The sequence below is a fragment of the Schistocerca serialis genome, chromosome 5, assembly GCF_023864345.2.
Source record: "Schistocerca serialis cubense isolate TAMUIC-IGC-003099 chromosome 5, iqSchSeri2.2, whole genome shotgun sequence".
Lineage (NCBI taxonomy): Eukaryota > Metazoa > Arthropoda > Insecta > Orthoptera > Acrididae > Schistocerca > Schistocerca serialis.
The window spans coordinates 422600813-422744991 of NC_064642.1; the positions used below are offsets into that span (position 1 = coordinate 422600813).

Below are 144179 nucleotides of genomic sequence, written 5' to 3' on the forward strand. Positions count from 1 at the left end.
TCAGTATATTGGCAACTACAGGTATCTACAGTCACAGATGAAGCAATTGCTCAGTTAGCTCCATAATGCTGAATGGGAACCATTTAAGAGTTTTTCATGACATAGAAGAAGGAAAATACAGACTGTTTAAGAGCCATGAACTCTTGCATTACACCACATAACTGCAAAGAATATTATGTATCATTCATTTCTTCAGAGGCAACACACAGTATCAAAAGTCTTCACTGCACATAAAACATACAACATTTACTGCCCACAAAATTACAATTTTGAGAACTGACTCCACATATTTCCTTCTTCTATGTTATTAAAAAATTCTTAAATTGTTTCCATTCAGCAGCATGGAGCTAACTGAGCAATCTTTTCATCTGCGACTGGAGGTCACTTGTCACCAATATACTGAACTATCATACACATGTAACTGGCAACCCAGTTTTTCACACTCAATGTATGAAGCTGCTCCACAATCAATAGAAGACAGATGGAAGCTGCTGATCACAGAGGAAGAACAAAATTATTGCTGCCACGTAGTATTACATTTTTACGATTTCTTGATATTTGGCACCAGACAAACAGCACATCAATAATATGCTAAATCTGCATCTTAATATTACAAAAATATAGATGTAAAGGTGTCAATAAAAATCAATACTTTTATTTGTATTTTATGTACAAATATGTCAATACTTTTTAATAAAGTCACCACTTTATTCTGCAAGTTTCACAACCTCCTTGTGAACTATGATGCCTGGAACTTTAGGCAACTTCTTATTGAATTTTACAGTAAGTTTGTCCTCACTTTCTGCACTACAACAACAGTTTTGGTATTCTGCCACAATCTTTTTACGCAGTCGTTTCACTGGTATCTCACCACCTTTAGATCGTACTACTTCCAATATTGCTTCATTCCATTGAAACTTCTGTAAGCCATTAGTGTTCTCAGCTGCAACACACTCAACTGCACATATTTCTTCAACCTGTTCGTCACCTGTAGGGACAACAATAATAAAATTTTATAAGCAGCAGCCATCAAAAACCTAGGTTCTAGTGTACATTTCAAAATACTCTTTTTGGAAAAGTAACTGTCACTATCTATGGTGTCATTCTTATACTGATAATGACTCACTGGCCACTCCATGACAGATGAGTGAGGACATGGTATTGATCAAGGGCATGACTAACACAAAATTAGTTACGCCACTAATTTATTTATTGGTTTCCTAGCATTAGATTAATATGGAATTACATTTTGCTATATAAACATACACTTTTCTCAGTAAACTGCAGAGTACACTGCCTTACACCTGAGCATTTTGATACTTCAATTCTTTTCCTTCCTATTCATCTGACCTTATCAGTGATATTAGGGTGTGCAAATCAGTGAACTGTTCCATTTCATATCTCTGCAATGTGTTATACCCAGGTTTTTGTAGGAGTTGGCCGATTCCAACAGTGACTCATTGATATAGTCATAGGACAGTACTTTTTTCATTTTGTAAAGTGCAAAATTTTACATTTCTGAACATTTAGAGCAAGTTGCAAATATCTCTGCACCAAGTTGAAATCTTATCAATAATGTAAAATCAGATGACAATTGTTTACTTACTGTTAGTGTGAAACACTTTGACAAATGTGGCAGATCATTTTGAACTATGGAGGTTTCCATTTATTTACTGTGATGCTCACAGAATATCCAGTTTAATTTTATATTTCAAAAAATGGAAAATGCAGGATGGAATAACAATATTGCAAAAATCCAACACAATCTCCAGTCTCTCCTCAAATCCTTAGGCCCATCCTATAACCAACCAACCAACCAACCAACCAACCAACCTACCTACCTACCTACCTACCTACCTACCTACCTTCCTTCCTTCCTACCTACCTACCCACCTACCCCCCCCCCCCCCCCCCCTCCATCAGTGCCCACACTCCTATCTTCTACGTGCTTCCTAAAGTCCATAAACCGAACTACCCAGGATGCCCCATTATGGCTGGTTACTGTGCCCCCAATGAGAGATTATCCGCTCCTGCAGATCAATACCATCAGCCTATTACCTGTAACCTACCCCACTCCCTCCAACATAAAAAACACCAACCATTTCCTTCACTGATTCTCCACAGTTCCTGTCCCTTCACCACACAAACCCCTGCTCATCACTGTCAATGACACCTCCCTCTTTATTAACATCTCCAGTGCCTACAGTCTAGCTCCTATTGACACTGCCTTTCCCATCACCTGACATCAAACCTACAACCTCCTTCGTGGTCACCTCACATTCAATTACTTTTTCTGTGAAGGCATCACCACCTGGCACCACCCTACGCAAACCTATTCACGGTCCATGTAGATGAATCCTTCCTAACCACCCAAATCCCTCACCTGGTTCAGATCTACTGATGACATTTTCATGATCTGGACTGAGAGTGAAGACATCCTATCCATATTCCTCCAGAACATTGACACCTTCTCCATTTGCTTCACCTGCCCCCCCCCCCCCCCCCCTCAACTCAACCTCCTTGATGTTACATGTTACCTCTACTTTAAGAGTGTCTTCATCAGTACCTTGATCCACATCAAACCTACCAACCACTAGCAATATCTCCACTTCAACACCTGCCACCCATTCTATACCAGAAGTCCCTCCCATTCAGCCTAGTCACCCACGGCCGCCACATTAGTGAAGATGAGCAGTCCCCCCCAAATATACCAAAACTCTCACTCAGGCTTCACAAACCAATACTCTCCCAACCTTGTACAGAAACAGATCTCGCATGCATTCTCTAGTGACAAGGAGCACTCCCCTCATGACTCAGCACCACATAGGACTGGAGCAACTGGATCAGATTCTCTGCCAGGGCCCTGAAATGAGGAATATCCATTCCACTCCATCCACAGTGGTACTCCACTGCCCTCTGAACCTACCCAATATTCTTTTTCATCCCTACCCCACCCCTGCTCCCTAAAGCTTGCCTCATGGCTCATATCCCTCCTGTAACTGACCTAGATGCAAGACCAGTCTCATACATCCTCCCACCATGACCTACTCCAGTCCAGTTGCAGACATCACCTATCGCATCAAAGACAGGACTATCTGCCAAAGCAGTCATGTGACCTGCAAACTAAGCTGCAACCACTGTGCTGCTTTCTACATGCGCCTCACAACCAGTTATCAGTATGCCTACATGAACTGCATCAAAAAACTGTGGCTGAGACAGCTGGACCACCGAGGTGCTGAAAATGCTGCTCAACTCAATGTGCTTCACTTCAATGACTGCTTCACACTATAGTCACCTGGACTCATCCAACCAACACCACCTTTTCTGAATCCTACATTCCTGAAGCCCCGTCACCAAAACCTTCTGTAGTCCCTGTTCTACAACCACCTGTTCCCTTCCCTGTACCCACTCCAGCACTACTCAGCCTTCTATTCCACCTGGGCACTCACTAGTCTCTCTCTCTCTCTCTCTCTCTCTCTCTCTCTCTCTCTCTCTCTCTCTCTCTCTCTCTCTCTCTCTCTCCTCCCTGCTCCTTTACTTCCCTCTCCAAAACCTTCTCACTGCAGCTAGCAGTCCTACCCTGTGCTAACTGCCACCCTACATCTCCCATAAAGCATCACTATACCTTCTACTACCCTTCCCCTACTATCCCTCCTCCTTGTCCTTTTCTACTTTAGAAGAAAGCCTTTTGGTTGAATGCTCAAACGTACAGCAGCTCAAATGTTGTGGCTCTGCGACTAAACGTCTCCTTTTAATTTTATTTTTAAATTGATATCAGCAGTAGTACTTGTTTAGGAAGGGATGCCATGAAGTACGTCACTGCATCTTCAGACAGAAAGCATGTTTTTAATGAGTAAAACTGGATGTTGCTCTTCCATTAAATTACTTCGTCGTATTTTCTTTTTATTCTAAATCATCTGCAATTATAAAAAGTGAACAGCAGATTGATGACATAATGAACAACACATATTAACAAAATGAGGATGTCTGCATTTCTACTTGAAGTTTCTGCTACCAATAAATATCTGATTATGCAACAACATTACAATTTATTTTCTGCGACACATTCTAAAATCTACAAGCCTTTATCAATAATGAACTAAAAGTAAAGAATTTTAATTCACAGCCAGCTGCAAACGTTCTGATCCAACATCTCTTCAGCAGCTTGCATGTCAAATTTATGCTTTTTTTCTCACAAGACTGGGTGGACCCTGTCTCTGACTTGCACATGTTGAAAAAAATGGAAGAAAGTTGCCAGGAACCAAATCTTACATTTTCACATCAGCAACCTGTGATGGTAACATCTAGCCTGTGAATCACTGAATAATCTACACAAATTTTTCTATTGAAATCAGTCAGATCAACAGATTTAAACAAAATAGTGTGATTTCCTCCTCAATCTATTACATGATGTGCAGACCTAACAGTTTGCCTCTGCTGGAAACAAAAGGCAAAATCTCCATCTCTGCCTCAGCCCATGGGCATATCTGGCACCCTTGGCGTGCTGTGTAACTGATGTAAAAAGCTTGCTTATTGTCTATTAAACGTGTGAAATATGAGAGCGTTATGCTGTTAAAATTTATGTGGATCTAGAAAACAAATAATGCTATGATTATTTAAAATCCAATTGTGACTATGTCTGTGTGGTCACAACAGGGTCCTTATCTGTCTAACCTGTGCAGTGTCAAACACAGAACAGCCACACGGCTTTGTCACACTGAACAGTACTGTTATGGGATAAAAAAGTGGAACAGTTGGTCAGGGCAAAACAAAGTTAACTATCACAAATAACGCAGTGACCAAGATCGACATAATTAACAAAATCTGAGGCTGTTAACTCAGATCAGGATCTAAGACTGGCCCAATGTAAATTGTGAAATTTAGGCAATTTTACATGCAAGAAAATGGAGAACAGATTTGGTTAAAAAACTGTCATGAATTTTTTTCAAATGTTGTGGGTATGATATATATGAGAGCAAAATTTGTTTCAAAATTAAAACTTTGATTCATTATGGATGTGGAACATTGCAACAGTGATGAATAAAGGTTTCCTGAAATACTGCAACCAGTCGCCTTTTTTGCACATAAACACACCCCTCTCTCATATGCCTACATAAATTAACATTTCGTTAAACAAAGACACATGCTAAGCACTGATGTTTAATTTCTAAGCAATAACCAATATTAATTAAGTAAAAAGAAAAGTCAAATGTAATTTCAGTGCTACAATAACATAATATTAGTCTGACAGACTTTCTAAATAGCACATGTCAACTTTCCAATCTGAATACATGTTACTTTTGTAATAATGAATCCAATATAAATCAGTATATATTTACAGTCACCAATATGCAATGTGAGTGCTGAGCAAAGGAAGTCTCTGCCCCAACACATTGTTTGAACATAATTTTAGCCATGCCTTTTGATTTATTTGCATTCTGTAATGCATGTGGGAGTTGCTATGTATTGCAAAGTTTGTGTATTGCTATAGATTTACTTTTACTGGAAAATATACATTTTGTTTTCCAGGGTATGTTTTCCAGAGTAACGTGTATCAGGAATAAACCAATGAATGTTAATAACTGTAAGTCAATCTCATGATATAAATAATTCTTGTAATATTCAGTGTTTGGTGGTTCGTTTTTATATCCTGCCACTGCCACATGACACCCAAAATTCCCAAACATTAGTTATGTGCACCATCTGATGGTGAAATGCTTTGCGATTCAAAATCAGTCTGATAAACAAAAACTGAAGAATAACAGAAGGAAATTGGTTGCAGTTATTTCTGGAAAACTCCGCTCCAAAATTGTTTAACTTCAAACAAAAACAGTGACACATGCATGTTGCTCAGGGGACACTGGATGAAGTCTACAACAGTGCATGCAGAACTACTGAAACTTGTCATAACAGATGATACAATATGTCATATGTTCTCTAAACCAAGGCTCAGTAGTCCTGGTGGATGCATTCTAGGTGCCAAAAATGAAGACTCCTCGCGTATAGTCAAAAGTGAAAGTTTTTCTCATTTGTTTATTCAATTTTAATGGCACAGTGCACAATGAGTTCTTCGCACAAGTGTGAACGATCAGTGTGAGTGCTTACAAGTTCAGTGTCTTTTGTGTGAAGCAATCCAGATGATTAGAAGGGAAATAAAATATTAAAAGAAGACTGAATCTGTGGCAAAACAATTAATGGTTTTTGCACCATAACGCACCTGCTTGCACTCTGTTGCTTGTTTGTGATTTTGTTAAATAATTACTTTCACTACCAGCTCAACAAATGAAGGTGTGGTGCATTCCTTCCAATTGGCTGTTTTATGTGTAGTATGAGAGACTACATAACTGAGAACACGGGCTACTTAAGAATTCACCATTGAGAATGGTTGGTAGGTAGGTAGGTAGGTAGGTAGGTAGGTAGGCAGGCAGGAGTTTAATATCATGTTGATGTCAATGGAAACATACCATTGCTTACAAATGATCAAGCTCATTACAAAGTTTTGCAAAGATTTAAATCAACTGTGAATTGTAGATTGATAGTCTCATTAAAACCCAAAGTTTTAAAATTGTGTCTACATGTCTACAGACAAATTGGCCACTGAATTTTGAAGAAAGCTTATCAGGAGGTTACCAAATTAGCAGAGAATTCTATACTGCTACCATGCAGTCAATTAAATGATTTTAAATATTTCAAGAGGAGTGAGTGTCACATTCAGAAGGCGTCCTAGTTTTGAACCATTCTGTGCACTAACTACTGGGAGCCAATGAGCTGTGGTATTCTCCCAGGCATGTTGCTTTAACATTGAACAATGACAGCTCGTTCAGGTTGTGCTTTGCCCACCTTTCAGTGGCAATACGATTTTACTCATTGTTGCCTGCAGCAACATTCTGCAATGTTTGGTAAAATGGGAGGTGCCCCCACTCCCCAGGCATGCATAGGGAAACATGCTCTCCATACATGCCCCCCTTCTCTCTCTCTCTCTCTCTCTCTCTCTCTCTCTCTCAAGCCACCTTTCAACATGACACTCATCATACAGCAAGAATGAGGCTCACAGGTGGAACTGATCAAGTATTTTCCACACAAATACCATATGCTGTAGCAAAGACAGTATTTTTCAAGTGAGTATTGCGTCCTTTAGTGCATAAGTGTACTTGAAAGTAATTGAAATATGAGAAGACGAGGTAACAGAGCAGTATACTGAAGATGCAATACACACACAAAAAAAGTGTCATCTCCTGTTAATTTCCTGAAGGATTCCTTTATAGCAAAAGCCCCACAACTGGAATCTGACCTGAGATACACTCAAATGAAGGCTATTAGAATGTGGTGGTGGTTGTTGGAACGTTTAAGGGGGACTAAACAGTGAAGGTCATCAGTCCCCCATTCCAAAAACAGGTGATCCGAAAATTGTGCGGAGCAGGTAAAAACCAAAGGGGGGAGGAGACTCCCCCCCAGGCACTAAAAGAACACAAAAGCAGAAACAAACACTACAGACAAGAAGAGTACAGATAAAAACCAGACAGAAAGAAACAGAAGAAAAGAAGATGGCCGGAGACTGGTTGACTGACCACGAGAACAAAAAAAAGGGAGAGTCAACCATCCGACTACACACCAAAACAGCAACAAAATTTTGAGGACACAGAAAGGGAAAGGTGCAGGACCTCCCTAAATTGAACCATAAAAAGCAGTACCACGGATAAAATTTAAAACATCGTCAGCCATGGAGGCATCGTCGCATAAAACCAAAGGCAAAGTGCCCGGGAGATTAAAAGCCTGCTGGAGGGTGCGCAGTCGGGGACACTCCAACAGAATGTGGGCGACCGTCAGCCAGGACCCACACCGACACAGGGGGGGATCATCCTGACGCAAAAGATGGCCGTGCGTCAGGTAGGTATGGCCGATGCGGAGCCGACACAGGATGACAGAGTCCCTGCGAGAAGCCCGCAGGGAGGAGCGCCACACATCGGTCGTCTCCTTGACAGCCCGCAGTTTATTCGGGGATGTCATGCCACGCCACTCAGCAGTATTAGAATGTACATGTTACATTGAGTGAAGTCCAAAAAGAGTAAGTTCCGTATATACATCCCACACAGAACAGAGTGTGCTTCAATTACAACACAAATAACAACGAAACAAGGGAAAATACAGGATGGAATAACAACAATTTAATGAAAAGGATAGAGTACTACTCACCACATGGACGAGGCACTGAATCACAGCCAGGCTCAATGAAAAGTGTGCCTGTCTGTTACTAATAACAATGATAATCATTTACAGGAATATAACGTGCTACAGAAAATGGGAGTTTAACTACATCACTTGCTTACAAGTTGTTGTTGTTGCTGTTGTTGTTGTTTTCAGTCCTGAGACTGGTTTGATGCAGCTCTCCATGCTACTCTATCCTGTGCAAGCATCTTCATCTCCCAGTACTTACTGCAACCTACATCCTTCTGAATCTGCTTAGTGTATTCATCTCTTGGTCTCCCTCTACGATTTTTACCCTCCACGCTGCCCTCCAATGCTAAATTTGTGATCCCTTGATGCCTCAGAACATGTCCCACCAACCGGTCTCATCTTCTTGTCAAGTTACACTTCTCCCCAATTTTATTCAATACCTCCTCATTAGTTATGTGATCTACACATCTAATCTTCAGCATTCTTCTGTAGCACCACATTTCGAAAGCTTCTATTCTCTTCTTGTCCATACTATTTATCGTCCATGTTTCACTTCCATACATGGCTACACTCCATACAAATACTTTTAGAAACGACTTCCTGACACTTAAATCTATACTCAATGTTAACAAATTTCTCTTCTTTAGAAACGATTTCCTTCCCATTGCCAGTCTACATTTTATATCCTCTCTACTTCGACCATCATCAGTTATTTGACTCCCTAAATAGCAAAACTCCTTTACTACTTTAAGTGTCTCATTTCCTAAACTAATTCCCTCAGCATCACCTGAATTAGTTTGACTACATTCCATTATCCTTGTTTTGCTTTTGTTGATGTTCATCTTATATCCTCCTTTCAAGACACTGTCCATCCAAATTTTTCTTTTGTTTCCTTTACTGCTTGCTCAATATACAGATTGAATAACATCGGGGACAGGCTACAACCCTGTCTCACTCCCTTTCCAACCACTGCTTCCCTTTCATACCCCCTTGACTCTTATAACTGCCATCTGGTTTCTGTACAAATTGTAAATAGCCTTTCGCTCTCTGTATTTTACCCCTGCCACCTTTAGAATTTGAGAGAGAGTATTCCAGTCAACATTGTCAAAAGCTTTCTCAAAGTCTACAAATGCTAGAAATGTAGGTTTGCCTTTCCTTAATCTATTTTCTAAGATAAGTCATAGAGTCAGTATTGCCTCACGTGTTCCAACATTTCTGCGGAATCCAAACTGATCTTCCCCGAGGTCGGCTTCTACCAGTTTTTCCATTCGTCTGTAAAGATTTCGCGTTAGTATTTTACAGCTGTGACTTATTAAACTGATAGTTTGGTAATTTTTACATCTGTCAACACCTGCTTTCTTTGGGATTGGAATCATTATATTCTTCTTCAAGTCTGAGGGTATTTCGCCTGTCTCGTACATCTTGCTCACCAGATGGTAGAGTTTTGTCAGGACTGGCTCTCCCAAGGCCGTCAGTAGTTCCAATGGAATGTTGTCTACTCCCGGGGCCTTGTTTTGACTCAGGTCTTTCATGGCTCTGTCAAACTCTTCACGCAGTATCGTATCTCCCATTTCATCTTCATCTACATCCTCTTCCATTTCCATAATATTGTCCTCAAGTACATCGCCTTTGTATAGTGTGACAGAAGACCACAAATAAAGTAGAAGTATGAGGAGCGATCACAGCCAATTTCAGTTGAAAAAACACGGAATTTGTTGTGGGACATCAAGGAATATTCCTGCTTCAGCTCCTATAGTTTCCTGACATTCCAATAGGTGGCAGCACCATACGCAGTCTTCAAAATGACATCTAAAATGGAGACGTGCTCCAAGCAGAAGGTTGTCACTGAGTTTCTTCATGTGGAAATCCAGAGCATCATAGATGTTCATAAACACTTGTAGAATGCCTACAGTGGCCTGGCAGTGAACAAAAGCACAGTAATGTATTGGCTGAGATATGTCACTATCAGAATAAGGTCATACAAACCTGTCCAATCTCCCATGTGTCAGGCATCAGCACATAGCAGTGGCTTCTGCAACGATGGTACGTATGCACACTATTGCGATGCAATCGGCAGATCACAATCAAACACCTTGCTGCTCAACTGGGCATCTCTGTCGTTAGTGCTTACACACTTGTCCACCAGTTGGGGTACTCGAAAGGAGTGTGCCCATTGTGTGCCTTGCTGCCTAACAGAAGACCGTAAAAGAGCAAAGGATCATCTGTGCAGAGTAGAGTTGTGTTACAAGTCTGATCATGAAAATATTTTGTTGAACATCAGAAACTGGAAACAAAACAGCAATCCATGGAGTGGTGCCAAGCCATCTCTTCTTTGAAGAAAAAGTTCAAAGCAGACTCTCAGCTAGTGAAGTCATGGCAATGGTCTTCTGAAACTCAGAAGGGGTTATTCTATTCGATGTCCTCGTGATCCAACAATCAGCTGTGTAGTGTCCAGTACTACTCTTAGAAAACTGAAAGAACAACTTCAGTGTATTCATTGCCACTAAAATCAAACCATCCTTTCCTTCTGCATGACAATGCAAGGCCTCACACAAATCTGTGAAATTGGGAGCAGCTCAGAGAAATTCATTGGACTGTTCTTCTTCATCCACCCTAGAATCCACATCTTGCACCTCACAACTTCCATCTGTTCGGCCCAACGAAGGATGAACTCCAAGTTACGCAGTACATGGATGATGGAGAGGTTATTGATGCAGCAAGACGTAGGCTCCGACATCAACAAGTAAATAGGTACCGTGTAGGCATACAGGCCTGCCCAGTAAGGTGGTGTCAGGCCATTGCATTGAACAGAGATTATGTTGAAAAACAGGGTTTTGTAGCCAAAAGAGTGAGGAAAAATATGGTGTATTGTAATCCTGAATCAAACTAATATGCCTTCAGAAAAAGAATGTTTTGCCTGCCTTACTGAATGCCCTCACAGAACAAAAAGGCCATTCCAATGCCACCATCCAAATTCACCAGGCTGTAAGTGGAGTGTGCTCTACACAAGATTCCATGTCAACCTCATATAGGGCAGTAAAACTTTCAAAGTCCCAGAACAAAGTTATCTTGCCACATTAAGGCAATGTCGACATGAGGCAGCCGCAATGTAAACATTTCGCCGTCAAGATGGGATCAGGATGAGACAGGCAGCAGACTTCAGCAGAACGTATTGGCTCAGAGCAGTGAAACAGGGTCACTTAACTAACCTTCCTTATGTGACAAAATAAAGGCTAGGGCAAAAGCAACGAACAGTACCAAGAGCTTTCACAAACCAAACTACTGATGCCTTCGTAATAGCAAGCCCTATGCAGTCATGACTAATGATGTCAGGTAAAAATTAGCAACTACTTTGCTCCATAAATACTCCAGCAGTTTAGCTCTTAAGATAGTCAAGTCAGATGGATCGATGGCGTACATGACATCTGCACTCGATTTCCTGATTGCAGCAGATTTCCTGCACACTATGGAAAACAACAGTCACCACCAGTTGTAGAGTTCAATATCACAGTCTGTCTCTGTCACAGATGGGACGACCAGGAGGTCTTTCTGTTCCAGGGATCAGGACACCAGCATTCCTGACATTCCAGAGGACTGAATAGGGCCTACCTGGGTGGCAGACCAATACTTTCTAACTTCATGGCAACTGTCATCACAGTATGAAGGATGACGAAAAAAGGTGGTAAGCGGGAGGCAACAGAGTACCTCCCAAGTCAGTGTGTGTAAGTTCAATACACTCACCACCATTACTCAGGGTGTCACAGTGTCCTGCTGCAGCCAGTATCACCGCAAGCAGCGAACTGCCAGTGTCAAAGTCAGCTGGAATGAAGTGTGTAATGTTAGCTGCCTTGAGCGATTCCTCAGTGGGCATTTGCAGACAATGCTAACTTCGAGTCAAGACAATAGCCTTATTTTTATGGAAAATAATAACTAATTGTGACTCTTCTTTCACAGTACCTATCAGTGACCACAGGCCACCACCATCCTTCCAAGAAAAACTGGCAAGGACCGAACTGGGAGAGTGCCTCCTGACACAGAACCAACTCTATTTACACCCTCCTAATAGTTGCGTCTTGCAGTCTCTATATACATAAACGACCTAACAGGCAGGGCGAGCAGCACTCAGACTATTTGCTGATGATGCTGTAGTGTAGGGTAAGATGTTGTCATTGAGTGACTGTAGGTGGATACCAGATGACAGCCAAAATTTCTAGTTGGTGTGATGAATGGCAGCAAGCTCTAATGTAAAAAACTGAGTTAATGCAGATGAATAGAAAAAAGCATTAATAGCGTGCTGCTTGGTACAATCTGCTCAAATACCTAGGTATAATGCAAAGCGACATGAAATAGAATGAGCACATAAGGGTTGTAATAGGGATGGCAAATGGTCAGCTTCAGTTTAATGGAAGAATTTTAGGAAAGTTTGCTTCACTTGTAAAGGAGATCACAAACATAACTAGTGCAATCCATTCTAGTTCGCTGCTCGATCAACATGCAATTATAGATATGCTTCGGAACTCAAACTGGAATTCCTGGAGGGAAGGCGACATTCTTTTTTAGGAACTGGTATTTGAACAATACAACTACTGTCAAGGTGCTCTTTGCGTAAGGATCACAAAGACTGATAACAGAAATTAGGGCTCATATGGAGGCATATAGACAGTTGTTTTTCCCCTCACTATTTGTAAGTGGAACAGGAAAGGAAATATCAGTAGTGATACAAGCTATCTGCTGCCACTTCCAGACGACAGCTTGCGAAGTATGTATGTAGATGTATCTATAATTACTGTAATCACTGATGAATCTGGAAGGATTAAGGATTATTGCTCTGCCTGTGCCTCAAATTTTCTGAAACTGGTGATGGGCCATATGAGCTCCTGATCTGCACTATGTTTAATAGTTCTGGAGAAAGCGCAGATAAATAAATGTGCCACTTAGTTTGATCATTTCATGCTTCGAAGCTGTTGACTAGCCAAATTTTCAGAAATGAAAAGATGTCTCTATAAGTGGCAGATTGTGACAAAGCGTTTATAGGCTCCAAGAAATATCAATGTGGAGTGATATAACTTTTGAAATTCAAAATATAGCTCAGGGAAACAAAAGCAGTAATAAATAATTTAAAATATCTCAAGATCCAGATGACAAATGTGAGCTAGCATTTAATCTGAATAGAGAAAGGAAATTCAACGGCTAGTGTCAGTAAAGATAGGAATACAAAGTGTAAATTGTAAGAACAACATGAGAGAGAGGAAATCAGACACAGGTGTAGTCCAATTGGGAACAATGGCAGTTCGCACATGTCACGGCACAGACGGGAATGTCATTGTTGACGATTCCAAGTGACAGTTGCGGTACGCGCATGCTTTTCACTTGGAGGAAGTATATATCCTGCAAATTATCACTATCGCTTGCTTATGTATGATTTATCATTTACCACCACCATCAGTGACGACAACTCATAACAAATGAAATAGGAATTTACTAAAAAAACTCACTATGATCACATTTAATACTCTCATTAGCTATGGCATTCACAGCAGAGCACTCGGAACACTACTGAACGCTCGTTAGTTGTCGTAGTATGCGTGATGTATGTGCGCAAAACAAGCCTAAATTCGACCATCACTGTTCGTGACTCCCAACTATAGCAGTAAAGAGCAGCAGAAATGAGAACAGGAAACAGTTACAGATAAGTCAAAATAACTCGAGCTTTAATTCTTGGAATTTGCTGTTCCAATGTACAGAAATCTGGACTGGAGATAAACATTTGACTTTTCTCTATTACACCTTTCACATATTTCTTTCCCTTCCTTTTCTTTCACATCATCATTTAATGTCATATACAACAAAATCTCTAATTTTTGTATTAATATTTATGTTCCATCAATCTTTTTCCATTTATCTCTGGACCTTTGAAAATGTACTTTTGATTAGATAGCACAGAACATTCATTTCCCCAACTTAAAAAAACTCCCTGTATCTAAAACTCACGTAACACTACAAAGTATTGGAACTGCATAAGAAAAATAAGCAAGAATCCAAGCTGTCAGATGACAGACAAGTTGCTCAGCAGATGACAACTATTCATCTGTGTACACATTTTCAGACTGTTTCACAGATATATTTGTATCACAACAAACCTATGTGATGCAGAGAAGCAGGGTTGATTGGTTTGGGGTGTAAAGGTACCAAACTACAGGGTGATCAGTTCCTTTTTCCTGATGCAAGCAACACTCAAGGTACAAAAACACCCATCATACCTAAAGAGAAAACGAATGGAAAAAACAAACATACACCACAAGGAAAAGTAAAGAAGGTATTAAAACCACAGAGCAGATGGTCTGGGCTGGATGATCACAATAATAAAAGAGGATGAGCCAGCCACTCTGCAACACATTAAAATGTCCACCACAAAAAGAAGGCGAATGAACACATGTAAGGAAAAGAATACCAAGACAAACAAAGGCAAAGAAAGTGCGACAGAGTTAAAATGGAGGGCGGGTGGCGACCTCAGAGAGGAGACTAAATGCCCCCCTTAGATGGTATGATATGCCCCCCCCCCCCCCCACACACACACACAAATGAATAAAACATAAAACTAAATCTGCTGTTGAGGCATTGTCACCCAACACCAAAGGTAGGGCGCAGGGAAGGTAGAAGCCTGTCACAGAGTGGCTAAAAGTGGGCAGATCAGCAAGATGTAGATGACAGTCATACGTGTGCCACAGTGACACAGAGGTGGGTCCTCGCGACGGAGGAGGTAGCTATGTAAGGCCAATGCGGAGCCGGCAGAGAACCACAGAGTCCCTGCGAGAGGCCCGCATAGAGGTCTTCCGCACATTTGTAGTCTCCTTAAGGGCACACAGTTAGTTGTGGGTACTGTGAGATCATGCCATTCCGTCTCCCAAAGCTGAAAAACCTTGTGGAGTAATAACGATCGCAGTTCAGTTACAGGGATGCCGATCTCCAGAAGTGGTTTCCGTGTAGCTTGTTTGGTCAGCCTGTCGGAAAGTTCATTTTCTGTGATTCTGATGTGACCTGGGATCCACGCAAACACCACGGGATGACTGGACCATTCCAGAGCATAGATGGACTCCTGGATGGTCGCAACCAAAGGATGGCGGGGGTAGCACTGGCCGATAGCTTGTAAGCTGCTCAAGGAGTCAGTACAGAGAAGAAACTACTCACTAGGGCATGTGCGGATGTGCTCATTAGCATGGAAAATGGCCGCCAGCTCTGCAGTGAAAACACTGCTACCATCTAGCAAAGAGTGCTGTTCAATATCTCCTCCTCATGGAAGCCACACGAAGCCAACGTGACCATCAGCCACTGAGCCATCAGTGTAAACCACTTCATGGTCCCGGTACATGTCAAGAACTGAGAGGAAGTGATAGCAGAGATCTGCAGTGTTAGATGAGTCCTTAGGACCATGTTAAAGGTCCTGGCGAAGTTTCGGCCTAGGTGTATACCATGAAGGAGTACGTGAATGGACCTCGAGTACAGGTGGTAGGCAAGGACTTCACTTCAGACAGAAGAGATCGGATGCGAACCGCAATCGTAAGCCCTGATCTGGGCCTCCGATGCGGAAGATGAACCGCTATGGGTGGGAAAAGGAGACGGTAATTCAGAGGCTCAGGAGAACTATGAATGTGTGCAACGTAACTGGCGAGCAGTTGTGCATGCCCAATATTCAATGGACGGACTCCGGCCTCCACCAGGACGCTGGTCACCGGACTTATCCTAAAAGCTCCTGTTGTGTTGCTCAGGCGGTGGAGGGCATTGAGGTGCTGCCAGCACTTCTGCTTCAGTTTACGAAGATGAGGAAGCCACATCAATAAGGCGTCAAAAACCAGTCCTAAAAATCGATATGTCTCCATTACAGTTAGAGGATTGTCATTAAGGTAAAGTTCTGGATCTGGATGAGTGGTACAACACCAACAGAAGAGCCGAAAACTGGAAACTGTGGGCTAGAGCCCATAACTGCGCCTTGTAGATGGCTTCCTGTAGGCGCCACTCAGCAACACCAGTACTGGAGCATCAGTATGAAATGCAGAAGTCATCTGCATACAGAGAAGGTGTAACCGACGGCCTGACAGCTGCTGCTAGACCATTAATGCCACTAAAAACAGAGATACACTCAATACAGAGGCCTGCTGGACCCCATTCTCCTGGATTTGGGGGGAACTATGGGAGGCACCTACTTGGACACAAAGTACGGTGCAATAGGAAATTTTGGATAAAAATCAGGAACGGGCCCCGGAGACCCCACTCACATAATGTGGCAAGGATATGATGTCAACAGGTCGTGTCATAAGCTTTTCGTAAATAAAAAAAGACGGCAACCAGTTGTTGGCGTCTGGAAAAGGTTGTTCATATGGCAGACTCGAGGGAAACTAGATTATCCATGGTAGAGTGACCCTGGCAGAAACTGCCCTGGCATGGAGCCAGTAGGCTACATGACCCCAGGACCCAACACAACCGCCAACTTACCATATGTTCTAACGCTTACAAAGAATGTTAGTGAGGCTGATGGGCTGATAGCTGTCCACATCAAGTGGGTTTTTACTGGGTTTGAGCACTGGAATGATGGTGGTCTCCCACCATTGTGATGGAAAGACACCATCGCACCAGATCCGGTTGATGATGACGAGAAGATGTCGCTTGTAGTCAGATGAGAGATGTTTGATTATCTGACTGTGGATCCAATCTGGCCCAGCAGCTGTGTCAGGGTAATGTGCAAGGACACTGAGGAGCTCCCACTATGTAAATGGATCATTATAGGGTTCACTGTGACATTCAGTGAACGAGAGGGCTTTCCTTTTCATCTGCTGTTTGAGGGTGCAAAATGCTGGGGTATAATTCTCTGATGCGTAGGCTCGAGCAAAGTGCTCAAAAATTGCATTTGCATCATTAGATAACATGTCATTGATGTTAATGCAAGTAACACCTGTCAGGGGTCTGGTACCCACAGACACGTCTGATCTTCGTCCAGACTTGGGAAGGTGACGTATGGCACCCAATGGTCTAGATATACCTCTCCCAACACTCCTGTTTCCATCTTTTTATAAGCTGGCGAACGTGGGCACTGAGCTGTTTGAAAACTAGTAGGTGCTCTAGGGAAGGGTGCCACTAATGTTGCAGTAGAGATCGCTGACGCTCTTTAATGGCCTCAGCAATTTCTGGCGAACACCAAGGTACCGACTTTCAAGGGATTGTGTTTTCTGCCACAGAAACAATTGTTCTAGTGACCTGCTCAACTACCACATCGATGGTACCATGTGGGGGAGACTCAACAGTGACATTAGAGGTGAAAGCTTCCTAGTCTGCCTTGTTTAGTGCCCATCTTGGTAGACGTCCAGGGGAATGGTGCTGGGGGTGTGACAGGAAGATGGGAAAGTGGTCACTACCACACAAGTCATCATCGGCTCTCCAGTGAACTGGTGGGAGAAGTCCTGGGCTGCACAGGGATAAATTAATGGCCAAGTAAGTGCCATGAACCACACAGAAATGTATGGAGGGCCCATTATTTAAGAGGCAGAGGTTGAGTTGAGACAGGAAAGTTTCGACATTTCTACCTCAGCCAGTAAGCACAGTGCCACCCCACAAGGGGTTATGGGCGATAAAATCTCCCAAAGGTTTAGGGAGGTGATGAATCAGTGCAGCCAATGCATTTAGGGGTACAGCACCATCTGGAGGAAGATATACGTTGCAGACAGTAATTTCCTGCGTTGTCCTTATCCTGACAGCCACAGCTTCAAGAGGGTTTGATGGGGCACAGGTTCACTGCATACCCAGTTCAGGACATAGACACAAACTCCACCAGACACTCTATTATAGTCACTACAGTTCTTTTAATATCCCCTATAGTCGTGAAATGTAGGGGTCCGCATTGCCGGGAACCAGGTTTTCTGGAGGGCAATGAAGAAAGCAGGTGTAAAGCTTAACAGTTGCCGTAGCTCAGCCAGTTGGTGGAAAAAACTGCAGCAATTCCACTGGAGAATGATGTTATCATGAGGCTGGGAAGGCATGAAGCTTGCAAGGAGGCAGGTTACGCTTCAGGGTCACCTGCTGCCACTGAGTATTTGTATCCATTCCTATTGTGGACGAGGCATCAGTGACATCCAGGTCCTAAGGGGACGCTGAGATCTCCACCCCATCAGCAGGTGCAGAACTGGTAGGAGTGGTGGTGCCGAGGCCACTGGAAGGTCCTTTTTCTTAACAGACATCTTTGTTTGCTTGCCCTCTTGCTTCTCTTTAGGGGCATGCTGGGAGGACTCCTCTGAAGTAGCTCCAGGCATGGAGGAAGACCATGAAGCTCTTTGTCCAGCAGCTTTTGACTCCTTTAGCCACTGGCGAGTGTCTGCTGTGGCGTTAGTGGAGACCTTCGAAGAGAGGGTCCCAAGGGACCGCTTCTGCAAGAGAGAAGCTGGAGGAGGCTGTTGCTTCTCCGACTGGGGGGAGGTGACTGATGTCCTGTGTGTTTGGGGGGGGGGGGGGGGGCCTTGCTCCCGAAGTAGGTACTTTGGCGCAACGGAAGGAGATTTTCCCTCTACCACCAAGAGGGCGGACATATTCTGGAGGCCCGGAGGGGCCACTGTTTGTGGCACAGAGTGTGGTATGACGTACCTGTGATGGGGATGGTAATGTAGCTACAGCATATGTGGACGTCAACCGAATGCGGTGTAATCATTCAAATTTACGTTTATCCTCTTGGTCAACTGGTCCAGGGTACTCCATAATGTTCCGCTCCTTTTGGAGTACTGTGCAGTCTGGCAAGCAGGGGACTACTGCTCTCAGCAGTTGATACAAGTGGGAGGAGGCGCACAGGGAGTGTCTGGATGCAGTAGATGTCTGCAGTCTCGGCACGTGGCATTGGAAGTACAGTGGGAAGACGTGCCCGAATTTCCAGCACTTAAGGCACCACACAGAGGGAGGGACATATGGTTCAACGTCACAGTGGTAAACTATCACCTTGGCCTTTTCAGGCAATGAATCACCCTCAAAGGCCACGATGAAGGGACCGGTAGCAACCCTGTTGTCTTTGGGTCTCCTGTAAACACGTCAGATGAAATAAACACCCCACCATTCTAGATTGGCACGGAGCTCATAGTCAGACAGCAAGAGGAGGTCGCAATGGAAAATATTCGCCTGGACCATGTTGAGGCTTTCGTGGGGAGTGACAGAAACAGGAATATCACCCATCTAGTCACAAGTGAGTATCACTTGGGATTGGGCTGGAGATGCTGTCTGAATCAAGACTGCACCGCTTCTCATCTTGGACAGTGCTGTCGCTTCCCCAAACTTATCCTCATGATGTTCAACAAAAAACTGAGACTTTACAGGTAGAAACAAGTCCCTGTCCATTCTGCTACAGACTAAATACTGAGGCAAATATGGCTCTCTTCTTTCTACTTTTATGATACATCTTTTATATGAGTCATTAGGGTTCTTTTAGAGAATAAAATGCTGTACCAAAAGAAAGGGAAGTCATTTTACTGCAGGAATGATGTGTGACAACATACTAATAACTTTTAGCCACTACTGCTGATATCTGAATGAAACTGTCCAATTCACTAACTATAATTTTATCAATTGTCAGCAAACTATTATCTTACTGCTACATCTCAAATTAATCAGCATGAACGTGTGCATCATCCCCTACATTATTAGATTTTAGCTGGCATGAATTGTTATTTTGTACTCAAGCAAATTGTCTACAGTTACTTCAGAAAGTCCAGTATGAGTGTGTATAAAGACACAGCCTGAGACTGAAAGGGGATACAACTGTGACCACACAAGACACCAGACCTGTGCAGCAAACCTACCACCCATTTGTTTCACCTTAGGGTATTATTTGCATGTGAGCCCTCTGTGCAGTAGTTGTTCCTCGGACCGTCAATTTTTTTAGCGCAATTCCAAGAACATTTAACATACCAAATTTGAATTTCTTACATTTTAGCCTCAAGGGACCTTGACAAACCATCTGGACTCATCTGCAGATTGAGGATTGGTCGGGACTTTTAACTGCTTGTGTTATCCCCAGGTGTGACTTAAGGAATTATTTTGTGGAACAACAAACAGGACTTTTATTTAGCCTCCAACAGCTCAACATTAGCACTCAGGACGTAGGTACTTTTTAAAATTTTGTCTACACTGTGTGGGGCTCGCAAGTCCGTCTACAGACTTAAATATTTTTGTTTCAAGCAAATTTAGACCAGGACTCTGCTCGGTACTCAGTTCAGGCTCACAGTACACACCACTGAGTACTATTTATGAAACCATTCTAATAAACTTTCAATTCTCTTATTACAAACAGTTCATCTCAATTACAGCAATTTCAGTACTTCACTTGATCACTATCCTAACACTTCCAGAAAATTTATTTATGAAAGTAACAATGTAACCAACCTCTTTGAGAACTAAGAGCCATCAATAATGCAACTGCAATTTTCATTCAGTCAGTAATATCAGAGGTGACTTCAGACATTATTTTATTAACCCCGGGACGCACATAGTGCTCTAAAATCAGAACCAATAATGCTTAGCACAAATAAAAAGTACACAGCCACAGCGGCAGTTTTTTTTAAGGAGGATTATCACAACAATGTTAAAAAAAATAGTTTCTTGTGTCATGGCTATGACTGTGTGCATTCTTGTTTCAAAATCTAAACAACGACTTAAAAATTTCACACTGTAATAAAATTAATAAGGCATGAATTATTTTTTCATAGAATTCTTTAAAAACCTTGGAATATTTTTGCAGCATTATGAACCAAAACATCTTTCAGACAAGTAATGCAAGGTTGAAACACAATTTTAAATTGCATTCTTTCTCATAAAAAATGTTTTTTAAATGCATAGCCATTCAAAAGGAGTTGCTGGTTCTCATGTTTCAAAAAGAAACAAGTTTCAGAACTGTTTCAACAACACTTCTGGAAGTTTATTCATCACTAAAAAACCACAGACTACTTTCTTGTTTACTTTACTGAATGGACTACTTACTATGACTGTAATAAGGCAACTGAAGAGGAGCCTCACTGCACTCATGTCTTCATTTAAGAGAAGAAAATGTGCGGTCTACAAAATTATTACTGATATCACCAGACGAACACTTCATATCAAAGTGGGTACTGTGTTGTCAGATATGCATATACTAGGGCTTTCGTAGAAGTACCTGACCTAACAAAGAACACACAAAAATGTTGGGAAAAACATTTATTTCTCTACATACTCCCTTTTGGCTCGATACACTTTTCCCTGCAATGTTCAATAGCTTTGATAGCGTGATCATGCTGAGAACCATCAAGTTCCACAAAATAGCCTTCAACTGCAGTCTTCACCTCTTTTCTTGGCAAATCTATTGTCACCAAGCTATTTCTTCAAGTTTGGAAATAGAAAATAATCAGTGAGCTAAAATCAGTGAATGGGATCCATGAGGAAGCAATTCCAAAGTTAACTCATTGATTTTGGCCATGGTGATAATGGATTTGTGAACTGGTACAATGTCTTGATTAAATAAAACTTTATTTTTAGCAAAGTCTGTGTTTTTGCTTGAGTTCACCCTGCAGTAATTTGTGTAATACTCACCATGGATAGCTTTTCCTTTCTGAAGGTAATCAATGAAAATTATCCCGTGTGAATAGATAGAAGAAAAAGAAACTGACAGATGGAATTGTCTTTGCCTTCTTTGGAACCAATTCTCCCCTTTCAATCTACTGTTTCTACCTTCGTCTCAGGTGTGAAGTGATGGACCCTTGTTTCACCATGGTTATGAATTGATGCAAAAACTTGGGTTTATTGCAGTGAAAAATCCTCATGAAGCTGATTTTGTTCCACTGTGTCACATGGCACCCATCTTGTGCACAGCTTCCTCATGATGAAATTTTCAGTCAGTATGCGGTGTACGACACACTTTCACGGGACTGATGACCTCAGCTGTTAAGTCCCATAGTGCTCAGAGCCATTTGAACCAACTCTCCTTCAAATCCTTATGATGCCTGCTAGCTTGCGCACTTTCAGTGGATCTCGCCAAAAACCATTTTATGGATTTTCTTCATAATTTCTGGCATATTCACCTCATTTGGTCACACCAGGGCAGGTTGTACGGGCTCACTTAAACTCTGCCACCCAATATTTTACTTTAGTAAATGAAGGAGCACACTCACGCAGAGAAAAATCTAGCTCAGCTTTAACATTAGCTGGACTAAGACTTTTTAAATGAATGTACTGTATGACATAATAATGACCAGTTTGATTCACATTCACTAATTTGCTGAGAGCGTCCACTGTTGATGGTTGCCAAACAAATACTATACAACGTAAAATCGTCAAACTTCAAATTTAAGCTTTATAAAGGTTGTACTTTCCATCACAGTAATTTGTTTAATACAAGAACCACTATCTATATGTCAGGTCGGCTCCCTGGGACAGTCCTCGTATTCACAGAAAAGAAAAAAAAAGAAAAAAAAAAACCACACAAACACAAGCTTTTTAAATGGAATTAACTGGAATGGTATCTCACATTACACTCTGTCTAGGTGGAAATATCACTAGCTATATTGTGTGAAATTACTGAATAATTCAAATTCTAGAAATTTTTATTCGATGCAAAAGAGGAACATTTATTTGCCAGTAGTCAAAACCTAAAGAACTGGAGAAGGGCAAGAAGCAAAAACCAACCTCCTGCTCTCGCAATTATGATTAGAACTTTCAGCAGGTTTATTTATTTAATCGTGTCTGAGCTACATCTGTAATTAATTAATACGCTATATATACTAAATTACAAATACAAGTAAATGATAGTTATTCATTCATGTATACATTCATGATCTTCCCATATTGTAAGTCGTCATTATTGTCTAAAGCAAGGCTCATATCTCTCTCCAGTGTTCGGCACACTTCACTGCAGCGTCGTTGGCCAACCACAGGTCTTGAAAAGTGCATGGGGCCAGTAAAGATGGACAGGTCAGCAGGTGTGTCATGGTTTGTTTTCCTCCACATTGGCAGGGCTCTTCTTCGGCGTATCCCCACTTGATCAGGTTATCCTGTGATCTTCCCATTTGACATCTAAGTCTATTTAGGCTCTTCCAGACTCTCCATTCCAATTGTGATCCAGCAGGAAGTTTTTCTTTAATGTTCCAACTTTTCAGACTGTCTTTATCCAATTTCTGTTTCCACATTGATTCTCTAGTTGTAGACTAACTTTCGGTTAGTGGGCGTTCAACTTTTATGAAGTCTTTCCTAGATTTAAGTCTTGCCTCCGCTGGCTGATGTGCGTACAGGGGATGTCTTCTATCTTCGCACTGCCTGCCTCGTTCGGCCATCACCAACGTTTGCCGTCTGCTCTGTGGGGGGGCTATTCCAGAACACATATAAAGGAGATCGCGGTTTGTAGGCTTCAGGCATCCCGTGATTAATCGACATGAGGCATTTAGTGCTCCGTCTAGCTTCTGAGCATGTGTCAATCTTCTCCAGACGGGGCATGCATATTCAGCTGGAGCAAAGCACAATGACAGGGATGATGCACGTAGAATTTCAGGGTTTGCTCCCCAGTGTGAGTTGGTAAGTTTACGGATTATGCCGTTCCGTGTGTTGACTTTCGCTCTAGTTTTCTCTACATGTTTCTTGTAAGACAATGTTCGATCTAACGTGACTCCAAGATAAACTGGGTTTGGGCAGTGTTGAAGTTTAACTGAGTTCCAGTCCAATTGTAATTCCCTGTTTGCTTCCTTGTTGTTTAGATGAAATAAACAAGTCTGCGTCTTTGCTAGATTAGGTCGAAGTTGGTTCCCGTTGTAATATTCAGTTAGTTCTTCTAAGGCATCTGTTAGGTTTCTCTCAATCTGTTTGATTAATCTAGATTGGCATGCAATGGCTACATCATCAGCATAGATAAAGCTTCTTGTCGTCGGTCCAACTGGTTGGTCATTTGTATACAGATTAAAAAGTAGGGGGGACAAAACACTACCTTGTGAGAGCCCGTTCTTCTGGTTCCTCCAGCGACTTCCTTGTTCTTGAAATTCCACATAGTATCTTCTGTTGGAGATCAGTGATCTCACAACTTCAGTAAGGTGGTAATTTCCCGTCATTTTGAAAATTTTTCCCAGGAGGATTTTGTGGTTTATCGTATCGTAAGCTGCTGATAAGTCGACAAACACCACGCCAGTTTTTTCTCCCTTCTCAAAACTGTCCTCTATGTATTGTGTTAGGCAGAGGACCTGGCCAGTGCAAGATTTACCTGGTCTGAATCCTGCTTGTTGTGGAATGATTTGCCTTTCTAGTTGTGGTGCTATTTTATTCAAGATAAGATGTTCATATAGCTTGAAAGGGCAGCACAGCAGCGATATTGGACGATAGTTCTTAGCATCATCTCTTGGTTTACCTGGCTTTGGGATAGCTACTATCTTGGCCTTCAACCATAGCTTAGGTATCGTCTTGTTTGACCAGCAGAGATTATAGAGTTCTAAAAGTCATTCCTTAGCTATGGGAAACGAGGTGAAACGAGGAGACAGAAAATGTGAAGTAAGAACAGAAGAAAGTCTGGGACACAATGAATCTAATGAAGTACAGGAAAACACTAACAACAGGACAAAATAGCCAATAGAAAGACTCGTTAATTTTAATGATGTTAAATTTATAGAAGAATTTCAGCAACACTGGAATTTTTCAGAGTGCCTTTATAATAGGATTGACCTCTCAATGATTGAATTGTGTGTCCTCTTTCCCTGGTAGGATTGCAGAGGCATTTAAGGACATACAACCAGCTGATTCCCAGGGCCTATCTAGCCAAACAAATTTACCTTACTATATAAGTAATAAGATGTTCAGTTGCTGTACGAAAGGACATGCGATTTCACATCCTGAATTAGGAAAACATAGAACATGCATTACAGGACTACATTTTCTTCCATCTACCTTCTGCTCTGTCTTACTACCCTCTATTTTTAACATTCACTTTAAGCAAATATTTGAAAGGTAAAGCCCTAGAGTAAACTTGTGTAAAATGATTTTTAAGGTGTACCTTACAGCCCATTCCAGAACTTTCCAATCCAAAATTGGTACGCACTCCCCACGTGGTCTTTTACTCTGCTGCCATAGGTAATATTATTAATAATTTCAGTCTAAACCTGGATCAGATAAGCAATAATGTACAGAAATTTTGATTTACTCAGCATTACTGTAAATAATGAATTAATGATTATACATTTTTTACCTTGTTCTTTTTTCTTCTTCTTCAATGGCTCAGCAAACTGGTCATCTAACTGCCGTTTTTTCTTAGGTTTTATTGGCACTTCTTCAGAATGCACTCCTGTGACAATATTTACATTGTTATCTAATCCATTTACATCTTTATCTTTCTTAGACTTCTTTTTCTTTCTGTTTTGTCCTTCATCATCATCTTCCTCCAGAGGCTGATCATTGAACTGACTATTTTCAATTTCTTTTAGTTCAGCTTCATACTTCTCCCTCTTCTTTTTCTCTTTTTTCTGCTTTTTTGTTAATGTCACATCTTCCTGTTTTCCTTCAAGTTCTTGTGTTTCACCACCTTCTACCACTTCAGTTCCAGTCTCCTTTTTATCCTCTTTCGTTTTCCTTTTTGGCGTAATTTGAGATTCTTCATTGACTTCTATAGGGATGGATTCATTTTGTTTTACTGGAGCTTGAAAATTCCCACTTGCATGACTCTCAATATCATCCATAATTTCACTTCTATTTTCTTTTTTATTCTTTTTCTTCTTTGCTTTCTCCTTTGGTGTAATTTCACTTGTAACTTCCATTGAAGTGTTTTCATTTAGTACTCCTGCAGCTTGTAAATTCCCATTTTCTTGGGTTTCACTACCATCCACAGTTTCTGTTTTGTTCTTTTTCTTCTTCTTTTTACTCTTTGTTGTATCTTCACATTCCTGATCAATGTCCATGGCAGTTCCATTTTGTTTCTCTGCTGCTTGTACACTCTCATCTGCATCTTTCTCAGTAATGTCTATAGCTTCATCTTTTGACTTTCTCTTCCTCTTCTTTGTTTTATCCTTTGGTGTGGCTTCACATTCTTCAACTATTTCCACAGACAAGTCTCCATTTTGTTTGTGGGAATCCTTACCCACATCTGTAGTAGAATCTTCTTTCTTTGTCTCAACAACTTTGTCTGTAGTAGATGTTTCCACATTTTCTTTCACTCGTTTATGCTCCTTCTCCAATAAATCCCAAAGCTGGTCTAAATCATGTGGAGCGAGTTTGATGTGATTGCTTTTTAAGAAGTTCTGAAAAAAATAATAAATAATTTTGAAGAAATTTTGACCATCATTTTATAGTTTTGTATGGAGACATGAAAGAAAGTACACAAATAAGAAAAGTACACAAATAAGAAAACTACACAAATAAGAAAAATTTAGATAAAAATGTATTAGAAGCAAAAAATAAAGAAAATCTTATTAGTTTTTCTTAATTCTTGGGCATAATTAACACACATTTATAAAATGATCAACAGACATTTACTAAAAATCCTCCATGATAAAGACACTTCAGCTATCAAGATATTAGCAGTAAATTTTCAGAGTGTTCAGAATAAAGTTCTTGAATTTACTGCCCTCCAGGGAGCATGTGGCGCACAAATTATTCTCGGGACTGAGACTTGGCTGAACCCTGAGATTGAAAGTTCTGAAATATTTAGTGAGGGTTGGAACATGTATCAGAAAGACAGATTAGACACCGTAGGAGGTGGTGTCTTCACTGCAGTTGACAAAAATATTGTGTCTACTGAGGTCGAAGTAGAGTGTGATTGTAAAGTTATTTGGACACGTTTAACAGGGCTAGGGGAAATAAAGTTAATTGTGGGGTGTTATTACCGGCCACCAGGTTCCACCGTGGCAGTTCTAAAATCATTCAAAGGGAGTCCACATTCTGTATCGCAGAAGTACCCGGATCATGCTATATTAGTCGGAGGCAACTTCAACCTACCTAGTATAGACTGGGATGTCTAATGGATTCATTACAGGTGGTACAGACAAGCCGCCGTGTGAATTACTTTTGAACACATTATCCAAAAACTGTCTTGAGCAGCTAAATCGACAGCCAACGTGTAATGGAAATATTTTAGATCTCGTAGCCACAAACAGACCACACCTCATCGACGGTGTCAGTGTTGAGACAGGGATTAGTGATCATGATGGTATCATTACGACTATGGTTACTAAAGTTAAAAAGTCGGCCAAGAAGGCTACGAGAGTATTCTTACTAGAAAGAGCAAATAAGTAGCTGTTAGCATCCCACCTAGAAAATGAATCAACTTCATTTACTTCTGGTACGATGGACGTGGAAGAACTATGGGCAAATTTTAAACACATCGTAAATCATGCATTGGACAAGTATTTGCCGAAAAAGTGGGTTACGGATGGAAAAGACCCACCGCGGTTTCACAGTGCTATTCGGAGAATGCTCAGGAAGCAAAGGCAGTTGCACTCGCGGTGTAAGAAAGATCGGGAGAATGAGGACAGGCAAAAGTTAGTTAGAGATTCGTGCTGCTGTAAGAAAAGCAATGCGCAAAGCGTTCAACCACTACCACCGTCATACCTTAGCAAAAGATCTTGCTGAAAACCCAAGGAAATTCTGGTCTTACGTAAAATCGGTAAGCGGGTCGAAGGCTTCCATCCAGTCACTCACTGACCAGTCTGGCCTAGCAACGGAAGACAGCAAAGTGAAAGCCGAAATTTTAAATTTAATATTTGAGAAGTATTTCCCGCAGGAGGATCGTACAAACATACCGCCGTTTGAGTCTCGTATAGATTCCTGTATGGAGGACATAGTGATAAGACATCCCTGGGGTTTTGAAGGAGCTGAATGGGTTGAAAATAAATAAATCGCCAGGACCTGATGGGATTCCAATTCGGTTTTACGGAGAGTACTCTACTGCATTGGCGCCTTACTTAGCTTGCATTTATCGCTAATCTCTTGCCCAACGTAAAGTCCCGAGCGACTGGAAAAAAGTGCAGGTGACGCCTGTATATAAGAAGGGTAGAAGGACGGATCCTCAAAATTACAGACCAATATCCTTAACATCGGTTTGTTGCAGGATTCTCGAACATATTCTCAGTTCCTTGACACAGAGAAGTTGCTGTCCATGCATCATCACGGCTTTCGAAAGCATCTCTCCTGCGAAACGCAACTCGCGCTTTTTTCACATGATATTTTGCGAACCATGGATGAAGGGTATCAGACAGATGCCATGTTCTTTGACTTCCGGAAAGCGTTTGACTTGGTGCCCCACTGCAGACTCCTAACTAAGGTACGAGCATATGGGATTGGTTCCCTAGTATGTGAGTGGCTCAAAGACTTCTTAAGTAATAGAACCCAGTATGTTGTCCTTGATGGTGAGTATTCATCGGAGGTGAGGGTATCATCTGGAGTGCCCCAGGGAAGTGTGGTAGGTCCGCTGTTGTTTTCTATCTACATAAATGATAATTTGGATAGCGTGGATAGCAATGTGCGGCTGTTTGCTGATGATGCTGTGGTGTATGGGAAGGTGTCGTCATTGAGTGACTGTAGGAGGATACAAGATGACTTGGACAGGATTTGTGATTGGTGTGAAGAATGGCAGCTAATTCTAAATATAGATAAATGTAAATTAATGCAGATGAATAGGAAAAAGAATCCTGTAATGTTTGAATACTCCATTAGTGTAGCACTTGACACAGTCACGCCGATTAAATATTTGGGCGTAACATTGTGGAGCGATATTAAGTGGGACAAGCTTGTAATGGCAGTTGTGGGGAAGTCGGATAGTCGTCTTCGGTTCATTGGTAGAATTTTGGGAAGATGTGGTTCATCTGTAAAGGAGACCGCTTATAAAACAGTAATACAACCTATTCTTGAGTACTGCTCGAGCGTTTGGGATCCCTATCAGGTCGGATTGAGGGAGGACATAGAAGAAATTCAGAGGCGGGTTGCTAGATTTGTTACTGGTAGGTTTGATCATCACGCAAGTGTTACGGAAATGCTTCAGGAACTCGGGTGGGAGTCTCTAGAGGAAAGTGAATCGCTACTGAGGAAATTTAGAGAACCAGCATTTGAGGCCGACTGCAGTACAATTTTACTGCCGCCAACTTACATTTCACAGAAAGACCACAAAGTTAAGATAAGAGAGATTACGGCTCGTACAGAGGCATATAGGCAGTCATTTTTCCCTCATTCTGTTTGGGAGTGGAACAGGGAGAGAAGATGCTAGCTGTGGTACGAGGTACCCTCTGCCACGCACCGTATGGTGGATTGTGGGTTATGTATGTAGATGTAGAATATCGCTACATGTTGGTAATATAAGACTGAACAGCAACTTTCGTATATACACTAACAATGGTACTTCAACGAAACTCTGACAAAACACAATATCTCAACATAAAAGTTTCATTGTATTCATGTCAACTGAATATGCCCTTACAGCATAAATCATAAAACTGATTGTACAGCTGCAAATATGCTTATATTCAGCAGTTAAATTTCAACCCTTTTGCTGATCTTTCCAAGCTGGGGAAATGTTTGCAATATATTTCAAAAGTTCTTGAATAATAACTGTTTGGCTTATCTTATAAATAATTTATTTAATGACTGATTTCATAGCTCAGAAGCCTCTTCATCAGGTTAAATCTGTTAAGTTACAAAAGGCGTTGTTACAATTGTGGTTGAATTATAGTTAAAAATAAACAGCAAATAAACAGCGCAAATTACTTACATGGTGAATCATGACATTAAAGATGCAATGAGGACAGGACCATGCATTCTTGTTTATGAAAAAAAAAAAATGGCAAAATAAGCCAATCATCAGGTATGCAGAAAGTATGGGTCCCAAATTCCCCAGGTGTGCCTTTTTTTAAAATTAAGAACCATCAAGGAATATCCTTGCAAATTAATGCAACAAAAAACCAATAAAGGGATAGAACACCCTGTCAAAAATTTAAAAAATTTAACACGAATCCAAATGGATAACAATAAGTCCAACTTAACCAGTTAACCATTGGACACACAGACACCACCCATACAGAGTGCCTAAAAAGTACTGAAAATGTGGGAACTATCAACAAGAACCTAATTAGTAATAAAAACAGTATAAAGGTGACAATTGATAGGGAAATTTGTGTGAAAATGACATACTGTAAACACAGAAGATTGCTGTACATAGAGATGCAGGAGGGAAAGTGGCCAGCATGCCTCAATGATTTTGTACGTTTATATTCTGATAATGTTTTTTGCCAATGTTATTCTCATTATGTGCTTATTTAACATATGACAAACTGATTTTTTTTCCCCTGATATTTCTGTCACCTGTGACTGTTCTATTATGTTATTTGGGGCAGGAGCATAACATTTTTTATCAATGAATGTAACCATGCCATGCAAATTTCTATAGGTCACACTGCCCCACTGCACATGTGCAAAACCGATTTCCACCACTGACGCAGCCTACCACTCTGTCTATAGCTGACCACTTTACCACCAGCACTTCCATGCACTGCAGTCTGCTGTATTTATGGTACGTCATTTTCAAGCAAATTTCCACATCATTTACTGCCTTTATACTGTTTTTATTACTAAGTGGGTTCTTGTTGATATTTCCAGCAATTTCCTTACTTTTTAGGCCTCAGGGTGGATTATGCCCATGTATCCAATGGTTAATCTATTAGGTTTCGTCTACTGTTATCCATTTGGATTTTTAATTGGGTTTCTAGCCCATCAATGGTTTTTTACTGCATTAGTTTGGGAACACATTTCTTGACTGTTCTTACGGTTTATAGAACAATATTTTAAGCACGCTTGAGGAACCATGGATCCCTGCTTTCTGCTTAGCTAACAATCTGTTAATTGCCTCATTTATTCACAGACAAGGAATGACTGGTCCCGTCCATGTTGGAACTTCAATGTAATGATTCATCATGTAAGTAATTTGCTCTAAATCTCACTAGTGATTGTAATTATAATTCGAACACAATTGTAGTGAACGCTTTTTCTAATATAACCTGATAATGTGGCTCCTATGCTATGGAAGCGGTCAATACATAAATTATTTACAAGAGCAGCCAAACCGTTATTATTCAATATGTCTTCTTAAGGTTGCAGTAGTCCCTTGTACAAGACGGGGTGTATTTCAAGAGTTGCTATTGTTATTCTGTGAGCACATATTTTATAACACTGATTCATTTTCTGAGTACCAGGAAACAATTCTGCTAACATTCTCATGGAAAATTAATGCCATCTTTTCTCCACGTTTCTTCCTTACATTAATGTGAAGTGACAATGTCCAGAATACCATGCATAATCTTAAGGTAATCTATATGCACACATTAACATACCTACTATTATAAGAATTTTTCTATTTAATTCCTTTCTTCTTTACATCAAGAAAAACTTAACACTTGTCACAACTTCTGCAGATAACAAGCATGTATACCAGACGAACAAATTAGCAAACTATCCAGGAGACAGCATATTACTATTATATAACAAGAGCTCTAGCCTTGATCAACGGCCTAAATCTGACAGGTATTTTCTTTAGGTATTCCATATCCAAGTAAGCCACTCATCAGTTATTAGATCCCGCAGAGCTATCAAGCTGTGGTTGTGCTAACTAATGTGTTTCTTCACTTGCTGTTCCAAACAGTGTCAGATGCTTTCTACAGTATTAAGATCAGGTAGTTTAGCAGATCGATCAAGCAGCAATAATGTGCCTGAGTGTTCATCAAACAAGGATCCTATGCAATTAGAACTGCAAAGACTTGGGAAGAGGGGTGTGTTAATAATATGCCCATCGTGAAGATGTTTGTCACCGAGTATGTTGAAATAAATATGTTCATGGTAACCTGAATGAGTGGGTCCAGTTCGCTGCACAAAAAAAAAAAAAACATCCCTAAATAAATCACACAGCCACCTCCAGCCAGATCTACTCTTCACACACTGGGCCATAGGCACACTTGACAAGTTGCACAAACAAGGCAAAACTGCTATTTGTCAGACTATACTGCAGACCTTCAGCTGGCTACTATTCAGTTTGAGTTGTCCGGTCCATTGAAGAGTGTTGCTTTAAGTACTCAGCATGCAATTACCTTTTGCAAGGTACCAGACACCTAATGTCAACTGCTTTCAGTTCCTTTCATAAGGTTTGCTAAGAAACTGGAGGAGATGGATGCGCATTCCTGAGAGCAGCAACTACTGTCAGATTTGAACCCGAGTGTATCAGATAAAGTGCGAAGTTATCCTCTGATCCCCATTCAGTTAAGATTTCTTTACGACTGTTGTTGTTACACCTCGTTACATGGCTGCAAGTGCTACACCACTTCTCGTGGACACACTGGAAAGACTGGGTTGATACACCAACAAATGGGAAACTTCATCCACTGTGTGATCACAGACACATCAGAACACGAGAGATTCTTTCTGTTATCTCTCCTCGGCAATCGATCTTAAGGTGCGTTTACACTGCCATTTGTATCGGCACATGTATGAGATACATGTATATGCGACTTTGCGACATGTATCGCGACTTGTATGAGTTGACAAGTATCAACCTCATACATGTATGAGCGTGCGTTTACACTGGTTGATATGAATCACTGTGCGATAGCTTTCGACGACGATTTGGAAGATTTCACATTTTTATGTGTTGGTACACTTGCTCTTTTGGAAGATGATAGGAAGAAAAGGCGGAGGAAGCGTAGATGGTGGCAGAGAGAGTTTCTCGCGAATTAACGCTAAAGGATGGCGCATATTTTAGAAATTATGTTAGGATGAGTATGGAGGATTTCCGCGGTTTGTTATCACTTGTGGCTCCTCTTGTGTCCAAAACCAACACAAACTTTTGGGAAGCGATTCCACCAGAGGATCAGTTGGCAGTAACACTCCGTTTTTTGGCCACTGGGGATTCCTCTTGAAACGAAGATTTCATTACAAAACATTTGCATTGTCGCGCGATTGCTAATGCCAACGTCTCACACACGATTGTCGACATCCGCTGTCAACATTATCACGCGAGGCCGCCGGAATAATAGCAAAAAATTGATATACGTGCCAGATGCATGAAAAAATTATAGAATGTATTACATACTCTGATATATATAAAACTTTTACCTTCACTTCTTGGAATAAAACTTGCACAGTAGCCTCGCAAACACGAAGAATAATGTTGCATATGGCACTTTTTGATGTTCTATGCAGATACATTAACGTCGAAACGATAGTCGGCACCTCCAAAACTCAAACAGCCACCAAAGAGCCTGGTACTACGCATGCGCTAATCGTCAAAATAAGCGGCAGGCGACAAGACGACAGGAAATGATGGTACTGCGCATGCGCGAGTTCTTCAAATGTCGCTCATACATGTCGCGTATATGGCCAAAAAGCGATATACAAAATGTATACGCGACATGTATGAGCTCGAGGGTCCGCATACAAGTTCCGTGAATTTTTGTATGAGGTGATGTATCGCGATATGTCATATTGACATGTCGCTCATACATGTCGCGATACATGTATCCCAGTGTAAACGTACCTTTAATGCGTTTATTTCATACAACTGACTATCCCACACTCACCACTTTACTGCCATTACTTACATCAGCAGAAGAGGGTCACATGACCACCTCGTACCAGTTCTACACCACAGACAGCACTCCAAAGTGGCTAGTGTACTTTTTTAAGAGGATTACTACTATTTTGCCTGGTTAGTTATTATTATTATTATCTTTCCTTTCTCAGACCTTAGGTCTGGTTCGGAATGAAAGTGACGCGGACCTTGATCAAGCGTCACTTCCTTTTAACTGTACGGTATATGTTACATTGCGTTTAGGAACTTTCGGGTAATTGAACATGTATCAATAATTACAGATTTCTGAAGTTGTATATATAAGTTTGGATGTAGCTGTATTGCATTGATGTACTGGTGGATATTGCCTGGTATGACTCCTGTAGTTGAAAGTATAATTGGTATAATGTCAACTTTATCCTGATGCCACATGTCCTTGACTTCCTCAGCCAGTTGGATGTATTTTTCAATTTTTTCTCCTGTTTTCTTCTGTATATTTGCTGTATTGGGTATGGATATTTCAATTAGTTGTGTTAATTTCTTCTTTTTATTGGTGAGTATGATGTCAGGTTTGTTATGTGGCGTTGTTTTATCTGTTATAATGGTTCTGTTCCAGTATAATTTGTATTCATCATTCTCCAGTACATTTTGTGGTGTATACTTGTATGTAGGAACGTGTTGTTTTAAAAGTTTATGTTGTAAGGCAAGCTGTTGATGTATTATTTTTGCGACGTTGTCATGTCTTCTGGGGTATTCTGTATTTGCTAGTATTGTACATCCGCTTGTGATGTGATCTACCGTTTCTATTTGTTGTTTGCAAAGTCTGCATTTATCTGTTGTGGTATTGGGATCTTTAATAATATGCTTGCTGTAATATCTGGTGTTTATTGTTTGATCCTGTATTGCAATCATGAATCCTTCTGTCTCACTGTATATATTGCCTCTTCTTAGCCATGTGTTGGATGCGTCTTGATCGATGTGTGGCTGTGTTAGATGATACGGGTGCTTGCCATGTAGTGTTTTCTTTTTCCAATTTACTTTCTTTGTATCTGTTGATGTTATGTGATCTAAAGGGTTGTAGAGGTGGTTATGAAATTGTAGTGGTGTAGCCGATGTATTTATGTGGGTGATTGCTTTGTGTATTTTGCTAGTTTCTGCTCGTTCTAGAAAGAATTTTCTTAAATTGTCTACCTGTCCATAATGTAGGTTTTTTATGTCGATAAATCCCCTTCCTCCTTCCTTTCTGCTTAATGTGAATCTTTCTGTTGCTGAATGTATGTGATGTATTCTATATTTGTGGCATTGCGATCGTGTAAGTGTATTGAGTGCTTCTAGGTCTGTGTTACTCCATTTCACTACTCCAAATGAGTAGGTCAATATTGGTATAGCATATGTATTTATAGCTTTTGTCTTGTTTCTTGCTGTCAATTCTGTTTTCAGTATTTTTGTTAGTCTTTGTCTATATTTTTCTTTTAGCTCTTCCTTAATATTTCTATCATCTATTCCTATTTTTTGTCTGTATCCTAGATATTTATAGGCATCTGTTTTTTCCATCGCTTCTATGCAGTCGCTGTGGTTATCCAATATGTAATCTTCTTGTTTAGTGTGTTTTCCCTTGACTATGCTATTTTTCTTACATTTGTCTGTTCCAAAAGCCATATTTATATCATTGCTAAATACTTCTGTTATCTTTAGTAATTGGTTGAGTTGTTGATTTGTTGCTGCCAGTAGTTTTAGATCATCCATGTATAGCAAATGTGTGATTTTGTGTGGGTATGTTCCAGTAATATTGTAACCATAATTTGTATTATTTAGCATGTTGGATAGTGGGTTCAGAGCAAGACAGAACCAGAAAGGACTTAATGAATCTCCTTGGTATATTCCACGCTTAATCTGTATTGGCTGTGATGTGATATTATTTGAATTTGTTTGGATATTAAGTGTGGTTTTCCAGTTTTTCATTACTATGTTTAGGAACTGTATCAATTTAGGATCTACTTTATATATTTCCAATATTTGTAGTAACCATGAGTGGGGTACACTATCAAAAGCTTTTTGGTATTATTATTATTATTATTATTATTATTATTATGTGCGATTGGACCCATACGGATCACGCAAAGCTTTTCCGATTCAATTTTTTAATTCTCCAAACTTCTCTCATTCATTCCCCAAGGAATTCTCTTTCTTTCCTCTGTCCATTTTGTCCCCTGTCTCTTGCAAACTTCATTCTCGGGTTGTACTTTCCAACTATTGATTTTTTGCCTGTATACATTTCTGTTTATAACTTCTGAAGAATTTATTTGTGCATTTGCTAGATCTGTTTTGGTTTCTTGTATCCAGGGTATGGTTTTCAATTTTTCAATGTATATTAAAATTTTGTGGGAGAGTCTGGGTGTTGGGAGTCTGTGGATATGACCGTAAAATTTTAGTCTTCTTTTCCGGATGTCTGCGGCGAGGTTAGATAATTTTTCTGGAGTTTTCCGAGACTGTAACCTGTATCCATCTTCCGTTCTTTTTGGGCCAAGAATCTTTCTGATAATTTTGCGTTCCTCTTTCAGGATGCCTTCCGGGTCACCTTTTCTATGGAGTGTGAGTGTTTCGCTGGCATATAGTGCTTCGGGCTTGACTACTATATTGTAGTGTCGTATTTTTCAGTGAATGGAGAGACACTTTTTATTGTAGATGTTGTGGGTTTTCCAGTATGCTCTTTTCAGTTTTTCCAGTCGAACTTTTTGTGCAGTTTTCTCTCCCCCTGTGGGTTCTAGGACCTCGCCTAAGTATTTAAAGAATGGAACTCTCTCAATTTGTCCATATTTTGTAGTCAGTTTTTGAGTTTCAAATTTTGAGCAGATGAATTTGGTTTTTTGGAAGGAAATTTGTAGCCCAACTTTTTCGGCACATTATTATTATTATTCATTCTTTCTTTACTTTCTCAGACGTTAAGTCTGGTTAAAAATGGAAAGTGACGCGGACCTTGATCAAACGTGACTTCCTTTTAACTGTATGGTATATGTTACATTGCATTTAGGAACTTTCGGGTAATTGAACAAGTGTCAATAATTACAGATTTCTGTAGTTGTATATATAAGTTTGGATGTAGCTGTATTGCATTGATGTACTGGTGGCTATTGTGTGGTATGACTCCTGTAGTTGATAGCATAATTGGTATAATGTCAACTTTATCCTGATGCCACATGTCCTTGACTTCCTCAGCCAGTTGGATGTATTTTTCAATTTTTTCTCCTGTTTTCTTTTGTATATTTGTTGTTTTGGGTATGGATATTTCGATTAGTTGTGTTAATTTCTTCTTTTTATTGGTGAGTATGATGTCAGGTTTGTTATGTGGTGTTGTTTTATCTGTTATAATGGTTCTGTTCCAGTATAATTTGTATTCATCATTCTCCAGTAATTTTGTGGTGCATACTTGTATGTGGGAACATGTTGTTTTATAAGTTTATGTTGTAAGGCAAGCTGTTGATGTATTATTTTTGCTACAGTGTCATGTCTTCTGGGGTATTCTGTATTTGCTAGTATTGTACATCCACTTGTGATGTGATCTACTGTTTCTATTTGTTGTTTGCAAAGTCTGCATTTATCTGTTGCGGTATTGGGATCTTTAATTTATTATTATTATTATTATTATTATTATTATTATTATTATTAACAGTCAAGGGAGCAAGCACATACAAGGTTATCACTCTGTTACTGTACCTCTTAAATTATATTTGGTGAACCTAGAAACAGCTAATCATTATGAACTAGTCAATGAATGGTGCAATCTGAATGGCTCATTAGGGAAGCTCTCTAAGCTCACATTCTACTATTTTCACACTGACTTCTCTTGTCAAAAATGTGTTCAATGCAGCAAGCTAAAAATTAAAGACTATCATGTTAATACAGGGTGGCCCAAAAAGGATGGTCACATTTTAAATAACTATAACTCCATCAGTTTTACAAATTAATTTTATTCAATTACGTAACTAAATGCTCCCAGGCACCCAATTACAAGAACTAACCACAAAAAATCATGTACGGAAAATGACTTCCGGAAGATGGTGTCCTTCCTCGGTGATGCATTCCACAAGTCTTTCCTCGAAATTTTCCATCACTTTCACTACTGTTTCTTCTTGAATTGCCATAATTTCCGCACTGATTGCCTCCTTCAGATCAATTAAGTTTCGGGGCTTCTTTACGTAGACTTTTGACTTTAGGTATCCCCAAAGAAAAAAATCACAGGCTGAGAGGTCAGGTGATCTCGCGGGCCAGTGGACATCTCCAAAACGCGAGATGATGTGGTGGGGGAACATCCGCCTTAAAACACACATGGAGTCATTGGCTGTGTGGGCCGTGGCCCCGTCCTGTTGAAACCAAATTCGATCTCGATTTACATGTAACTCTCGCAGTTTCGGCACCAAAAAGCTACGTAGCATGTTAACGTAACGTTTCGAGTTCACTGTGACTGTAGCGTTGTTCTCCTCAAAAAAATAAGGACCAACAATCCCCAATCTTGAAATTCCACACCAGACTGTTACCTTAGCACTATGAAGAGGCTTTTGGTGCAATTCTCTGGGATTATCTGCTGCCCAATACCTGCAGTTTTGTTTATTGACATAGCCGTCTAAATGGAAATGGGCTTCATCTGACATAAGAAGCACAACATCATTATTAGAGTACGAAATGTCAAGCATTGATTCACAAAATCGTCTTCGCTGCTCAAAATCACGATCATACAGCTTTTGCGTGATCATAATTTTGTATGGGTGAAACTGTAACTCACGGCTTAAAATACGCTGCAACGAACTACGGCTGAGGCCTAAAGTTTGAGCACGACGCCTAGTGGAACGACGCGGGCTTTGCAGCACTGACGCTCTAACATCATCAATGTTCTGTGGAGTAACTGCCGTACGTGTACGCCCTGTAGATTTACCACTTTTGACAGACCCTGTTGTCCGGAATGCAGTCACCCAACGTGATATGGATCTGCGATCTGGAATGGGTCCATCACGCGCTACACCAAAACGTTGTCGAAACAATCGTTGCGCAGTAATAAACGATTCATCATTTCTGAAAAACTGTTCCACAGCAAAAATACGATGCTCGACCGTCCACTGCGCCATCTCGTGGCAAACTGGGTGTAATGGCCGACTTGCAGACGGCCGGCAGTGGTCCCCCCTCCTCACCTTTCAATGGTACTACGCAGTTCAAATCCGACCATCCTTTTTGGGCCACCCAGTATAATCAATTACATCCATAAAAATGCTTATCCATCTGACTGTTCATAGAGGAAATCAATCGCTTTACAAAATAGTGACATTAGACAAAGCTTTTCACAGATGATTATGTAGTGTGATAATGAAGACATCAGTGCCTTTTCCATACAACTGAGAACCTAATCAACCAAATTCTGAAAAATTTTCTGATCCTTCAGCTCCATTAATGTTCCAATAATTATTTTTACACACTTCCATCAATTTCTTATGACCTTTGATCTTTGAAAATTTTTTTTTTTTCACCAAATGCAGTCAATATTCCAGAAACAGTATAATCAAGAATAACTCCACACCACTTGAACAAGCATTGTGAAATACTTCTGCCATAAATAAATTTCACTAAAGAGAACTTCCCAACGTGCCTTCTTAAAAAATCCATGGTAGGAAGATCACCCCTGTTTGAAGGCACTGAAGGCACAAATGAAATCGTGGTACAAGTCATCCGTACAAGATAGTTGTTAACTGAAAACCATACGCTAATAACTCGTGTACTGCACATGCGCATACAGTTAGTACATTCTCAACAAGAATTTTGGTCTGATAATTAGTACAAAATCTTCATTGTACAGCTATGTGTAGGTTTCAGACTTTGGTACTCAAGGTTATGTTGAGTTGCACTATGGAACCATCTTCTAGCACATCTTACAGCATATCAACAATTCCACAATCGTGCTGTTATTTGCTTCAGACTCGAGAATATATTCTCAGGCTAGACAGTAGAGACCTTTTCTCAACAGCAGTCAATAATGTTGCAGTTTTTCATTTGTACTCGAGTTCCTTGGGAAATTGAGGACATCACTGAAAGCAATTTTCATCGAAAGATTTTTCATAATATCCTCCGTATCTTCTCTTCAAAGCTTTAAGCAACCCAGATCTGACCAAAGGCTGGCTTGTGCCTTGCAAAATGAAACCTTAATTCTGCCCATTCAATGACTTGTGATGTCCGTGACAGTAAATGGAATTGCTATCTGAAACTAACACTTCATCCTGTGTAGCACACCAACTGACTCATTGATTCTTTCTGTGTTCTAAGTTTTCATGTTTGAAATTGGTTTGCACTGGAAATTTCAAGTGTTTCATAAGCTGTGAGTATCTCATTTGGTGTTATGCCTCTTGAAACTGACACATCTAAAAGGTTGTAATCACAAGTACTAACTGTTAATTTCTGAATCCCTTTAATCAGATGTTTGCTACTGATTTGTCTTTGCAATTTTCTGTTGGTACTGAATGTCACACTTAAAAAGCAACACGTATAACCCTCAAAGTTTCAAGAACCAAGGATGCAGTGAACACTTCAAATATAGTGCAACCGCTACAGCAATTTAGTGGACATTAGCACTTAAACTGACATAAGCACAAATACTGCTACCAAGAACCTAGAACACAAAACATCAAAAACCAACACTCAGCAAAAATCCAGATACAGAGAACACATGAACTGACACTCAGTTTTGCACAGTGTACAAAAGGAAAGGGTGTCATCCAGTTTCCCACATAACGTGAAGGGTGTACTAAGGTAGGATTTCAATAAAATGTGCATTTGCTGTAACACTACTCTGTGCTCTATCAAATGATTTTCTGATTATCTTGTAATTTGTAAAGATTATTTATCATGTGAAATAATAAAAGCATGCCATAATGTGATGTTAGTGCAATAAAATTGGATACAAAACCAAGGGCATAGTATATCATCACTTTTCAAAAAGACTTTGAACGTGAGCAGAAATGGTCATCTTGTTGTAAACAAGACAAAAATATGGTAATGTCAATTACGCAAGTACTTGTTCTGCACATAAATGTGATGTGGATTACAGTCTAACTGCCACACTGAATCAAACAATGAGCTTGAAGGACATACCTGCATATTGGCAAGTGAAACCATCATTACTACTATTGTTTACCACCTTTCCACTGATTATATCAGATAATAATGCCTATAGAGCATGAAACATGCTCAATGCAATTAACTTGAAAAGTGGAGAGACTCAGGAAATGGCATCTAGTAACTGGATATATGCAAAGGTGTAGGGAATAGTTCGGGTACCTACTATTTGATCTGGCATCATGTGAATGCTATTGAAATTCAGCCAAGTCAAGTGGAACCGAAGGAACCTGACAAAGGCTGAGGTTACCTTAGGAGGTAAGTACCTGAAATAAGAATAAGAAAATTATTCTGATACATTATATACTCCTCTTCACATGCAAATATAACTGCTTACAGAGTACACATGAAGATGCTAATATAGAAAGTGGTGTTCAATTCTGCTTCCACTATTAAATCAGTGAGCAATTTTGCGTTTTGGACCTGTTTGCACTACTGGGTAGCAGCATTTTTCACTAATATCCTTCTATATGAAATGCATTAAACCCAATGAAATGAATGGATCAATGAGGATGGAACCAAAGATGCAAAAACATGAAACAGTATCAATGCTAACCATTCAGATAAAATGCCATAAATTTTCAATTGTTACAGTAGATTTAAAACTGTCCTGCTACTGCACCACTTGACGGTATTTATGGTATCTACATTGCTCTGCAGTTATTGTGGAAATAATCTTGCCTGCCTTCTTTACTATATAAAAGACAATCTGAGATATACTCCAATTACTGGAACATCCTGTCAGATTAAAAATATGTGCAGGACTGAGACTCAAACTTGGGACCTCAGCCAGAGCGAGCTGTGCTTGGCATTTAGCACCACCCGGGGAACACATTGTTTACAAAGCACCACTAAAGTATTTTAGTAGTAACCCATCCATAATTACTCTCTTCAAACTGCATTCTGTGTGATTTTACCACATACTATCAGAACCAGTTCAAGTATAATAATGTAGGTCGTTTTTCAGTTGCTTGTTAATTAGTTACCACCTCTAATTAGTGAGAGCTGCACCACAAATATAGTTTTGCTTAATTTTTATAAATATAAAAAGCTTCTCACCAAAAATTTTGGTTTCTTTCTTGGAACATTTTCGAATTTAACAATACTGTCTAACACAGTCTTCAAACATTTTGGTAAGTTTTCTTGCGATTGGACTCCTCTGACGACTTCAAGCCATTCGTGCTGCTTACATTCACCCTTATTAGAGTTTGGCTTTGGTACAAATCCTTTTGCTGAATATTTTTCATCTTCCGTTATGCATTTTGTATGAGCCACATAATCATTACCTCTGTAAATAAAACAAAAAGGCATATAACATACGGTTATCAACTGACAAGTACAGCAACTTTTCAGCATAATGCAATAAAAGTTAAATGGAAGTATATGGCAACAGGAGAAGTGAAGAACAGGGTCTAGACGAGAGTGAAAGCAGGGCCATTATGGGAATGGTGCAGTGACCATTCCAGGCTGCAAAATTATTCAGAAAACTGGGCTTGGAGAAGTGGAGAACAGGATGGGAAAGAGGGAGATGGGAAACGATTAACAGAGGTTGCGAAGCAGTCATTTATGTCAACTACATAAAGCAGTACAAAATACTTTGAGACTGGCTGTCCTTGTGCCCATGTCTATAGTATATTGGTGGCCACGTACCTGGTTGGATAGTTTGCTCATGACCATATCCTCACAGATCACTTTCCCTCAACAGCAAGCCAGGAAATTGTTTTTTCTTCTTAAATACGGAACTGAACCACCAAGAACTACCCATCAACATGCAATACTTATACACTAACAAAGTCAAGTTAAAAGCAGTAATTCCACTATTACAAGTTGAAATGCGACAAAAAAGTTTCATGAGGTGATTATCTTCTTGCCAGCGACAGTGATATGTGGTTTGTAAAGATTGTGAATATTTTAACTATTAAGTTTTATTGTTAATTAATGTATTCTTTATCAGTGAATTACAAGTGACTTTTTTTCTGTTTCATAAACAATGCAAAAAGGAGACTGTGACGACAGTCACATTCTCACAATGCCAATTTTTGAGAAATAAAAAAATTAAATTATAAACTGTAAATCTGCTTAGTATTCAAACAGCCTAGATGAGTTTGTATCACGGACTAGAACAGTACAGTTGGATTACATATATGCACACTGTATGACATTATGTTGAAGTTACGTAACAATTATTTGTACAAGAAGATGCAAATAAAATGTTGTGAGCAGTTTTAAAATTTATCTGAAGATTCTTAGGTGTGTTTTTTGGAAGCGTGTGGATTGGATATCTATTTTGATTTTATGAAAGAATGTAATTAACTTCAAGCTTGGATATTTGAATGGAAAGTCAAATGTAACTTCACTTAGTTGGCAACCAATCTCCTTCTTCACTTAGTTGGCAACCCAATCTCCCTCTGATTTTAGAAAAGTATGATGAAGGAGATTGATCTAGTGTGAATTAAGTTGGACTCAGTGAACTAAGCTTGAATTATGCACTTATTTAAAATATCTTGAGGTGAATAATTGACTTTTGGAGCAGATTTTTAACATACTTTCTGAGATCCAACACTGCAACCACATTGAGTTAGCAACCAACTGTAGGATTTGGGGAGTTCTTGTTACAAGAATTTACTACCAAGCCGAGATTAAAATACTGCATGTACATCTCAGGATCCAAACTCATGTTAATACCACCAATTTAAATGATAGAGTGAGTTATTTCTTCAGTTGCATCTACAGATAATTTGAGATTAACTCAACATACAAAAAAGTATTAAGCTTTGTTGTGAATGTGGCATATTAAGATACAGAAGTTAAAAATGATCGCTGGTGGCGATATTACGACAGCAAACTGAATGATATTGAGGATTCATTTATATTTCTGGTTCACATACACTACTCGCTGCCAACTACTAAACCGCAAAGCACCACGCACCTGTTTCCACTGATGAACACCTTCAGATGCAATTTGCTTATGATCTATGTAAGTGTACTGAGCATATATTAAGAGAGATAGTCACACTACATAAATCCCTACTATTGATCTCCTAACACAGTTACCCTAATGAAGAGGGTGGTACAACTGCAAAGTAACCCAAAGAAAACAAAAGGACACATTATGATATAAAATACTGTCGGTAATCTGAACAGTAGAGAACACAATTTTGATTGGAGAAAAAGAGACATCTGTAGCGTTCTTTTCAAAGAAGCCATCAAGGAATTAATATTAAGCATGTCACCATATTAACACTGCTGTCAATTACTATCCTCAACCTGGATATCACACATACTGTACTTCAATTACTCTGTGACTGACATTACAGCAAGTCACGTGGTGGAGCCAGCCACCAACCAATTACAGTTCTTTCTCAAGAATCATATTCAGACAGTTTTGCTGTATCGTACTTATATGTGTAACCTTGTCAAACATGGCTGGCTGCATGAGGCACGGAGATGAGATGCCAAAACTGAAGATTTTGCCGTCTTGCATATCTCAAAAAATATATTTATGTAATCAAAGCAAAGGTGCATCAATTTCTGGATGTTTCTGGGACATTTCTTTTTTTACAGAAAACTGAAAACAAATATTTAAGCATTCAAAAGTTTTCTATCTATACAGCCCTTAGCAACTAATATTAAGGAAGCAACCTGACAATGAGGCAAAGGTCTTTTCTTTATTGTTTTAGTACTATACCTTGAGATTAAGTAACCTATTGCACTTAATTTGGAGAGTTTGTAATGAAAAATGTGATCTCTCAAACTCTTTGCTTTCAGTATTATGGTGCAGTGTAGAAAATGTAGCCAATATATATAAATAGTTTTAAAAGCTGCATGGATCTGTGAACTACCATCGAAATGACAGCCTGCAAGGGAATGGCGCATCCTGCCACAGTATGTTCCCTACAGGCCTCCTCCATGGCCTTGTTGGCCTCTTCATTTCCCCAAATTTCCATGGGTCCGGTACCCAACAGAAACGATACCTCCATCCCTGCAACTGTACGAAGTACAGCTGGTCGTACGTGAACTGGACCAATTTCTCTACTGGCTACGTGCACTCAAACAACTGTAGGACACTAAGGGAATCAGAGCAGGTGAGAAAGTTGTGTGTCCTGATAACACCTCATCTGCTCCAATGCCTTCAGGAATGCATGGAGCTCTGAGAAAATACGTTATAGCTGTAGGGAAGGCAAATCCTGAAGACACAGTTGGGGAAGATGGAATAGCCAAGGGAGACCCCCTTGTTGGGAGACATCTGTATATGCAACTGTTATGTTACAAAATAGAGATTAAAATGTAAAATTGGGAGTGGTACCTTTCTCAAAATTCATCAAATCTAAAATAATTCCAGGCCTCTATAGACGACAAGGTGTGGATCTGCTCCAACCTTGGTGTAAAACATTAAAACCAGCCACACAAATCTCTAAAAGACAATCCTCTTCATATATCCCACATGGCCAAGCTCCTCTGTGCCAAGAATAAAAGAGTTTTCTATTGGTAGCTGAGCAAGGGTACAATATGCAGGCGAGTATCATATGGTCAGTATTTTATAGACCTGTTGCACCATGAGGATTCGTTGCCGGATGTGAAGTGGTGACTCACCAGCCTCAGCACAGAGGCTCAGTATAGCGGTGCCGCAAAAGGCTCCAGTGGCCAGCCCAAGTCCTTCATGGTGCACCGTCCAGCATTTTTAAATAAGATGTTCGTGCAGATCAGTACAGTGTGCACCCACAATCAGGCCGAAATCGCACAAAGGTCCTATAAAACTGGAGCACAAGTCTGGGCTACTCAGCATGAACTGTGGCTAAGACATTTTAAAATGCTGAGTGCTTTCAGGGAGCATTGTTTAAAGTCTATAAAGTGTGTCAACCATATAAGCTTTGAGTTACATGTGATCTCACCATGTCTAGTTAAATGTGAGGTCCAGTAATCTCACCACGTCTTTAAACTAACAACAGTGTTCCTCACCCACAAATCACGAACATTTACAACTGAAAGGAAATAAAGACACACACACACACACACACACACACACACACACACACACACACACACACACACACAGAGAGAGAGAGAGAGAGAGAGAGAGAGAGAGAGAGAGAGAGAGAGAGAGACTTATTAGTTGAGAATTTAAAACCCCTATTCTCCACTCATTCATCCAAATGACGAAGAATCAGTTGCAACTGACGTGTTGTTGTAAGGCCTGAAAGGAACAAAAGATACAGAAGTAGTCAACAAATCAAGATCACTAGACAAGGCATTTAACAATGGACATGATATCATTGATAGCTATGGCAAAGATAGTCACACTTACAACACTATCTCCTGCTCAAAATGGCCAGAGAGGATATCAACTCGATTACTAAAATAGTGGGGTGAGAGAGAGGACCATATAAAGATGTGAAGACATATTCAAAAACCGCACTCACGGAGCTGCCAGAGAATAATATGCCGCCAACTATATCATAGACCTTCTCAATATCAAAAAATATACTCAGGAGGTGATGCTGGTGTAGGAAAGTCTGTTGCATGGCAGCTTCAAGGACAGCAAGGTCATCGAAGGTGGACAGATAGCTACTGAAACCATACTGAAAGCAACTAAGCACCTGTCCGGATTCTAAGATCAAGACAAGGCATTGGCTGACCATCTGCTCCAAGGTCTTTCCCACACAACTAGTGAGGGCCAACATTACAATGACTACTTGGACCCGTTTGGTCCGTACCAGGATTTAAAAGTGGAATTAAAATGACCTCTCTCCACAAGTTAGGAAAGTGTCCTGATACCCAAATGAGTTGGAAAGGACAAAGAGGATTTCTTTGCTCCGCCCTGTGAACTACCTTAACATACTGTAATGGAACCTACTGAGACCAGGTGATGTGTCACAAACTGTAACTAATGCAGAATCCGACTCCCACAGACAGAAGGGCAGTTGTATTGTTCAATCAATGATGGAACTTAAAAGCCCTAATTGCCCCTCTCAGTCATCACTCTGCAGCACCGGAAAGGTGAATCCTGACTGGCAGTCGCAGTAACTGTGGAAAAATCGTCACCATTGTCTGCGCAATTTCTCACAGGGTGGTACGGAGACCTACTTTCCCCATTACAGCAGCCACTGGCTGCTCCAAGAAATCCTCCTGATGGCCTCCCATACAACTATACTTCTAGTGGAACAGTTTATGGTGGTCAGGAACTATTGTCACAATCTCTTCTTGCTCTCCCTAATAATTTGCCTACATTTCACCCTTGCTACCAGACAGAGTGCGAGGTTCTTTCCAGCTGGCCGGCACTTGAGAACCTGCACAGAACCGCCCACCTCAATCTGACTGCAGTGTGGCATTTGTCGCTCCACCAAGGGGCAGATTGCCTTTTCATCTGGCCTGAAGACTGTGGGACAGATGCTACAAAGGCACTGTGGATCATTTGAGTAATAAGATTCACCCATGCCTGGATGATGTCACAGTGTTCAGCTTGCCCTAAGATGCATCCATTGTGTGGCGGATTTCTCTGTCTGGCAGGTGAATCCAGACCAGTAAGCGGTCACTTCAGTGCAAGTCGTCGACCACTTCCCACTGAGCTGTGTGTATGTGCAAGACTGGGGAGCATACCGAGAGATTGACAGCAGTGAGCGACCCTGTTGCAGTGCTGAAGTGTGTGTTCCAACTGTACTGATCCACGTTCAACAAACATGCACTTGAGGTCAAGAGAAGGCTCCCAATTTCTCTACCACTGGGACAGATGGTTGCAGAGAGCCAAAGCATATTATGTGCATTAAAATCAACACACAAGATGAAGAGGTACAGTTCTTATGGAGGACATAGCTCAGAGCATCAGAGAATTTAAAATGCGTCTCTTAAAGACACGCACGCACGCACGCGCGTGCACACACACAGACACACACACACACACACACACACACACACACACACACCGGTCGAGATAACAGACATTCCTCCAGATACGTCCTGAAACCATTCTCAAGTTCCGCTTCAGTATTGATGCCATTTCAACGGTAAGTCTTTTTCTTTGTCACTCCTTTGCGGTGGGGAGATTGCATTGGAAGGAGGCAAGAGGGTGGAGGGGTGGGGGGGAGACTTGAGGGACTCGCCAATTTCCTCTTGCAGATATTTACATCCATACCATCACAAGTATGGTCACCATCTGGTCCATCTGACAGGATCAACGCAATGTGGTCTGATGACTTCAGTCCTGGTGGTTTTCGTCCCCAGCTCGGATTCTGGGGACAGTAGCACAGCCATTTTAACAGGAAACATTTGCTAGATATCATCTACTGCCTGCTGTGAGAATCCATTATCCTTCCCGACACTCAGCTCTACAGCCACTACTATTGCTGTGGTGGGTACGTACGGTGGTTGTTTACCGATACAGGCTTACAGCTGCATTTACAGGGACAGGTGGAGGTTCCCTGATCAACTATCAAAGTCATGGTACCAACATCGGTTCTTGGCACAGGCAGCTTCAACCCTGAGGTACACAACTGTACAAAAGTGTGCGTGGCCTTAAGCATCTTTTTTGTGTCTGAGTATGAGAGGTGTTGCGTCACTTTAATCTCCGGATCTTCTTCTTTGCACCACATGGGATGTGGTTGGGAGCAATTGACACAGAACGCAGTGTGACAGTTGCAACCAACAATGATATGAAGAAAGCATTGACACAAAGCAGTATCCATGTCCATAATGAGCCAGCATGTCACAGCTCCTTTACAACAAGCCCAGCTTGGAGCTCACTGTTGACTGGTTATTCTCCAAATAATTTTGCAGTCAGTAACTCGTTTACTTGGTTAGCCTGCAGTGTGTCAATCAGGAGTGTGCTGTTATGAAGCCTCTTCATAGATTTAAGCTACTCTGGAAGATTCTCTAGAGTTTTATGAATGTAAAAAGGCAACAACTTTTAAATGGACCTTCCAAACACTTTACAACAATAAATACATTATTAACCACGGGATGTGGTCCATTATTCAGACTGAATTCATTCAAAGGTGTCTCAGGTCAACTAGCCACACTGCTCAACAGACCACCCAAACCACTGGCAGGATAAGAAAGAGATTTAAGCTTCATAGAAGTTCCATGAGCAGCTACGGAATTAAGTGTCTGTCCAGACATATCCCTTCTTGCCTGGGTAAGCCCTGTACAACAGAGATGCGGTAATCTCCCTGGAGGCTGCCTGCCAACAACTGTTCCAGCTCAACAGCCACAGCTGATTTTGTAGGCAACTGAGGAAACGAATTGTAAACATGACTGGTAAACAAGATTGATAAACATTTGAAACATCACAATTACGCTTGTGGACAATCTGAGACTTGTGGACTTCACAAAGGGCTTCAAAAACTTTGTGGAAAATGAAAAAAAATCAATACTGTCACATCTAGTAAAAATTCTAACCAGACACATTTTACTGGAGAATCTGCAACTGTAACAACAAGCTATCTTGAAGTCAGTTCAATAAAGACTCAGGTAATGCGGTTTGGCCAGTGAGACATATGTTGTGTGTTTCTAAAATTCAGAATAAAAGATGGGAAAAATGGTGTCAGATTTTCAATATTCAAATGTTTGCACACATATCTGGTGAGCAGCTGAGGCGAAGTATGAGAAACTAAATAAGAAACAAGGAAACATTATATCTAGTGAAATGCAACAGGGGTAGCAAACTGGTCCATACATGGAGCATAAGTCACATCTAATGTACAATACCATATGGGGGATAATTAAGCTCCAAGACGTTTCAAGGTAAGGTGCAAGTGAATGAAGCTTTGTAACACGAATGATTATCACAATACTACATAATGCATTGAAACAAAAGTGCCAGCAATAAAACAACGAAATGATCATATGGCATTGTTGGCCAGGAGGTCCCATTTGAGGGAGTTCAGCCGCAGTATTGCAAGTCCTCTTTCGTTGACGCCACTTCAGTGACTTGTGAGTCAATGGTAATGAAAATGACAACACCCGGGCCCCCTGTGTGGTAGGTGGTAACGCTACCGCAACGCTACGGAGGCAGACAGTGCTAGCAACAATTACTTTGTAAAATGTAGTCTATGTTGTTCACAGCATGCATCATGCAGCATTTTTAGTATGTCCTGCAATATCTGACACAGAGATCATTGAGTAAAACTTATGCCTCACAATTCCAAGGCATTATTCACTGGCTGGGTTGTATTTACTTCATTCAGTGGTTAATTAATGGAAGTAACAATGGTTTGTCTAATGCAAGTAATATTTGTAAACTGCTATACATCTACTTTTCATCTCCTTTTGCCATTATTGTGGATATGCAGGTTCAGTATTTTATCATATGGTAGTTATTAAATGACATCTATGGAGAAGATTAAGAGTTATCAGTATTTGCAATGACCAAGCAAGAGGATCACACGGCAATTTTTGTAATTTTTTATTTGTAGTACATGATTGGGCTGTTAATAAAATACTGATATATCGATATTTTTTCCCCAAAAAGTATTGCTATATATCAGCAATATTTTTTCTTCCAATATATTGATATCAAAACGGCAATTTTGGGTGCCGGTATTTTAATTTTACATTTTTTCACAATTTTTAGAGTACATTTGAAGTTGTTTCCCTGAAATTGTAGTAGGATATAATTTTACTTTCACTGCTTCTCTTTGACTGTGTGAAGCAAGTATATGTGGCACAAAAGAAGAACTCCGATTGCATTTTTTTTTTTTAATTCCGCTTGGCTAGAGTATTTTACCCTACTGGTTGTTTGACTTGCTATTAACTGCTGCGCAATTATTTACGCTAGGAAACTTGTGATGACTTTCAGTATACCCCAAACATCTACCGAACTGTCACAGATCGCAAGTAATTTTAAACGCACTATACGTTACGAATAACAACGAAGATTCTTCTCCTCTAAATCGATCCACTGAATCCGTCCTTCCGGTACAGAGATACTCTACACCACTGATACTTGCTCTCTGGCTTTCGTCACCGCACTGTTAATGTTTTGCACTGTGCAATCACTGTGTCATTATGCCAAAACGAAAGTGTAATTTTAACAGCAATATAAAAAGCGAGTTTCCTTTTATCACTGGTTGGTTGGTTTGGGGAAGGAGACCAGACAGCGTGGTCATCGGTCTCATCGGATTAGGGAAGGATGGGGAAGGAAGGCGGCCGTGCCCTTTCAGAAGAACCATCCCGGCATTTGCCTGGAGTGATTTAGGGAAATCACGGAAAACCTAAATCAGGACGGCCGGACGCGGGATTGAACCGTCGTCCTCCCGAATGCGAGTCCAGTGTCTAACCACTGCGCCACCCCGCTCGGTCTTATCACTGGTAGTGGAGAACCATGGACCTTGCCGTTGGCGGGGAGGCTTGCGTGCCTCAGTGATACAGATGGCTGTACCGTAGGTGCAACCACAACGGAGGGGTATCTGTTGAGAGGCCAGACAAACATGTGGTTCCTGAAGAGGGGCAGCAGCCTTTTCAGTAGTTGCAGGGGCAACAGTCTGGATGATTGACTGATCTGGCCTTGTAACAATAACCAAAACGGCCTTGCTGTTCTGGTACTGCGAACGGCTGAAAGCAAGGGGAAACTACAGCCGTAATTTTTCCCGAGGGCATGCAGCTTTACTGTATGGTTAAATGATGATGGCGTCCTCTTGGGTAAAATATTCCGAAGGTAAAATAGTCCCCCATTCGGATCTCCGGGCGGGGACTACTCAAGAGGACGTCGTTATTAGGAGAAAGAAAACTGGCGTTCTACGGATCGGAGCGTGGAATGTCAGATCCCTTAATCGGGCAGGTAGGTTAGAAAATTTAAAAAAGGAAATGGATAGGTTAAAGTTAGATACAGTGGGAATTAGTGAAGTTTGGTGGCAGGAGGAACAAGACTTTTGGTCAGGTGATTACAGGGTTATAAATACAAAATCAAATAGGGGTAATGCAGGAGTAGGTTTAATAATGAATAAAAAAATAGGAGTGCGGGTTAGCTACTACAAACAGCATAGTGAACGCATTATTGTGGCCAAGATAGATACGAAGCCCATGCCTACTACAGTAGTACAAGTTTATATGCCAACTAGCTCTGCAGATGATGAAGAAATAGATGAAATGTATGATGTGATAAAAGAAATTATTCAGACAGTGAAGGAAGACGAAAATTTAATAGTCATGGGTGACTGGAATTCGTCAGTAGGAAAAGGGAGAGAAGGAAACATAGTAGGTGAATATGGATTGGGGGGAAGGAATGAAAGAGGAAGCCGCCTTGTAGAATTTTGCACAGAGCATAACTTAATCATAGCTAACACTTGGTTCAAGAATCATAAAAGAAGGTTGTATACCTGGAAGAATCCTGGAGATACTAAAAGGTATCAGATAGATTATATAATGGTAAGACAGAGATTTAGGAACCAGGTTTTAAATTGTAAGACATTTCCAGGGGCAGATGTGGGTTCTGACCACAGTCTATTGGTTATGAACTGCAGATTGAAACTGAAGAAACTGCAAAAAGGTGGGAAATTAAGGAGATGGGACCTGGATAAACTGAAAGAACCAGAGGTTGTAGAGAGTTTCAGGGAGAGCATAAGGGAACAATTGACAGGAATGGGGGAAAGAAATACAGTAGAAGAAGAATGGGTAGCTCTGAGGGATGAAGTAGTGAAGGCAGCAGACGATCAAGTAGGTAAAAAGACGAGGGCTAATAGAAATCCTTGGGTAACAGAAGAAATATTGAATTTAATTGATGAAAGGAGAAAACATAAAAATGCAGTAAATGAGGCAGGCAAAAAGGAATACTAACGTCTCAAAAATGATATCTACAGGAAGTGCAAAATGGCTAAGCAGGGATGGCTAGAGGACAAATGTAAGGATGTAGAGGCTTGTCTCACTAGGGGTAAGATAGATACTGCCTACAGGAAAATTAAAGAGAACTTTGGAGAGAAGAGAACCACTTGTATGAATATCAAGAGCTCAGATGGCAACCCAGTTCTAAGCAAAGAAGGGAAGGCAGAAAGGTGGAAGGAGTATATAGAGGGTCTATACAAGGGTGACGTACTTGAGGACAATATTATGGAAATGGAAGAGGATGTAGATGAAAATGAAATGGGAGATATGATACTGCGTGAAGAGTTTGACAGAGCACTGAAAGACCTGAGTCGAAACAAGTCCCCGGGAGTAGACAAAATTCCATTAGAACTACTGATGGCCTTGGGAGAGCCATTCATGACAAAACTCTACCATCTGGTGAGGAAGATGTATGAGACAGGCGAAATACCCTCAGACTTCAAGAAGAATATAATAATTCCAATCCCGAAGAAAGCAGGTGTTGACAGATGTGAAAATTACCGAATTATCAGTTTAATAAGTCACAGCTGCAAAATACTAACGCGAATTCTTTACAGACGAATGGAAAAACTGGTAGAAGCGGACCTCGGGGAAGATCAGTTTGGATTCCGTAGAAATGTTGGAACACGTGAGGCAATACTAACCTTACGACTTATCTTAGAAGAAAGATTAAGAAAAGGCAAACCTACGTTTCTAGCATTTGTAGACTTAGAGAAAGCTTTTGACAATGTTAACTGGAATACTCTCTTTCAAATTCTGAAGGTGGCAGGGGTAAAATACAGGGAGCGAAAGGCTATTTACAATTTGTACAGAAACCAGATGGCAGTTATAAGAGTGGAGGGGCATGAAAGGGAAGCAGTGGTTGGGAAAGGAGTGGGACAGGGTTGTAGCCTCTCCCCGATGTTATTCAATCTGTATATTGAGCAAGCAGTAAAGGAAACAAAAGAAAAATTCAGAGTAGGTATTAAAATTCATGGAGAAGAAGTAAAAACTTTGAGGTTCGCCGATGACATTGTAATTCTGTCAGAGACAGCAAAGGACTTGGAAGAGCTGTTGAACGGAATGGACAGTGTCTTGAAAGGAGGATATAAGATGAACATCAACAAAAGCAAAACGAGGATAATGGAATGTAGTCAAACTAATTCAGGTGATGCTGAGGGAATTAGTTTAGGAAATGAGACACTTAAAGTAGTAAAGGAGTTTTGCTATTTAGGGAGCAAAATAACTGATGATGGTCGAAGTAGAGAGGATATAAAATGTAGACTGGCAATGGGAAGGAAAGCGTTTCTGAAGAAGAGAAATTTGTTAACAGTGAGTATAGATTTAAGCGTCAGGAAGTCATTTCTGAAAGTATTTGTATGGAGTGTAGCCATGTATGGAAGTGAAACATGGACGATAACTAGTCTGGACAAGAAGAGAATAGAAGCTTTTGAAATGTGGTGCTACAGAAGAATGCTGAAGATAAGGTGGGTAGATCACGTAACTGATGAGGAGGTATTGAACAGAATTGGGGAGAAGAGAAGTTTGTGGCACAACTTAACTAGAAGAAGGGATCGGTTGGTAGAACATGTTTTGAGGCGTCAAGGGATCACAAATTTAGCATTGGAGGGCAGCGTGGAGGGTAAAAATCGTAGAGGGAGACCAAGAGATGAATACACTAAGCAGATTCAGAAGGATGTAGGTTGCGGTAGGTACTGGGAGATGAAGGAGCTTGCACAGGATAGAGTAGCATGGAGAGCTGCATCAAACCAGTCTCAGGACTGAAGACCACAACAAACAAACAACAGTGGAGAAACTGTAGAATGTACATTGTGCAGATCAAAATTTGCAATTGGTCATGGTGGAAGGTCTGACATTGTGAACCACATGAGTGATCAAACGAATAGAGCAAATAAATGCGTGAGTGAGTACTATGTAAACTGAAAATCAGTAACAGAAATGGATAGGCAGTTGGCAGTACAAGGAGCTACGTTTACATACCACAGTGCAATGCAGAACCATAGCTTTAAGTCAATGGACTGTACTACAGCAGTTGTTAAAAAACTTTTCAATCCTAAATTCACATGTGGACACACAAAATGTAATGCAATCATTTCAAATGTTATTGCACCGTATGCAGCTCAGCAGGTTTTAAATGAACTGAAAAGTGCTCGATTCATTTCTGTAATGATTGATACATCGAATCATCTGGATTTGAAGTTGGCTCCTCTCCTTATCAGGTATTTTCACCCTGAAAATGGCATCACGGTGAAAGTGCTCGAATAGGTTAATTTATCTGGAGAAATTTCAGATTTACTTCAGAATTATGTGCTGGAGGTTTTAAAGAAAAATGATCATGAGGGAAAGGTGATTGCAGTTTCTGCAGACAACACTAACACCAATTTTGGTAGTAAGCAGAAAAAAGGAAAAAACAATTTGTTCTATAAACTGCAACAGAACACTGAATAATATAGTAGGTGTTAGCTGTCCAGCACATGTAGTGCACAATTCCTTACAAACTGGCTCAGATTGCCTACCCATCGACTGCCAATTTATTGTAGACAAAGTCTACCAGCATTTCCATATATATACAATAAGGGTTGAATCTCTGAAGTCATTCTGTAAGTTTATTGAAACTGAATACAAAACTGTACTTGGGCACAGCAAGACAAGGTGGCTATCTCTGCTACCAGCATTGGAAAGAATTGTAGAGATATTTCTTGCTTTGAAACCATATTTCATTTCCCTTGATAAGTGTCCTGTTATCCTTAAACAATTCTTTGATAAGCCTGTGTCTATTGTTGTTCTACATTTTCTTGTTAGCCAGCTAAAACCTTCCTCCATGACAAATGTATTGAGAAACAAGAAATCACAATACTGGAAGTTTATCAAGAAATAAACAAATTATTGGGCAAATTACAACGTAGAAAATCTAAAAGATTTCTCACATCCTTTCTACATGAGACTCTAAGAAATGTGGAAGAAGAGGGTGAAATTACTGTAGAACAATTTCATATTTATGCTGACATCTCCTGTGACTCTTGCATTGGGTATATTAAAAATGGTGTTTACCATTTCTCACACCTTTTAAAGCATTTGACTGGGTTAATACTAAAAAGGAGCAGCTACAGTGGAAGGATATTCAGGACTGTTGTGTTTTTGTTAACTGTATTGTACCAAATTTTCATGTGCACAGAACTTCATAAAAAGTGAAGAAGGAGACAAAGAAAGTGTTTACTGGTGTAAAATATTTGCTTATTTCAAAAGCAAAAACATTAACATGAAAAACATGATTGATTTGGTGGAGTTTTGTCTGGCAATTCCTGGGTCAAATGCTGCTGTGGAACGTGTGTTTTCGTTAGTGAATTCTTTGTGGTCAGATGAAAACAACAGAATGAAAGTTGAAACAGTGAGGGCCTTGCTCATTGTCAAAACACTTTAATGGTGTATTGTGTACTGACTTTTATGATACAATTTCAAACGAAAATGCACTTCTTGATAAAGTACATAAAAGTGAAAAGTACAGCGATAGCAGAATAATTGTAAAAAGTGATTTGGGATCATCTGAGTGCACGTTGTAAAGGTAAACTTGTATGTGTATTAAATTTAGTCAATACAATATTTATGTCCCATTTTTTTCTTCATTGTACCAGGTTTTTCTCTAATTTATTTTAAATGTCCCCTTTTTCAATGAAAATGAAATGGACACCCTCGGGGGAGGGGGGGGGGGGCAGTGTGAATGGAATAACAAGATTTCCGATATGAAGAACCAGCACACCAGTTAAGATAAAAAACCATTAACGCAACTAGTGTGCTATTTATTCACGTTGACATTCTTCAAAAACAGTTGCTGAAAATAATGAACAAAAATCTAAAAGACAAGACTGGTCGTTGTGGTGGGCGGAGATGTAGGAGGGGAAATGCTGACATAATCGGTGCTTAGCACTAGCAACAGAAACTGCAATGTTTAGTTTCAACACGCAATTTTGACACTACAACTGCTAGATTGCTGGCATTTGCTGGGAAAAAAAAAACAGGGGAGTCGACATGAAGTGTTCTGGGCAAATCTGATATGTGAAGAAACCGAACGATGGACCCATCACACAGCTTTCAATGTACCACTTACAAGCTGTTACAAAAGCGGTTATCGTCAAGCATGAATGTGCGTCTTTTCGTTTCAATTTTTGCTCCAAGGTGAATAGGCAGGCTGCTGTATCTGAGAGTCAAAAGACAAATAATGTGTCAACAAATAGACTGTTTATAAGCCAATATCAGTAAGCACTATACACCACTGCACTGCTTTTGACCAACATTCAAAAAACATTCTTCAGAATATGGTAAAAGCACTGGCTTTATGCTTCACAAAAACTAACCTGTAACAGTGAAAGTTAATAATGCTACTTGAGAGAGAATTTTTCAGCATTAACAGGACTGTCATCTTAATATCTCTGCTAAATAAACTTAATTGTTCGGAGACTGTTGGTTGTTTACACAACACAAAACATGTAAATGGAGATCCTGGGATAACATTTTCCTCTATGAATTAATGTTGCTGTGCAAACAGTAAAAACAATCCTTGGAATCATCAGAAGATGAAAAATAAAACAACAATCCATAGCACCATCAGGAGACGAAGAATAAATTGAAACCTTGTTGTTCTATCCAATTGCAAGTCTCAAGAAAGGAGCTGTTTCAGTATTGACATGCATATTTTATTTGTGCTTTGTTTTAGCTAAATAAAACACAAATTGCAGCAATGCATAGCAATGAAAATACATGACATGAAAATGTTCAGAAGAACATTATAATTATATTTTCCCCCGAGACATTTAAGTCTCTTCTTTATCTAAAAATAATGATCAAAGCAGAAGAAATGAATTAAAATTTGTGCTGCAGCTGAGACTCGAACCTGGGTCTTCTTGCTTGCTAGGCAGAAATGCTAACCATTACACCACCACAGCACTATGTCAACATTGCTGCACGAACTACTCAAGTTGAGTGCCTTCCCCAACACAAATTTCAATTCACGTCTTCAGCTTATTTTCCCTTACATTGTCACTATTGCCAGGGCTCTCCGGCATTGGAGACAATGTAATGGAAAATAAGCTGAAGACGTGAATTGAAATTTGTGTTGGGAAGGTCACTCAACTTGAGTACTTCATGCAGCAATGTTGACATAGTGCTGTGGTGGTGTAATGGTTAGCATTTCCGCCTAGCATGCAAGAAGACCCAGGTTCGCGCCTCAGCCGCAGCACAAATTTTAATTAATTTCTTCTGCTTTAATCATTATCTTGTTCAAAAGAAGATAAATTTGTGACTCTTTCTTTGTGAATGGACATACTACCTCTTTGTAAACTACATAAAAATACAAAATATTATTCCCTGGATTCTCTTACATAGTAATGACATGAAATTTTGAAATACCAGTAAGGAAAAAATGTATTCCATTTGATGCATGTAAACAACAGAGCAATGCAATAAAACACAGGGGCACACTCACTTATCAATCTTATTCACTTTCTCATTTATACGATCTAAAAGATTGAATACAGCACCATTCAATGGATGACATCTAGTAACAAGGTCTGAATTTACGTAATCTTATAAATAACTGGACCTTAGTCTTGCTTTCTTCACTTTCTGCACCCTGCCAAACATTTCAGCAAAATTTCCTCCTCACAGTCTAATTACATAGTTACTTCTGAAGTCATCATATTTATTCTCCGGATAATCTCTTTAACCCAGCACCAAATTGCCAGATATGTTATACCAAGTTTATATTCCACTTAGGTGCTACTCTGCAGTGGTACATATTCCCCACACTATTACTAAAATATAAGTTAACTATCCCTTTAGGCGTGTGTCAACTAGTAACTTCTGCAACTGCTTGCTGAGGTGTTTACATTAGAACAAAAACTTGCATGAGTTCACTTTTGCAAGTCAATTGTGCAAATTAATTTCAGGAACTTACTGCAAGTACTTGCAGAAGTGTCTCCACTAGAGTTGCTTCATGCGATAGACAAGTGCAAGTATATAGGGTTATGCTTACAAACCAGAGCAACTGCCACTGTTGTCGGATTATTATTACCACTACTGAAGTAAAACCGTGACGAAAAACAAAAAGTTACAAAAGAAAGAAATTTTTGGGTAAAGTTATGGGTACAGAGGTGCACATATTTAAACTGTCAAAAAACACCAATGAAGGAAATAAAATCAGAGGATTTCATACACATTAGAAACATTCTGAGATTGCTACATGCAATTTTCAAAAACACATTGTCTATTGTACACTAAATTGTTCAAAACCAGGATGCAAAGCAGTACCACCAAGAAATGACCTTTCAGTTATTCCAATTTTTGCACGAAGCATTTATTACTTTTATAAATGTAATGTATTTACATTTGTGTTAATACTGAAAAATCAGCTAAAATTTAAAGATGTGTGTACTGCCATTCTACTTCCCCTTCTGGTGAAACAAAGTAATCAGTAAATTCATTTCACACTGCCTTGGCTTACAGTGGCCAATTATATATGTTTATGGATTCCCTTGGTACATTTGTTTCCGTTCAACTGTCTTGGTGCCACTCTCCTTTTCAATACTGACATTTTCGTACAGTACTGAACGCATGAAACACCAGTTTGGGAAAAACTCTCAGCTACTGGCAAGTTTTCAGAGTACTCACAGCAAGATGCAAGAAACTGTTTCCATTAGCTTCCAGAAGCTACTACTGCAGACTGATGAAAACTTGTGGAAGTCAAATTGCTGCGGCTATTTCCATCTCAAATAACCCACAGAAGCAGCTCATGCGAGTAACTTGCAAAAGTTGCTAGTGGACATGCGCCTTTAATAATGAATGGCCTTCCAGTTGCAACAGTCATAGTTAAAGTATGATGTCATGTACACAAACTGTCTGAATAGGGTAAACTTCATTCTGCATGCTATCATAACTTAACTATTTGTGTTTTGTACTTTCTCGGGGAAGAGATTGGAGACCAGCACAGCAGTGGCCTGAACCAGGACGGAAAAGCATTTGTAAACTCCCTCAGACTGCTCAGCGTTAATCCTACCCTGTGCATGAAACTACATTGTATTCTCAATGCACAATTTTTCCTGGTTTGCTAGGAAATTTGTTACTTTGCAGTATTCATCTTATGGATGTTATTCACCATCAAAGTTGATACTTATGTACACAATGTGGTGACTATAGCCTCTGCTTCTACTGCTGCCACTAATGCCCTCCCCAGATGAATATAGTGACAATGATCTACAAGTACATGTTCATGTTCATAGACCGAATGACCATGTGTGCTAGGCAGTACCGACCTTCACCCCCATCTATGTCACAAGCAAAGTTATTTTATCCAAGCTACGAATATCAAATAGAGTCGCTCCTCTCAGACAGCAGATTCCTTTGTAAGCTTGTGGCCACAGTATCACATACTCACAGACCAAGGTGCAATGGGGCAGGAGCTGGTGACAGACATCAAGCACAGAGAGCAGCATGTTCCACTGTGCTCATGCCACTCATGAGACTCATTCACACTTAAATGCTGTTGGTAACAGTACACTACACTCTCAGTAATTCGGCCCTCAGTAGTCCAGCCTCTCAGTAATCCGGCACATATCCAAAAACACATAATGAATTGCCCTGCGCAACAATGATTACTTAAACAATGCTTTATATACTGTATTTGAAATTGTAGCTTTCTTTATGTCTTGTAAAGGGAAACACGTCACGCTAGACTTGAAACAGAAACTTGTAATTTTAGACAAGTTAAATCGAGGTTCTTCACAGAAGGCCACTGCTGTAGAGTTCAATGTTGAACAAGCAACTATTTATGACATCAAAAAGAAAGATGCTGTTCGACAGTACTCAACACAAATGGATAGTGAGTTGGGAAAATGGAAGGTTAAGCGAAAGAGTGGAAATGAAGAACTGGACGTAGCTGTTTACAGATGGTTCATACAACAACACAGTAAAGGAATTCCAATCAGTGACCTGATTATAAAGGAAAAAGCAACTGCATTTAACAAATGACTTGGTGGTAGTTACTTGTTTGCAGTGAGTGAAGGTTGGCTATGAAACTGGAAAAAACGACATGGCATTTGGCAGCTGCCAGTCACTGGGGAAAGTGGCTCAGCTAACGATAAGGATGCTGATGAGTTTGTAAGCAAGATACGGAAGATAATGGAGGAAGAAGATTTAACTGCTGATGCCTCGAATAATGCTGATGAAACGGGATTCTTTTACAAGATGCTTCTTTCAAAAACATTAGCGGCCAACAACAAGAAGGAAGCTCGTGGTTACAAGTAATAGAAACAGCGTGTAACATTAATGGTGTGTTGTAACGCAAATGGGAGTCATAAACTGCCACTTATGATGATTGGAAAATCCCAACATCCATATTGTTTTCAACACAATGACATAAATACTCTACCAGTGCAGTATTGCACTCCGAAGAAAGCACGGATGGGCAGACAAATATTCTCTGTGGTTCTAAGAAATGTTTGTACCAGCATTGAGAAAAGAGCTGAAGAAGAAAAAGCTTCCATTGAAAGCTATCCTTATAATTGGCAAAGCTCCCAGTCATCCAGATGTATCTCTTAAGTCCGATGGTATACAAGCACTCTTTCTCCCACCCAATGTGACAGCCTTAATTCAGCCCATGGACCAGGGCATTTTGGAATTAATTAAAAGTCATTATCGACATTCACTTCTCATCTCCTTGTTGAGCAAAAGTGAAAATGACTATTGAGACTATGCTGAAGCGGTGGAAAGCAATTAACATACGTGATATTGTTTTTCAAGCAGCCGAAGCATGACATAAAATGGCGTGCGCTACCGTAATGAAGAGCTGGAGAAAATTGTGGCCATCCATTGATGTCGAGTTAGATCCAGTACCGAGTGACAGCGATGAGCCAGTCAATTCGGAATCATCAATTACTTTGTACACTGACATGTTCTGCAACTTTCCAGGAGGAGAAGAAATTGATAATGCGTTACTAAGTGGCTGAATGAGGAAAACTGTGATACGGACCAAACTTTAACAGGTGAAGAAATAATCAAAAGCACGTAAGAAAGTAGTGATGAAGAAGAGGACACAGGAGGGGAGAGCATGAAGATTTCACACATTGCTGGTGCTGAAGCTGCCGAGGTCTTCCTGGAGTACATCATGCAACAACCAGATACATGCAGTACTGATGAGATGCTTGTAAAGTGGTTGCGTGATAAAGCATGCCACCGTCACGGGGACAGTTAAAAATTAGGGACATGTTTCATAGTGAGTGATACAACTGTGTAATCATGTACAGTATATTGTACACTCAAGGACTAAGTTTTATTTGAAAATTTATATATTTTTGGATTTAATAAAGTATATCCTCTATGTTTTAAAATTGTATCCTTCGGTCTATGTTTTCAAAATAAATGAATAAAATACAGTTCAGACACTCAATAATTCGGCACTTCTGCTAATCTGGCACCCATATGTGCCCGGAACGGCCAGATTAGCAAGAGTCTAGTGTATTATGATGACAAAGAAAGATGTTCTACAGCTATTAGCAGACAAAACTTACTTTCTACTACACAGATGCTGAATAAGTTGGGGAAGTATCAGCTGGGAAAATTTCCAGCTAATCATTTCTAATTTTGTTAGGAATTTGTGCAAGTGAATAACAGATGAATCAGGTACCTAATCCATTGCTTTGGATTTTCCTGCAGTTTTACTTGTTTACTTTTACATCACTTGAAACGAGACTGCATAAGTTTATTTTCAAACCTCTTACAGTTCTGAACAGTGCCATGCTAAAAGTATGAGTAAACATGCATTTCTTTTGCTCATTGTCTTATTTAATTTCCCTCTGTTACATATACAGTTAAAAAGCTAAACTGCAATTGAAGGTTCAGGTATAGAAGATGGAATGTAAAATAAATTCCAGTAACAAATTTAGAAAAAGCTTTCATTCAATTTCACTGGAAAATTTTAATAACTTGTCTTAATTAACAAAGGAGTTGTCCAACTTTCAGCATTTTGTCTTTGCCCTCTAGCTTAATAAAATTTGCTTCACTACTTTAAAGTGGCAAGATAACGAGATAGGGAGCTGTATTTGGCAGAACACGTGTTTCTCAATACTATTCTTAATTTCAAATAGTGACTGAAACCAATACTGTTAGTACAGTGGGTTATGTTCAAGTGCTAAAGAGAAGGATGTGAAGGATTACTCTTATGTCACATATTGAGGAATAGTCAGAGCACAGTCATGACATAGTTTCAGAAAATGAGTATTATTACAGCAGACAAAAGTTTTGCTTCTAGGCACAAGCGGAATGAATGAGAATTGTAGCTGTTTCCAGATACTGTGACATTTGGAAGCAAAAGTGCTACCAAAATATTATGATAATCAAACAAGATATTCATTAAACATGTTCTAATCACACATACCATTTCTACACCAGGGCAGTCAACATTGACACACTTTGCCAATTTTCCGCCCACTACCAGTATGCTCGAGTCGTCTCATTCATGAGGCCCTGAACTCTAGTAACGAGTTTCTCGCTACTCCATTCCCATGCAGCTACTGATGTCACATGTAATGCGCAAGCTTGATGTTCATACTGCCCACCTCTAGTATCCGACTTCCTTCATTTGAAGAGAAATTGCAAGAATGTCAAAGAGGTATACAAAGAAACTGCATTTTTTCCTGTCAGCAGTTTTTGATAAATTTGCATACAATTCTCTTCATTTTTCCTCTCTCTTCCTGCAATCTATCATTTTCTTACGAATGCACAAGGGTCGAATGTCAAATATTATGACAGTGGATTCTAAATAAGAATTACTTTGTACTTAATGGGAGAATGTTTCTAAGGGGCTAAAACTACTTAAAAGGAACAGAAAGGTCCATTAATCATAACTTATTTCAATTTAATGTTGTCCCTTCGTAACCACATTCAATCAAGTCCACATCCGAAAGCAGGTTCCTCAAGGAATTTAACAAAGTCCAGACAATACAGAACTGCATCCTGGACAGAAAATGCTATTTATACAAACATTGCATATGCCTACATTACAAGCATAAGAAACTTCAAGAATGTTCCAGAAATGATACATACTGAATAATAAATACTTGAAGATGATCAAGTTCGAACTGTTGACTCACAGTAAGCCAGCCAGCAATGCTAACTGCTATTCCACACTGCATGCAGCACAGCGCACGGCAATATGAATACCGCTATTTCTACACAGAGTGGGAAAAAATTTACTACCTGACAGGCACTATATCATATAAATTAAGAACGAAATAATATCTTTAACCATAACAAGGAAAAACATTTGTTGGCTTTAAGAAACTATGTTTGAAAAATAATTTTAATACCCAGAATGAATCTTTCACCCTGCAGCAAAACTATGCACTGTTTTGGAACTTCGTGGCAAATTAAAACTGTGTGCTGGACTGGGGCTCAAAACCAGAATCATATCTTTTGTGGGCCATATTATGACCAATTCTGTTATCCAGGCACAACTCACAACCCAGAGAGGACAAGTGACGAAATTTGTCTGGATGTCGGTAAGAGCTAAGTCCGTGAAAGAGAAGAGTCCAGACTGAAGTCTTGATCTGGAACATAGATTTATCAGGAACTTCAGACATTATGAAACTGCTAGTATATTGTCAGTTATATTAAGAAAATTAAAAAAGTTTCCACTCCTATGGTCTGTTATTATCCAACCAAACATTTAATCTGTTTTGGCATACCTTCATATACTCTTTCAATTACAAACAGTATTTCCCAAGAATATGCTTATGTTTGTGGATTGTCTTTCATCAAATGACTTCTTCCTACAATTTATCACTTCCTACTACAGCACCAGCACTACCAACACATAGTGCATTGGATGGCAATTTCACACTGGTTACCATCTCTCCCGTCTCCTCTGCCCATCCTCCAATTTCCTCACCACCTTGTGGGATAGAACTAGAGGCAAAAGGAGGAAATACCTACCAGTTAACCACATCTCCTGAGGAGCTCTAAGCAACTGGCACTTGAGAATATAAAATTACCATTTAAACAACTTTTGTTTGTACTGAGAATAATGAGAACAAGAACAACAGTTTGAGTTGACTTGATCTACATCATATAACAGTACAAAAGTACAGCAAATGGCCACAAATACACGCATTTAAAAAATAAACGAATACTGAAACTAACAATAATGAAGAAAGAGTAGGGTTTAATTATCCCACTGCCAAAGAGGTCATTACAGACAGCAAAGTATGGAGAAGAAAATCACTTGTGTCCTTTTCAAGGAAACCATCTTGGCATTTGCCTTAAGCAATTTGAAGACACCAAAGAAAACCTTAATTTGAATGGTTTGACAGGGATTTGAATTGCTGTCCTGAAAGCAAAACAAATATCTCACCAATGACAAACTCAAATGGCATGTATTATAGTATAGAACTGCAACTTTCTCTTAGAGAAACTCTAAACAGTCAAGAAAAAAATTGTGCAGATATCTTAACTGACACTACATATGCTGCAAAGTTAAAGTCTTACAGGTATGCCACAATCCCAAATCTGGCAAGATCTGGAGGATAACGATAATTTTGACTCAGGAATTGTTCAAGCATTTTCAAGAAACACTAAAATGCTGTGTTTGTAGCAGACATTTAATAATTGGCTAAGTTGTTTACAAGGCAGCAAAAGTGAACAAGAAAAGTCAATCACGAAGTACCTATGCTAGAATGACCAAACATACCTTAATGCATTTCCAGCTGAATATTAGTAGCTACAACATTTTCCTCACGGCAACGTACCTGAATTCTTTGTGGCAATCCATACAAGACACTTGGGGAGCATTACGACACTGAAGTGCATAATGTTTCTCAACCTTATTTTTCTTTAAGGATGCACCACAGTGGCTGCAGATGAAAAACACCATCCCTGCAATAAACAGCCAGTTAGTACTTTTGACGAATATGTAACAAGCTTCATCAATGACTGACTGTTCGAACAGGCATCATATGATCAACTCAACGAACTTTCACACATGCATCTATATTCTTTGAAGTACATAAAGAACATCACATTCTCTTCATTGACACAAATAAGACAGTAAAAAGAAAATATACACAATGTGAAAAGTAAGACAAGATGAGGTATTACATTCCATCAGACAGAAAAATCACTCCGGAAGAATTTATGTTCAGGGTTTATCTTTGACAGTTCTAAGGCGGACATGAGCAGAATAAAATGGCTATTGAAATCAACTGGAGAGATCGTTTATGGCTGATGAAATAGAAGCGACCAGGACAGGACTGGCAGACACACAAACAGAAGGGAATGTGATCGCTCATGTTTAGAAATGTTTTCCTTCACCGTGCAATGACAAATGGGAAATATGTATGATTAAGATGGATGGTATTCACTGAATCATAAGAGAGAATAGTTATAGGTGGCCCAACAATGACAATCAGTAACAGAGATATCCAAAAACATAAACAGAACTGCAGTCACTGATTATAGATATGAGAACTAAGAATAGTTAAAAATCACAGGCTGCTAATAGGAGTTAAACAAGAAATCCAAAGAAATGAATGAAGATTACGGCACAAAACTGAGGAGTGTGGTGTATAGGAAATTTCACTTGACATACAGAATTCAAATGAGCCCACGATACCATGAACACTCACAATTCCAACAACCAGTACTGAAAATTTCACTTGATCTATAGAGCTCAAATAAAACACATGATACTACAAAATCGCACACAACTCGACAAATCTGGTATTTGACATGTCACTTGACTTATATAGCTAAGACAAAGTCTACCATACCATAAAACCAAAACTCACCGATAGCCTATAACCATATCAAAATCCAAACCTCACCGATATAGGTAAAACAAACTCCACGACACCTACCAAACACAACCCAAAATACACTGCCGGGATGAAGGTGGGAATAGTACACCATTTTAAGGTTTCCAATTCAGTCAAGATTTATTGTTGCAGCAGCACATACATGAAATTATACCATTTACAGATCTATAACACAAGCAGTTCATAGATAACAGATATGGATGTTTCAGGACGGGTCAATATTAGTATGTGGTGGCAATGCAGGCACTGACTCTGGCATCTCGCTGATTGTACAAATGGCAAATACTGCTCTGGGATACATTAAACCATGCTCCCTTGACCTGTTCATGTAGTTCTGTAAGAGCTGTTGGTTGACAAGTCACTTCTTATTTCATCAAAACCCACATGTGATCAATTGGAGTATGGAGACTGTGCTGACCAGGGAAGCCACTGCATGTCTTGCAGAGCACGTTGAGCATCATAGGCAGTATGCGGGCAAGCATTTTCTGGTTGCATAAAGACATTACTTTCATGTTGCAAGAAGAAGAGCAAAATAATGGGACAGCAACATTCTGCACGTACTAAGCACCAGTTAATGCCACCTCTAGAAACACAAAACATGAACAACAGTTGTAGCTTGTCACACCCCAAACATGAGGCCAGCGATGAGGGCCAGTGTGCCTTGGACAGATGCACTCTACAAGACAGCAATCACCAGGTCTATGTTGTGCATGCCAACGACCACCACTTGCATGAATATGGAATCTGCTTTTGTAGCTGAAGACCACAGCATGCTGAACCATCTTCCCAGTGACCGTCTGATGGCACCAATCTAGCCGTGCACGCCTGTACTGTGGCATGAGTGGAAGATGGGCTAGAGGTGAGTAGGCCCGTAGTCACACTGCTAATAATTAGTTCGCAACAATTTGTGTTGACACATCTGGGCTCACATGTCCCCTTATCTATGGTGTGGTAGCTGTACTACCTGTCATTGCTGCCCTTACAACACGATGATCCTAGCGGGTGTCTGTGTTGTGTGGGCGACTGTTTGTGACAATGTCCATGTAACAACCGATACTAGCACTGTTGCACAACTGATTCAGCACATCCAACTTGGATAGCAATTCACCGAAAGGGCCATCCTGCCACTTGGAAGGCCATGATTTGACTCCTTTCAAACTCGCTTACTTGGCTGTAGGATGCATGAGTGCATCTCCGTGGCATGGATGCCTGCTTACTTCACACATCTGCACCAAACTGAGCCTTCTCACAGTGAGCATTCCCTATTAAATGGTAGATACAGATAGCACTCTGGTAGCTATGCCATTATGCTCTGTGTTGGCAGATAATGTTGAAATCATTATCAGTATATCTACCATTGCCCAGGTGGCTGGCATATGCCATCATCGGATCAAAATCAAAGTCATCTTTCCAAGGGTTCCCCCCCCCCCCCCCCCCCAGCAATGCATTTACCAACAACTAACAACGCAACCTAAAATTATATTAAAAATTGTGTTAACATCAATTTCAACGTACTACAGAAAACATGCAATTATGGGGTTAACCGAAGCGTCCGTCGGCTTTGAACCGTGACGTAAGGCTCTTGTGGTGTGTGACATCACGACGGCACGGAGTTTAGTTTGTGAGAGTGGCGTGTTTGTACGTGTCGTTTTGATATGATCGGTGGTGCTCTGGTGGTGTGTGTATGTGTTAGGTCATGTTTTTGCTTTAGTTTGCATGTTTATAGGTGGCGTATTGTTGTTGTCAGTGGTTCTCTCTGGTGGTGTTTATGGTTAGTGTGTTGTGTGGCGTATGGAGTTCATTTGCGTGGTAGCATTGCATTGTCTGGTATCGGTGGTGACTGTGCTTTCAGCGGAATACTTTTCAGTGAGTTAACGATTTTGGTTTTGTTATGTCGATGTTATTGTAGTTTTTTTTTCTGTTTGTCCTGTGTGAATTTTGGTGAATCGCTTTGTTTATGTCTTTGGTAGGTGTGGATAAGACTGACAAGGCCAACAGTTTTCGGTTGTCGGTGATGATGGGGGGACAGTGCATTGTCTCTAATAAAATTTCTTCAGCTATTCAGCCTGTTGGCTGAAGCCGTGAAGTGTTCAGTGTGTCGTGAAGAAATGAGGCTTACTAAAGTTCCGGTGTCTCGGATCAGGGATGGCTATATGTGGAGATTTCATAAGGATAACAGGTCAAGGGAAGTGTTCGATTCTAATTTTGTTGGTTTGTTGTGTTTTTTGAGGTAGTGATGATTGTGGACGTGGTTGTAGTTTTGGGTTTCATGATTTGGTATTGATAGTTGCTGTTGACCTATACAGGTCAAGGTAAGTGTTCGATTCCAGTGGATACTGTATTTAGTTAATTTTGGGAAGGTTGTGGTCATTTTATTTTATAGTTTTTGTCGTTTGGTTTAGTGGCGTGTGTTTAGTTTGTTCCCACCCAAAAACGTTCAATTTTCCTAGCTTGCTCCCATTAGTTTCATTATATTTTTGGAGGAATATATATTTTATGGTTTTTCGATCTAATTTTGTGTTTGTTTTTCATGTTTACATTATGACTTCATAGCCGCGATATGGGAGTAGTTGTGAATGGTCGTTTCTGCCATATTGGTGACGTCATTGGTCAAAGAAGACACGTGGAACCAGATGTTTCCGTTAACCCCCATTATGCACATCAACGCACATATTGTACATTCTACAATAAAAAAGTAAAACCATACAAACATACTTATCAACCAAAATCAGCTGATACATAACCCCATAAACCTCACAACATAAAAAATATAAACACAATCTCTTGAATGGCCAACCTACACTTCTCAAATCAGGAAACCCAACAGAACGCCAAACCCAACAGGACACTGTCGACAACACCACCGGTACCTGGTTCGAGAGGAAGTAACTTTCATCAATCTCACACCTTCTCCACAAAACCTAACACTTCACACACTGAGTAATTAAACCAATTAACTGTAGGAAGTAAATCATGTGCAGCATGTCACCCCCCCCCCCCCCCACCAAATGCAGCATGCAGAGACCTTCTCGTAAACTTCAGTGTCATACACATAACAAAAAATTACATCTCCATTCATAAACAATACTCTGCACTAATAATTCCAAACCCAAAAACGAATCTATTGTCTATAACTACCAACATCAAAATAACAGGTCAACAGAAGCATCTAATTCCACCCGGCAGCTATGACCTGTGACACTAGTGTCATGGTGCATGACGTCACTACAGTGCAGAGTTTTTTTGAGTTGGTTATGTTTGTAGATGCCGTGTTATATTTGATAATGCACTATGGTGGTGGATGTGCTAAGTTTAATGTGTGGTATTGGGTTCATCTGAGTTTTGGTTATCATAGTGCTAATGTGGTTTTCAGTTTCGGTAGTTGGTGAGATAATGTGGGTTGTGGAAGTGTTTTCAGTGGGTTATTAACGTTTTTTGTTTGAGTGTTTGGTATATTTGTTAGGTCTGATTAGCTTGGTGTTTGTTATGCGAAAAGTTGTTAGGTCTGATTGGTTTAGTGTTTGTTGTGCGGAAAGAAGTCTAATCTTTTATTGGGCTTTTTAAGTTAAGTTTGGATATGACAGTGAAGTCCATGAGTGTATCATTACAATCTCAGTTGGGTAATGATATTGCAATACATGTTAGGTGTCACGTTTGTGGTAACAACATGAGGATGGTGAGAGTTCCAGCGGTTCAGATAAGGGATAACCAGTGGTTTTGTTTGCATAGCTGAATGTTGTAATTTAATTTTTTTTAATTATTTCATTTGGGATGGTGTGGTGTTTTTTTCTTTTTGTATATTTAGCTTGTTCCAGCCCTATACTCCCAATTTTCCGCGGTTGTCCTGTTAGTTTCATTTTACTTTAGGAGTAGACATTGTGTCAATTTCATTTTTGTTTGCATTCATTGGCACGGGTCAAAGCAGATGGGAGTACCGCAAACTATTGTTGACCTGATTATAGTTTGATGTCCACCCAAAAAAATGACAATTGTGCTGTGTGTGATAACTAGGTGGTGATGTATTTGAAAAGCACATATTGGAGTACACGGTTATGCTTTCTGTGTGGGATGTTTGTTTCTGAATTGCTTAACACTATTCTTTGTACTTCTTGAGTAGTGTTTGTGTAAATAATACTGGAAAAGCTTGTATCTATTTGTTAGCAAGTTATTTTGGAATTACAGAAGTGTCAGATTCCACTCCGCAAGGATATACAAGAAAACTGGCAGTATTTTCTTCAATGAAACAATTATGGCTTTCACCTTAATTGATTTAAGGACACCATGAAAAATCTAAGGGCCCTGCTTATTCCAACTGCATGTCCACTATCATAATTTTGGACCGTAGTCAGTCAAATATAGACAGGGAGGAGAATTAAGCAAGACAGCATTGAAAAGGCAACAAAAACATGACAATGTCTGAATGAGGAACAAAGTGGAAACTACAGATTAAAAGAAAGCTGGATAAGAAATCTGAAGAGAATGTACATTTGATAGATTTTTATATAGTTCAGTAGATCTAAAATTCAAATTCATAGGCAAAATTGAGGTGGACATAGTCAATTCATTGTAGATTCAATGCATTACCTTAACCACATGGCAAATGTCCATCAGAGAGAAACGATGTATGATTTGATAATACTCAAGGCATCGATCAGAAAATATAAAGCAAGTTCCAGTCATTAGGCCTACTATAACAGGATGTACAGAGGCCAAAGAAGTTAAAAATAACTTGAACAAAAAGAGCCTTTGTAGAAAATAAAGCAAGCAACACTAACACTTCTGCAGTATAAGCTCCTTAACTCTGCGGCCTTTTGCAGCAGTTGGATGTGGTCACGTTTTGATCATTGTTTGTTACATATAAACAGTTGGTCTTTCTAAGCTTGTTTAAGTCTGATAATTTACTAACTACATCTTTACAGCCTCTGAGGACATCTCCAGCATACGGCCTATGAGAAGAAATGTTAGGCACAGAGACATGCTCCAGACTGCAACCTAAAGCCTTGTAGCTGAAACCACCATCAAAAGCTACAATGACATGAAGACATAAATAAAAAACAATTATAACCTATTTTGTCACATATTAAAAATGTTAAAACTAAAGTATGACTGAAGCATTTTTTGAATACTATCCAGCTCTGTTGGTGATCAGAGCGGTTTTAGAGGGAACTAGTGGAATGCTATGAAGGATGCTGGGGTTGCCTGGCAACACAAGCCAACGCTTTGTCATAATTGCTGTGTATTTGATTGGTGGATCAGTGCCTAAAAACAAGCGTTTTTTTACAGAGAGAGTGTCAAGTCTACAGGGAAAGGAGGGGGGGGGGCAGAAATGATACACCCTTCAGAGAGAAACGGTTATTGCACGAACACCTAACATCACTAAAGATAAATCATTAACTCAGATCTGGAAGAGCCTGAAGAGTAGAGGAAATTGCCAATGGGCTTGTTAAAGGAAAAGTTACAACATTTAACTGTAGTGACTATAATAATCAAATTATTTGATTATGACGTCATAGTCACCATACTACTTGATGGTTGCATTTATCAAAGCTGAGAGCAGGAAGTACGATAATAGTAAATAATAACATCGAAGTTCTGTTTCGTGGCACTGGCCAAATCATTACGTCACAACTATAATTTATGAGCTGATTATCTATCACTTCGCATAGATAACATTAGTGTCCTGGGAATTTTTTTTCAATTCTTACAAACTCACGCTGCCGAATAGCCACCTGAGAAAAAACATACATAAGCGTAATGAAGTCAACTAGCAGTATAGTGATACTTCAATCCCCGAGCACTATGGGACTTGAATCTGAAGTCATCAGCCTCCTAGAACTTAGGGCTACTTAAACCTAACTAACGTAAGGACATCACACACATCCATGCCCAAGGTAGGATTCGAACCTGCGACCGTAACAGTCGCGAGGTTCCAGACTGAAGCACCTAGAACCGCTCGGCCGCCAAACCCGTAAAAATAAGGTACCAATATGTATATACATCTCCGATTTTTGTACGTGTTTTTAGCCTTGAAAACTAATATACTGCAGCGCTCACACTATCGTCGACCCGCGCTTAGCACTTTCACTCAAACAAAAGTTTATGTTCGCTTACTTGGTACAGTACTCGGGGTGAAATTGATTCTTTGTGTGTTAATGACAGAGTTACAGCACCAAATAAATAATCTGCTTAAAAAGCAACTGAAGAACCCTGAGCATAACAACCGTAATCCAGTTCCACTTTGGCCTGAAATTTGATGATGGAAAACGTATCACATAGAAATAAACTTTTCGAAACAATGTAAATTGAGAACTTCTAAAAACTTTCACGGATTTCAAGCAGTACTCACTTTGTCAATGTGTACGGTCTTCCTTCGAACACCACGTGTGTTCACCACAACAAATATTGCGCTTCGCCAAAGCTATCAACGGTGAAAGATAGAATTCAGGCTTTCACCGGATGTATCTATAAACGTGATTACACAGGCATTGGAAACTTGCAAATGAATGCACCCAACTCCACACCTTTTATCAAAATTATGAAAGGACCTTACTTATTCACTTTCATACGAGTTAGCGTTACAGAAAAATTAAAAGTAGCTTAACTTAATGACCATCAGCAACCGCCGCTAGATGAGACTACACACATTCGAAGCCTGCACCATAGAGGTGGCAAAAAATAACGTAACTGATAGAAATAACCGGTTACTGAGAAGTAACGGTTACTGCGATAACCGTTCCTCTGAATCTGGCAGTTATTTCAATAACTGTTTACTGTCAACAGTGCCTCGCGCCATCTGTTGACCGAAGATCGTACTGCGCATTTGGAAGGCGTTCTATAGACCATGGGAATAACTGTGAGACTGCGCGCCATCTGTTGATAAGAACTGTGTACTATTTCGTGGGCCTTCGTTACTTTTAGCATAAACAATTAAATAAAGTTAATGTCCGAGCCGTGGCTGATAGGAGCTGCAGTACAGGCATTAACAAGTACGGTCGTTCCCTTAAGCCACCGCCTTACGTGTTAATTTAGCTTGGACGGGTAGTACAAGGAAGGTTACTAAGGAATTCGAGCGACTATGGAAATAACTGTCAGAGCCGGTATTCTCCTCTGGCAGTTATCGTTATTGGCTCGTAGTTCTAGTTCTCTGGTAGTTATCGGGCTACCACCACAGATAACCTGGAAGCTGGTAACGGAATAACTGTGTGTCTAGACGTTCCTGACTCGGTGACTCCAGTTAAAGGTCGTAGTTCCAGGTGATATTTCCAGAGAGGATAGTAACTGGAGCGAACAAATATTTTCGTACTGCTACGGAAATAGCCGCTGGCCATCGCGAATGACAAATAACATGTCAGAAAGTATAACATAATACAGTGGAATATAATAATTATTATCCTCATCATTTGTCAGGAGATTGTCAAAATACGTGAATATATCACAGTAACTGCTAATATTTACAGAATTGGTACACTGACAAAATAAAACACAGTTACGTACTTTTAATAAATTTATCGTACACAGAATACCCGATCTTGACTGTTGCAACCAAGTGCTGTCAAAACTGAAATATAGCAGAATTTTTACCTAAGCTGGTCTATCAGTCTCTGTTACGATATTCATCTACAGAGTAGAAGGAGGGGTCACTGGAAGCGTCTGATTCCACCCGTCTGCTTCGACGTAAAGGTGTTGTGGTGTGTGAATGGCATTACGGCACGGTGTTTATGAGTTGGTTTTTGTGTGTGTGTGGGGGGGGGGGGGTGGGGGGGGGGGGGGCTGTCGATCAAGGTTGCAGTGCCGGAATTTGCTGGTGGTAATTAATTTTTTTTTTTTTTTTCTAGCTGTCATGTTTTGTGTATTTATGAAGTATTGAATGTGATTTAATTTATGTAGGGATGATTGATTTGTGGACTTTTGGGATTGTGGTTTTATTTTTCGCAGTTGTAGGTGTTGGTTTTTTGGCATCAGTAGCTGTGGTGGACCTATTTAGGTCACCGGATAATGACCGATTCCCATTTTCATAATTGTGTGTGTTGATGTTTTAGTATCGTCATCTGAGGTTGACCTATGTAGGTCAAGGGAAATGTCTGATTCCAATTTTCGTACTTTTAGTTGTGGGTATTGGTGTTTTGGTATGGTCACCTATAGTTGACCTATATTATTCAAGGGAAGTGTCCGATTCCTGCAGATTTTTGTTGGTGTAGCAGAATGCTGTATTTTTTTTTCTTTTTGTTCTTCATTTTGTGTTTTGGGATCATGGTGTGTTTTTTTTACTAGCTTGTCCTCACCCTAAAACCCCCAACTTCCCGCAGTTGTCCCATTGGTTTGATTGTATTTTTGGTGGGAAATGTTATTGTATTATTTATATGTATCTTCGTGTTTGTTGCCATGTGTATGTAGTGACGTCATAGACACACTTAAAATAGACATTTCTGGCATATTGATGATGGGTGGAATCAGACACTTATGTATCAAATAGTCATTCAAACACACTGTAAACCGTGCCTTATCTGAAACCCAGTTTTTAATGGTTGCTGACTTGCTGGCAGCTTATTGAAAATGCATGTTCCTGAATATTGGACCCCTTTTGGACCAAAGTAAGTAATTTTAGGTCTTTATGTAGATTGCTGTTCCCATTTCTAGTACTGATATTATGTATCAAGCTATTGGTTGGAAATACTTGTAACAAATTTCATTAAGGAATAAATATACTAGGAAGCAGTGGTTAGAATACAAAGTTCCTTGAACAGGTTCCTACATGATGTTCTTGAATTGATACCACAAACGATTTTTATTACACGCTTTTACATGCGAAAAGCTTTTGCTACGTTTGATGAGTTACCACAGAATATGTTCCCTTATGAAATAATAGAATGAAAAAATGTGGTATGCCCTTCCCAACTGAATTTATTATCGAGTTGTAGTCCCAGAAATGTAACACTGTCAACCTTTTCGATCTGCATGTCTTCATATGTTATAAACATGCTGTCGCTGGAGAAATCGAGCAGTTTGCAAATCTGACATAAAACTTGGATTAGCGTACTCACACTTTCCCCAATAGGACTAGCTTTTACAGCACAGGAGTAAACGAATCTGTCACATTACGTATATTTTTTGTTGTATTACAAGGCTGTACACTTTATTCTATTATGTGAGCAGCACAAGAAATTAAGCTTCGAATTTAACCTACAGTACTCAGTTTACATATTACTTCATACTTAAAAACGCACGTTGTTAACATTTTACTTAAACAGTGCTGTGGCGAAGATCCGTGTACTTTCTGTCGCAGCTGCGAAGATAATATTTCTAATAGCGACCGATAACCTACAAACATATAATCTGTAACACTAATAATCGTTCTAACATCAACTAAAATGTACCCGGAGTTAATAAGCTGAGGTTATGACACGATTCATACGACATTCCTGCTATTTCACACTACTCGCAGTTATACTGATAACTAAACTGATGGATTCCAACTATGTCGTTATTTAACTGTCGGAGTTATCGGTATTCGCTAGCGAAAAATAACTTGGCAGTTATTAATAACCGTTAACGATAACGGTTATCAAAGAATAACTGGAACTGTGATAACGGTTACTCCAGAATAACCGTTTGGCCCACCTCTACTGCACCAAATCTAAGCACTCTAAACCAACGTGAAGGATTTGGCAGGGGCTACTTTCCATTGTACAACGTATTAATGTTTATTCACGTTACATTTAAGAGTGGGGGAAGATTGGTTGACTGAATGCTTCTCCTCGCTGTTTGAATCCATACTTTGGTCCAGAGAGGTACCCATTAAACAGAAACACTCATTTTCAATAACGTGTCTGCAGCCACAAAAAATTTAACCACTAATAAAGTTCAGTTTAAGAGGAACCTAAAGGATTTATTGGTTGCCAAATGCTTGTGCTCCACTGATAAATTTATAAGTAGACCCAACTGACGTGCATATATTACTAATATTATTAAATAATATATTAGTTCCACCTGTTTTCTGTACAAATTCAGCGTAGTCTACAGCTACATCAATACTCTACAAACCGCAATGAGGTGCATGGCAGTCGGTGTGATCATTGTACCAGTTATTAGCGTTTCTTCCCGTTCCATTCATGCTTCGAGCAGGGGAAGAATGATTGTTTGAATTCCTCTGTGCATGCAGTAATTATTCTAATCTTATCCTCACGATCCCTATGTGAGTGATACATAGGGGTTTGTAGTATATTCCTAGACTCATCATTTAAAGCCGGTTCTTAGAACAAAGTTGATGGATTTTCTTGGGATAGTTCACCTTTTATCTTCAAGAGTCTTCCAGTTCAGGTCCTTCTGAACCTGTGTGACATTCTCCCACTGATCAAATAAACCTGTGACCATTCATGATGCCCTTTTCTGTATATATTCAATATCCTCTGTTGGTCTTATTTAGTATGGATTCCACACTCTTGAGCAATACTCCATAACCGATCATACAAGTGATTTGTAAGCACTTTCTTTTGTAGACTAATTGCACTTCCCAGTATTCCATCAATAAACCAAAGGCTACCACCTGCTTTACCCACGACTGAGCCTATGTGATCATTCCATTTCATACCGAATATTTATGCAACTTCTTTCAGACAGTACTGCATTATAGGTAACTACATCAGCTGCCAAAAACCTGATGTTGCTATTAATATTGTCTGCAAGGTCATTAATATACTATATGAATAGCAATCGCCCCACCACACTTCCCTGGGGTGCACCCAAAGTTACTACATCTGATGATGACTCTCCATCCAAGATAACATGCTGCATCCCCCCTACCAAAAAGCCCTCAATCCAGACACAAATTTCACTTAATAATCCATACGATTATACTTTTGACGATAAGCATAGGTGTGGTACCGAGTCAAATATTTTTCCTAAATCAAGAAATATTGTTTCTTCCTGACTGACTTGATCCAAAGCTTTCAGTATATCATATGAGAAAAGTACGAGTTGAGTTTCACACAATCGGCATTTTCGGAATCTGTGATGTTGGCAATGAAGAGGTCATCCTGTTCAAGATACCTCATTATGTTTCAACTCAGAATTCATTCTAAGATTCTGCAACAAATAGATGTCAAGGATATTGGATGGTAATTTTTGGCTACTACCCTTCCTCTAGAAGGAAGTGACCTGTGCTTTCTTTTTTTTTTTTCAAGAAATGGGCACTGTTTTCTGTTCGAGGGATCTATGATAGATGAAAGTTAGAAGAGGGGCTAACTTCGCCACAAATTCAATATAGAATCTGATGGGGATAGGACTAATGCGATCTTTGTAAATACGTACTGTAGAATAATTCTCGTATTTGATGATGCCTAAGACCTACCATATGCACCTCAGTATATTAAAGATTTACATGTTTTGTGACGATTTATTTTTATTTTAAACGCAAACATGCTTAAGATTTTTTATGTATTCCTCATCTGTGAGGACCATTTCACTTGATATCCGGGAAAGGTACATTCACATATTATTTGTTTTTCTTTGGAAATACACTCCTGGAAATGGAAAAAAGAACACATCGACACCGGTGTGTCAGACCCACAATACTTGCTCCGGACACTGCGAGAGGGCAATGATCACACGCACGGCACAGCGGACACACCAGGAACCGCGCTGTTGGCCGTCGAATGGCGCTAGCTGTGCAGCATTTGTGCACCGCCACCGTCAGTGTCAGCCAGTTTGCCGTGGCATACGGAGCTCCATTGCAGTCTTTAACACTGGTAGCATGCCGCGACAGCGTGGACGTGAACCGTATGTGCAGTTGACGGACTTTGAGCGAGGGCGTATAGTGGGCATGCGGGAGGCCGGGTGGACGTACCGTCGAATTGCTCAACATGTGGGGCGTGAGGTCTCCACAGTACATCGATGTTGTCGCCAGTGGTCGGCGGAAGGTGCACGTGCCCGTCGACCTGGGACCGGACCACAGCGACGCACGGATGCACGCCAAGACCGTAGGATCCTACGCAGTGCCGTAGGGGACCGCACCGCCACTTCCCAGCAAATTAGGGACACTGTTGCTCCTGGGGTATCGGCGAGGACGATTCGCAACCGTCTCCATGAAGTTGGGCTACGATCCCGCACACCGTTAGGCCGTCTTCCGCTCACGCCCCAACATCGTGCAGCCCGCCTCCAGTGGTGTCGCGACAGGCGTGAATGGAGGGACGAATGGAGACGTGTCGTCTTCAGCGATGAGAGTCGCTTCTGCCTTGGTGCCAATGATGGTCGTATGCGTGTTTGGCGCCGAGCAGGTGAGCGCCACAATCAGGACTGCATACGACCGAGGCACACAGGGCCAACACCCGGCATCATGTTGTGGGGAGCGATCTCCTACACTGGCTGTACACCACTGGTGATCGTTGAGGGGACACTGAATAGTGCACGGTACATCCAAACCGTCATCGAACCCATCGTTCTACCATTCCTAGACCGGCAAGGGAACTTGCTGTTCCAACAGGACAATGCACGTCCGCACTGTATAATAAAATATGAGAATTTATATTTACAACTACACTAGAGGGGTATTCATGGTCATTGTCACATCAATGCAAGATAAACCTTAGCACATAAAAGTAAATATTATGTATTTTACAAATGAAGAATAGAATTTCTATTTAAATAAGAAACATCTCAGGAATACAGATAACTGTGTACCTACAGTGCTCAATTATGCTAAAAATTTCATTTTTTTGTATCTGGTGGAAACACTTGCCAAGCTAGATCTGTGACATAGTGCAATTTGTCTAGTTTTGTGCTTTTAAATTACTATTATATGTTGTTCTATCTCATTTCCTATCTTTTCTTATCAAGTAGGCACTCATCTGAGCAAAATATGTCCCTGCTGGCCAGTCATTTTCACTTGTCACTGATGTATAATAAAAAATAAATAAAGATTTGGAGAGCACATTACCTCTTGTTCATTGGCAGTCTTGTAGAGTGGGCATAAATCTAGAGATGTGCCCATTATTTGAAACAAATTTACTATAATTATACTAATAATTTTGTTACCTACATTATTTTGAATATCAACAATCATTCAATGCTGTTACATGCTCAGACAAAAAAGAGTGGAAGGAACAGAATATATATGACTTCTGGTGTTTCGGTGGCAGCGCAAAATAGATATAAAAATGCATGATGACACAGAACTCTCTTATAAAATTATTTATTTACAACTGGTTTCATTCATAAACTAGCTTTATGTAAATGTTCATATGAAGAAATAAAAGAAAAAGTCATGAACACCAAAACAAAATCCAAAGAAATAACACAATAGAAAACTTCAGATATTTACGAAAAAAATTAGATTGTCAACAACACATAAAACTTCCAAGTATGATAAATAATGAGATCAAGTCAAAATGTGAGTAACATTTAACATAGGTGTTCAGTATCAAAACCTTGGCATGATCAACAGTAAGTTGGCAGTCAAAAAGTACAAGTATGTTCCAAGAGGTCACAAAGCTAATCCAAAGAACTTATGGCCAAAGGTAATACAGGCACAAGGTAAGATGTAACTTTTCTATGTAATATATGAGTAACTAATAATCGGAAGCACACCTGAGGTGGTTATGTGATGCATTGCCTTGTATGGTACGATATTTGTCTTGAGTGATGAATTTATGAAATCGTTGTTAAGCATTCGATCGTAGCTAAATATTTGTGACAAGCAAAACTATAAATATGATTGATGCTCATTTCATTCGCCGCAATTTAAGCTGTACTCATAGGTTCCTGCCTAAAGGTGCGTTTACACTGCGATTTGTATCGGCACATGTATGAGATACATGTATATGCGACTTTGCGACATGTATCGCGACTTGTATGAGTTGACAAGCATCAACCTCATTCATGTATGAGCGTGCGTTTACACTGGTTGATTTGTATCACTGTGCGATGGCTTCCGACGACGATTTGGAAGATTTCACATTTTTATGTGCTGGTACACTTGCTCTTTTGGAAGATGATAGGAAGAAAAGGCGGAGCAAGCGTAGATGGTGGCAGAGAGACTTTCTTCGCAAACGCGCTACTCACGGAGCTTACGTATGCTCGTTCAAGAATTAACGCTAGAGGATGGCGCATATTTTAGGAATTATGTTAGGATGAGTATGGAGGATTTCCGCGGTTTGTTATCACTTGTGGCTCCTCTTGTGTCCAAAACCAAAACAAACTTTCGGGAAGCGATTCCACCAGAGGATCAGTTGGCAGTAACACTTTGTTTTTTGGCCACTGGGGATTCCTTTTCGACGTTAATGTATCTGCATAGAATATCAAAAAGTGCCATATGCAACATTATTCTTCGTGTTTGCGAGGCCATTGTGCAAGTTCTGTCCCAAGAAGTGAAGGTAAAAGTTTTATGTATATCAGAGGATGTAATACATTATATAATTTTTTCATGCATCTACCACGTATACAAATTTTTTGCGTGATAATGTTGACAACGGATGCTAATGCCGACAATCGTGTGTGAGACGTTGGCATTAGCAATCGCGCGACAATGCAAATGTTTTGTCATGAAATCTTCGTTTTACGAGGGCAATTACTTTTAACGAGCGGAAGAGGATACCGTCAGCCAGGAACAGCAGCACAAATTTTCTACCGCGTCGTTGATGTTGCCAACATAACCACGTGAGGCTGCTGGGATAAGAACTAAAATTTTAACGGCACATACATTTTGCATCATAAATTTCTCAAATTTTGCTGAAATGGGTTAGCCTTTAGTTCTTTGGAACGACTGACATGCTTCACTCAGTAATACAATATCACAATATCTGACGACACTTTCTGCACAGTAAAGATATCCAACAACATTAATTTGTATTTAGTTTTATTAAGTAGTACTTGACAGCACATTACGTGCATATTTCAACATTTATACATGTTTTTAAAGAATCCATAAATTATGATGCATTTGCATCTATTAGTTCATCGTTTGCCTTCTGCAAACATCTGTATATTCCATTCTCAAGTCTTGCCATAATTCAAGTATGGCCATTTTCATAAAGAAATCTGAGCTTATTGGCGACCAAGTCACCCAAGTGGGTAAACTGGTCCCTTTTTCTGCCTGCTAAATTGTCGCCAACTTTTCTTAAGGTCTGTAAAAGACCTTCTCGGTCTTCATCCAGGTCTCTCATGGCTCTCTTCAGTGCACTTGATCTACCACTTCCACTCGGACTTGGAGTGGTACATGGTGACACGGTTGCTGATCCACTTTCATGTGGAGGCACAAAATGACTGGAGTGGTTTCCACTTCCACAATGTCTTGTGGGGGCGAGGCAGATGTCACCTCCTCCATTTCTGTGACATCGATAGGGAAACTAATGCTTCCTTCTCCTTCTCCTTCTCCTTCACCATCTCCTTCTGTGGCTGGGGCTTCCATGACCTTTAAAATACATAACACATTTCTAAGGCAAAGTGAGCTATATGTTATACATACTTTATAATCAAAGTATCTTAATGTATTTAGAATTTTTTTGAGTGTCCATGCGTAAATTAAATTAAAAAAGTAATTTTCTTTCCAGCTTCCTGCTACTGAAGAGGAATGGCTGAAAATTGCCAAAGAATATGAAGAAAAATGGAATTTCCCCAGGTGTTTGGGAGCTATAGATGGGAGGCACATTGACATTGTGGCACCACCCAACAGTGGAACAGTTTATTTTAATTATAAAGAGTGCTTCAGCATTATTTTGCTAGCAATTGCTGATGCTAATTATAGAATAATTTACGCTGATGTTGGCACACAGGGGACGATTTCAGATGGTGGTGTCCTTAAAGACACATTTTACAAAACGTTAGAAACCAAAATTCTAAGTATACCACCATCAACTCCTCTTCCTGGTAGGAGCAAGCCTGTTCCATATGTTTTCGTCGCTGACGAAGCCTTTGCCTAAAGGAAAATATTGTGAAACAATTTCCAGGTCTGCATGAAAAAAATACACTCCTGGAAATGGAAAAAAGAACACATTGACACCGGTGTGTCAGACCCACCATACTTGCTCCGGACACTGCGAGAGGGCTGTACAAGCAATGATCACACGCATGGCACAGCGGACACACCAGGAACCGCGGTGTTGGCCGTCGAATGGCGCTAGCTGCGCAGCATTTGTGCACCGCCGCCGTCAGTGTCAGCCAGTTTGCCGTGGCATACGGAGCTCCATCGCAGTCTTTAACACTGGTAGCATGCCGCGGCAGCGTGGACGTGAACCGTATGTGCAGTTGACGGACTTTGAGCGAGGGCGTATAGTGGGCATGCGGGAGGCCGGGTGGACGTACCGCCGAATTGCTCAACACGTGGGGCGTGAGGTCTCCACAGTACATCGATGTTGTCGCCAGTGGTCGGCGGAAGGTGCACGTGCCCGTCGACCTGGGACCGGACCACAGCGACGCACGGATGCACGCCAAGACCGTAGGATCCTACGCAGTGCCGTAGGGGACCGCAGCGCCACTTCCCAGCAAATTAGGGACACTGTTGCTCCTGGGGTATCGGCGAGGACCATTCGCAACCGTCTCCATGAAGCTGGGCTACGGTCCCGCACACCGTTAGGCCGTCTTCCGCTCACGCCCCAACATCGTGCAGCCCGCCTCCAGTGGTGTCGCGACAGGCGTGAATGGAGGGACGAATGGAGACGTGTCGTCTTCAGCGATGAGAGTCGCTTCTGCCTTGGTGCCAATGATGGTCGTATGCGTGTTTGGCGCCGTGCAGGTGAGCGCCACAATCAGGACTGCATATGACCGAGGCACACAGGGCCAACACCCGGCATCATGGTGTGGGGAGCGATCTCCTACACTGGCCGTACACCACTGGTGATCGTCGAGGGGACACTGAATAGTGCACGGTACATCCAAACCGTCATCGAACCCATCGTTCTACCATTCCTAGACCGGCAAGGGAACTTGCTGTTCCAACAGGACAATGCACGTCCGCATGTATCCCGTGCCACCCAACGTGCTCTAGAAGGTGTAAGTCAACTACCCTGGCCAGCAAGATCTCCGGATCTGTCCCCCATTGAGCATGTTTGGAACTGGATGAAGCGTCGTCTCACGCGGTCTGCACGTCCAGCACGAACGCTGGTCCAACTGAGGCGCCAGGTGGAAATGGCATGGCAAGCCGTTACACAGGACTACATCCAGCATCTCTACGATCGTCTCCATGGGAGAATAGCAGCCTGCATTGCAGCGAAAGGTGGATATACACTGTACTAGTGCCGACATTGTGCATGCTCTGTTGCCTGTGTCTATGTGCCTGTGGTTCTGTCAGTGTGATCATGTGATGTATCTGACCCCAGGAATGTGTCAATAAAGTTTCCCCTTCCTGGGACAATGAATTCACGGTGTTCTTATTTCAATTTCCAGGAGTGTAGTTGGCAACGTATTTTTAACTATAGAGCATGCAGAGCAAGAAGAGTAATAGAAAATGTATTTGGGATTATAAGTGCTGTTTACAGAGTGCTGAGGAAGCAAATGCTTCTCAGTCCAGAAAAGGCAACAGTGGTGGCACTAGCCTGTGTTTATTTACATAATTTTCTTCAAAACAGAATATCTCAAAGTTATTGTCCAGCAGGAACATACGACAGAGAGGGAGATGATGGCAACGTAATACCTGGGTCCTGGAGGGACACCCCTACTGTGCTGGAGCCACTGCCCAGAACTGGCAGAAGAACTTCATTGCTGAATGACAACAGAAGAGAATATGCTGAATACTTCTGCAGTATTCAGGGCTCCATCCCATGGCAGTATGGAAAATAAGTTCCACATCATTGTTAAATGATGACAAAAGGAATATACTCTATTCTTCTGCAGTGTTCAGGACTTCAAACCATAGCAGTATGGAGTATCATGTTTTTCAGTGAAATTGTAAATATTCACATTATGTAAAGCATTAGCACGAAAAAATGTTGCCAAATATACGATCAATAAAATAATATAACAAATTTACTTACTGGTACTACTTCATGTGTGCTCCTATGAAAGAGTGGTTTGTAATTGTCTCTTATGAACTCCATACTTTCAAAAGCATACCATGTACACATTGCTTGTAGCACCTCCAGTTCCTTTGCTGCTCTTCCTTTTCGCTAACTCGCGACTATATTGGCTTTTTAAATTATGCCACTTGTCCTCACATTCCTTCCTTGACACGTTAAATGCCTTGGCAATTTCCTCCCACTCGTCGTACCTTTTCTGAGTGTTCTTATAGTCTCCTAGTTTCACATCCCATATACAGGGATGCCTGCGCACTGCCTCTATAAAATCCGGTGTATTTTGTTTTGACCAAGAAGTCATGGCAAATTTTAAAGTATTACATGCGGACACAACACACGACACAATACACAAATAACTACACAACAAACGACAGTCGGCACCTCCAAAACTCAAACAGCCGCCAAAATAAGCGGCAGGCGACAAGACAACAGGAAATGATAGTACTGCGCATGCGCGGGTTCTTAAAATGTCGCTCATACATGTCGCGTATATGGCCAAAAAGCGATATACAAAATGTATACGCGACATGTATGAGCTCGAGGGTCCGCATACAAGTTCCGTGAATTTTTGTATGAGGTGATGTATCGCGACATGTCAAATTGACATGTCGCTCATACATGTCGCGATACATGTATCCCAGTGTAAACGTACCTTGACATGTCGCTCATACATGTCGCGATACATGTATCCCAGTGTAAACGTACCATAACCACATCACCGGAAATCGCTACCTATCCGAAAATAAACAACCAAATATTTATGACAGCCAAGAATATATTTATACATAATTACCGCTCATTTTATGTGCAACAGTTCAGGCTTTACTCTTAGATTTCTGCCTAACCTCATCCTCCGAAATCGCGACATATTCAGAAAAAATGGTCATATATTTATGATGAGAAGAAACATAAATGACACTGCTAGTTGTTTCATTGACAGCAATATCATCTTCCATTTTTTAATCAGAATGAAGCCACAAAATTGAAGGAACTCATTACTGAGAGAGAACAGTCTTATGTATAATTAACATCGAATATTGCAGAATGTACTTCTATTACATGAATAAGAAACATCCAGAATGTGTTACAAATGTAGATGGAGTAAAATGTTAGCACGGACTTGGTATTATACGTACTTTCTTCTGTTCCACAATACCATGTCCCTAACCACACGACCATGAGATACACACGTAAGTTATTGCTTTAGAACTGTTCATAGTTAATTTTATTATGATTTTTTACAGACAATGTCATTAACTGGCATGTAATTGTAACAAATTGCACCTACAGTGATAAATCTTCATTGAGCCTTTGCCATGAAATGGCATACTGTGTTAATACACAAGTTATAATATGAAAATAACTACAATATGAAGAATCCAATATGGCGGCTCGAAATTCGTGTGGAAGGGACGTCACATGAGGGCTTAGGGGGTATAACATTAGTATGTTCCATCCAAGTATCTAACCATGCACCATATATTTACTGGGATAATTGTTAAAATGAGAACTATGAGACTTATCTCATTTATTTTAATTTTCATTGGAAATTATTTTAAAGGTTGTACGTAATACTTACATTGAATTTTTCTGCACAAAAGAAAGATTAATTAAGAATACACAAGGAACACATCTATAGTGCATCCTATTAGTCTAAAGGGTAATAGACAAGAGAGAGCATCAAAGCTCTTCTCTTACTTTCTAATACAATACAAAAATGTATCACAATCGGTTGCAATCAACCATAGGCTGACCACTGCTGTATCTTTGAAATTTTATAAATTAATTTACGTAAGTTATCTAAATTTGAAATAATTTACAGTAAATAAATAGGCAAGTACGCATGTTTGCCCTTTCCATCGCCTTAGCAACACCAGATTTACATTAAATTACGTGGGTCTGTCCGTGTAATGCTTCATTGGCCCCCATAAGGCCTGAAGCAATTTCAATTATAAACTGCCTTCAAGGCTTTAGCACATAACATGTAAAATGTTTATATTCTTTCCAGTGCAGTTAAAATGAGGTATTTTTGGCTGTACAGTTGTTCATATAACATGTTTGAGCATTTAAAATTGTTTATACACATAAGCTGTTGTTTCAGTACATCCACACAAAAATGCCAATTAAAGAGGTATTTGCATATGCGCATATATAGGTAAATAAAATATTACATGAGTTTTACAGACTGGAATGCAGTAGATCATAGAACATAGGATACATGGTAGAATTATAAAGGTCTTACATAAACTGGTACATTTGATATATTTTTATTCTTTGATTATAATCTCTTTTTGTTGATTTTGGAGATTTCGATGGTTTTTATTTTATGCAATGTTGTGTAGACTCGACCTCATTGGATGGATTTACAAAGTTTTGACGATGTCTTGAAGACCGATGACTGTTGGTGTGGAACTGGAGAATTTCAATGATATGAATTTATACAATGTTATGTTGACTTGTTGATCTGTTGGTAGATGGTATCACAAAGATTTGTTGTTGTCTTGATGTTTGGCAGTTATAGGTATGGAGCAGTAGAATTTCGATGATTTGAATTTATGAAAGGCTATGTAGACTCTTTGTTCTGCTGATAGACGGAATTACAAAGGTTTGTTGTTGTGTTCTGCCGCTCCACAATCCTAAACCTGGGCATGGCGTTAAGGCATGAGAGGCGCCCCACTCTCTTGTGATAGAATGTTTACATCTACATATCACCAGCGCGTGACTGGCTCAACATTCAGCTTGCTGACATCTAACTCGCTGCAGCCTTGGTGAGAAACAAGCAGCTGCAGTGTCGCCAACAAGTTCACCAGCATCGAAGATTGTGTATAGAAAAGATAAAATAGCAGTATCAAATCTCTGTAGTTGCTACAAAAAGCTCAGCTACAGACACTGTAATTGCTGCCTGACTGTTTATCTGTGTAAAGTATACTCTAAGTGTGGACTCCTATTTAGAAATTTGTGTAAACTTGTGTTGTTCATTTTTTTAAAGATGGTGGAGCATGTATCCTTGGGGACCACTCAGCACAAACCAAAGTTTCTTTGTCACTGCTGTAGGATTTCGTTTTTCACAGTTTACAGACTGCACTAAACTAATATCTACAGTGCACACACGAGTGTCTTGTTATGTGTTAATTTACTCACATGTGTGTGGTAACAATTTTGTTTTTAAAACTCGCACTCAACAGTGCATGCTAACAGTTAGTCTCTGTAGAACTCTACAATGTTCTCGGCAGTAGAACTGAGCAGCGAACGTTTATGGAAGTACCAAGTTTGCATATGTGTTAACGTTTTATGAATTGTGTCTGTGTTTTCTAGAATTCTGTCGATACCATGGTACTGTGTTTACTGTTTCATCATTTGTCTCTTCGCGTCAGAGCTTGGCAAAGGTGAGTACTTCTCTATGTACACTAGCATCGCTTGTTTCACTTTGGTAGTAGATCGTCACAGTTAAGGGTCTTTGACAGTCTGTTTTGCACTATGAAGGTGCGTTTTTCATGGCTATTCAGTCCGTGCAATTTCAATTGCACAATTATTTGCAGAAAATATAGTCTGGTCCTTGCATTACTTCATGTCGTGAAACGTTGCAATTTTGCAGTGTACAAAACTTACAATTTGTTTGCTCTGGTTTCGACATACTCATGTTATCTTGTGTATGGTTCTATGGCAAGATACCTTTTCTTGCCCCAATATCTTACACATTTGACTAGTTAGAGAGTTAAAGGATAGCACCCAGATTTGTGTAGCACCGCCTATTATATGGCACACGCCTTTTAACTTTACAAGACGGAAATATAGGGGACAAAGGGTTAGGAAAACACAAATGACACAAATTGTCATGGCAAAGAATCAAATCCTAACCACGATTCCATCCTTCATGTAAATATGGCATGGATCATCCCTCCTTAGATACCATGACATACATACAAATGTGAGAAAAATGTAATAAATATACAAAGATAAGCAATGACATTTTGTTTCTAATACAAATCATAAAAAGGGAAACTAATAATACATTTTCTATCCTAAACATAACATCTGCATGCTAGTTTCTAAATCTAACTGCAAAATTCTGTGCATACTTTGCACTGTCATGTAAGCATACTCTATTTTGAATCTGCAATTTTACAGAAGTCTTTGCTTTTGTTTCAGGCATAGCACCTCGTTTTCGTACACCATTGTCACCATTTGAAAAATAATGGGTTTCTGTCTTTAGTCTCAGGTTTGTTTGAAATTCTTTCATCTGATAAGAATAAAATACTTACATCTAGGTCAAAGTTCATGACATGAATAAACTCCTTCATTATCACAGTTGATAATAAAGATTTTCAGTTTTCTGCTGATGAGACACACTTCATCAGCATGACATAGCCATGTAATCTTTTACACATTACAAATAATAGTATCTTATTAATTTATGACATCACAAATTAGTATAAGATGAAAAAATAATAAATTAGAGACATACATACATGACAAAATAATTATAAAAGAACAGGTTATTGACAAGTTTTTCAGAATGTGTAAACATATATCTTTACTCAATAAATATTTTCAAATCACAGTGATGGTACAATCCTTTGATCTCATTTTTGTTTGGACATGCCAGCAAATATGGTTCTTCCTGAGGCGTTTTGACAGTTTGAAATGGAACGTTATACAGTGTTTCTATAACATGCAAGGCAAACATCTTTTATATTTCCTGGTTAACTGCCTCCCCTCTTGATCACAGGATAGAATAAGTTTGATGTGGAAATGTATCACATGGAACAAAATTCATCTTGTAAACCTGTGATCTTATGATTCCAGATTTACAAAAAAACGCATTTACAAAAGATAATAACAAATCATACAGCCCAGTTTCCTGCTTTCCTCTAAGGTAACCTGTCTCAGTAAAGACCTAGTTAGAATCAGGTAAATTATCATTTGATATGGGCTTACCATTTTAATAGTCAACACGGTGATTGTTTTTCCACAATATCTTGCTGCCTATGACATTCAATTTATGGTTCTGGCAATATATACTTCACTGCACCTTAGTGCACAACAAATTCAAAATAAACTAGAATGAGATATTCACTCTGCAGCAGAGGGTGCGCTGATATGAACCTTCCTGGCAGATTAAAACTGTGTGCTGGACCGAGACTCGAACTCGGGACCTTTGCCTTTCGCAGGCAAGTGTTCTACCAACAGAGCTACCCAAGCACCACTCACGTTCCGTCCTCACAGCTTTAGTTCTGCCAGTACCTCGGCTCCTACCTTCCAAACTGTACAGAAGCTCTCCTGCGAACCATGCACAACTAGCACTCCTGAAAGAAAGGATATTCCGGAGACATGGCTTAGCCACAGCCTGGGGGATGTTTCCACAGTGAGATTCTCACTCTGCAGCGGAAGTTTGATATCAGTGCACATTTTGCTGCAGAGTGAAAATCTCAATCTGGAAACATCCCTCAGGCTGTGGCTAAGCCATGTCTCCACAATATCCTTTCTTTCAGGAGTGCTAGTTGTGCATGGTTCGCAGGAGAGCTTCTGTAAAGTTTGAAAGGTAGGAGACGAGGTACTGGCAGAAGTAAAGATGTGAGGATGGGGCGTGATTGGTGCTTGGGTATCTCAGTTGGTAAAGCACTTGCCCGCGAAAGGCAAAGATCCCGAGTTCGAGTCTCGGTCGGGCACACAGTTGTAATCTGCCAGGAAGTTTCAAAATAAACTGTTTACTTCCAAAATTTCATCTGGCAAGTTTCACTCTGGATGTCGACCTTTGGATTCCCTGTTTGTAGAAATTCCATACCTATCAGGCAGGCAGCAGACAAAGCCTTAACGATGAAAAACGTGCATTCTACAGCTCTGCTTTCAAATAATACTTCAATCTGTGCCAGCGTTTCAATCCTTTACGTCCTTGCGCCAACGGTTCCCGAGACAGCACAGTTCTGCACAGGGAAAGTTGGACCTTTTTGGTCTCACACATCTTATTAAAAAAATTTAAACCAAGTGCATTTAATTTCGTCCCAGTATCTATAATGATGGTAGCTGGTATTCCACCAACTACAACGTTTACTGCTGCATGAACTTGCTCTTCATAACATTCTATACTCGCCATTGGATCCTTATATAATTCTTCTATTCTGTCAGTTCCCTTGCTATAATGAAGCATGTTCATCATAACATTATTGATTTCGCCTCCATTCCATTCTGTGGCCGATATTCGGGGGCAGGATAGGACCACATTTGGTTTGACAGCTGATTTTGTTGGTGAGGTTGCTGAACAGTAACCTCAACTATTTGCGTGGTTGGTTATTATATCTGGCTTGATGCAGCTGGTCTTGACTGCTGGGAGGCGTCTGTGAAAAGTTTGCTGGCGATGGCCCCCTAAAATTAGGCTGCCACTGACTCCAGGTTTGGTTTTGCTCCCAGTATCCCTGATTATACGAGTTCCTGTAATCCCGATACCTGGGGTGATATTAGTAGTTATTGCTTTTATTTCTACGAACATTTCTGGAATCTTTATGGCTGGTTTTATGCGTGCACAATATCATTCCTGTGCTCGCCAATGGGTGTGGCATCTTTGTCATTCCCAGCATGATTCCTACCATCGTTGTTGTGGTTCACATTATGCTGCTGGCCGTCACTGCGGTTGCCGTTCATGATTTTCACGTCTTCTTGAAATAAACCAACCGAATCCACTACAGCTAGAAAGTTATCCAAAATGTCTTCAGGTGCGTGTATTAGCTTTTCCCGATCTCTGATCGTCAATTTCAGTTTTAAAATTCCTATCACGTCTTTGTTTGAAATGGGATTGTACCAATAAAATGTCTTCGCACTTTCATTTCCGAACGTAATTTCCGAAAACTGCTTTGGTTAGTATTATAAGTCTCCAGGTTGAATAGTTCACGTCTTAGACATGCTTGAATGTGTGGTGACCAATATTTGTTAAAGAATGGCTGTTCAAACTGTTAATACGTCGAACAGGATTCTATAGTTGCCTTGGTCAATAATGTGGATTCGCCCTGTATGTATGAGGTGGCAAACTGAATTTTCTGTCGTTCATTCCACGTCTTTGGCAGTATGCTCTCAAAACTGCGTATGAATGTCGTCTTCAGCGGATGTGGAAACTTTTTTTCTGGAATAAACAGCTGAAGCTGCCTGTCGGCACAAGCTGCACAGACTGTCGGTCGACAGATAGAATGTGTGTGCACTTCACCGGTAGAACCACACTACACAAAAACTCCTTCAAACAATGTTAACGTTAGCTTTATTATCACAGCCACAGTTGATGGCAAAGATTACACAGCTTATTCGCTCGTTCCGAGCTTGCAGTTGAAAATAACTTAACATGCCGGGAACAAAAACATCAGTGTTATCTCGTAACTATGTACGAACGAAACTGCTAGCATGGAAGACACAAAAACAAAATACGCACGTACACTGAAAAGCTAAATAAAGTGATACACCCGCCTAAAATCGTTAGTGCCCCCGCGAGAATGTAGAAGTGCCGCAACATGACGTGGTATGGACTCGATTAATGTCTGAAGTAGTGCTCGAGGAAACTGACACCATGAATTCTGCAGGGCTCTCAATAAATCCGTAAGACTACGAGGGGATGGAGATCTCTTCTGAACAGCACGTTGCAAGGCATCCCAGATATGCTGAATAATGTTCATGTCTGGGGAGTTTGGTGGACAGCGGAAGTGTTTAAACTCAGAACAGTGTTTCTGGAGCCACTCTGTAGCAGTTCTGGACGTGTGGGACGTCGCAATGTCCTGCTGGAGTTGCCCAAGTCCATCAGAATGCACAATGGACATGAATGGATGCAGGTGATCAGACAGGATGCTTACATACATGTCACCTGTCACAGTCTTATCTAGACGTATCGGGGGCACCATATCATTCCAAATGCACACTCCCCGCACCATTACAGAGCCTCCACCAACTTGAACAGTCTCTTGCTGACATGCAAGGTCCATGGATTCATGAGGTTGTCTCCATAACCGCACACATTCGGTCACTTGATACAATTTGAAACGAGACTCTTCTGACCAGGCAACATGTTTTCAATCATCAACATTCCAATGTCAGTGTTGACAGGCCTAGGCGAGGCATTATGCTTTGTGTTGTGCAGTCATCAAGGGTGAACGACTGGACCTTCAGCTCTGAAAGCCCATATTGATGATGGCTCGTTGAATGGTTCACACGCTGACACTTGTTGATGTCCCAGCATTGAAATCTGCAGCAATTTGCGGATGGGTGCACTTATGTCATGTTCAATGATTCTCTTCTGTCGTCATTGGTCCCGTTCTTGCAGGATCTTTTTCCGGTTGCAGCGATGTAGGAGGTTTGATGATTTACCGGATTCCTGATATTCACTGTACACTCGTGAAATGGTCGTACAGGATAATCCCCACTTCATTGGTACCTCAGAGATGCTGTGTCCCTTCGTGCGCCGACTATAACACCACATTCATACAACTTAAATCTTGATAACCTGCCCTTGTAGCAGCAGTAACTGGTCTAACAATTGCGCCAGACACTTGCTGTCTTACATAGTCGTTGCCGAACGCAGCGCCGTTTTGTGCCTGTTTACATATCTCTATATTTGAATACGCATGCCTATACCCGTTTCTTTGGCGCTTCAGAGTGTAAAACAAAGCGCCTCTCGTGGCTAGGGTGCGAAATGTTTGACGGCGCTGTTTCCAAACACACGACACGTGCGGTACAACACTGAGTAACTGTATGATGTCGCCACACCAGCCCACATGGCGGAAGCGGAGCGTTATTCCAAATATCGGGCTGGAAAGTGGAAGCAACGTCCAGTTGCTGAGGTACATGTTGGTAGGTCCGCTTCTGTTGTAATCTGCGCTAGCGGTTGTGAAAGCGGCGGCTGCTGTTGGGTGAGGCTATAGTCTTGGAAGCTCTGGTATTGCTTCTTCTTGGAAGACATAAGCCAGTTTAACCCTTTCTGTTAGTTGAAATATCAATTGTCTTGGCTCCCCTTGCGACTGCACAGTAGGGCCCTGAGTAAGACGGCTGCAATGACAGTTTGAAGCCTTCGTGCGTAACATGACGTGTGAAAAGGTTTTCAAGTCTTGATGCACATGGATGGTAGCTTTGCCGTTTTCAAGTCTTGATGCACAAAGATGGTAGCTTTGCCGTGTCTGTGAGGCTGATGTAGGCGGATTCAGGGAAGGTGCTCACACAGTTGGCGTAGGAATTTTGGTTGATCGTCCCTTGGTTGTGACAGAGCGTTTGTTTCCCAGAAGTCCTCTGGAAGCGTCAAGGTCTTGGCATACACCAATTCCGCCGAAGAAGCGTTAGATATGGTTTGAAAGTGTGTCTGAGGCCGAGTAGTACCATGGGAAGGACCTTGGTCCACTCAGTGTCATGGCACATTAGTGCTGACTTAAGTTAGCGATGCCATCTCTCGATCATTCGGTTACTGGCTAGGTGATAGCTCGTCATTTTGTGGGTGGTTTGTGCTGCATTACTTAGCGAATTGTCTCAACAGGTCGGATTCAAATTTCTGTCCTCTGTCTGTCGTGATGTATAACGGACAGCCAAAGCGTGACACCCAATACTACATGAAAGCGAGAGCCAGAGTTTTGGCTGTAACGTTGTCCGCTGGTGCGGCTTCAACCAGCAGAAGTAACGGTCTACCACTGTAAGTGTGTAACGTTGGTCGTCGGATGACGGCAATGGACCAACGACGTCGATGTGGACGAGACTGAAACGGGCCGTCATGATCGAAAAGTTCCCTATCGGTGTTTGCATGTGGCGGTGTATCTCGCTGCATTGGCATTTAAGACACTACCTCTCCCACTCACAGCAGTCATTCTGTACACCCTGCCTCATGTAACGATTCGTCATTAGGCGGAAAGTCGATCAAATACCGAGGTGGACACAAGTCGTGGAGCATATTCAAGACGATCCTGCTGAAGGCAATTGGTAGGAACGGCCGCAGTTTCGACGGGGTCTTGTCACAGTGCAGCTTGACATCGCTCCGTGGAATTTCAATAAGTTGCAGATCCAACGCCGATGTTCCTGCCGATAACAGTCCTTGTAGTTCTTGAACTGACTGTTGAGCAGCGGCGAGTTTGGCGTAATAAATCGTGCTAGTAATGCTTCTGACCCGAGACAAACAGTCGACTGCCACAGTGACGATGTCACAGACGTGCCGGACGTCTGTGCTGAATTGTGAGATGAACATTAGCTGGTTTTGTTGCGTAGGTCAACAGTTCGTTTTGCTTTGACGAAAAGCGTAAGTTACCACTTTGTGATCGGTGTAGATAACGAAGTCTCTAGCTTCCAGGTGAGGTCTGAAGTATTTGACAGCTTCATGAACAGCCAAAAGTTCTCTGTCGTAGGCGCTGGGAGGGCGATAGTTTGCGGTAGAAAAACTCGAGTGGTTGCCATGTGTCACTGCGTCGTTCTTGCAACATTGCGCTAATCGCGTTCTGGCTAGCGTCGACCGCTAGTGTCAAAGGTGCAGTAGGTCTAGGGGGCGCCAGTAGTTCGCCGTCTGCAAAGCTATTTCTGGCCGCTTCAAACGCCACACACATGTTATCATATTATAGGTGAGTTACCATTGCACTTTGGGCCAGTGAGCGCCGCAGTTAACTGTTCTTGCAATTCGGCGGTGTGTGGCAAGTGACGGCGATTAAAGTTTGACATACCGAGTCGCGTCGACAAGACAGTTCGACGATCTGCTGCGTCAGTAGATCTACCTTGGCCGCCAAGACGTCGTAATCTGCGTGCGAAATAGTTGGCGTCGCACTACCGCTCTGCACAGTAATTGTGCTGACAGGAGGCGGTATCATCGCATCCTGGATTTTAACAACAAGTTCCACTATGACGTCAGACTGTGACGCTCTAATTGCTTTGATAGGCGGCGGCAAACGACTGCTCCATACTGTGTGCAGTAACCTGTCCAGAACGGTTCCCACGCCTTCTTTGCTTCTTAGGTGCCATAAATACTGCGAAGGCTTTCTATCAGTATCTCCCTGAGTGAGAACTTGATGGATTCGCTCTTCCTGCAATGCTGACTCTCGCTAGATCAATTCTGCTTTAAGCCAGTCGTAGGAGTTATCCTCAGGTGGCGACTTAATTGTATGCTCCACTTTTGCGGCGTAGTGGTCATGTAATTGGCTTATTACCAGCGCAAACTGGTTAGCGTCTGCCGAAATTCCAGAACCGAAAAAACTGGCCTCCACTTTGCGTAAACATCAAACAGTGTATACAGCAATCTGGACCACCACCTTTGATGGTCTCGCTGTATGGTGGTACAACATGCAATGTGGGGTTATCATAAGCAATAAAAAGGACGGAAATTATGTTTATGTTGATCTCTGTTCCAATTTTCTGTACAGGTTCCGGAACTCTCGGAACTGAGGTGATGCAAAACTTTTTTTGATGTGTGTGTTTATTATTCCCCTCATAGATTTGAATGTACAATACGAGGTACCGTAGGAAAATGAGCGTGACTGTTGTCGCAGCAACGCAGATCGGTAACATGGACTTTGTTTGTCCACTTTCTGCTGCCGCTCATTCTCATCCCTCCAAGAATGCTCGTATCTTTCCTATGGATACCATTTTCAATTATAGTCAGCAATTTCATGAAAACTACCGCATCCATTCGCGTGAAATTCCTAAATGAAACTGGATCTTGAAACCTACTACATGACAAAATAGTTTACATCAGAGCTACAAAAATCAGTATCAAGAATTTCTTTTCTAAATTACATAATCTAAAACTACAATATATGAAGTGCTTGAAGAATATTCAGTAAACCGTTAAACCGAAAACATGTTTGGAGATTGAAACAGAACTGCGAACAAACTAGCTATGTTTACGTACCTCAGCTCATTGTGGAGCATATGCAAAGCTCCTGTCCCAGCATTGCGTCGTTGAATCCACTCTCTTGTCCACTGTCTCCTTCGCTTTTCTCTCCTGTAGTCATCGATGATTGCTAGTAAAGCTAAAGCAGCCAGTTTACGCTTCTTCATTTCGTAAACACATGACTGTATGCTATTTAGCTCGCGCGCGCCAACGGTAGCCAACAACTGCCGCTGGAGCGCGCTGCCGTTGCATGTGAGCACGCTACGACGCGCGTACCGTATGCACAAGTTGCATCGTTTCTGAGCGTTCAGCAGCACAGTCGACTCAACACGCTCAACGTTGGAATGCACGGCCCGAGTGCCGACGGCTTTACACCATCCTACACCATCCTACATGACGGGGGCTATTAAGAGTCGAATGCCAGGCTGCCCGGCTTGTGTTTGACACCGATGTGATTCATCTGCGTAGTACCATTGGGTTTACGAGCGTTTATAGAAGAAAATTAAAACATCACAGACACGAACCTCGGTGCGTCCGTTGTCTCACAACAGGCTGTAAGACTACCACCTTTGTGGTCACACAATCCAGCTTTGATGTTGGCGCAATTGGAGGCCAGTTTTTTCGGTTCTGGAATTTCGGCAGACACTAACCAGTTGGCATTGGTAGTAAGCCAATTACGTGACAAGTACGCCGCAGAAGTGCAGCATACAATTACGTCGCCACCTGAGGCTAACTCCTACGACTGACTTAACGCAGAAATGATCGATCAAGTGTCAGCATTGCAGGAAGAGCGAACACCCAGTAGCACGTCCTCTTGCACAGATGCATGCCTGTATTCGTCGTGGTATACTATCCACAAGTTCATCAAGGCACTGTTGGTCCAGATTGTTCTACCCCTCGATGGTGATTCGGCGTAGATCCCTCAGAGTGATTGGTGGGTCACATTGTCCATGAACAGCCCTTTTCAAGCTATCCCAGTCATGTTTGAAAGGGTTCATGTCTGTAGAACATGCTGGCCACTCTAGTCGAGCAATGTTGTTATCCTGAAGCAAGATGTGCACAATGGGGCTGCGAATTGTCGTCCATGAAGACGAATGCCTCGCTAATATGTTGCCAATATGGTTGCACTATCGGCCGGAGGATGGCATTCACGTATCGTACAGCCGTTACGGCGCCTTCCATGACCATCAGCGGCGTACATCAGCCCCAATTAGTGCCACCCCAAAACAGCAGGGAACCTCCACCTTGCTGCACTCGCTGGACAGTGTGTCTAAGGCGTTCAGCCTGACTAGGTTGCCTCCAAACACGTTTATGACGATTGTCTGGTTGAAGGCATCTGGGACATTCATCGGTGAAGAGAACGTGATGCCAATCCTGAGCGGCTCATTCGGCATGTTGTTGTGCTCATCTGTAATGCTCTGCATGGTGTTGTGGTTGCAAAGATAGACCTCGCTTTGGACGTCGGGAGTGAAGTTGTGCATCATGCAACCTATTACGCACAGTTTGAATCGTAACACGACGTCCTGTGGCTGCGCGAAAGCATTATTCAACATGGTGGCGTTGCTGTCAGGGTTCCTCCGAGCCATAATCCGCAGGTATCGGTCATCCACTGCAGTAGTAGCCCTTGGGCGGCCTGAGCAAGGCATGTCATCGACAGTTTCTGTCTCTCTGTATCTCCTCCATGTCTGCACAACATCGTTTTGGTTCACTCCGAAAGGCCTGGACACTTCCCTTTGTTGAGAGCCCTTCCTGGCCCAGAGTAACAATGCGGACGTGATCGAACCGCGGATCTGACCGTCTAGGCATGGTTGAACTACAGACAACACGAGCTATGTACCTCGTTCCTGGTGGAATGACTGGAACTGATCGGCTGTCGCACCACCTCTGTCTTATAGGCACTGCTCATGCATGGTTGTTTACATCTTTAGGTCGGGTTTAGTGACATCTTTGAACAGTCAAAGGGACTGCGCCTGTGGTACAATATCCACAGTCAACGTCTATCTTCAGGAATTCTGGTAACCAGGGTGATGCAAAACTTTTTTTGATGTGTGTATTAAAACCAATTTCGATCTGTCGCCATGAGAGAGATATTAATTGACCTCTTGACGACGTTGCGCCCACTGCTCCACCGATTTACTCTGTATGACGGTGGGAGGCAAGAACAGCTGACACAGCTTTGTGCAGATGTGGAGCACAATTTTTCTCAAAATGACGATTGTCTAGTGCTGAGGAAGATTTTTGGTCCTGTAAAAGAAGGCGAGATTGGAGAATTAGGAGTAATGAAGAAATAAGGACTCTGTACAAAAAACCTGATTCGGTAACATCAATCAAAATGAGAAGGGAAAGATGTTTGGGACATGTCCAGCATATTACAGAAGAAAGGCCCCCAAAGAAGATGATTATGGCACATCCCGGTGGTAGAAGAAGAGAGAACGACTGAGGGTGAGACGGCTGAAAGAAGTGGAAGTTCACCTGAGAGAGCAGTGGGAGCAAGGAGATGGCGCAGTCGTGCTGAAGAACGAAACGATTGGAAATCTGTGATTGAGGAGGCAAAGATCCTCAGAGGATTGTAGTGTCATGGAATCAGACAATTGTCTAACGACAAGATCATTGAAACTGCTTGCAATAATTATCATTTATTGCGATTTGAACTGTATTATAAGTAAAAATTTAATACATAACAAAATTAACTTCAAGCACAAACCTAAATCATGATATTTGCTTGACAACTGCTTCTATTCAATAGAATTTTTAAAAATGTGTAAGGTGTACGTGTGTGTGAATGTGTCTGGCTATAGTTAAGTGTAATCACTGCACTCAAAAACGAGTTAGTGGTATAAAAGACTAATGTAAAAGACTATGATAAAAATGGTCAGTAATTTGTCATATTTTTCGCTGTTAACAGGCATTATGAGTGTAAGCAAACTCGTTCAACATTACAACGAGAGATCGCATTTATAATCCATTGAACAGGTAAACATTTAACCACCATCTGTGAATAACTCCAGGGAATGCTAACCGATAACATCGAAAACCACCGATATCTCGACAAGTCACAATTTCTGTCGTTTTACGGTTTTACCCAGTTTGTGCCTTGAAAATGACATGGGTTTACAGGTGGAAATATCAGGCTTCTGACGAATTTATCTAGCTGCACTCTCGCATGTTATTAAAGCATATAACATGGTGAGAGAAGCTTAACTTCTCCATGGGCAATATGTTGAACATTATAGTCTGCATAATTAAAAGGATACAAAGTCCTAATCAAAAAGGTTAGGAAGTTCTCATTATTATGTATGCAACTGACAAGTTGACAAACAATTTTTAAGGGATGAGTCTTTAAAACTCAGAAATTTTATTATGTTGTTCCAAAGTCTACATCATAATACCATCGTCACTTCTATGTGAGTCTGATTCCATACAATCTGATTGGAAATTTATGATGATAGGTTCAAGGGTTATATCCATCATCTCTTCCGCGTCAAATTTTTCTTTCTGAAACTTTTCAGCATGTCGCACAGGCTGTGGGAAGTTGCCTATTGCTTTATGCACAAGCAATTCAGTGGATGTTATCTTGACTGTTTTGTTTTTGTCTCCCACATAGCCTTAGCCCTTTGTTCAACTTAGTTCCATGCCGCTACACTGACAGTTACATGTGAGTAAATGCAAAACTGTGCAACCCTATTCAAATGCGAGGTAGGCAAGTTTGTACTTTCTATTATGTGATTTTTATAAATTAACGAGCCTCAGGAGATTGGCACAAGTCTGGATTATGCTGTGCTTGACACTCTTATTTTTAAACCAGGGAAAAAGTCTGCTTTTCTGGTGTTTGTATTTGGTGTTTTCTCTGTAACAGCTGCATTATAACTGGCAATGACCGACTTTGAAGCAAGGTATGACTAGAATTGTAAATAACGTCATGAAACTGACATTGTTCATTTCCGAATGGTAGTCACTGCTATTTTTCTTACATGTAAATACAAGTTTATTCCCAGAAACAAAACCAGAACAAGAGTCAGCATGAAGAATAATTATCCAAGAACCTACTCCTATGGGAACTTTAAATCCGCCAGTACAATCGCTCATTTTCCAGGAGATCTTCTTGGAATGATTCTAATTAACCCTGTTTCATCAATGTAATACACCGTCGAACTACTTCCCTTTCTTGTATTGTGAATCTTTGTATGCAATGTAGATCGTGTCGCATCTATGTTACTTCTTTGAACTAAAAACTCTCTTCTTAACGTATCTGGAGCCAATGCCTTTTAAAATTCTTTACATTGACGAAGTGCTTACCATTGAAGCCAATTTTCTGTTGCACAACTGCAACACGTTTTTGTGATGTTGGGCATTCATGATTCACATAGAGCACTTTAAAATATCGTTGTTAAAACCATTCATTCATGTCATATGTTCCTTGCTATTTAGATGCTTTCCAGGCGACACGAAACCAACTTTTCTATGCTTCCTACAGCTCTCACACTTTCGTTTAGAATTTTCTTTACAGCTCTCTTGCCAACACCACATGGTTCTGGAGTCCGTTCTTGTGTCTTCAAATATCAGCTGCTTTCAAAGTTAAGTTTGAAATAGTTATAACTGCTGTAAATAATCCCCTTTGCCTGCTTATAAAGATCTTCATATTTAAGCCATCTCATGACATTTTTTTAATCGCACTTAAACATTTACAGGTACACATTCACACCTATACTGCTACAAGAAAAAAAGAAAACAATAAAACTGACAGTTGAATGAGTAATTCGGTCGTCGTGAAGTATGGCAACAGTGCAGCATCTAGGAGCGAGATTCTCGCTGTCTAGCTGTAGCTCGCTGCTAGCCTCTTGGAAAGAGGATGAATATTATTGACTGCCGGTGGCTGGTGGAAGGAGACGCGCAACCAGCTGAAAATTGGGCCGCCTTCCAACGTGACACGGTCTTTAGAATCTGTGCCCACTTCACTGACAGAACCACATTACACAAAAACATCTTCAAACAACATTAATATTAGCTTATTGATCACAGCCACAGGAGACGGGAAAGAATGCATGGCTTGTTCGATGGTTCCTTGCTTATAGTTGAAAATAACTTAACATGCAGTGTTCTCTGGTAACTACGCTAGCATGAAAGAAGCAAAAACAAAAAACACGTATAACGCAACATCTTGCTTAAGAAACTGAATCTGTAGATATTAGGGGCCCAGCCTATGAATGGATAACATCATATCTCCAAAATAGAGAGCAAGTAGTTGAGCTTGCTATCCAAGAAGGGAACAAGATAAAGTCCTACTGCTCAGAAAAGCAGAGCATTAAGTATGGCTTACCACAAGGCTACATTCTAGGACCAATCCTGTTTCTATTCTTTGTAAATGACTTGGAACCGACCAGTCAACGCCATAATTACATAAAATTCGCAGATGACACAAATATGATAACAAAGGGAAGGACAAGAGAACAATTACTGCAAGAAATTAAAAATTGTACCCCCCACATTACAGACTGTTTTTCTGGAAACAATTTAGTAGTAAACACAGAAAAAACAGTTACAATGCACTTGCGCATAGTGCAAGATAAACGTCCACTAACACCAAACGTAGAGATGTTTACCAGGGCCCTTTAAAATGTAAGCACTACAGAACTTCTTGGAATATGGATCCAAGAAGATCTTAGATGGATGAAACATACAAAATGCATTACAAATAAATTGCTTACCATTTGTTATATTATCAAAATTATTTCTGGTTGCACATTTAAAGAGACATTTAAAAAATGTATGCTTCACCCTGCTAGAATCTTTAGTGTGACATGGCATAATCTTTTGGGGAAATGCATCTGCAAGCAAAAGTTGTTTCACATACCAAAGGAGCAGCTCATGGAAGCTATTAATTGAGAAACTTCACATGCATCTTACATCAATAATATTTGTTAGGAAAACCTAGAAAATAGCAGCAATCTTGTGTCAACTAACCAGAGAATCCATCAGTGTAACACAAGGAGAAAGCAGGATATACATATTCAACATGCATACAAAACACTAAAACAGTATTGACCACAGCAAACAGGAAACAGATTATACAATAATCTTTCTAATAACATTAAGACAATAAAAGATACTTCCAAACTTAAAACTGCTGTTCATAAATATTTACTGCATAAGTTTTGTTGTGGTATAGATGAATATCTTGAAACATAAACATTTGGTGCCAAATATTTAAAAAGAATGAATGAAACGTTGATCAAAAGCTTTATGTAGAAAAAAACTGATTGAATTACTTGTGTTAAATATCATGTATGAAAGCTGAATTATCAGCTGTGATAATAATAAGCCTAAATTAATGTAAATATTCTTTTGTAATATAAAAATGTGTATTGTAAATCACAATGACTTGTCCAGTATCATATTGTATACCCAGTACAACAAATGATTAAAAGGACCAATAAAAAATGAAATGAAATAAAACAGCACTTCTGGAGGCTCGCGCATGACATGTTTGACGGCGCGATTTCCAAACACACGCGATGACGTGCGCGATACACCACTAGGTGTCTGCACGATGTCGCCACACAGCCTGTGTTTAAGAAGGCTTTCTTCCAAAAGTACAGCTGCTAATGTCGGTGCTGCGCCCACAGAATCGTAACTGCATCCTTGCCATGCATCATGATATGCTATTTCGTTTGTATTTGCGGGCTGTACATCGGTTTATTCCCTTACGTTTTCAGCATATGGATGGGCGTCTACATTATGTCACGCGACGTGTTAACAACTCTTTTGACCTGTTGTTTGACGCCGGTTGTTTGAGCACTATTGGGTAAATCTTCTGCTAAAATTTTCCGTATTTCGCCAAGTTCTGTGCGAATACTTTCTCCCGCAGTTTCTGGTTCGAACACAATTTCCGCGCCTACGGCTTGCACTGCAGCATGTATGTCTTGTTTGACCTTTTTCGTTAATATGGTATCTTTCTTAGAAACTACTTCTTGAAATGCTTAAATGGTTTGAATTTATTTTCAATGCTTTCAGATTAAGTTTATTTTCCATTCTGTCTGATTGTTGTTTGACAACTTGTGTGAAAATCACATTAATTCGTGCAATCGAATCGTCTAATGGTGAAGCTGACTGTGGTGACGGCATGACCAGTATGCAAATTTGCGATTGTACATCCTTTTCCTCAAACAAGATATTTACATTTTCTGCTCCAGATTCTGATACTTAAGTATCACAATCCGCCAGCTGTTCATTCAGCTCCACTGTTTGTCACCATTGCCTGGAGTTTCGTTTTGTTTTTGCTGATTGGCATCTATGCTTTCAGGCTTTCCAATTTTTGTCAAAATTTTGTAGTCAACCACAGAAGTTAAAATTATTTGCTCAAATCCAAATAATTACACACTTACAAAAGCAACAAAGAAATACAAAAACGTTGCAGAAAAATGATCTACAGTTACGAAAGACAAGATGGATGTCTAATTACAGATACAGAAGAATGGCTAATCGTGCCGACAGGTTGCGCAAGAGCAGCCCTTTTGCCAACTTCTGATACAACAATGCTTTATAAGAAAATGCTGAACAAAAACGATAGTGAAAATAATTCGTTACAAATCTTGTAATAATGAGCCACACATTAAATACCCGTTATTGAAATGCCAGTTACTAATGCTGACGTTCCTTACCCTGTTAGCACGACATATGAGGATGGGGGTGATTTCCTAGTTTCTCGGATATGAGCCAGTTAACATTCAATTTCCATTCATACACAGTATCTCCAGATTCGTAGATATGTTCGTCCTCCCACAGACTAGATACATAAAAAAGAGAACAAACATATGTAATTCCAAGTTGGGAGCTGAAATGACTGCCTGCTCAAGCAAGATTACTAAAATGTGTGATAACTTGACTTTAAATAGAAATTGAAATCAATCATTAGTAAAAAACGCTAAAATTACCTTAAGTAGGTGGCCACTGTTGATGGTGGCTGCATCTTCAGTAGTGGCCACATTGACTTCTAAAAGAATGCTATAACACCATCATTTTTGCAAGGCCAGAACTTGTTATTTACAGGTGAAATTGAATCACAGCTTGAAGTCTGTCGCCAGATCATTTAAGGTTCAGTGCTTGCATTCAAGTTTGCAAAACACCTCATGATGATTAGCAATTAATCTCTGGGATGCTGTAGCTAGTTTCAAATGAATAATGGCAGAATGCTAATTGTATTCGGCCATTGCATCTCCACACAACAATATAGTGTTAAAACATTTCATGCGTCATATGTCTATTGGGATAAATGTTAAAATGAGAACTCATGAGACTTAACTTATTTATGTTAATTTTAATTGCAAATGATTCTAAAGCTTATACATAATACTTACATCGAATTTTTGTGCACAAAAGAAAGATAAATTAAATATACACTAGGAATACAGCTATAGTGCATCTCATCAGTCTAAACGATAACAGACAAGAGAGGGAAGTATCCAATCATGAACACTCCTCACTTAATCTTTAAAACAAACAACGTATTACAAGCGATTGTAATCAGCAACAGGCTGACTGCCACTATATTTTTGAAATATTATGTATGATATAAAAATTACATTTGACAAAATTGATTTACACAAGTTATCTAGATTTAAAATCAATTACATGAAATTATGTGGGTCCATGTAATGATCTTGGTTCATAACTGGTTTGTACTGAAATTCTGACAATTAATTAACTCATGAACAATTGTAATTGTTATATTGTATACTTTGCATGTAAACTACGTAAAATACTGTTCCCATTTCCCCATAGAAATCAAGAGGTTTGTAAGCTCTCTCCCACTTCGTCAGCACAACACAAGAGACCATCTCAGAAAGGTAACCAAAAACGGTAGGAAAGATTCACTGTTTCACTTCCAGTAACGATTATATGACATTTTAAATGATTATGTTGTGTTTTTATATTAAATTCCAGTTATGTTTCTGAAATAAATACACACTTTTTGTTACAAATTTTTAGAATGATCTTTTTCACAAAATTTTTTATGTAGTAATTAATATCACACCTGCTGGAAGAGCCTACATTGGTTCTCGCTTATGACAGTGGATAATGGTGGTTCTCACCATAAGTACAAAATTACAGGTTGCATATATAATTTTGAAAATTATAGATTGTTAACTATAAAATGCCGCCCTTAAATGTATGAGAGGAGGAAAGCTTTTTGATTACCACTGACACCGAGTGAGAATAAAATATACAGTTTTTATAGTTCTATCTACAGGGTGTCCAGAAAAGGACTCCCTGATTTCAAAATTAAATATCTCGAAAACAAAGATCGATAGAGGAATGCAGTAAACGGTATGTTTATCGTGAAAGCTGTAAGAAGTTTATACAGCAGTTTGAAATAATAGTTACAAAAGCTGCTGACAGATGGTGCTGTTCGTTATGCAGCTCATATCAGCATACATAAGTGAAATAATCATATGAAAACAATCTTTGCAAACAATCACATCACAATGTTTTCAAAATAGTCACCATTGGCACTACAGGGGTGGCGCAAACGAAGAATGAAATTCGCCATCACATTTTGTAGTGTCTCAACCGAAATGGATTCACATGCCACAGAGATCGCCGATTCAAGCTCGTCCAGCGTGGTGGGATGCTTCGGGTAGACCATGTCTTTCACTATGCCCCACAAAAAAAAGTCACAGGGAGTCAAATCTGGCGAATATGGAGGCCAATCCATGCCTGCAAAAGTAAATTTGGGATATTCCAAAGCAATGACTCGATTCCCGAAGTATTCCTCAAGAAAGCGAAACACTTGTTCTGTCCGATGTGGTCAGGCTCCATCTTGCATAAACCATTCAGTACCTGGTCAATCCTCTTACGCTTGCTGTGTGGCGACAAATTGTTCCAAAATTGCAATGTAACGTGCACCAGTGACCGTTTCTCGAATGAAAAAAGGGCCAATAATCCCTCTGCTGCATACTGCAGCCCACACAGTAACTTTAGGAGAATACAGGGGTTTCGCTTGACACCAATATGGCTTTTCGGAACCCGAAAATCGCCAGTTCTGCTTATTCACGTATCCATTCAGGTGGAAGTGTGCTTCATCTGTAAACCAGATGCAACCAACATCAAATCCTTCACTATCAATCATTGTGAGCATCTGATTAGCAAAGGCAACCCTTTGTTGCACTGCTCGTTCGGGTATGGCCTGGTGCGTTTGAATTTTGAATGGAAACATGTGTAGGCTCTTTCTCAGTATTTTCTGCGTGCTGGAACGCTTCAAACCAGTCTCAGATGCAATTCTACGGACGGATGACATTGGATTTCGCTGAATAATTCCAGAAACTGTGGCGATATTTTCAGGTGTAACTGCGGTTTGCTTGCGGCCAACATGCCCCACTAGATCGTCAGTTACGCTGCCTGTTCGTTGAAATTTTGCGAAGAGCGTACGAATGGTTTTCGCATTGGGTCCTTTTGGAACATTAAATCGTGCTTGAAAACTTCGCCTTGTTGTCGCAGGACTCTCTTCTAACCTGTGGTACTCTAGCACCAGAAAAACGCGTTGTTCAATGGAGTACATGGTTTTAATCTCTTCCTTCGGTACGGTAACCTCCTTTCACGTCTCAACAGTGGAACTGATCGCTCTGGGCTTCGGATCACTATTTATACAAGGTATTACGTATGGTGATTACAGCGCCATCTGCCAGCAGCTTTTGTAACTATTATTTCAAACTGCTGTATAAACTTCTTACAGCTTTCGCAATAAACATACCGTTTACTGCATTCCTCTATCGATCTTTGTTTTCGAGATATTTAATTTTGAAATCAGGGAGTCCTTTTGTGGTCACCCTGTACAACTAGACAGTGGAAATCGCGAATTCTCAATCATACCATCGGAGCAACTTAATAATTTGGACCTCCACCATTCACAAGTAAGACAAAGAGTGAAAAGTAGAAAATTTCAATTATAGTTAATAAAAGTACACAAATTACTTTGCTCCTCCATATGATTAGATACTCAACCTTGATATCCTCAAGGGTTGTTGCTTCAGAAAGTATTTCCACCTATATTTGGGGGGGTATTAGTGTTCAGTGTTTAAGTGGAACACAGAGTATATCACTTTTCTTGTTTTGTATTATGCCCTATTTGGATGTACATTGATGATATATACATTTCTTGTCTGACAGTCTCCAAAAGAGTCTCTCACAAACAGCATCTGAAAGACAATAATGCAGACTCACTGACTGACTGACTCTCTTCGTGCTTCTGACTGCTTCTCCTTCTTAAACTCTCTTATGACTGCCTCTGCTTGGCTCAAACGCCACTTCCTTTTATATAAAACTAAACAGTCGAATACAGTGTTAAATGTAAGATTTACAAAATAACAATTAAAAGTCATTACAGTACAACAATTTAAATTATGTTTTAGTTCATTATAAACAAATTACTTTCAATAAAATATTGCTAAAGGTGTTTTGGATAATGAATAAACATATTAGGTTTTGCAGAAATAGGAGAGAAATAATTTTTTAAGAATATATGGTTCAACATGAGTGTAGAATTCGTATAAGGATATTTAAAAGTTGATTTATTAACAAATAGCTTACTCCCCTTGGTCGATAATATAAATTAGGCAACATATTAACGTGAATTTCAGTCTGAGATAGTAAATTAAACTAAAAAGGGCAGTTTACTACTGGAACTGGGTATAGACATAACAGTATTAAGTCCAGAAATTTAAAACTTGGAGCGAAATTGACCTCTTCAGAGAATGTTGACAAGAGGAAGGAATTTCAGACAGGAATGGGAAGGTTGTCCAATTTCAACAGCTCCCCTCCCCCCCCCCCCCCAAATATAGGTGGAAATACCAAAAGCAATGAGATACAGGTGGTGTGAAGCGCCAAAAACATTGAATCATTAAATTATATAATAGGAATCATAGGGAATATGTGCAACTCCCAAAACATACAAAAGTATAAAGGGATAGAATTAATAGAATGTAATGCTTTAGAGACATATGATGTGAAATATATAAATTTACGCTGGTATGAGGTATCAATTACCACAAAACGTCCTAAAAGCATACATGAGATACTACCAAGGTGTGAATCAAAACAAAGTCCAAAACATGTAATACAGGATTCCTATCTAAGTAATTGTAATTGTATTGTATTGTATGTTTTCCGGGGACCTAGAAACGACGCAGAGGCTCCATTCCTGCCGCAGCCGCAGTAGTCCACAACCCCATGACAACCACCGCAGTCCACTTCACCCCTCCGCCACCCCATGCTGGACCCAGGGTTATTGTGCGGTTCGGCCCCCGCCGGTGGACCCCCTCCCCCCCCCCCCCCCCCCGGAACGTTTCACACCAGATGAGTGTAACCCCTATGTTTGCGTGGTAGAGTAATTGTGCTGTTGTCACACTAAGACAATGCAGAAAGCTGCAAAGCATAAAGGCCAAGTCAGAGACCACACTACCGAATACTCACCAGGGTGATGGAGTCAATCATAGAAACAAAACCATTAACTTCATATCCTCATCATAAGACTTCAATAGAATTACACAATGCCATTAAATACATCATACACTCAGAGCACAAAGCATTATTGACTCAAATCTACACAATAATAAATGTGATGCGTTACCTCCTTTTCAAAGCATCAGCCAATAAGTGTAAAGTATCAGACATTCTGTATAAAAATGTATTAGGTGTGTAATGACTGTCAAAATAAGCATCATAATAATCATTCAAGGACATAGTATTCATGTATGTGAAAAGGCATAATAAGCATGTGTCATTCATATAAGCATCATCAAAGCATACATATCATAAGTATATTTATGTATATGAGTTTATAACCAAAGATTGTGTTACAAGTATATGGTAAGCTCAGTTATCCAATCCTCAACAGATCTACTGACAATACATAGGATCCAGTATCATAAGGAAAGATCTGTCTAATCTCACATAAAACGAGTGTGGTATTGATGTGTAAAACTGTGGAAGCAAATATGATACTAGCTAGGGACCTTGCATTCGCTACACACATGATGCGCAAAGAATGTACATCCCCCTGAGTGTGCAAGTTAATGATGAAATCTCACAGTCACTTTATAAATAAATAAGCAATCAACACAATTATCATTTCACTGCTCTCCAATCAACAAATTTCAGTTTTTTAATGCATATATCATCCAGTTTCATAAGCCAATTTGTGTGAGAAGAACGTGCTACTGAAGTGTAAAACTGTAGAAGCAAATATCACACTATCTAGGGAACTTGTGTTTCCCACATGCATGATGCCCAAAATGTGAGCATCCCCTTGAGGGTGAACTTACTTCGTTACAACAACCAAAGGTTGTTGTATTGGCTAGTACTCCTTTTAGTAATCCTCCCCTTTTGCATCTTCTGCAACTCTCTCTCTCTTCACAAGGTGTCTTTTACAAACAGGAATCGAATATGGTTTTCTAAAGAAAGGCTGATGCTCTTTAAGCTTTAACTGACAAGCATAGTTCTTAACTCTACCTGGTTCCTCACTACATATATCTTTATAACATCTCAACACTTCTTCAACACAAGATGTGATTAAAGCCTGTTTGTTTACAACTTTACTAAACTTAGCACCTTTAATACTAACTCCTGTTATAGGAAATTCAGTGTATTCAGAACTCCACTTTACTCTATCTCTGAATTTCTCGGAAATAATAGAAATTGCACTACCTGTATCAATCAAACAATAACCGTGCCAGTTGCCAACTGTGATGTATGGGCTACCACCAAATCCTGCTGTTTGTTAATATTAGTTTCTCTAAGAAAATCATTCTCTATATCCTCAAAATACAAATCTTTCTGCCAATGGTTCTCATTATCAATATATAGTCGTATAGAGCAAAGTGATACCTGTGTGGTTGTGTCATGAGCAACTTCTAATGCTTGACTGGACTTACAAATTGAACTTGAATAGGTGTACTCATTAGTGTTGCAGTAAATTCTGGCTGAGAATGATCAACACACTATATGAACTGAACTGTGATCAATCCTTACCAACATCTTTGAAACGTTCAATAATCCTCTTTTTACCTCACAGTGCTGTGTTCTAATACCCTCACATTAGCACAAAACATCACTAATGCTGATTGGAACAAGTTGTCTCTTCTGAGTCTCGCTACTAGCCTGGTCATGATCAATTACTTCAACATAAAACACACTACCCAGCTCTTCCAAATTAAGCGTTTAATCTTGTGCTGCAACTACCAAATCATTAGTGCTGACACCACTCACCTGGATGTTACACGCTTCCACCGCTACTGACTCAAGATAAGCCTACCCCTCCTCATTACAATTAGCCACAAAAGCCTCCTGCTCAGGACATATTAAAATACCAATACCAATACCAAAGTATTCAATGTCAACACCTACATCTTCCACTGAACATCAGAGTTAAACAATTTCACTAAAACATCTTCAAATTCATAAAGATCCACAGTACATTTCTTACCACTATACAACTGTTTAATTATAACATCCCAAAACTTACTTTCAAAATTAGTTGCCTTAACAGGATAGTCATATTCATTTTCATCATCACACTGCTCTTGGTCAGAATTTGTTATTGCCTGTTCATGAAAATTATTTACCTCTTTCACCTGACAGTCACCAAGTAAAGGTATTAAATGTTTTCCTGGTTCTGGTTACTATGGTTTCCATTCTGAGTATTACTATCACCATACCTGTTATTATTGTAACTGTTATTATAAGTATGATGGTTTGTTCTGTTACCAATCTGTCTATTTTTCTGGTTGTGTTGAGATGACCCCAATTATCATTGTTGTTTCTGTTGTAATGCGAGTTATTAACCTTATTCTCATCAAAGGTTTTGTAAAGTTTATCCACATGTCTTAAAAAAATTCTCTAATGAATCATCAGGACCACAAACAAATCTCCAATCAGCTCTCGTTGGTCTATGTCTTTTCAAGGTGTCAATAAGAACAAGATCATCAAAAAGTTTGTCAAGGTGAGCACGATTATACAACTGTTTCTCACGAAATTATCGCATCAATTGATTACCTGGTCTGTACCTCGTTCTTGTTGTGGTCTTTGGTCCAGACACTGATTTGATTCAGCTCTCCATGCTACTCTATCCTGTGCAAGTGTCTTAACTCCAAGTACCTACTGCAACCTACATCCTTCTGAATCTGGTTAGTGTATTCATCTCTTGGTCTCCCTCTACGACTTTTAGCCTCCATGCTGTTCTCCAATACTAAATTAAAGATCCCTTCATGTCTCAGAACATGTTATATCAACCAGTCCCTTCTTCTAGTTAAGTTGTGCCAGAAATGTCTCTTCTCCCCAATTCTATTCAGTACCTCCTCATTAGTTATGTGATCTACCCATTTAATCTTCAGCATTCTTCTGTGGCATGACATTTTGAGCGCCTCTATTCTCTTCTTGTGTTAACTATTTACCGTCCATGTTTCACTTCCAAACAGGACTACACTCTATACAAATACTTTCAGGAAAGACTTCCTGACACTTAAATCTGCACTCGATGTTAACAAATTTATCTCCTTCAGAAAAGGTTGCCTTGCCACTGCCAGTCTACATTTTATATCCACTCTACTTCGACCATCATCAGTTATTTTGCTCCCCAAATAGCAATACTCATCTACAACTTTAAGTGTCTCATTTCCTAATGGTGTACCTACTACCATTCAGTGCTGTTTTGATTCCCACCTGTTCACTTTCAGACCAGAATTTATTCATAAACATCTGTTTGAATTCATAAATGTTATGTTTGTCTTTACGTTTTGATTAGTCCTCGACAACGATTCACCACCAAGGAAACATTTGGCTAGTTTAATTTTTGCAGAATGAGGCAATTTCAGAGAAAACTGTATTTACATTACCATAAGTAGTCCACTGTGTGTATTTTAAAATCCCCAGGGAAATATTCAAGAGATAAATTGTTACAAAATGATACAAAATTTCCACCAATTTGCCGATATGAAATGTTTGTTTCAGCATCACTTAATCAGATGTAAATCTGTTCAAGTTTTTAGTCAAAAGCTAATTATTAACACTGGTAATATCATTACAAATTTGATCTATTTAGTTTTAATTCTTGTTTGATGAACTCACTTTCCTGCTTTATATATTTGTGCATGATTTTGAATTCAGAGTTACTTCTACCTAACTCAGTATGAATAGCATCTTCAAAGCTCTCCAATGCAACCATACATTATCAATGCATCATTTACTGTTTGAATTTAAAAGGCAGTCGACTGACGTAATTAACTATGGTGTGAAAGGGAATTTGCTACTTGTTCCTGCATAACGTGAATTTTCTTTTCCATTGTCTTAACACTGTCGTTTAGATTAACAATACTTGTTTAGGTCATTGTTTTGATTTGTCAGTTCATTCTTTAAATCATTATTCTGACTCGTAAGCTTGTGATCCAAGAGTTGAGGTAACCTTTCTAATAAACCTGCGACCTGTTCAATTGGAGAAAATCTTGAGAAATGTAATGCCTCAGATGACTGTTGCAGGTTCAGTGTCGACAATTGAGGATGTTAAGTATATGAAACCTCTCCAGTTGTATAGAGATTTTCCTAGCACAAAAAACGCAAAATATTACTTCTTAACTAGATTATCTTCAAACACACATTCACAGTTATTCCTGCCTATCAACAGTCATACAACAAAAGAAAATAGGAAAAATGATAGTCTGAGGAAAAGTAATTTCAAATTTATAAATTATACTCCTCTCAAATGTGCTCCAACGATGAGCTGCTACACCGCACTTTCTATCTCCTCCCATCTGATGTCCAAAAATCTATTGTCAACGTCACAATTAGACTCTGAAATATAGTGCAAAACTTAGTACACATACTTACACACATCCCAGTTCAGCGACATCATATTAAACCGTCATGCTCAAATGTGTGATAAGAGGGAAGCATTTTAACTACCACTGACACTGTGTGAGAATAAAATATACAGATTTTGTAGTTCTGTCTATAACTGGACAGTGGGAATTGTGAATTCTCAATCACACCATCAGAGTAACTTAGTAGTTTGGACCTCCACCATTCACAAGTACGATGAAGATTAGCTGCTCCATGTGATTAGATACTCAACTTTGATATCCTCAGGGGTTGTTGCATCAGAAAGTATCAGTGTTCGATGTTGCTGATGTACTAATTTTTTAAATAAAACACAGAGTACATCACTTTTCTCGTTTGGTATTATGACCAATTTGGATGTACATTAATGGTATATACATTTCTTGTCTGCCAGTCCCCTAACAGTCTCACACAAACAGCATCTGAAAGACAATTATGCTGACTCACTGACTGACTGACTGACTCTCTCACTGCCTCTGACTGTCTTTTCCTCTTCGAGTCCCTTACAACTGCCTCTACATGGCTCTAACACCACTTCCTTTTGTATAAAACTAAACAATCGAATACACTGTTAAATTTAAGATTCACAAATAACAATTAAAAGTCATTAGAAATTTTTTGTTACTTACATCAGAAAATGTGCCACAGTTTCAATGAGTTTTACAGGGCAACGATTTAAATTATATTTTAGTTAATTATAAACAACTTACTTTGAATAAAATATTGTTAAGGGTATTTTAGATAGCTCTCAAGTAGCGCTATTGTTTTAAATAATTATAATGAATTCACATATTCAGTTTCCAGAAATAGGAGAGAAGTAAATTTTCAAGACCATGTGGTGCAACATGAGTGCAGAATTCATATCACGAAATTTCAAAGCTGGATTATTAACAAACTAATTGCTCCCCTTAAATGCTGATATAAATTTGGTCACATATTAAAGTGTAATTGAATCTGAGATAGTGAACTCATTTGTTCTAATTTTTAAAGGGCGGTTTACTACTAGAACTGGGTATAAACACAACAGTATGAAGTCCAGAAAGTTAAAAATTTGAGTGAAATTGATCTCTTGAGAGAATGTTGACAAGAGGAAGGCGTTTCAGACAGGACTGGGAAGGTAGATCTATTTCAACTATTTGTAATTTGCCTATACAGTCTAGCGAAGTACCTTTTATTATGGGACCAGAGGACAGCAAAGGATGTGAGGGATGTATTGTATTTTTCTTCTCGTGAGAGTGGTGTGTTTGCCCAAAGAAAAACTAAAACTAACTTTCTATACAAATAGAATTATACAAAGAATTGCATACAGCACAAGAATATACTTAATATTAAGTACCTATCATTGTCATTACATTTATTCTGACTTATATAAGAATAACTGTTTTTATTTTTTGTCATATTTGACGAAATGGACTCATTTACATATTGGTCAGTTTGTGTCACTGAAACATTTCAGATATGATATTTTGAGCCACATTGTTTTAAAGGCCAATCTCCACATCATTACATTGCTTGAGAAGGTTGTTCGATTTCTCAGCCATGCTGACTCTGGTCTAGCACAAGAGAAAGTGTACAGCAGTCCTGTCAAGCTGAATAAATGTATTTTGCCTTGTGCTTTTAAGACTTATCCCCAGGATACTATGAAGGTTTGCTTGTAGTACAGTGAAAACCGAAGATAACACAAGACGTGCTATTTGTGGCCAAGATACCAGTTCAGGGAACTTATGCCACACATTTGTAATTCGCTGTTTACCTTACACTTCTGGCTGTAGTCCTTTTGAACACCGTGCAAACTTACTTTCACTTGCCTCTTCTCACACCTCCTCAAAATTTCCCTTTATTGCATGAATTAAATTTCTGTAAACTTGCTTATAAATGTTCATTGTAATCATACGGCTATTCCTTTCTCTTATGACTTCAATTGCGATCGGATTGTATCCACCTAATTTTAGTATCAGTAACAGGTACATTTGTCATTGACACAGAAATTTACATTGTTTTTTTTACATACATATATACATTAATTCGTATTTCATACTCATGTTCAACAAGATGTTATCATTCGTTAAATACATTTCAAAAAAGTCTTTTATCTACATTTGTCATAACATATGACTGCTACACTAATTCTAAAACATGTCATTTGATTCTTTGAAAAGATGGGTTAATTCTGTTTTATTGCCTTTTAGGCAAATGAATGTCCTGAGAATTTCCAGACTAATGGGGCAGCTAAATTCATAACTAACAGAACATACTGACAATTAGAATCACCAACGCTTACAGAAGAATTCACCATGAAATCTACTTCTAACTTTTCTTCAATAGGGGAAGGTTAAGATAATAATCGACATAAGACAGGTACACGGACTACTTCTAGAAAAAGACTTTGCTAAAGTATTATGTAAATGATTTAGATGAACATTAAAGTTCCGTAATGAATTGTACTTTAATACTTGTCTAATTACTATTCACACAATGTATAGGTTTATATATATGTGGACCCATATACGAGGTGACAGTGTAATTCATATCATTGTGTCGAAAGATATTTTCTTCCTCTACTGGCATTGTTTGCTCAAGTCAACTTAAATATTTTTAGTATATATGGTCCTCATTGCAATGGTGATTCTATCTTTTGAACAGTGAGACAAATATTTACCTATTTTTACTTGTCTTTTCAGCAATTGTTCTTGTAACTATGAATATTCAATTTGCTAGTTCTTCTTCTTTGCATAACGAGTATCAATGCATTGATTTCAAATATGTGCTTTACGTAACATCTGCATTGTAAAAATACTTAAAATGTAATTTTGTGTAAACATTTCACCATCTAGTAGTGATTACAAACGTTAAAATTCTGTGAAATGTTTATGTGTACATCATATATGGGGAAAAGACGAATGTTAAATCTCTTCTTTACTGCTAAACGCGTTATGCTAATCAGCAAAATCATATGCTGTCAAATGTTGATTAGCTAGATGCTTCAATCATTCATATGCAATTCAGTGTACATGTGACAGAGTTAGTACATTTACTTACACTATGTTCATGAGTATTTTCAAAGTCACAATAATGACTACTCTTACATATTTCACTACTCTACATCCCATTCCTGGTCAAACATACTTACACATTTACACAAATTTACATCCTCTCATTTCAGTTGGGATGTACATTTGTATCATTCACATATAACTAATACTAAATAAATTGTTTACTTGCTTGAACACCTGTAATACAGTCAGCTCTGCACTTATACCTAAACACAAATTTTGTAGAGCAGTTTAAAAATGCACTGTTTTCCATTTTTGCTAAACATTACTCTCATGACTTCTACAGTGCATGAGTAATAAAACTGAGTTCATTCAGGCGAAAATCTGGTTAGTGCAGATACATATTTGGCCTTCTCATGTTGACAGCTTAATGTTAAAACGCACTTGTCTTCAGACAGTAAAAACTTACATTTTAAGCGTTTATCTCAGCAGATAATGTAATGAGGGTTTAATTAGAATCTCAGTTAATCTTTAGACCTAATTCCTGAAAGTCACACTTATTTCTCCTCACCCTACTTGTAGCAGTTAGTTACATTACCTTTCATTAATCATAGATACTCATTGTAGGTGTTGGTGTAAATACTGTAAATAGTATACTTAATGCAGCTAGTAGTGCTGTTCCTCTTTTGTACATATTTGTTTTTCTTCCTTCTTTTTTCCATAATTTACTTCTAAATCGTAGTCTAAAAATTAGTATCTGCATATGTTCAGGTTTTTTGTTTCATTTTTGTGATTTCTAATTATTATTTGAACCTATCAATAAGATTTTTGTGCTACCCCAGTTGGCTTTATCGCATAAATTTCTTTGTGTCTTTGTGTGAGTATAGTCCCTGTATATTTCCTGAATTGGGTTCACCTAAAGGATATCATCGAGGATGTGAGGTATCAACTATTCTGCATATATTAGCGTTTTTTATGCTCATGCATTAAGGGTTGTTAATACCAGCCTGACCTTTACTTTTAACAGTATTTCATTTTGGGGCACTTGTGGTAGTGGTTTGAGCTATTCATCAATTTCAGCCTTTCTGAACTTCAATTCAGTCAGTGTGAATCATGTGGAGGCATGTGGAATTTTGTTTACTGTTAGCTGAAATGGGGCCAAATATTTCATATACTTTGTTTGTGAAGAGTATATGTGCTAATGAACCTATTATTTAAATAATCACTCTACTGGACCAGCTTCTGGTTGGAATTGTGAAAGCAGGATGTGTTTTATCTGTTGTTCTTTAAAAAAAAAAAAAAATCTCTCCACTCACTGTTTGTAAAGTTGGAAACGTTATCAGTCAATATTGTTTTACTAACTCTTGGTAAATAATCATTTGTAATCCTTCTGATAAGATGTGCAGAAGTTACTGTTTAAACTAAATATATGCAAAGCTACTTAGTAAAAATATCATATAATGCAATTATGCAGGGTGGTCCATTGATCGAGACTGGGCCAAATATCTCACGAAATAAGCATCAAACGAAAAAACTACAAGGAACGAAACTTGTCTAGCTGGAAGGGGTAAACCAGATGGCACTATGGTTGGCCCGCTAGATGGCGCTGCCATAGGTCAAACGGATATCAACTGCGTTTTTTTTAATAGGAACCCCCATTTTGTATTACATATTTGTGTAGTACGTACAGAAGAACGAATGCTTTAGTTGGACCACTTTTTTCGCTATGTGATAGACGGCGATTAAATAGTCACAAAAATATGGCTCACAATTTTAGACGAACAGCTGGTAACAGGTAGGTTTTTTAAATTAAAATATAGAACGTAGATACGTTTGAACATTTTATTTCGGTTGTTCCAATGTGATTTGTACCTTTGTGAACTTATCATTTCTGAGAACGCATGCTGTTACAGCGTGATTACCTGTAAATACCACATTAATGCAATAAATCCTCAAAATGATGTCCGTCAACCTCAATGCATTTGATAATACGTGTAACGACATTCCTCTCAACAGCGAGTAGTTCGCCTTCCGTAATGTTCGCACATGCATTGACAATGCGCTGACGCATGTTGTCAGGCGTTGTCGGTGTATCACGATGGCAAATTTCCTTCAACTTTCCCCACAGAAAGAAATCGGGACGTCAAATTCGGTGAACGTTCGGGCTATGGTATGGTGCTTCGACGACAAATCCACCTGTCATGAAATATGCTATTCAATACCGAGTCAACCGTACGCGAGATATGTGCTGGACATCCATCATGTTGGAAGTACATCGCCATTCTGTCATACAGTGAAACATCTTGTAGTAACATCGTTAGAACATTACGTATGAAATCAGCATACATTGCACAATTTAGATTGCCATCGATAAAATGGGGGCCAATTATCCTTCCTCCCACAATGCCGCACCATACATTAACCCGCCAAGGTCGCTGATGTTCCACTTGTCGCAGCCATCGTGGATTTTCCGTAGCCCAGTAGTGCATATTATGCCGATTTACGTTACCGCTTCGTCGCTAAATACACTACTGGCCACTAAAATTGTTACACCAAGAAGAAATGCAGATGATAAACGGGTATTCATTGGACAAATATATTATACTAAAACTGACATTTGATTAGATTTTCACGCAATTTGGGTGCATAGGTCCTGAGAAATTAGTACCCAGACCAACCACCTCTGGCCGTAATAACGGCCTTGATACGCCTGGGCATCGAGTCGAACAGAGCTTGGATGGCGTGTACTGGTACAGCTGCCGATGCAGCTTCAACACGGTACCACAGTTCATTAAGAGTAGTGACGGGCGTATTGTGACGAGCCAGTTGCTCGGCCAACATTGACCAGACGTTTTCAATTGGTGAGAGATTTGGAGAATGTGCTGGCCATGGCAGCAGTCGAACATTTTCTGTATCCAGAAAGGCCCGTGCAGGACCTGCAACATGCGGTCGTGCATTACCCTGGTGAAATGTAGGGTTTCGCAGGTATCGAATGAAGGGTAGAGCTACGGGTCGTAACACATCTGAAATGAAACGTCCACTGTTCAAAGTGCCGTCAATGACAACAAGAGGTGACCGAGACGTGTAACCAATGGCACCACATACCATCACGCTGCTTGATACGCCAGTATGGCGATGACGAATACACGCTTCCAATGTGCGTTCACCGCGATGTCGACAAACACGGATGCGACCATCATGATGCTGTAAACAGAACCTGGATAAATCCGAAAAAAATGACGTTTTGCCATTCGTGCACTCAGGTTCGTCGTTGAGTACACCATCGCAGGCGCTCCTGTCTGTGATGCAACGTCAAGGGTAACCACAGCCATGGTCTCCGAGCTGATAGTCCATGCTGCTGCAAACGTCGTCGAACTGTTCGTGCAGATGGTTGTTGTCTTGCAAACGTCCCCATCTGTTGACTCAGGGATCGAGACGTGGCTTCTCGATCCGTTACAGCTATGCGGATAAGATGCCTTTCATCTCGACTGCTAGTGATACGAGGCCATTGGGATCCAGCACGTCTTTCCGTATTACCCTCCTGAACCAACCGATTCCATATTCTGCTAACAGTCATTGGATCTCGACCAACGCGAGCAGCAATGTCGCGATACGATAAACCGCAATCGCGATAGGCTAGAATCCGACCTTTATCAAAGTCGGAAACGTGATGGTACGCATTTTCCTCCTTATATGAGGCATCTCAACGATGTTTCACCAGGCAACGCCGGTCAACTGCTGTTTGTGTATGAGAAATCAGTTGGAAACTTTCCTCATGTCAGCACGTTGTAGGTGTCGCCACCGGCGCCAGCCTTGTGTGAATGCTCTGAAAAGCTAATCATTTGCATAGCACAGCATCTTCTTCCTGTCGGTTAAATTTCGCGTCTGTAGCACGCCATCTTCGTAGTGCAGCAATTTTAATGGCCAGTAGTGTAGAGCGCGTGCAAAAAATCTGTCATCGTCCCGTAATTTCTCTTGTGCCTAGTGGCAGAACTGTACACGACGTTCAAAGTCGTCGCCATGCAATTCCTGCTGCATAGAAATATGATATGGGTGCAATCGATGTTGATGTACCATTCCCAACACCGACGTTTTTGAGATTCCCGATTGTCACGCAATTTGCTACTAATGTACGGATTAGCCGCGACAGCAGCTCAAACACCTACTTGGGCATCATCATTTGTTGCAGGTCGTGGTTGACGTTTCACATGTGGCTGAACATGTCCTGTTTCCTTAAATAACGTAACTAACCGGCGAACGGTCCGGACACTTGGATGATGTCGTCCAGGATACCGAGCAGCATACATAGCACACAGTCACTATAAATGGACCACCCTGTATATCTTACCCCGCCCCTAGCTTGTCGTAGGGGGCCAACTGTGTCTAAGGACACCAACACCAGTGGTTTAATAGAAATAACTGGATGAAGTTCTGTTAAATTAGATCGATTTGTGGGTTTCTCCTTTTAACAAATATATTTTCTTGTGACAATGTGTACCCTGTGCTGGACATTAGGAAAATAATTACAAAACGATCTTGTCTGTGAAGTTTGATACCTCATAGAGGCCCAAATTTGGTGGGTGTATTTGATAAAGTCGTCAAGGTGCACCATTTTGAACAACTCTGGTGTGTGAAGTTGAAACAACACTCCTTAGTGCAGATTTTAATACTTACCCAATGGTTCACCATAATCTTCTTGTAATCTCCACTTTATGTTCCACCAGTGTGAATCTTCTTCCTGTATTTTACTCATATTTCGATACATCCTTAAGTAGTATGGTTGATGGGTGTCATGGTATATAAAGAAAATGCAAAAATCGGAAGTTTGTTCTGTCAACTCGCTGAATTATTGTAAACCTTATAGTAATCGTGACAGTGCATCTGCTATAATATTCTGCTCCCCTTTTATGCATAGTGTCTCGAAGCTGAATTCTTCCAAGAAAAACGGGGAATAAACCTGCGTAACAATTTGCAGGCTAGTAAAAAGACCAGGTTTCACCAATTTTATGTGTTTACCCTATAAATGGCACTGACATTTTCTAAACGACCAAATGGCTGCCAAGGCCCCCAACTCTGTTACAGAATCAGAACTTACATTCTGTCGGAGTTCTACTTGCGAAACTAATCACACATATGCCAGATTTTCATCAGTTTTTCTGATTTTAAATAAGCATGGCCCCACTCCCTGCATTGATGCCTCTGTGCTGAGACAAAAGTCTTGGATCATACGAGGATGATATAACAGGTTAGCGCTGACTAGGGCCTCTTTAATTTCGCCAAAATGTTTTTGGCATTGTGCTGTCCCCAACCACGTATTGTTCTTCCTCAATAGTTTTAATAGAGCATCATTAGTTAGTAATAGATTTTACATGAACTTTCTGAAAAATGACATCAAGTATAAGAATGTTTTGAACTGTCTTTTATTTTGGGGCACTGAAAAATTTGTCATCGGTTTTTTTATTTTATCTGGTATTATTCCCTCTGAGGAAATAATGTAACCTAAATATGTAATTTTCTGACGTTCGAACTCAGACTTTTCTAAGTTTACCGTAAGATTATACTCTTTGAATCTTTCTAATACCTTGCTCAATTCCTGGTGTTCTTTCTATGTTTTGGCAACCAATAGGTTATCCACAAGCACAGTCAGTCTACTTAGCATCTCTGGGCCCAACACTAAATGTCGGGCTTCTATGAATATTCCCACTCTAACATTTAACCCAAAGTACATTAAATTGGTAACTTCTATCTGCGCAAAAGAATGCTGTGTACTTCCCGCTATCAGAATGAAGTGCTATCTCCAGCATGAGACACGTAAATCTATACTAATTAAGTACTTTATATTGTGAAATTTCAACAATTACTCGTCTAAATTTCATGGCTTTGTCCTAACTGGGAAATGAGCTTGCTGATTTCTCTGGCGTCTAAAACTAGGAGGACATCGCCATTCGGTTACGGAATTTCCATAAAAGGGCTACAAGATGGGGACTGTGAAGATTCAAATATTTCCCGATTTATCACTCTCTATTTCCTTACATACCGCTTCCCTTTTAGCATTTGATAGTATATGAAGAATGACAATATGTCTGATGTAGGTACACTTCCGTCTTATACACATGACAATAAGAAAGTCATACTTCAATACAATATCATTTGTCATAATAAGTATATGTGCTTGTGTTTCCACTACTTGTGATTTGTTACCCATTACTGTTAGATTTCTACAATTTTCCACTGGTAGATTAGGCACACTTAATTTCTTTTGGTGTCTTTGAATAAACTAACTAACATTACATATGCCAAAGTACCAATCTCACGAATAATGTATACAGATATGTTTGCATTTATTATAGCTGCATCAATTCAACTGCCTCTCCACCATTGCACGACTCAGCACAATACAACTCATCTCTTACATCTTTATCCTGGTAGTATCTCATAAAAAGTATTTGTTCATTTCGTATGTCCGACTTCTCCTATCGGTTTTGATTGGGAAGGGGGGTGGAGGGGGAGAGGGGCTTATGTGACAATCGGAGTTTTCCGTCGGCGGCGGTGAAACAGCGTTACTATTAACAACAACCTCGACTATGAAACTTTCCTGGCAGATTAAAACTGTGTACAGGACCGAGATTCGAACTCGGAACCTTTGCCCGCGAAAGGCAAAGGTCCCGAGTTCGAATCTCGGTCCGGCACACAGTTTTAACCTGCCAGGATTGTTTCATATCAGCGCACACTCCGCTGCAGAAGGAAAATCTCATTCTGTAATTCCCGACTATATGTACTGTGTTGCGCCAGTTTGTGACTTGGTTGCTATGGAAACGTTCATCCACTTGCCTAACCTCCCTGATTTGCATTGCTCCAGTATTCATTGGCTTGTACTCATTACATATTTCATTATTTCTTTGCCTATTATTAATATTGCTTCACCACTGGTTTAACCAGTTTAGATTATTGTGATCGGGTGAATATTGGTACCCAGTACTATATCTGTTATCTTCTTTTCTCTGGTAATGCTTGTTTCTTTGACAGTTATTGTTTCTGTAACTATTGTTTTGTGGCAGCGCATACAGATGCCAACCGTGGCTATTATTGTTGTTGTTATTTCGCATTTCCATTACTTTGGAAACTCAGTTGCACAGCCGAGTTGATTGCTTGGTCTCGACTGTCTTCATAAATCGAATCAGTAGAGTCCAATATGGAAAGAAAGCATTCCAGGTCTGTCTCCGGTATAGTGACTAGCTTTTCTCGAATATGAGGTGACAATAGTCCTTTCATGCTTTTGAGTACATCCACATGGGATATAGGTTTGCTCCAATATCATGATTTGTTAATATATCTTTCAAAATTCATTGACAAGAAAATTGCAACATCAAAAAATATTTAATGTAGGGTAACGAAATTTCTGGAACACATTTGTCTAGGCTAGCATACTAACTGGTTAAGATTGCAAGCTCAAAGGTTAATGTAAGCACAAGTTAAGCCATCGCAAACGTGAAATTCTTATAGATTAATAATCAGTGTAACCGCCAGCATGTTGAATGCAACCATGCATACGCACATCCATTATCTTCTATAGGTGCCAGACGTCAGTGCCAGGCATGGAGTTCCATGCCTGATGCAATTGGTCAGTCAATACAGGGACAGTTAATGCTGTTTGTGGATGACACTGGAGTTGTCGTTTAATGATTAGAGACAGATCTCGTGATTGACTGGGGCAAGGCAACATGTCGACACTCGGTAGAGTATGTTGGGTTACAACAGTGGTATTGGGCGAGCGTTATCCTGTTGGAAAACACCCCCTGGGATGTTATTAATCAAAGGCAGCACAACAGGTCGAATCACAAGACTGACGTACAAATTTGCAATCAGGGTGTGTGGGATAACCAAGAGAGTGCTCCTGTTGTCATACAAAATTGCACCCCAAACTCAGGCAGACAGATTGGTTTCAGGCACTCAGCTGGCCTCCTTCTAACCAACACACGGCCATCACTGGCGCCGAGGCAGAACTAGCTTTTGTCAGAAAAAACGACACACCACCACCACCCTGCCCTCCAATGAGCTCTAGCTTGACACCACTGAAGTCGCAAATGGCGATGGTTTGCGCTCACTGGAATGCAAGCTACAGGGTGTTTGGCTCGGAGTTGTCCTTGAAGTAACCTATTTGTAACAGCTCTTTGTGTCACTGTGGTGCGAAATGCTGATCGTATTATTGCTGCAGATGCAGTACAATGCAGTGTTGTTGCGAGTTTACATCCTTGTGACCACCGCTGCCACCAGTCATGCACAGAGGTTACTTTCCAAGTTTTTCTGCAGTATCGCGGAAGGAAAACCCAGAGTCTCGCAGCCCTATTACATGCTCTCTTACAATCTCTGAGATGTTGATAATGGCATCTTTGTCGCCTTAAAAGCGTTCTTGACTAACATCTGCTCACAACGTCCAGTCTCAAAGCTAAATAACGCTCACAATCGTCACAACGTGTATTTAAAGCAAACCTGATTTGCATCCTCATAGTGAGCCTAGCAGGATCACTCTCATGTCACTGTAGCGAAATTTGAATAGACATCATATTTCAGATGTAGAAACCCGCCTACCAGCTGTCGTTTATGTTGCACTGCTCCCTCTTGATGTTACGACATCTTACCATCAGTGAATTTTCCTAATCGTCTGCGTTTGCCACTGAATGGTTGTGGGTCAAACGCCATAATCGCTCCTGAACGGTTGTCGAGCAAATTTTGTCCAAAAAGGGCTGCTGGAACTGGTCATCCATTTGACATCAGTCTGCTATATCTGCAGCCCAGGTCAAGGCGCCAAGTTGACTTTTGTTGTCAGCTACGTAGCAGTGCATTACGAAATGCTCTTATGAATATTACTGGGTGTACTTGTTCGATTCAAAAGTAAACTCCTAAAACTGTGTGCGTTTCAAAACGCCTTCATCAGCTAATATCGACAAAAGGTAAGAATCTGCTAGCATTGTATGCAACACTGACTTACGTGATAGTGTGGCAGATAATCTGTTTCGTTCTTCGTCAACTGACTGTAGGTGCCGGAAGTTCCGTTGTTAACGTCGCGAACCTGCAAGGATGGAAAGGTAGCCTCTCGTCTGCCAAGCAAACAATCTGGCATGGCTCCCGTGTTAGCTTTGTTTGATTCGTCCGAACTGATCCTAATCAGTGGTCTGTTCAGTACAAATTTGTTGCAGTGCAGTTTTGATGTCGACGTCTACTTTATCAACAATTTTCTTCTGACTTGCTTCTGTTCAAGCATCGCAAACTGTTTGCAGTTCAGAAACTTCTGTCTGAATTTGTCACGGTTTTTGCTAATTCTTCGTGCACCGTCTGCAAATCATCTTGTTTCGCAGTTAGCTCATCTAATCCTAGTGCAGTATTCTTTTGTTACTTTAATATTTGCGAAAATTTCTGATCGAATATTTGATCAAGAATTGCAATTTTTTATCGAATTTTTAATCAAAATACGTAAATTTTTGATCGAATGTTTGAAACATATCCCTTAGAAATTGCATCAGCCAATTCGTGCTGTTCGTGTCACCTGAGGCAATGTTACGTAATGTTTGTGGCACTGCTCCGCTCGTAAACATTCGCTGTTCGCGCGACGTTGTCTGAATTTTTCTGTCGGCTCGTGATACCTCTTTCGTAACTGCTCTGGAAAAAATACTTTTGGGTGTTGATTGTGCTGGTAATTCGTCCACTGTCTGCTCTGAAATATACCTGAAAAAATTCTTTCTTTTATATTTTACGTTAAATCCATATCGTGACTGCCATTAATAGTGTCGTCATTACAAAGACGATTATTCGTATCAGAAAACCAACATTTACTATTTCCTGAGTCTCATTATTTAAAATATTTACTAATTATTCTTTATGTACTGGAAAATGTTTAGTTTGTTATTCATGCACAAGATTGCTGCTACTTTCTACGATAATCTTCCGTGTAGCAAAAGATTGGTAACACTAAATAATATCCAGAATGAGATTTTCACTCTGCACCGGAGTGTGCGCTGATATGAAACTTCCTGGCAGATTACAACTGTGTGCCGGACCGAGACTCGAACTCGCGACCTTTGCCTTTCGCGGGCAAGTGCTCACCACTTGCCCGCGAAAGGCAAAGTTCCCGAGTTCGAGTCTCAGCACTTGCCCGCGAAAGGCAAAGGTCCCGAGTTCGAGTCTCGGTCCGGTACACAGGCTTAATCTGCCTGGAAGTTTCACTAAATAATGTGTTTAGTGAAAGTTGCTACTAGGAAACCAACAAAGAAAAAGCCTATTCTTGCTGTTGAATCTAACTGCCTTATCTTGAGTGATGGTGTCTTATTCGTTTGCCGTTTCAATCATTGCTTATTATTTGTATTACAATTTTATAAAAACTTTGTTTCCCGCTACTATTCTTGTTTCTTATACTAGTTTCTCATTATTTCTTTTAATCCATTTCTTTTCTTAACAAAGAAAGGAAATTTACAACCATTGTTACGTGAATAATCAATCTTGTACACATATCTGTTTATAAGTAAGTCACTACTTTTACAAGTACAGACACTGTAAGATCAGATTTAGTCGTCTATCTTGAGGAGCTCTTTGTTTCACTTCGTTCACCCACTCATACAGTTCAGTGTCCGTAAATATTTTAAAATTCGAGTTTTTACATTTTCGTTCTTTGTGATCCTAGATCTAGTATGTCGACGCTCCTTTCACCAGTTGTTCCCATGTTAGCCATAATGTTGACACTATGTTGCTATTTCTTCTTAGTTCACAACTAGCTTGGATCGAAATAATCCACGATTAACTAATTCACAAGCACTCTTGTATTTTATACCGTATATTTTGCATTTAAACTATACAAAATATTGTTTCTTTTTCTCATAGAAATCAAGATGTTTGTGCAGCTCACACCTGTTTCGTCAGAACAAGAGGAGAGATATCTTGGAAAGGTAACAAAAAAGATAGTAAAGATTCACTTTTTCTTTTCCAGCAATGATTCTCTGACATTTTCAATGATTATACAGTGTTTTTATATAAAATGACAGTTATGTCTCTTATAAAAATGTGCTTCTTCTTACAAATTTGTAGAATGACCTTTTTTCATAAAAATCTTATCACCTACTAAGTAATATGCATGGAAGTAAAAAAAAAAAAAAATGGAGACGGCACTACAGACACGCTGTAAGTTGTTTCGAAGCCAGACTGGGTGAGGCCTACCGCCTGATTAAGTAGCCTGAAGCATTAGCAGACGACTGTTTACGATTGCTTCGTGTTTATTATTTCTGTCGTGTGCGCGCAACAACCGCTTTAAATACTAAAAATTATAGAGCTTACCTGAATAACAGTCTCAGGAAGGCAATTTCGAACGTTTTTCTGTTCTCCAATGCGTATTTGCTCTAGTAATACGACACATTTGGTCTCGTTAACGTGACTTGTTTTTTGCTGCTATATTTCGGATAACCAGAAACAAAAAAAGTGATTTGAAAAACATGCTTTCGTAATCCATTTAATTCCATTTTTACTGTAATTTATATCTATAGCAAACGAAGATGGAACTCTGAAACTAATGGCTATTTGCTTACCGGGGGGCGGGGGGTCTAGTGAAGTAGGGGATACAACCAGCACCATAGAGGGTTCTACAGGTGAGGATTGATACAGGGGGTGCTGATAAAATCCGTCGGCTTTGACCAATGACGTCAGAATGGGCCAGCGAGCATTTACTACACGACAGATGAAAGAGCTGACAAGACTTCAGAAACAAAGGAATACGAGAGACGAAAAATATGGTTGACATATATCAAGACAAGTAGTATTTTCACGTTAAGGATATCGCATGTTTGTATCGTATTATTTCTGTTGAAAATGAAGGGGAAACAGTGGATAGAAATATTGGTAGCATAGAATACCTCACATCACATATATGTGGGTTTATTGGAATTTGCGCAGCTGAATAAGTATTAAGGAGAAAAAAATGACAAATTACTAATAACTATATTGGCACATTCAAGAACAAAAAAATTTACAGCGAACACAACAGAATAATTAGCGCACACAAAGAGTGTTAGACAATGCGAAAGAGGTCTATTTTACACAGTGCACTTTGCGCCGTCACACACGAAATATATTGTTCGCACAATTCCAACACCCCTCCTTGAACTTATATTTTGTGTGTTGCTTCCACAAGATAAACCAAATAGTCCCACAATCTTCTCAAACTTCTCCCTTTCCAAGGGTTTGGTCAGAAAGTCAGCTAACATGTCTTCTGTGCACAGATAGTCCACGGCAATGTTCTGTCGCTCTATGTGGTCCCGAATGAAATGGTGCCGTATATCAATATGCTTTGTCCTAGCACTAGTAACATCATTTTTAGCTAGGTTTATGGCTCCCTTATTGTCACAGAAGATGGTTGTAGGTTCCTCAATTAAATTGGGTTCTATTTCACTTATTAATGTTCGTAGCCATAATGCTTCCTGTGTGGTGTAAGATAGTGCCATATACTCGGTCTCTACGGTGCTCAATGCAACAGTTTTTTGCTTTTAACAGGACCATGATGTGAGGCCCCCCATTAATTTAAAACAGGAGCCAGTGGTGGAGTATCTGTCTCCCAATTCACTCCCCCAGTCCGCATCGCTATATCCCTCTAGTTTTGCGTTACCATTTCTATGATATTTTAACTCATAGTTTGAGGTTCCTCTTAGGTATCGGAATATCCTCTTTACAGCTTTCCAGTGCTTTTCCTTTGTGACTCTTCAATATCTGCCCACTGCATTGGTGGCAAAAGCAATGTAGGGTCGCGACGTTTGAGACAAATATAACAGACTCCCTAATGCTTCTAAATAAGGAACATTCTTGTCACATTCCACATCAGTCTCATTTACACTTAACTTCACTCCTACTTCCACTGGAGTACTTATGGGTTTGCAATCACTCATGCCAAATTTCTTTAATATTTTTTCCGTGTATGATGATTGACTTATGCTCAGTTCTTGTCTTTCTTCATCCTTAATAACCTGCATACCTAAATAACGTTTGACTTCTCCCAAATCATGCACCTTTAACTTGGTTTCCAGCTGTTTCTTGAAAATTCTCATTTGGCCTTCACTTTCAGTCAGGATAAAGAAATCGTCCACCCATATCGCCATTATTATTATTTCTTCTTTTCTCCCTTTATAGTAAATGCTGAGATCTGCCTTGGATTGCTTCATATTCATATTTATTCGAGCTTCATGTAGACATCGATTCCAGCAACGTCCACTTTGTTTAAGTCCATAAATACTTTTTCTCAAACGCCAGATCTTTTTACCTTCTGATCTGGTTTTTATGGCTTCCCTTGGTGGAATGACATATATCTCCTCCTCCAATTTCCCATTTAAATATGCCGTTTTAACATCCATATGATGAATTATTAAATTTCGTTTTACTGCCAAGGCTGAAAGATATCTCAATGATGCATACTTGACTACAGGTGAAAAAGTTTCTTCGTAATCTACCCCTTGTTTTTGTGAATATCCTTTTACCACAAGTCTTGCTTTGTATTTTGGTGATGAGCTTTCAGGGTTCTTCAAATTGAACACCCATCTTGCCTGCAGTGGTTTCTTATCTCCTGGCGTATCTACCCATTCAAAGGTTTCGTTCTGATGTAAAGATTCTAATTCTCTCTTCATCGCTTCTTTCCATTCTTGAGAGTTTGGGCCACTCATTGCTTCTTCTGCTGTTCTTGGTTCATCATTAAAAGACTGTGCTGTATACATCTCAAAATCCGGATATTCCTTCGGTTTTGGTACACGAGAAGAATGCCTTACATTGTTTTCTTCATTTTTTTCATCCGCTAACTCATTGTCATCATAAATTGTATCCATTTGTCCTTGGCTGTCGTCTTCCTCTTCATCACTTTTTATTTCCTCACACAAGGTTTCACCTTCTGAATTAGGTGCAGTTGACTTAGTGGTTTTGCTCTCTTTTGAGTCCTTTCTATTTTCAAAGAATATTACATCTCTACTTGTGACAATCTTTTTAGGCAATAGATCCATTAATCGGTAGCCCTTTGAATTTTCACAATAGCCTACAAAAATATACTTTTTAGCTTTCGGATCCCATTTTCCTCTTAGCTGTTTTGGAATATGTGCCATTGCATCACACCCAAAAACCCTTATATTGCTTAGATCAGATTTTTTCCTATCCATATCTCATAAGGGGTTCTATTCTTTAATGCTTTTGTAGGTGATCTATTGTTCAAATATACAGCTATTGACACTGCCTCTGCCAAAAAATCTTAGGATAATTCAGCATCAGTCATAATGCTCCTTGCTTTCTCAACAATGGTCCTATTAGCCCTCTCAGCAACCCCATTTTGAGATGGGCTGTACCTTATGGTAGTTTGATGCCTGATTCCCTTTTCTGCCAGAAGTTTCTTCAATTTCTGGTTAATATATTCTCTCCCATTATCAGACCTGATGATCTTGATCTTCTTTCCCGTCCACCTTTCAACCATATTGCAATATTCCTCAAAGATATCTCTCTCTTGGTCTTTAGAACTAACAAAATAAACATGAGTATATCGTGAGTAATCATCAATAAACGTAAGAAAATAATTACTCCCACCTGAGGATTCACACTCCATCGGGCCACATACATCTGTGTGGATTAACTATAAGACTTCTGTGGATTTACTTTTACTAGTCTTGAAGGGTAACCTTGCTTGTTTTCCCTTTATACATGTCTCACAAGGATCCTTGGACACACTAAAATTCTGTATCCCCTTTACCATATCCTTTATTATAGACATACTCTTTCTATTTAGATGTCCAAGCCTCCGGTGCCATAAAAAACCTTCTGCTGAATATACCGAATCACTAACATTTTTATGTTTACTGTCAATGGTATCCAACTTAAAAATGCCCCTTCCGTTACATGCTGTAGCTATAACTTCACCACTTTCACTGATTACTCTTGCACCCTGCATGTCAAAAGTGACTGTATTTCCTTTCTTGACAATTTCCCCTACAGACAGAAGGTTAGTTGCCACATTTTTCACATAATGAACAGTGTGTGCTGTAAACATATCTGATTCACCATTTACACTTACATGTAGATCTAGTTTCCCAGCCAGGTGACACTGGAGCTTGTTGCCATCAACAGTAGATATTCCCATATGAGTCTTATCTTTGATGTCATAAAGAAGTGATTTATCTTTAACAAAATGCACAGATGCACCTGAGTCTAAAATCCATTCCATATCACGATTGCTCATCCCACCAAAAGAATAAAAACATGAGAGTGCCTTAACTTTGTTATCGGTCCTTCTCTCTGGGCTATCAGTAACATACCTCTTTTGCTGAGTGTCTGATCTTGGGCTTACTTTTTCTTTGCACTGAGACGCAATATGTCCCATCTTCTGACATTTATAGCACCTCACTGGTTTTTCCTTTTTGTTTTTTGAGTAGCGAGCAGACGCACCTTTCTTCTCCAATGTACAACAGCTTGGAGCACTCTTTACGTCCTGCAGGATTTCCACCTTAACACTGTCGCCTGTGATTGGTATGCCCGAGCTTTCAAGTCCCATAATCATAGGTGCATACCTTTCGGGCAGTCCTGCCAACAGCAATGTTCCTATCCATTCGTCAGCGATCTCGAATCTGATGTTTCTCAGTCGGCTCGACGTGGTTATTATTTTGTTAACGTATTCGTCTACACTCTTACATTTGTCCAGACGAGTGGTAATTAACTCGCGTAATAATCCTACTTTTCTCTTAAGACCACCATCCTCGAATGCACTTCGTAAATTGTCCCAGACTTCTTTCGCTGTAGCAGCTTTTTCAACGTGAACATAATTCACCGAATCAATCAGTAATATCAATTTTGATTTTGCTTTCCTATCCTTACTTGAATAATTCTGATCTGTGGATTTCATTGTCCCATCTACCACGTCCCATAGGTCGTCTAAACGTAAATACGCTTCTACTGCGAACTTCCAGGTTGCATAGTTTTCGCGACCTATAAGTCTTTCAATCTGTGGAATTTGTGCCGCACTCATTCTTAACGGTAACTTGCTTTTTATTGCCGTAAAGAGCACCGAAAAATAATACGGAAAAAAAATTGCGATCGTCTTGTAAGGATAACTCGCACTCCACGTAAATTGGAACTTTTCCAATACTTTCTCCCTACTATTTTATTGATATACTTATTCCAAATGCAGTCTGGGCCCATAACCTATTGGAATTTGCGCAGCTGAATAAGTATTAAGGAGAAAAAAATGACATTTTACTAATAACTATATTTGCACATTCAAGAACAAAAAAATTTACAGCGAGCACAACAGAATAATTAGCGCACACAAAGAGTGTTAGACAATGCCAAAGAGGTCTATTTTACGCAGTGCACTTTGCGCCGTCACACACGAAATATGTATATTGTTCACACAATTCCAACAGGGTTGTATCTCGTACCTCATTCGAACTGCATTGGTTAACTGCCGTACAAGATAAAAATTTAGTGTACGTCGATTTCTTCGTTTTTTTTTTTTTGCATTAATATCCTGTTGTTCAGTTGAACTATATTGGTCAACTGAAGCACGGAATACAAATTTTACATGTGTTGTTTCTTTCGCCTCCCTCTGTTCTTATGTAGTTAGTAGTTCCACCGATGGCAGAAGGAGCTACGTACATAATATTTGTATCCCATACTTCTGTTGACCTATAAATATGTACACCGCTAACGAAAACTTGGAAATGGACGTACGTTACATTTGCAACCTATACCTCAGTTGAACTACGTGAAGAACCAATAAGACGACACATATACAATTTGTATCCCGTACTTCACTATGGGGTACAGTTTTTTTTTTTTTTTTTTTTTTTCGACTTCGATGCTATTAGTATTGACTGAAAGTTATAATTTTGATCACAGCAGTGACAACAGTATTCCATTCTTTAGTTGAGCTACATAGCTATGCATAACATTTGTATCCTGCTCTCCAGTTGACATATATAGGTAAATCTCATCAATGTTACATATGTCGTTCTTTTCGAATAGGTAGTGTCAGTCTAAAGGTCAACTGAAGGACGGGATATAAATTTTAGTTGTGTCGGGCGTATCGCCTTTAATATTGCAAGTACAGATTCGAAAAAATACTAGTGCTGGGAAACGAAAGAAGAACGACAGCTGTGAAATTTCTATTACGTACTGGACTACACTAAAACATACTTAATGGTGTAATACAACAATGAAATAAATGCAGGAAAAGAATAAAAAGGAAAAGTGAACTTGCCAGACGAGAACATCCTAAAAGAACCGAAGTTCGCCTAGAAAGACATCATCAAAAATCACATACCCACATACACAACGTTACGAAAACGCACATACACACACACACACACACATACATGCACAGACACACATTCACCCCCCACCCCACCCCACCCCCATTCTAATGTGAAATTAGCTAACGTATTTCGGACGGTACATTTGCCCAACGCGTTTAACAAAACATTTAAACGGGCAATATGTCTGGGGAATACTACGCCTCCACGAATACTCGTCTAAGTGATTTGAAGTGTGGAAATCCGACGTTTCCCCTTCCCTAAAAGAGGTTTCACAGCTGACCAATAATCCCCTATGCTATTTGTGCAAGCCCCTGTGGATAATGATCTAAACTCTATATTGTGATTTACTACGAGATGCTGATAACACTTTTCCCCTAAATCCCTATATGAAGAAAACCCGTCTGAAATTACAATGGAACCCTCTGCAACGTGATCTTCAATTAAGCTGACCAAAACTTCCTTCCTTCGATTGGGTACTACTTTGAACACTACATCGTCACACACCTGACCTGAAACTACTGCCCCCAAACCCATAATCCCACCGGAGGTTCACCCCTGTTGTACTTCCTTTGGCCAAAATGTGATTCATCAGTTTCGACCACAACACCTGGCCCCCCCAACGGCCACCTATATTTCATGTACTCCCCTCACACTTCCCTAGAAAAAGAATACCAATTTACAACTGTACGATTACTCACACGACATGTATGCGCACAAAGCCACACAGGATATCTCAAATACCAACAGTAAGTGATTTTCAAGGCGAGTTTAGATTTTTCGAACCACGTCCCTCGTCTAATGGATCGCCACAGCCGATATTTGCTGCAGCGCCATACGAATAAGCGACGAGATACACTTCTGAGGCGCATATGTTCGCCTCACTCACGACATCGAACATACTCGGCAATGAAACCACACATTCGTAAAAACACAAATCGTGGCCAACATGTCTAATGCCCATAGCTTCTCTCAAATCATCTAGGTTTATCAGAACAGATAAATCCATACCTACAACCGAAAATGAGATACTAAAAATTGTCCTAAAATAAGAAACTAATAGTTCAAATTACCTCAATATCAGTAAGAAAGAAATTAAGTACCGAATGAATTGCAAACAACCAATTATTTAAATAAATGCACTCGAATAATATTTTGAGCAATATGTAGTGATCTCTTTTAAAATCACATTCAGTTGTTTTAATGTACAATGATAGCGCTTATCTGGAACACAGAAGTTTTTTATTATCTATGGCTGAAAGTAAAGACAATATTATCTATGGGTACTGTATGACGTCATTGGTCAAAGCCGACGGATTGTATCCCCTACTTCACTAGACCCCTTACGAGAATCGGTACTGCTTCTTCTCCGTTACATTTTCAGCTTTCAACACATATGCACAACATTTTTAGTTTTCACGTTTGCAAAAAACTGACCTACGTGTTGTTTGCTGGCCGATAAACTTGTGCAATGAGGAAAGAAGCATGGCTTCCTATCGTATCTTGTGCATGTCAATGAAGTAAATGGTTATTGAAATGTTAAAGAAAAATGCATACAGGTATACCTCCGTGCAGAATAGTGTTCTCGTTTTGTTAGACTGTCAGTGCATTAGCCTGATTGTAGTTTACCCCTCTTCTCATTTTGAAATCTTACCTATGACTCGTCATTCAGTGTGCACCCAATGATAGCAACTTACAGGGTAAAAAAAAAGATATAATTTTTTAAACATCTTCCAATAATGTGGAATGCTTATATTTGATTAAAGGAATGGTCTCAGACGCTCAAAATCCCTTGAAATTGATATTTTTCTTTAACATGTATGTGAGTAACATTTTAGTAATTATACCCCATCCCGTGTAATATGTAGGCCTACCTTTCAAACAGTAGTCTCTTTCCTTCTTTCCCCAGAACATTTCTTACTAGTACCTCTGTCAGTTTTTCAGCAATAAACAAACGTAGCACAGTTGGAATGTACACCTACTTTGATCATCTGCTTAATTTTACTGTTTAATTTCGTTCTGAAGCTTTCAAAGTATATAAGTCTATACCATGCTTTGTGATATACCAATAGTTATACATTGAAGTGCCAAAGAAATTAGTGTAGGCATGCATATTCAAATACAGAGATATGTAAACGAGTAGAATACAGCGCTGCGGTTGGCAACGTCTGTATAAGACAACAAATATCTGGCGCAGTTGTTAGATCGTTTATCAAGATTTACCAGATGAGGAAGTATGATACCGGAATTTCCCTACATATGGTGCTAGTCGTCTGCGTAGGGCCTGTGAGACCGCGTCTGCAGCGCCATCTGCTTCCTCTAACGGTTGACGACGAATGTCAACACGCAGTAACCCAAGTTCCATACATCGGTATCTCTTTCAAACCTGTAAACATGTCGAGTTTTGTGCTTACAAACAACGATTTGTGGACAGAATTGGTTTTCTGTGATCATTTGTAGAAAACTGCTGCAGAATCGCATCGAATGCTTGTTGAAGCTTTCGGTGAACATGCTCTTGGGCAAACACAGTGTTTCGAGTGATTCAAAAAATTCAAAAGTGGTGATTTTGACGTGAGAAACGACGAGCGGGGCAAACCACCGAGAAAGTTCGAAGACAACGAATTGCAGGCCTTACTGGATGAAGATGATAATTAAACTCAACAGGAGCTCGCGGAACAATTGAATGTGACGCAAAAAGCCTTTTCTCTTCGGTTAAAAGCTATGGGAAAGGTCCAGAAAGTGGGAAAATGGGTTTCGCATGAACTGACAGAAAGACAGCACGCATGAACTGACTGAAAGACAGCAATCAAATCGAAAGACCATTTGTGAAATGCTGCTCGCCTGGTACAAAAGAAAGTCTTTTCTCCATCGAATAGCGACAGCTGATGAAAAACGGATATATTTTGAGAATCCTAAGCGTCGTAAATCATGGGTGAATCCAGGCAAACCATCGACACCCACTGCAAGTCCAGATCGCTTTGGAAAGAAGACAATGTTCTGTGTTTGATGGGATCAGAAGGGTGTCATCTATTATGAGCTGCTAAAACCTGGTGAAACCGTTAACACTGGTCTTACCAACACAAAATGGTCGATTTAAATCGGGCATTGCGTGAAAAACGACCGGAATATGGACAAAGGCAACACAAAGTCATGTTGCTCCATGATAACCCCCATCACACACAGCAAAATGGATCAGGGAAACGACCGAGACGTTCAGTTGGGAAATACTACGACATGCGGCTTATTCTCCAGACTTGGCTCCGTCCGATTATCATTTGCTTGCATCACTGGTACACGCCCTCGCTGAACAACGCTTCAGTTCGTATGAAAATGTACGAAAATGGCTCGCTGACTTGTTCGTTTCAAAAGAAGAACTGTTTTTTCGGCGTGGCATTCATAGCCTGCTGGAGAGGTGGGGGAAATATATAAATAACAATGGAGATTTTTTGAATAAAATATTGTTTATCAGTTTCAAACAACTGACATGTAATCGCTGCAATCAAATGCCGGTTTCATACTTCTACATCTGGTAAGTGAGTCTGAGCGTGGCTTTTCTAGTCGGCGCACGAGCGATGGGACACGGCATCTCCGAGATAGCGATGAAATGGGGATTTTCTCGTACGACCATTTCTCGTGTGTACCGTGAATGTCAGGAATATGGTAAAACTTCAAATCTCTGACACCTCTGTGGCTGGGGAAAGATCCCGCAAGAACGGGACCAACGACGACTAAAGAGAATCCTTCAACGTGAAGAATAGCAAATTTCTGCAGGTTTCAATGCTGAGCCATCAACATGTGCCAGCGTCTGAACAGTTCAAAGAAACATCATCGATATGGGTTTTCGGAGGCGAATGCCCACTCATGTACCCTTGATGACTGCACGACACAAAGCTTTACGCCTCGCCTGGGCCCGTCAGCAGCGATATTCGACTGTTGACGACTGGAAACATGTCGCCTGGTCGGATGATGTGTACGGATAGGGAGACAACCTCATGAATCCAAGGACCCTGCATGTCAGCGAGGGACTGTTCAAGCTGGTGGAGGCTCTGTAATGGTGTGGGGAGTGTGCAGTTGGAGCCGTATGGGATCCCTGACACGTCTCGATACGACTGTGACAGGTGAAATGTACGTAAGCATCCTGTCTGATCACCTGCGTCCATTCATGTCCATTGGGAATTCTGACAGACTTGGGCAATTCCAGCAGGACAATGCAACACCCCACACGTTCAGAATTGCTACAGAGTGGTTGAGTTTAAGAATTTCCGTTGGCCACTAAACTTCCGAGAGATGAACATTATTGAGCACATGTGGAATGCCTTGCAACTTGCTGTTCAGAAGAGTGCTTTATGGACAGCGCTGCAGGATTAAGGATTCATGGTGTCAGTTCCCTCCAGCTCTACTTCAGACATCAGTCGAGTCCATGCCACGTTGTGTTGCAGCACTTCTGCTTACTCTCGGGGGCCCTACATGATGTAACAGTTTTTTTGGTTCTTCAGAGTATATTGACATTTTTTAAATATGCCTCCATGCTAATCATTTATTGGTTTTTACGTTTTTTTAATTAAATACAGTCAGATGTTAGTCAGTAATTCCTACCTTTCACCACACAGATTACAGTAATAGATAATCTTCCGCGGAATAGGGGGAGTTATGAAAGAGAAACATTTTCAGTTTAGTTTCAAATTTTACTTTGTTATGTGTCAGGTATTTTTTTATTAGTGGGTTAATGATTTTTTATCAGTGGGTAAATGATCAAAACTTATGGTTGCAGCATTGTGAATCCCTGTTTCTTGCTACAGACAATCTTAATGTGGAGTAATGAATGCCATTTTTTTTCTTGTGGTATTGTAATTACGTACATCTTTGTTCGTGCTGAAATACTGTGGATTATTTATAACAAACTTCATGAAGGAATAACTATTCTGTGAAACGGATGGATTGTTACTCACACGCCGAGCACAAGATAGGCACGACAAAAAGAGTGTTCACATAAATTTCTATTCAAAGCCTTCTTCAGAAAGGAAGCACAGCACACATATAGATTCATACAACCGTACACGCAGAACTCACGCTTATATGAGCGCTGTCTCCGCCTGCTCTAGGCGGAATCTATTTTCAAGAGCGAGGAAATGGGAACAGTGTATAATACACTACTGGCCATTAAAATTGCTACACCAAGAAGAAATGCAGATGATAAACGGGTATTCATTGGACAAATATATTATACTAGAACTGACATGTGATTACATTTTCACGCAATTTGGGTGCATAGATCCTGAGAAATCAGTACCCAGAACAACCTCCTCTGGCCGTAATAACGGTCTTGATACGCTGGGCATTGAGTCAAACAGAGCTTGGATGGCGTGTACATGTACAGCTGCCCATGCAGTTTCAACACGATACCATAGTTCATCAAGAGCAGTGACTGGCGTATTGTGACGAGCCAGTTGCTCGGCCACCATTGACCAGACGTTTTCAATTGGTGAGAGATCTGGAGAATGTGCTAGCCAGGGCAGCAGTCGAACATTTTCTGTATCCAAAAAGGCCCGTACAGGACCTGCAACATGCGGTCGTGCATTATCCTGCTGAAATGTAGGGTTTCGCAGGGATCGAATGAAGGGTAGAGTCACGGGTCGTAACACATCTGAAATGAAACGTCCACTGTTCAAAGTGCCGTCGTTGCCAACAAGAGGTGACAGAGACGTGTAACCAATGGCACCCCATACCATCACGGCGGGTGACGCGCCAGTATGGCGATGACGAATACACGCTTCAATTTTGCGTTCACCGCGATGTCGCCAAACACTGATACGACCATCATGATGCTGTAAACATAACTTGAATTCGTCCGAAAAAATTACGTTTTGCCATTCGTGCACCCAGGTTCGTCGTTGAGTACACCATCGCAGGCGCTCCTGTCTGTGATGCAACGTCAAGGGTAACCACAGCCATGGTCTCCGAGTTGATAGTCCATGCTGCTGCAAACGTCGTCGAACTGTTCGTACAGATTGTTGTTGTCTTGCAAACGTCCCCATCTGTTGACTAAGGGATCGAGACGTGGCTGCACGATCCGTTACAGCCATGCGGATAAGATGTCTGTCATCGCGACTGATAGTGATACGAGGCCGTTGAGATCCAGCACGGCGTTCCGTATTACCCTCCTGAATCCACCGATTCCATATTCTGCTAACAGTCATTGGATCTCGACCAACGCGAGCAGCAATGTCGCGATACGATAAACCGCAATCGCGATAGGCTGCAATCCGACCTTTATCAAAGTCGGAAACGTGATGATACGCATTTCTCCTTCTTACACGAGACATCACCACAACGATTCACCAGGCAACGCCGGTCAACTGCTGTTTGTGTATGAGAAATCGGTTGGAAACTTTCCTCGTGTCAGCACGTTGTAGGTGTCGCCACTGGTGCCAACCTTGTCTGAATGCTCTGAAAAGCTAATCATTTGCATATCATAGTCTCTTCTTCCTGTCGGTTAAATTTCGCGTCTGTACCACGTCATCTTCATGGTGTAGCAATTTTAATGGCCAGTAGTGTAATTATCGGCGAGAGGAATTTAAGGCATCAAATGCTGCATCAACAATAAGAGCGGTTACGTAGCAGTGTGGCTCGGATACCGGAGCGTTTGCGACTTGGAAGACAATCAAAAACACAGGAAAGTAGAGAAAGAATGGACACTGAGTAAAGTAATTCAGATCTATATTCAAATGACGGAAATAAAACTATTACAATAAAATTAAACAGTGCAACAATAATTCACGTATACAAAAGAAAATATTGCTTGAATTGCTCCACTTACGAATGAAATGTGATTCCCTTAATTACGAGTCCTTTAATTACGATTCCTTTAATTACGATTGGATCGATCAGTACATTCGTAAACAACGAAGGCTGGCATTTTTGATGAAACAAGTACGTTTCCACAGAATCAAAACATCGAACACTGTCGAAACTGGGCACGGCCACGTCAGAGAGACGTCACCAGCAGCAATCTATCACCACGGTGAACCTAATGTTTTGAGCTGGTTAAGATGACGGTCGTCGGCTTCAAGTTTGTGACGAAATGACACCTTCCTTCTTTTTTTACCTCCGTGGTAATATCAGACGCCAACGGTTTGGCTCGGAGGTGCAGGAGTGCTGTCTCGACGCGAGGAGGGAGACTCAACAGGAAGTCAGTGATGACGGCCACTGGCTCTCCTGACGGCATCCGTCGAGTGTTCGTGACAGAGGCATAATACAAAACTACAGTTCCTGGTAGATACGGGTGCTGATGTGTCAGTTTATCCACCTGCCCTTCTGCCGCGCCCCAATTGTGATGGCTGGCACCTTTTTGCTGCTAGTGATTCCGTGATCTCAATATTATGGTCGAATCAAGTTAACATTAAAGTAATTTCTGCGACACAAGTTCGAGTGACAATTTGTCGTAGCGGACATAACGGACCTCATACCCGGACCAGACTTCTTATCGTTCTATAGACTTCTGCATGATCTCCACCATCGGTGTCTCCTCGATACCACTGCCAACCTGGTAAGAAAAGGGTGAGTACATCATGTGGGTGACACTGCTGTGTGGAACATAACCGATGACTCTCTGTTTCTAGAGCTCCTCAAGCAATTCCCAGAGGTCACGCACTAGTTGATCACACTGGCACTAGTGTAGCACTCGACTGTTCACTATTATATTAACCACAGCAACATCACCACTTCATGCTCGACCGCGCCACCCGACACCGGAGAAACAGAAGGTAGCGGAGCAGGAATTCTCTTTCATGTTCGCACAAGGAATTTGCTGCCCATCGAGCAGTAATTGGTTAGATAGCTACAAAGAAGAACAACGATGGCGTCCATGTGAAGACTACAGACAACTCAATGCCTGAACCATCCCTGACTGGTTTGGATACCGCATATCGAGGATTTCGCATTCTACAACGATGATAAGTGCATTTTTACTTCGTTGGTTTTAGTTGGTAGTACGCGCATTTTACCAACCAACTGTGGCACCAGTGGACATTGTTAAGATTGTCCGCACACTGTTTGGACTACTTGAATTCATTAGAATGTCTTTTGGACTTCGTGATGCTGCCCAAACGTCTAAACCTTACATGTTGCCTAGAGTTTTGAATGAATTACTGAATAGTTTTAGGACGTTGCAATAAAATGAATTTATTAAAACCGGAACAAAACTGAAGAATCACAAATGTGTTGTCATTAAGGTTCCGTACCTCAGTCGGTAAAAACAGAGCGCTTACACGATAAGTTTGTCTGTCTATCTGTCTGACTGTTAAAAACACTTTTTCTCAGGAATGGGTCTATATAATAAGTTGAAATTTATATGAAGATGAAATACAGTCTGTTGGCGGTGTATAACACTTAAGCTTCTAAGTCAATGCAGCAAATTTATAGGGTATTTTCCGTTGACCTAGTATGACCCCCCCCTCCCATGAACCATGGACCTTGCCGTTGGTGGGGAAGCTTGCGTGCCTCAGCGATACAGATAGCCGTACCGTAGGTGCAACCACAACGGAGCGGTATCTGTAGAGAGGCCAGACAAACGTGTGGTTCCTGAAGAGCGGCAGCAGCCTCTTCAGTAGTTGCAGGGGCAACAGTCTGGATGATTGACTGATCTGGCATTGTAACACTAACCAAAATGGCCTTGCTGTTCTGGTACTGCGAACGGCTGAAAGCAAGGGGAAACTACAGCCGTAATTTTTCCCGACGGCATGCAGCTTTACTGTATGATTAAATGATGATGGCGTCCTCTTGGGTAAAATATTCCGGACGTAAAATTGTCACCCATTCGGATCTCCGGGCGGGGACCACTCAAGAGGACGCCGTTATCAGGAGAAAGAATACTGATGTTCTACGGATCGGAGCATGGAATGTCAGATCCCTTAATCGGCCGGTAGGTTAGAAAATTTAAAAAGGGAAATGGATAGGCTAAAGTTAGATATAGTGGGAGTTAGTGAAGTTCTGTGGCATGAAGAACAAGACTTTTGGTCAGGTGAATGCAGGGTTATAAATACAAGATCAAGTAGGGGTAATGCAGGAGTAGGTTTAATAATGAATAAAAAATAGGAGTACTGGTAAGCTACTACAAACAGCATGGTGAACGCATTATTGTGGCCAAGATAGACAGGAAGCCCACGTCTACTACAATAGTACAAGTTTATATGCCAACTAACTCTGTAGATGACGAAGAAATTGATGAAATGTGTGAGGAAATAAAAGAAATTATTCAGGTAGTGAAGGGAGACGAAAATTTAATAGTCATGGGTGACTGGAATTCGACAGTAGGAAAAGTGAGGGAAGGAAAGATAGTAGGTGAATATGGATTGGGGCTAAGAAATGAAAGAGAAAGCCGCCTGGTAGAATTTTGCGCAGAGCATAACTTAATCATAGCTAACACTTGGTTCTAGAATCTTGAAAGAAGGTTGTATACATGGAAGAACCCTGGAGATACTAAAAGTTATCAGATAGATTATATAATGGTAAGACAGAGATTTAGGAACCAGGTTTTAAATTGTAAGACATTTCCAGGGGCAGATGTGGACTCTGACCACAATCTATTGGTTTTGAACTGTAGATTAAAACTGAAGAAACTGCAAAAAGGTGGGACTTTAAGGAGATGGGACCTGGATAAACTGAAAGAACCAGAGGTTGTACAGAGTTTCAGGGAGAGCATAAGGGAACAACTGACACAAATGGGGGAAAGAAATACAGTAGAAGAAGAATGGGTAGCTATGAGAGGTGAAATAGTGAAGGCAGCAGAGGATCAAATAGGTAAAAAGACGAGGGCTAGTAGAAACCCTTGGGTAACAGAAGAAATATTGAATTTAATTGATGAAAGGAGAAAATATAAAATGCAGTAAATGAAGCAAGCAAAAAGGAATACAAACGTCTCAAAAATTAGATCGACAGGAAGTGCAAAATGGCTAAGCAGGCATGGCTAGAGGACAAATGTAAGGAAGTAGAGGCTTATCTCACTAGGGGTAAGATAGATACTGCCTACAGTAAATTACAGAGGCCTTTGGAGAAAGGAGAACCACTTGCATGAATATCAAGAGCTTTGATGGAAACCCAGTTCTAAGCAAAGAAGGGAAAGCAAAAAAGGTGGAAAGAGTATATAGCGGGTCTATACCAGGACGATGTACTTGAGAACAATATTATGGAAATGGAAGAGGATGTAGATGAAGATGAAATGGGAGATATGATGCTGCGTGAAGAGTTTGACACAGCACTGAAAGACCTGAGTCGAAACAAGGCCCCCAGAGTAGACAACATTCCATTAGAACTACTGACAGCCTTGGGAGAGCCAGTCCTGACAAAACTCTACCATCTGGTGAGCAAGCTGAATGAGACAGGCGAAATACCCTCAGACTTCAAGATGAATATAATAATTCCAATTCCAAAGAAAGCAGGTGTTGACAGATGTGAAAATTACCGAACTATCAGTTTAATAAGTCACAGCTGCAAAATACTAACGCGAATTCTTCACAGACGATTGGAAAAACTGATAGAAGCCGAACTCGGGGAAGATCAGTTTGAATTCCGTGGAAATGTTGGAACACGTGAGGCAATACTGACACTACGACTTATCTTAGAA

The 144179-nt window shown here is 40.1% G+C and overlaps 1 protein-coding gene across 2 annotated transcripts; it reads right to left on the reverse strand.

Moving 5' to 3' along the window:
* Window positions 1–633: 633 nt before the first annotated feature.
* On the reverse strand, window positions 634–73169 carry LOC126481246 (cell growth-regulating nucleolar protein). 2 transcript variants are annotated; one of them, XM_050104861.1, is made up of 6 exons: window positions 73106–73124; window positions 72902–73017; window positions 65491–65617; window positions 41948–42176; window positions 25388–26432; window positions 634–988 (listed from the first exon to the last, which is right to left on the reverse strand). In XM_050104861.1, the coding sequence occupies exons 3-6, from the start codon at window positions 65613–65615 to the stop codon at window positions 708–710; spliced, it is 1680 nt and encodes a 559-aa protein (XP_049960818.1). In that variant the 5' UTR covers window positions 65616–65617; window positions 72902–73017; window positions 73106–73124; the 3' UTR covers window positions 634–707. The 2 variants fall into 2 exon arrangements, 1 of the variants encoding a protein (XP_049960818.1); XR_007587537.1 differs by adding an exon at window positions 25196–25301 and having other exon boundaries at window positions 856–988; window positions 72902–73169.
* Between the last annotated feature and the right edge of the window lie 71010 nt (window positions 73170–144179).

Bases quoted from the DNA above. Each gene is read 5' to 3' on its own strand.
- LOC126481246 (XM_050104861.1), bottom strand. From the start codon at position 65,615: ATGGTGTTTTTCATCTGCAGCCACTGTGGTGCATCCTTAAAGAAAAAT. The intron at 42,177-65,490 runs GTACGTTGCCGT...TTTTATTTACAG, and splicing joins GATTGCCACAAAGAATTCAG to AGGTAATGATTATGTGGCTC. The intron at 26,433-41,947 runs GTGAGAAGCTTT...TATTTTTTTCAG, and splicing joins GAAAGAAACCAAAATTTTTG to AACTTCTTAAAAAGCAATCA.